General features: G+C 45.4%; 11 protein-coding genes and 1 long non-coding RNA gene across 19 annotated transcripts in view; 5 read left to right on the top strand and 7 right to left on the bottom strand.

Annotated features, from left to right (window-relative positions):
- Positions 1-28885, bottom strand: part of cacnb2a (calcium channel, voltage-dependent, beta 2a) — a 45949-nt gene extending 17064 nt beyond the window's left edge. For 2 of the 6 annotated variants that reach the window (XM_084702539.1, XM_084702540.1), the window contains exons 1-2: positions 28702-28885; positions 27459-27551 (exon numbers count right to left, since the gene is read on the bottom strand). In XM_084702539.1, coding sequence (XP_084558665.1) covers positions 27459-27551; positions 28702-28773 — 165 coding nt within the window. In that variant the 5' untranslated portion in view covers positions 28774-28885. Of the gene's footprint in view, positions 1-526; positions 780-7422; positions 7773-20161; positions 20333-27458; positions 27552-28701 lie in introns of those variants that run through there. The other 4 variants (XM_084702541.1, XM_084702542.1, XM_084702543.1 and 1 more) reach the window with 4 other exon arrangements.
- Positions 28886-31670: 2785 nt separating this feature from the next.
- Positions 31671-38121, bottom strand: LOC146274951 (zinc transporter ZIP12-like). The gene is made up of 12 exons (XM_084703335.1): positions 37858-38121; positions 36402-36725; positions 35970-36177; positions 35582-35745; positions 35144-35315; positions 34813-34985; positions 34116-34268; positions 33549-33644; positions 32634-32703; positions 32302-32460; positions 31941-32128; positions 31671-31799 (listed from the first exon to the last, which is right to left on the bottom strand). The coding sequence occupies exons 1-12, from the start codon at positions 38119-38121 to the stop codon at positions 31671-31673; spliced, it is 2100 nt and encodes a 699-aa protein (XP_084559461.1).
- LOC146274952 (uncharacterized) lies at positions 33607-37173 on the top strand. The gene is made up of 3 exons (XR_014766335.1): positions 33607-33661; positions 34206-34295; positions 35983-37173. It is a non-coding gene; the product is annotated as an uncharacterized LOC146274952 (long non-coding RNA).
- Positions 38122-40101: 1980 nt separating the features above from the next.
- mrc1a (mannose receptor, C type 1a) lies at positions 40102-51659 on the bottom strand. The gene is made up of 30 exons (XM_084703475.1): positions 51515-51659; positions 50829-51230; positions 50497-50670; positions 49663-49818; positions 49356-49469; positions 49058-49201; positions 48730-48906; positions 48217-48374; positions 47429-47545; positions 47126-47241; positions 46858-47006; positions 46457-46656; positions 46199-46314; positions 46018-46093; positions 45741-45891; positions 45612-45650; positions 45255-45418; positions 45075-45139; positions 44823-44923; positions 44554-44693; positions 44198-44306; positions 43863-44032; positions 43178-43283; positions 42821-43053; positions 42423-42588; positions 42135-42287; positions 41842-41958; positions 41504-41659; positions 41363-41395; positions 40102-41008 (listed from the first exon to the last, which is right to left on the bottom strand). Exons 1-30 carry the CDS (start codon positions 51585-51587, stop codon positions 40770-40772), a joined length of 4314 nt encoding a protein of 1437 aa, XP_084559601.1. The 5' UTR covers positions 51588-51659; the 3' UTR covers positions 40102-40769.
- A 3890-nt stretch (positions 51660-55549) lies between these two features.
- LOC146274949 (transmembrane protein 236) lies at positions 55550-59558 on the bottom strand. The gene is made up of 4 exons (XM_084703375.1): positions 59087-59558; positions 58486-58558; positions 57352-57475; positions 55550-56773 (listed from the first exon to the last, which is right to left on the bottom strand). The coding sequence occupies exons 1-4, from the start codon at positions 59356-59358 to the stop codon at positions 56085-56087; spliced, it is 1158 nt and encodes a 385-aa protein (XP_084559501.1). The 5' UTR covers positions 59359-59558; the 3' UTR covers positions 55550-56084.
- Positions 59559-62921: 3363 nt separating this feature from the next.
- hacd1 (3-hydroxyacyl-CoA dehydratase 1) lies at positions 62922-68789 on the top strand. Its single transcript, XM_084702789.1, has 7 exons — positions 62922-63092; positions 64787-64904; positions 65004-65022; positions 65121-65209; positions 65386-65507; positions 66893-67071; positions 67210-68789. The coding sequence occupies exons 1-7, from the start codon at positions 62974-62976 to the stop codon at positions 67290-67292; spliced, it is 729 nt and encodes a 242-aa protein (XP_084558915.1). The 5' UTR covers positions 62922-62973; the 3' UTR covers positions 67293-68789.
- On the bottom strand, positions 68780-95521 carry LOC146274947 (collectin-12-like). Its single transcript, XM_084702788.1, has 10 exons — positions 95051-95521; positions 93986-94036; positions 78234-78356; positions 74234-74320; positions 73001-74044; positions 72326-72811; positions 72023-72159; positions 70466-70575; positions 70139-70284; positions 68780-69953 (listed from the first exon to the last, which is right to left on the bottom strand). Exons 1-10 carry the CDS (start codon positions 95055-95057, stop codon positions 69904-69906), a joined length of 2241 nt encoding a protein of 746 aa, XP_084558914.1. The 5' UTR covers positions 95058-95521; the 3' UTR covers positions 68780-69903.
- A 2435-nt stretch (positions 95522-97956) lies between these two features.
- Positions 97957-101241, top strand: LOC146274946 (clusterin-like protein 1). The gene is made up of 8 exons (XM_084703467.1): positions 97957-98077; positions 98211-98359; positions 99131-99301; positions 99481-99922; positions 100209-100337; positions 100469-100683; positions 100844-101024; positions 101154-101241. Exons 1-8 carry the CDS (start codon positions 97975-97977, stop codon positions 101162-101164), a joined length of 1401 nt encoding a protein of 466 aa, XP_084559593.1. The 5' UTR covers positions 97957-97974; the 3' UTR covers positions 101165-101241.
- Positions 101242-101486: 245 nt separating this feature from the next.
- On the top strand, positions 101487-103514 carry tyms (thymidylate synthetase). The gene is made up of 7 exons (XM_084703576.1): positions 101487-101800; positions 102024-102097; positions 102254-102428; positions 102565-102666; positions 102738-102913; positions 103053-103124; positions 103213-103514. The coding sequence occupies exons 1-7, from the start codon at positions 101578-101580 to the stop codon at positions 103348-103350; spliced, it is 960 nt and encodes a 319-aa protein (XP_084559702.1). The 5' UTR covers positions 101487-101577; the 3' UTR covers positions 103351-103514.
- On the bottom strand, positions 103504-107557 carry enosf1 (enolase superfamily member 1). Of its 3 annotated transcripts, XM_084703573.1 has the most exons (15): positions 107364-107552; positions 107097-107199; positions 106428-106543; positions 106214-106300; positions 106062-106088; positions 105843-105915; positions 105709-105747; positions 105469-105551; positions 105233-105355; positions 104783-104917; positions 104644-104685; positions 104420-104549; positions 104202-104301; positions 104045-104126; positions 103504-103864 (listed from the first exon to the last, which is right to left on the bottom strand). In XM_084703573.1, the coding sequence occupies exons 1-15, from the start codon at positions 107442-107444 to the stop codon at positions 103772-103774; spliced, it is 1314 nt and encodes a 437-aa protein (XP_084559699.1). In that variant the 5' UTR covers positions 107445-107552; the 3' UTR covers positions 103504-103771. The 3 variants fall into 3 exon arrangements, with proteins under 3 accessions (XP_084559699.1, XP_084559700.1, XP_084559701.1); XM_084703574.1 differs by lacking the exon at positions 104420-104549 and having other exon boundaries at positions 104202-104337; positions 107364-107557; XM_084703575.1 differs by lacking the exon at positions 104420-104549 and having other exon boundaries at positions 107364-107557.
- Positions 107558-107752: 195 nt separating this feature from the next.
- LOC146274943 (tyrosine-protein kinase yes-like) lies at positions 107753-124380 on the bottom strand. Its single transcript, XM_084702668.1, has 12 exons — positions 123902-124380; positions 117399-117683; positions 115993-116092; positions 115433-115531; positions 114935-115038; positions 114646-114795; positions 113839-113994; positions 113097-113276; positions 112317-112393; positions 111695-111848; positions 110646-110777; positions 107753-109554 (listed from the first exon to the last, which is right to left on the bottom strand). The coding sequence occupies exons 2-12, from the start codon at positions 117673-117675 to the stop codon at positions 109346-109348; spliced, it is 1638 nt and encodes a 545-aa protein (XP_084558794.1). The 5' UTR covers positions 117676-117683; positions 123902-124380; the 3' UTR covers positions 107753-109345.
- A 2705-nt stretch (positions 124381-127085) lies between these two features.
- adcyap1a (adenylate cyclase activating polypeptide 1a) lies at positions 127086-129965 on the top strand. The gene is made up of 5 exons (XM_084702756.1): positions 127086-127183; positions 127947-128081; positions 128490-128594; positions 129192-129326; positions 129809-129965. The coding sequence occupies exons 1-5, from the start codon at positions 127086-127088 to the stop codon at positions 129963-129965; spliced, it is 630 nt and encodes a 209-aa protein (XP_084558882.1).
- The last annotated feature ends 9880 nt before the right edge of the window (positions 129966-139845 follow it).

Here is a 139845-nt window from a genome sequence, read left to right as displayed (position 1 = left end):
TCTTCTATATCCTAGCACGCTCTCTCTTTGAAGACTATGCGTGCGCATTCACTTCTATATTCGCCATAGACATTAGAGGAGTATGCATTAAACATTCAGATGCTATCTGCTATTTATATTCAAATCCATGGTGTCAGGACTGCCAATGAGACTCCCAGAGTGGTTCTGGAGGAGGTGATATGGAGCCCTACCCGGATCTGACAGTGTGTGCGTGTGTTCATGTGTGTGTGTGTGTGCCTGTGCGAGCGCCCCGCACTAAACAGCAGTGACAGACGCGCCCCTCCCTCTCATCATCACCATTGCAGCATGACAACACCACCTTGAACCCAGGAGATAGATGGATAGATGGAAGGATCGATGGATTCATGAGCAGCACACCCAAGGAAACACACAAACACTGAAGCTCACACGCATTCCTGTGCACAAACGCACACAAACGCACAAACACGCACACACACGCACGCACGCACACACACACACACACAGAGAGGTGAGCCTATATTAGTAACAAGAGCGGTGGGCTTACGCAGGCGTCTGGGCTCTTGACGCGACCTCCCTTGGCTCTTTTCAGCAGTCGGATCCAGCTGGCCTTCATCAGCCAACCTGCTCACTCAGTGTCCAGGGCCACTGCTCTGCCTGCTGCTACAAGTGCTCCCTCCACCCGCGTCTCCACGGCTACAGCCTGCAGGCACGCGCCTTCAGAACGACGGCTTCCCCGGGACGCTACGCATGCAACTGTGACGGCCCGTGGCGACGACGACCACGAGGAAGGATGCCCTCGCAAACTTTCACAAAGCGCTACCTCGGTTGCTCATGCTACACTTAGGGGATGGATGGAGCTAGCGGTGGCTCGGAGTCCACCTTCACTGAGAGAGCTGCAGGACGCTTGCTGCTACCGCTGCAGGAGCCTGGGCTGTGTGCTGAAGGTGGGTCCACAGACAGCTGTGTGACTGCAGCAAGCAGAGAGAGCTCCAGCTACCGGTCCTGTTGCCGCTTGAGAGTGCCTCGTCCACATGAGACCTCCGCCGCTCGCCGCATAATCTCCCCCACGTCCCCACCGCTCCCGTCTTCCACGCTCAGGGAACCTCTGGCCAGCGCTCAGCCTGGGTCCTGGTGCGTGCTGGGCGGCCACGACGCAGCTCCGGAGCGCCCTGCTCATGCCCCGCTCCCGGCTCCAGAGGCAGCCACTCCCCCAGCCCCGGTCCTGCTGTAGCGCTTGTGCTCTGCTGTCGCCTGCCCGGGCTGCTCTGCCATGCTCCTCCGGACCCCTCCTCACTTCTCGTCTCTTGTCTCCTCTCTTCTCTCTCTCCCTGGGTCCTGGAGACTCACAGCAGCTGCTGCTGCTGCTAAGGATGCTAACGCGCGGCTGACGCCACAGTCAGGTGCTGCTGCGATTCCCACCTCCCAGCCCTCAGCACGTATATGTCTGTGTCTCCCTCACCGCCTCGAAGGCTTTTCTGCGCTCCGCGTCTGTAGCTCTGCCTCTTTCTCCCTCCCTCGCTCTCCCTCCTTTCTCTCTCTCTCTCTCTCTGCCTCCCGTCCGTATCCTTCTGGCCAGCCTCTCTACCCCTCCTCCTCCTCCTCCTCCTCCTCTATGGTTTTCTTGGTTCCCCCTCACAGTGTCTCCATCTGCTCTGGAGCCTGGGCTGTGATCGATGCGCAGGCAGACCGCTGCACTCCCTCGTCCCCTGTGCGTGTTCCGTTCTGTCAACTGTGTGCGTTTCTCAGTCCTCGGAGCTCCCAGTTGCGTGCACTCACACGTACACACTCCCACAAACACAAAAGAAGCTTCATAAACATTGGGTCTTTATGGGCTGACATGTACCCCCCCCCCCCACCACACACACACAATGTACACTAGTTATGATCAGAGTCCAAAGTTTATTTGCCTGCCTGCCTGTCTGTCTCTGGGGAGGGGAGGAGCATGCTCAGTCGCACTCACATGCATCTAAAATCACACCAGCACACACTGGCATGTCAGACTGAGACCACAAAGAGGAGGACGAGGGGAGATGGATGGAGGGGGGGGTAAGAGGAATGAGAGAGAGAGAGAGAGAGAGAGAGAGAGAGAGAGAGAGAGAGAGAGAGAGAGAGAGAGAGAGAGAGAGAGAGAGAGAGGAGAGAGAGGGACAGAGAGAGAGAGAGAGAGAGAGAGAGAAAGAGAGAGAGAGATAGAGAGAGAGAGAGGGACAGAGAGAGAGAGAGAGAGAGAGAGAGAGAGAGAGAGAGAGAGAGAGAGAGAGAGAGAGAGAGGGAGAGAGAGAGAGAGAGGGACAGAGAGATGAAGAGAGATAACAAAAGGGAGATCGTGAAAGAGAGAAATTGCAAAAGGAAGTCTGAACATTGTAGGGCGGAAGAGAGAGAGGGAGAGAGAAGGAAGGAGAGAGAGATAAAGAGAGAGTGACATATAAATAGCCCCTGTCTTCAGAGCATCTCCTCGCCACTCTGATCTTAGCTTGAGTGATTCACCAGACTCCAGCATTCCAAACCCCAGCACATCAGATCACTGGTGATTCATTACATGTGAACACTGCAAAGTCACACTGGACTGATTAGAGTAATTGTAACTTTAATTAAAAACTCCCACCCCTGCAATCATTGTGGTGAGAGGTAAGAAGGAGAAGACAGAACAATGGTATGGGAAGCTGATTCAGAAATGCACGTTTTTAGTCCCCACTGCCCGTCCCGTGGTAGAGGTCATCAAAGGTCGGCGAGTGGGAGGAAGAAAGGTCCTCTGACATGCAGAGGTTATTTCTTTGTGTTTCGGTGGCAAGTTCCTCTGGTAGCTCTGACTGGACATCAGAGGATGTCACGCTCATTACATTAGATCTGCTTATCATAACCAATCAATGCCACGGCTACATGCCCCCTGCCCCTCCCCCTCCCCAGAGCCCTCCCCCTCCCCAGGGCCCTCCCAGCCCGCAGTTCTGACACGCTGATATAAATGCCTCCGACATGAAAAGCAAGACTGGAGGAGAGCAATATGATTTCAGTTCATTAATACCCATGAAACCAATTTGGTTCATGAGCAAATGCAGGATGCGACCATTACATAAACCAAATACAGATTTGGAGAAGAATAGATGAGTTTGACTACACAGGAGCGTGTAAACAATGCCTACGCAGGGGCAGGTGACCGAGGGAGCAGCTAAAAGGCCCTCCACTCCAGTCAGAACAGGAGCGACGGCAGCAGTGTTCAGAAGCCATCCTCCCAGCAGCTTATGTCAGGTGTGTATAGAAAGAGCATGGGCTGTTATTGGAGCACTGGGATTGACACCTACAGTGGCAGACATTGTGAGAGAGGGGAATGGGGTCACATGACACCAGAGGGCCACAGATGTTCTCCAAGTGGAGTGATGTGCCCAGAGAGAGGTGACAGAGAAAGGGAGGGAGAGAGAGAGAGAGAGAGAGAGAGAGAGAGAGAGAGAGAGAGAGAGAGAGAGAGAGAGGGAGGGAGGCTGACATGGACTCACACTGACAGACTGAGTCTGGCTGCAGGACAGGACTGACCTCTGGACCCAGACCTGCATTGATATCAATAGAATACAACCCAAAATATAGCCTACACACAGACTGGAACCAGCTAGCTCTGACCTGAGGAGACAGAAAGAGACAGTTTGGGTGTGAACGTGTGTGTGTGTGTGTGTATGTGAGTGAGAAAGTGAGAGAGAGGCGGGGTAAGGGAGTAGAGAGTGTACTATAATATAATCTATTATGAACACAATGTGTCACGTAAGCACTGCATGTCTATGTGTGTGTGTGGAAGGGGGGGTGCTAGTGCTTCTGTGGTCTCTGTAACGGTCTTATCGATCCCTCTGGACAGGGTTCTGGCTGCGAGGTCACATGTGGTCACCACCCGCGGAGGTCACACCAAAAACAATACATTACAACACTACAAACCACTACAGCTAAATGGCAAAGAATGCCTGGCTGGGCAGTGGTGTGTGTGTGCCTGTGTCCTGCGTGCAGGTGGGCTCTTTCAGTAGAGGCCACATCAGGGAATCTGCCGTTGTATTACATCCAAACGGCGTTGTTACGCATCTACAACACTCGTTCTGTACTTCCACTATGGGTTCAACAGTCAATATGAAAAGCCGTGTGGGTACAAAACGAGAGCAGCCTGCTTTAAGATGCAGGAGTACTCTCCAGTACGTTATGTAGACCATGGTGCATTAGTGTCTGTTCTTTCTTTTCCTTCACCTCTCCCTCTTTCCCTCTCCCCATCTCCTTCCGCGCTACCTTGCACTGGCCCACACACAACTCTCCAGTGCTCCCTCTCTCTGGCTCTCTCCCCCTGTCTTCCCGTCATATCCCATTTTCTCCCACAAACCTAATCTTTCCCACCCCCCCCACCCCCACCCCTTCTCTATTTCATTTTCTACACTTACACTTACACTTCACGAATAGGCTACTAGAATAAGGAAATCAAACATTATAGGGATTCTTTCAGGGCGGTTATCGCTGCACACGTTCATCTTCTCCACAGAGCCGGGGAGAAGTGAACACCGAGGCAGAATGAGCAGCTGTGAAGTGCGTATCACAGCAACTTACAAGCGTCTGAACTGAACCCTCATTTCAGGTCCACACGTCGGGCCTCGCAGACTGACCTCTCTCTAATCCCGGACCCTATCTTCCTGATATTTCACGCCAGACGGTATTTAGACGGCCCGGTTCGGGATGTTCTAATTTTTCTTTTTTTTTTATTTAACCTTTATTTAACCAGGCAAAATCATTTAAGAACAACATTCTTATTTCCAAAGATGGCCTGGCAAAACCTAATCTCCTGTGGCAGGCGGTGGAGTCGTCACTGGGGGGGAACATAGTGACACAGCTGTTCGGGTGACTCATTCAGGACTGAAAACCAAACCCACGTTGGCTGTCTGTCCATCAGCCCCACAGAACGTCAAGGACACGTTCAGAGACGCGTCGCGAGCAGCACAGTGTCTTGCAGGGCGCATCGGCACAAGACAAGCTGACAACCAAAGCTGTACGTAACGAAACACAATGACTCTGTTGTCTGCGGGCAGTGGAGAGAGAGAGACGACGGAAGAACAAAAAGAACAAGTAGGAGTGACAGCTTGTGTGTGTGTGTGTGTTTGTGACAGAGAGAAAGAGAGAGGGAGAGACACATAGAGAGAGGAGAGAGAGGGAGAGAGAGAGACACAGAGAGAGGAAGGACACAGGGAGAGAGCTACAGGGGGAGGGCGAGAGAGAGACCAACTGAGTGATTTAGTGAGCAGAGATGGATGGAGAGAGATGATGGGGAAGGTGGGGAGTGCGGTGGGTGGAGTAATGGTTTCTCTGGCGCGCGGCGAGAGAGGCATTGGCTGCACGGACGTCAAGGTGACACCCGGCAGGCGTGGGAAAAGTGTTTGGCCAGCATTCTGTGTGCCAAACGTCCTCTCCTGTGCATTAGATAAGTGCATCATCCCATCCAGGTGATGTACCCGCTCATCTGTCAATCACATGACAGGATCCCCGGGAACGGATTGGCTAAGTGAGACGGTCACTTGGGAAACCAAAAAACAAGACCAAGCAGTTCCTACATTACTCAGTTAGCCAGAGAGAGTTGAAAAGAGGAGGGGGGTAAGAGAGGCGGGAGATTGGGTAATTAAAGGAGTGTGGATACATCCATGGGTGACCCTGTGCGATGTGTGTGAGGGAGGGAGAGAGAGAAAAAGAGAGAGGTGTAGAAAGAGCCAGGCAAGACTGTGGATGATTCATGAGCTGCTTTACTGCTACTGAGACAAGAACTGGGACTAGAAGAAGGGTTGGTACTGGGACTAGGGCATACACACACGCACACACTCTCTCTTCCACTCCATGTAGGAATGAGTAGCATAGAGTTCCGTGCCGGCTCAAAGGGCATCTAACAACGTTGAAACACGGGTCGATAAGTATGTGTACGCAAACCCACAGCAGGATTGTTCTCCAGTGTACATACGCCTCAAGGATTAGAGGAGGCCCGGGCCACTCACAACCCTCACATACACTATAACTGAGAGTGGCGGTGTGAAAGACAGTGTGTGTGTGTGTGTGTGTGTGTGTGTGTGAGTGTGTGTGTGTGTGACTGGGGGGAGGACTGCTGGTCAGGTACTCCCCTGTCTCCAGCTCACACGGCCAAATGAGTCAACAAGACGGACAACAGCATCTGTCACACACACATACAGTACACACTGTCGCTCACACGCACACACACATACGCACGTACACACAAGCACTGTCACACGCACGCACTGTCCCTAACCCTAACCCACACACACACACTAATGGTCTGAGGGATGATTGTGTAAGTGATTTGACCAGAGCAGACATATTAAGTTGTGGAAGTGTGTCGAGCCAGTCATCCTGTTATCAGCGAGCAGAGGATACCAACAACCCTCTCTCTGTCTGTCTGTCTCTCTCTCTCTCTCAATGTCTCTCTCTCTCTCTCTCTCTCAATGTCTCTCTATCTATCTATCTATCTCTCTCTCTCTCTCTCTCTCTCTCTCTCTCTCTCTCTCTCTCTCTCTCTCTCTCTCTCTCTCTCTCTCTCTCTCTCTCTCTCTCTCACACACACACACACACACATGCCAGAAAACCCCACTGTAAACACCCAAGATAATGAAACAGAGAAAAAAAAAGCAGAGAAATGGAAGGCTGATGGAAAGTAATCCTTTGTTGGTGGAATGCTGCCAGCATCTACAGTCCAATGGTACATGCTGAAAGTTCTATCGTCAGGGACGTTACAGACTCACATAATGCATCACCATGTAGCACGCGGCTAAATTGTCCTACTTACTATTCACACCAAACGATCCAAAACAGCAGAGTGGAGCTACGCGGAAACAGAGGAGCCATGGTGGAAGTGGGCAGGGCAATCCTTCCCCCAACCCCATCGCCCTCAACCCGGTTCTTTCCAGGTGTTTATTTTCCTTCCTTCAAACAAGTCGTTAACTCCTGTCGCTGCTCACCACTTAAGGGTAGTAAAGCCCACGCACGGACAGTCCCAAATTCAGACAAGATGCTGAGTGTCTGCTCACAACAGCCCCCCTCTCAAACACACCACACTCCCCCCCTCCTCGTCCAAAGCTACAAACAAGTTCTATTGTAGTGAATTTACAAAACCAGCTAAGTAAACTTCCAGGAACGGAGGACAAGGAAGGAAAGTAGGAAGTCTAGGATTACGCCCTTCAGATCCTAGATTTTACCAAAAAAAACACACACGCACATGCACACATAAGAAAAACAACTTTCTACCGCATTCCAGCACTCGTCCTCTTTGTTTCAGAAAAGCGAGGGTGAGAAGGCAGAGAAGAAGACTCAAGCTGTCTCTGTACACCACCACCATAGTTCAAAAGTGTTTACATACTGTTTGTTTAAGTGTTTGAGTGTGTTAGTGTGACTCGTGTTTCTACTGAGGTCGTATATCAGGACACTCACCACATCAGACTCCTCGCTGCCGGACAGATGCATGTCTTCCCCTGCCCAGCTCCACTGTCTGATGGGGAGAACTCCTCACCATCTGTCCATCTCTTCCCTAGCAGAGCAAACACCTATGCCTCCTCTCTCCTCCTCCTACTTCTCTCCTCTCGTTTCGATCTCTTTTTTTCGCCCGCTCCCTGAAAGCGAGGTCTCCTCCTCCCAGAGGCAGCCCGCGCGGAGGGAGCTGGAGTCCGGGGGTTGAAGGTGGAGCTGCGGCCCTTGTATGGGCCACGTCTGTCCCACACGAGAGGCAGAGGCAGACGAGCCTCTTGCTTTCCCACGCTGGGAGAAAACTCTTTCAGAACGTAGCGCCCGTCCTCCAGTCCCGAAAACAAGCTACCCTCTGCCCCCTCCCCCCCCTGCTCTCCTCCCACACACATACACACAAACACAGGCACACACACACACACACACGCACACAGCCAGTTAGGAAGTAAGGACGCCGGCCAACGGGGCAGGCCTAAAAATTCCAGAATGCACCAAAAGCAGCTGTAGCAGCGTTTAATGTGTGTGAGTGTGAGTGTGTGATCCCAGTTTACATGTGTTCCTCGGTGCCTTGAAGAGGTTAGACTCGGAGGAACGGAAGAGTGAGAACTGAACTCACCCAACGTAGATGGTCTCAACACATGTTCCAGAGTCCCGCACTGCAGGAAGCAATTATGTTCACTATGTCGAAAATATGCGATACCCACCCGCTCAATCAACAAAGGATTAAAACTGATTGTACATAAAAGAACACTGTCGAAGTACTGATTTCTAATCACTCTTCAGGAAAAAACTGTGGCAGAGCAGATGAAGTATTCCAGGTCTTTATTGTAAATACTGAGATCTAAGAAGGGACATTTCAATCTCTCTCGAAAACCCACAGAGACACGCACACCAAAATGGACATGGGTCATAGGGAAAGAGAGGCGAGAAGCCCTGACCATGCTCGGGGCGTTGTGGACGGCTAGCAGTACCCCACAGAGGTGCTGAGTGGAACACAGCTGCTGTTGCAGCAGCGCTCGTCGCAGGCTGCGCTGAGTGACTGGAGCAGTCACTGTAATGGGGGCCCATCCACTTCAAAGGAAGAGGCAGATGATCCGTCTTTATATAATTAGACATCAGAAGCAAGGGGGGGGTGGAAACTAGGGCTAATAGTGCGCCAGCGCCAGTGTGGCAGAAACAGTTACAAATGTTGAGTTCTCCTGCTGACAAGCAAGAACCAGAGGTGTCCCTGAATGTGTCACCCAGGAACGGTGGAGCAGGGACAGCAGGGCGAGGGGGGGGTCATGGATGAGACCATCAGTATTACATCAGAGGTCCATCATCAGTACATCAGGCTATTTCGATTCCTGGGGGGGGGGAGAAACTGGTTGTAATACTCTACAAAGGAACAACTGAGAGTGTCCACTCACCACTCCTGCCCTGATGCCTGAGATAACCTCAGATGAATCGGCAGCATGCAAATTCAGAAAACAAATTCAGTTTTCTCTGTAAATCCTAGATTATATGCTGTTTGGTGTGCTCTAACCCCTTCCAAGGATTATAATCCTGAGCGTGTGCTCGGCACGTGACACTGCACCACAGACTGCTGCCTGTCCCCTCATCCAGGCTCTGACGGTAGGCCCAGCATGACCACACACAGACCACACACGGACCACACACGGACCACACACGGACCACACACGGACCACACACGGACCACACACATCCACTTGATCATCTACTCACCCTTCTTCATTCATGTATAGCTTCCAGAGAACATGTCTTCTACACATTTACTTTATGACACCCCATAATGCAGTGGTTGAGCCCCACGACCAAGCTCAAGGTAACCAGGGTGACCTGTATTTGGGGAAGCGGAGGTTTGGTGGCAAATGAAGCTGGCTGGACCCTTCAATGGCTGACTGATGAGGGCTGAGCCCAGCTATGTTCATTGATCAATCAGTCCATGTGCTCTGCCAGTGTTGGGGGACGATCGCCCTGATTGACTTTGTCTTATCGATTGGTACGCATGCCAGCACTGACGTAAGCAAGCACTACCCCAGACAGTTTCCACCAAACCACACCAACAAATTAAACAAACTAATGTGCAAAAACAATGAATAGAATGGGATGCCATATCATCCATCATAAATCCTCCGCTGTGACGAGAATGTGGACAAGCAACATTGACCTCATTTCATCCCCTCGCCTTGAAGTAGCTGTTCATAGAGCCAGGAGGATAAAAGGAAACCTATTAAAGGCAGCCCCTGATTCATCCTTCCACTTAAGCTATATAATCATGCAGCTTGTACAGCATGTAAAGAGGCCTGTGACTGAGACCCAGGTCTAATGAAGCCCCCCTAGGCCCAGACCCACCCGACTAAGGTTAACTGAGTTACAGCTCAAAGGCACAGAAGCCCCACAACTGAGGGGTAATAAGTACCATCTTCAGACAGAGAGAGAGAGAGAGAGAGAGAGAGAGAGAGAGAGAGAGAGAGAGAAAAAGACAATCTCGTCGCATCAACACCCATCCTTCGTTTTTCTTCGTTCGCGAACAAACAAAGTACGCCAAAAAAGGGGAGGACAGGTATCCAAGAGGTGGAGGAGAGGGAGAAGCCAACAGGGCTTCAAGCTTCAGAGAACCAGAAGAAACACGGCGAGTCGCGCCCCTCCCTGCAGGCCCTGCGGCCTCCAGAGGGAGCACGCAGAACGTCCGGGCCCCGGAGAGAGAGCAGACGCGGAGCCGCGTTCTGCGACGGCGGAGCGAGCAGCTTACCGGACCGCTCAGGGCCGCGTGCCGGTGGCGTCTGGTCCTCGGTGACAGAGGAGGCTTCTCCAGCGTCCCCACCGGAAGGAGGATCATCGCCACGGAGACGAAGGGGTGCTCCCGCAGGCACGACCGATCTGGAGAGCGGCCGGATGGTGACGGGTGAGACGCCACAAAGGGACATTTGAGCTGGCTAGCCTGGTGTGTGTGTGTGTGTGTGTGTCATGGGCGTGGGGGCAGGGGCGGGAGGTGGGCTGTTCAGTGATAACTGAATAGTGAGTCACGTCATGCTGAGTGAACACATCAACACATTGACTGGCCCACATGGGCTCATAGGGGAAAAAAGCTTGAGTCAGACAATTGGGCCTGCCGTCTCTCGCTATGTTCACGAGTCGCGCACGCAACCAAGGACGGAAACCGCAAACAAATGATGCACGCCCACCGACCGAACGCGCGCACACACTTACGTGCACTCACACAAATAAACATATACTGTCCACACATGCAGTACGTACACAAAAACACATTTGTACATTTGCACAAACAACAATGCACGTACACGCTCACACACGTGTAAGCGCAAATGTACAAACATACATACACACACTAAATCCAAAATCACACAAATACATCCCCCTAGTGGTTTTGGGGCATGTTGCCATAGAACTGCCATCTTTAATTCACGGACTGGGATGGAGGTGCTGTTTGTGTCAGCCTGGGAAGTGTCCTCTACTGTCGAAGAAGACATACGCTAAAATGGAGAGGTGCAAAGCAAACACACTGAAACCTTTAATATTAAACCTTTACCACCTCAGAGAATCAGAACAATGGCTAGATGTGTGAGTGACCCTGAAAGCCGTGCTGGAGGACTCTCTCTCTGTTAGGGACGGTAGAGTGACGCCCACCAGGGAGACGGCCCCACGCCGGGCTGATCCTCGTCTCCCTTTGGAATGATTGCTTCTCAGTAAGGAGATTTAAAGCGGCTTGACTCCCACCAAGCCAGGATTTAACAGAGAAAGAAACGATTGTCGCGCCTCTCGGTTCACGAACACAGCCACCAGTTGCAGTTTTCATACATTCAGTTTGAAACTTCACCCCCCCCCCCCCTCACATGATCCCCACGGTAACAAGCCAGCCAGAGAGCAGTGTTGCTTAGGCAGACGTAAGCGCTGAAGATTTTGGTTCGGCTGCAACACTATACCTATCACTTACAATCACTTACAATCACTTAGAATCCTGGTCTAAATTCCAGTCCGCTCAAGGAGAACATTTCAGCAAACAAGAGGCCAGACAGGCCGTGGTTCGGCCTGCAGGGGAGACAAGACCAGCCTCCAGATCCTGTTTCTCAAACAACCTGGCCTAGTGACTGCTTCTCACCTTTCAGTGGGACAGCCGAGGAGAGAGCGTGTTTGAACAGGACAGCACAGCAGCCTCTATCATTGAACGCACGCACGCACACATGTACAACCTATTAAATGAAATATATCTGGACAGGTGGTAGGATCTAGTGCCAAACACACCTGCGCACGCCCACACACACACACCGTGGAACACACGCATCTGCACGCGCTCACGTGTACGACAGCCCACGCTAAACACACAACACACGCAAAAAACAACTTGACAAACCCCCCCCCCCCCCCCCCCCCAAAAAAAAAACAGGTGACACAGATGGATCGATCAACTCCATAACTCATACATCGCATAGGCACGAACACGGGTTACTTTACCTTGGGCTTCTTCTGCATGCTGGTTCTCTCACAGTGCCAGGGTTACCTGTGTCGCCTTTCCGTTCCGGCGCGACCGTAATGAATTATGCAAATCCCTTGGTTTTGTTAGGAGCACGGTGACCCTGGGGTATGAACAGCTGACGCCTGTCAGGGAACAAACCCGACCTATCTGCCTCGGAAAACATTTAACGCTCTGTTGACAAGTTGCTGCTCACAGATGCACCCTCCCGTCCATGCTTGGGTCCCACACGCTCACATGTATTCCATGTCGACGCCACGGGAGACGGGATGTGGTCATACGGGGGGGAGCGCCCGCAACTGTAAATGACACGCCTCGGGCCGACCGAGCTCTAACATGCTGAACACACACACACACAGTTTGTGAGTGGGTTTGTGAGCGCACTCATCAACCCGACAGTCACTAATGCCAACCCCACCCCCACCAAACGGCACACACACACACACACACACACACACACAAGGGGCTCAGCAGATAGGATGGAGAGAGTTTAGGATCAGCAGTGTCATGGTTGGATCCACAGTGTTTTTCTTCAGTTGGCTGAGCGTTAGGCTTTCATTTGAAAGTGTGACATCTGTCGCCTGGGCAGCTCCCCTCTATGACCTTAGGCCAACCGGCCTGTCCTTAGCTCCCTCCAAATACACACAAACACCCATACACAAGTGCACACAAACAACATGTACACTAATTCAACACACATGTATTGCACCCACATGCATACACTCGTCACACAGACACATTCTGCACTCCAAAAACACGATTCGACTGATTTGAATCTGTCTCATTTGTGTAATGACATGTGCATTTACTGATGTGCGCATTAGCTGATAGCACTGTACACCTGGTCACACTGTCCATGGTTTGATGGCGGCTGTGGGGGATTTCAGTTAGTGTCTTATTTCAGTTGTGCTCGTGTCTGCCTTGAGTGTCAGATGGATGGGCTTGGATCATTTTTGGACCAGACCATTAGTTCTAGTTGTACCAGACATGATCAATCAAGCACCTATACTTTTGTACTTATCAGAACTCCAGACTGACTCCACTTCCCAGTGTGTTTGGGCATGCGGCAGAGACACCGGAGCAGAAGGAGGCAGTGAGCGTCATCCAGCCATCTCCTGTGTACACCATATGGGTGGCTTCACGAAAAAGTGGAGCAGAGTTTTCCCTCTGGAGGTAAACACACAAACACCGCCCATGTTTCTGCTCCAAACACACACACTCAACATGCTCGCAGCAGTCATGTACAGAGTGGACAGGCACAGCGGATGGATAGTCACATTTTCGACGGAACGTCGATGTTTATCAACAGTCATCAGCAGATTTTGTGCGGTTCCATGTAACACTCATGTTCATCCGTTACCACATACTGACAGGGCTTCACTCAGAAGAGCTAATTAGTGTGATAATTAAGGGGCTTGTTGGGGTTAGCGAGTGGATTGGAGCAGCTGTATAGCTCCAACACAACCCCCTGCAGGGAGAGATGGCCTGAAGCCACGACACACACAGGGGTCTGGGGAACTGTCCACCAGGGCAGACGCCCCCCTCCCCCGGCACTAATTCTGCCCCGTCGCAACCCCCCCCCCCCCCCATCCTCAACTAGCTGATTTCATCTGGGCAAAACCACTCTCTCTCTCTCTCTCTCTCTCTCTCTCTCTCTCTCTCTCTGTGCCTCTCTCTCTCACTCTCTCTCTCTCTCTCTCTCTCTCTCTCTTGCTCTAATCTCCCCTGATCCATCTGCCCTGGCCCAGAGTCAGAAATGATACACACTCCCGTAAACACACGCCCACATTCACACACACACACACACACACACACTCATCCCACACACACACACACTATAATACACAGGCACATATTCACTCAGATACCAACTGCATGCACTGGACGTCCTCCCACAGCCCCGTCCCCCAGAGTATCAGAGGTGTAAACCCGTACGCTCCACATGTGGGATGACATGAAACAGAGGAGGCAAACACAGCTGGCGGGGACGGCGATCTTGGCTGGACATTTCCAGATTTCATAAAGTGGACATGTAGTAGTTATATAAATCCTTAAATCGATAAGCCTCCTCTTGAGAGAAACATTGGGCACAGAAACAGCAGGAATCAAGCTCTGGCCACTACCGGGTGAGAGGAAATCCAAGGCTAACAGCCCCTTACCTCCCTCCCCTCTCCGAACTCCCCTCATCCCAGAGCTCGCCTCTACGTACCCCACTTACCCAGGAGACATTTTTACTCTTGGGTGGTTTAAGCATGGCAACAGGAGCAGAGATGGCAGCATGGACGGAGGAGGCCCCTCCTCAGTGACTCTCAGCCCTGCAGACGATGCCTGTTCGGTGGCCAGGAGTGAACGGGATGCGGGGTTGAGGCCGAGAGAGTGCCGGGCTCAGCCATGGGTCTTCTCCAGCCCTCCAAAGTCTCCCATTGACATGTTCTGCTTTAGACGGCTCCAACATCTGTCAGGGCAGCCTTGCACATCCAGCTGAGAGCGACGGCAGCTCCACACACACACACACACACACACCACCCACGGGAGCAGTGGATGGAGAAGTGCAGGCAGAAACAAAGCAAAGTAGTCAGGCGCTAACACGCTCCCGTTCTGAGTATCACACTGTTCGCTGTAATCCCAGAGTCAAAAGGAGAGAATCCCAGAGTCAAAAGTTTCATCCACTTCCTCCTCGCCCTTTTCCTCTTCCTCCGCGTAGCCCAGAGTATCCTCCTGGACTGATTATGTATTCACGGTGGATATGAATATGCAAAGCCACAGCAGGTTTGACCCCACCCCCACCCCTGCTGAGAGTCAGAGTAGGCAGCGGCCAATCGCGGAGCAGGTCCTTCCAGCTGGCTGCGGCGGGTGGGCTTATGGAAGCATTAGGACGAGGGCAGGGATGCGGTGGCAGGGAGAGGCGGAGTCTTCCTGTGATAGGCAGTTCAGGTTCCCTCCTCCCTGGGGTCTTAGGGCAGGTGAGAGAGCAGGAGAGCGGGTGTGTGTGGTTGGAGGGGGGGTGGGGGTGCACAGCTCACCTGGTGACTCACTCACCACGGGAATATATTCTATCCCTCAGACTACCGGGGCTTTTGTTTCCCTCTTCTCTTCCACTTTGTCTTTTCCTCAATGTCTCTCTCTCTCACGCTCTCACATAAATATATCTTGTTGCAGTTTGATTCCATCTCACTTCCCCTCCCACTCTACATCCCCCTTTTCCCTCTCTCTCTCTCTCTCTCTCTCTCTCTCTCTCTCTCTCTCTCTCTCTCTCTCTCTCTCTCTCTCTCTCTCTCTCTCTCTCTCTCTCTCTCTCTCTCTCTCTCTCTCTCTCTCTCTCTCTCTCTCTCTCTCTCTCTCTCTCTCTCTCTCTCTCTATCTGTGTCTCTCTCCTGGGATTGTTTTCTCGCTTGGTTGGCACTTGTTGTCATGGCGCCTTCTCACCAAGAGACAGGTAGCCCTCGCAGCCAATAGGAAAGAGGCACAGTAGAAAGCAGAGGGCAGAAAACTGGAAATTAGATTTTGTCTTTGTCTCCTCATTCCCCAAAGCTTCAATCTCTCTTTTCCTTGCCTCACTTAAGGCACTCCACATCTCCTGCTACTTGACCGCAATCTTTGCATAACTGTTTACTTTTGACCCCATTCCCCAACTCTTGCACTGAAGCAATCTCACTCGCCCATCTCAATTCCACCTTCTGTTTCAGAACACTACTTAGTAAATCGCCGTACTCCAATGCACTCAGTCTCCTTTTACCCCCCCCCCCACTCCCTGCTGTCTCCCGCCCTCCCTACGCTGCCTGTTTGTTTACACAAACACATCAATTGAGATTACCTCAAAAGATCTGGGCCAGGAGTTGGAGCCCTCACTGCTGATCTGATTGAGTTCATTTCAAATGGGGATTGCAAACATTTGGCAAGTTTCCCTTCTAAACCAAAAGGCCTTGTGGATCATAGGGGACCTAACACACACACAAACATAAAATAATACTATATGCACCTTAAACTATACCCAGACATCAGAGGATATAAAATTAAAAAACAATCTTCGGATGGGGAGAGTTTAGGTTTAATGGTAAGGGCTTTGATACATCTTCTGCCTCTGTCACACTAATTAATTGAGCTCAAGCATCCATATGTGTTAACGAGCCTCTCCTGTACACTGTGAGGAGAGGCTGTCTACATCTCCACTCTTAATTGGCTCCCGAGAAACATCTGTTCTTGGTTTACGTGCAGGCTGAGTAGCTATTGGTGCCCTAGCTGTCTGGGGGGCCTGGTTACATGGGCAGGGGGCCAACTTGGAGCCCCAAGTCGGCTCTCTGTAATGGTATATTGATGGGCCATTCCTCTCCGTGTTTTACACAGAGAAAAATGGCCCCAGGTTGCTGCTGACTGAGAGGGAGGGGCTTGCAGGGAGAGACGGGAACGGTGGGGGGAGGGAGTGTGCAGGGTGGGGGAGAGAGACAGAGTGATAGATATAGAAGCCGAGAGAGGGAGACAGAAAGAGACAAAGAGATATGGCATCAAATGGAATTAAAGTGCTGAGTGGATTTACTCAACTTCAGCCCTGAAATTGGAATCTGGAGCTGAGTACATTTGCCTGGTTGCTCTGTGTTGACCTGATCTGATACACAGCATTTAGTATGACTATCAAGGCCTCTGAGTAATCCCACATCCCCATTGTTACAAAGATCTTCTCAATCGGCGCAGTACCAAATCTTGGATTTACGAACGCTTTAATTCAAATAAAACGTGTTCTACTTGGCAACGGTGTCTCATCTCTCACTTGAGTGCCATATGTTGCTTATCAGCTGCCTTGCAGGATGAAGTAACGAGAGGGTAGTGTCAGAAACTGCAAAGCTCACACGCATGATGAAGCCCTGCATGTTTGAAAGTGGCTGCTTCGTGCCCACAGAGAGCCTTTCCCTAACCAGTGCTTCTTGTCAGCATCATGGAAGTTACACGAGTTACATGAGAATAGTGCTTCATATGCACCCGATGATATGGGTTGTACAACAGATGCCATATGGATACCATTCAGAAGCTCCACTGCAAATAAAGCACATTCTGTGGAACCTTCTGGAAAAAAAAGAAAAACAGACTGCTGTGTCAAACTATGTAGGAGATACTATATTATGACTGATTTGTGTTTCAATAAGAGAGAAGCAATAAGATGAAGGAAGAATGAAGGACGTTTCATTCTCATAGAAAAACAGTTTGATTACATAACCGAGGATCCTCTTCATTAGGCTACTTGTTATTATAGTTGAAGTCAAGCCAAATGCATTATAGGCTGCTTGGCCGCCATTGTTCCTTCACTGTTTCCAGGCCCGCAAGGTTTTTTAGTGTTCCCTGCAGGCCAGTTCAACTGATCCAAGACCAGTTCTCACAAGCTCCTCAGTCCCCAGGATAGCATCTCCTTGTGTCAGTGACATCAGTGTTTCCAACCTGGTGAGCTACGGCACACACATTAGGCCTCCACAGACGTATATCACAGTTTCCAGTTGCGAGGGTGAGGGGATATATGATGTAAAATACATATAAATAAATAAAATCTGAGACATTCCTGTGTGCCTCTGTGGCCAATTAGCTGCTTTGTTTCCGGACGTTTCCATCCTATCTGGAAAGTGAAGGAACGCACATCCATTGCCAAGGAAACCCGGCTGCAGGCACACGAGGCCACGCTGGCTTGGGGCTCCGGGCTTTTATCCCGACGGATGGAAAAGCGGGGATTCCAGGTCAGACGTTCGCCAGGGGAGATTAGCTCACCGCTGCGTTCATGAGCTCAACGGTTTTAGGGAAAAATAAAGTATTCTATGAAATGCTCTGATGCGTCGCCGTCCTCATGATTGCGTTGCGTGCATGGTTTCATAACATACGGTAAACAACAGAAGTGACTAGTTACAAGCAACTATGCTGCATTCACACCACAAAAGTGACCTTTTCATGTAATGAACAATAACATAAGCATGCATAACACACACACACACACCAACCGTTATTCTAACAGTCACACACACACACACACACACACACACACAAACAGTACACACAACCTTTATTCTAACATAGTCCCACACACACACACAAACAGCACCTTTATAAAAGGTCTCAAAGGGATTCGCAACAATACCTCTACTACGTCTTTAGATACTGACAAACTTTGACTGTCATAAAGGAGTTGTCTGTACAGTGTAGAAACCCTGACAGGGCTATGCTCTCAGTCCTCCCACTGTATCGTGGGTAACAGGAGAAGCTAGCAAAACAAAGCCCCAGTGGAGAGAGGGGGAGCAGAGTAGGTGCCTGCTGTCTCCAATTAGTTGAGTTTCCGTGCGGAGTGTCTGAGACCGGCTACTCGGCCCGTCAAACGGAGTCCCGTCCTGGCACCGTCTCCTCCCTCCGGAATTCCATCGCGAGTGGAATTGCGTTCCGGCCCATTTCAGGCGTAAAACGGCGGTTTGCTGCACCGTATTGAAACCATGTGAGAAGGGCGTCATAAAGAGAGCGGCGTGTCACGGCACGCCATCCAGCTCTCCAGGTCAAAACCACCGTCTCCTGTAAACCAATCAGGGCTGACACGGGGTTCGTAAAACAAACTGAGTGGGAATTGCTGTATGTTTGCCCATACGTACACACAACCAGGCCCATACACACTTTTTCAATCTCATACAATTCATCATTTTGTAACCTGTATTAGCCGTGATTGCCCAAATAATTTGTGCCTTTCATTTGGATGTCCAGTATTCTGTTATGTCGTGTAAATAGAGACACAACGCCAGAGCTCCACAGCCATTGACTCTGTCTATTTATGGTTCTGCTCAGGCCTAGCCACTAAAAGTCTCAGGGTGGAATGACATCACAACCTCACCAATAAATAGAGGCCAACAAAGAGTTGTGTCGGAATTCTATCATGATTCAGACATAGGTGAACCTTCACAACTGCGCCAAAAGTTGTTGCAGAGCATCTCTGTGTGTATGTGTGTGTGTTTGTACGTGCCAGTGTGTCTGATCTAAAGGTGTTACAGGGACATCTAGTGGTTAAAGTAGTCAGGTGTGAACTGTAAGGTGCAGATACTGTAGGCTGTAGGGAATACTGTCTGTAGCAAACAAACTGGTATATTGTTTTGAACTGAACACACAGGCAAGGAGACAGCGTCATCGTCAAAGTGCACAAAGAGGAACATGGATTTTCTGTGACCGTATGCAGTCAAATACAACAAGTCAAACAGAATGTCAAAATGGCTTGATTGAGGTATCCCAGACATCTGTCGGTGTCCTGTCCATAACCCCATCTCTCATTTTCTTTCTAATCTCTCCCCCCTCTCTCCCTGCCCCCTGCAGTACCTCTGTCTCTGCAGACATAAGTAATGGGGTAGGAAGCCTCCAGTGTTCCCCCCGCTGCACAGCATTAGGTTGCGGTGCCCCAGACTAGCATGTCCTCTTAACCTAATGCTATCTGTTAGGCAGTGTTAGGGTCTACACACCAGCCAGATGGAATGAAACTGTCCAGCATGCTAAAACGCAGCTGAGCAGCGACGCCTGTGTCTCCATCGTCCACCCGCCCATTTTCAGCCCCCAGAATGAATGTGGAATGAAAGATTGATCTAGTCTTAGTGTAGGGGGGGGGGGGGGGGGGGGGGGGGGGGGTAGGGAGGGGGGGGGGTAGGGGAGGGGGGGGGGGCAGACTCAGACAAGCTTTGCAGAGATCTGCTTTAGCAGCCGGAGAACTAGGGGCTCAGCCCTGCAGAGTCAGAGAGAATGCACAGGAACCAACCCCCCCCCCCCTCCTACCTACCCCTCAGTAATATCAACACAGAGAAACATTGCGCTAGATAAACACTATGTGCAATCTTGGACAGCCTCACACACTCAGGGACACACTGAGATACTCCTGAAACCACCACACACAAATGAACACTGGCAAAGACATGCACACACATACACACTGTTCCATTCAATATGCACCAAAATGAGTATAATCCCCTTGTCAAATAGCCACAGGTCTCCTTGGAGAAGAGTCACAACAGAATGCTTCACATGAAAGTGAGAACACACATAAGACATGCAGTGAGCCCTGTTTCCCTCCGGTGTGCTTAGAAAGCTGTGCCATGTTCTCCTCTCCCTCTCTCCCTCCCTCCGTCTCTCTCTCCCCCTCCCTCTCTCTCTCTCTCTCTGTCCCTCCATCTCTCTGTGTAGCGAACGGAGAGCAGGAGACAGCGAGGCAGGCGGACTCACGTATGGAAGCTGTGCTCTCCGGCGATGGCCCAGCCCACAGCACGGCATGAAGGGGACCAGGGGGAGGAGGAACGGACGGCCGCCTCACAGACAGACACCCTGTCCGGCAGCAGCCTCCGCTCGGCTGCGCTCCATGGCTGCACAGTCAGCTCCCCGGAGAGGGGGAGAGAAGGAGAGGGAGGAAGGGGGAGAGAGGGAGAGAGGGAGAGAGGAACGAAGGGCAGGAGAGACGGGAAAAGAAGTAGTCGAGAAAGAGAGGACCCCACCCCCCACCCCAGCCCCAGCCGCAGGGGATGAAAGCGGAGGACTTGGCGTATCCCACGGCGCGACCTCCACCCCCTCCTCCTCCCCCTCCTCCACGTGCGTCCTCCTCCTCCTCCTCTATCGGGCTCAAACACCAGGCAACTCTCAGCGGGACGCTCTCCATAGACAGACACACGCCGGTGTCTCCTCCGGCCCCCAGCCCTCCTCCATACCCTGTGGCAAAGCACGGACACCAGGAGCTTGGCAGCGAGGCGCGAGGCTGTCGTAGTCACCCCACCCTAGATCCTCATCTCCTCCCTGGAACGCAGCAAACGGCGGGTTAATTCCTCCTTTTCCCCAACTCTCCCAAATCCTCTGCAGTGCTGCTGTGTGAGCTGTGCCCGCCTGCCTGGTTGACTGGGTGACTTGGCGGCTAGCTGGTTAGTTGACTGACTGGTGGGTTAGCTGGCTGGTTTGTTGGCTGACGCCTGGCTGGTTTGTTGGCTGGTTTGCTGGCTGGATTTGCTGGCAGTCTGGTTCAGGTCCTGGTGGGTGTGGAGGCTAAGAAGGGGCACCCAGCTCTGACAGGTTCAGACTCCACCGGAGAGGCTCAAGTGTCCTTTATTGACCGCTGTCCCTTCACCGAGGGGGGCGTCACCTTCGTTAGACCCGCCTCCTCTCCCTTCCGTCTCCTCCTCAGGTCCACTCACATGAATAGACGTGAGCAGGATTCTTCTTTGTCCTCCTTGTCTCTCTCTCTCTCTCTGTTATCTCTCTCCTCTCTCTCTCGCTGGGACAGAAGTGCTGTGTTATTGACTCTGCTGGCACCGAGCTGTGGGGCGGTGGTCAGGGCAGAGGCTTAGGGAGTGGCTGGCTGCTGGATAAGAGTGTGTGTGCGTGTGTTTGAGTGTTGGTGTAAGTGCATGTCGATGTGTCTGTGCGTGCATCTTTGTGCGTACAGTTGAAGTGCGTGTCTGCATGAGAGTGCGCGTGCCTGTGTCTGGCGCAGAGCAGGACTTACCCGGTGGTGCAGAGAACAGTCACTCACACAGCCTCTTTGTCATGTCGTCTAATATTGGGCTTGAACCTTTCTTTCTTTCCTTCGTCCTCCCTTTCCCTTCTCCCTATCCCTCCCTTCTCTCCTCCTTATCGCTCCCTCTCACTATCTCACCTCTGCGCTCTCCCCACTTCCTATCTCTCACTCCTCCCTCAACTCCTCCCTAGCTTTCTCCTCTCCTCCTTTTCCCTACTTCCCCCGCCTCTCGCACTCAGAGGGCTCTAACAGGATTGAGCCCAGACTCAAATATATCTGCAACAATAAAGCCTTCAATCAACGACCTTTTTACTCTATTGCTCTTTCTTTCCCTCTCTGTCTCTTCCTCTCACTCTCTCTGTCTATCTCTGCCTACCATTCATCCCCAATTGTCTTTGCGTGCATGTTAAGTCACTTTCCATCTGAGTGTTTTGTCATTGAAAGGGACAGACTGGGGAGAGAGAGGACAATAACAAGAGGGAGAGAGGGAGACAGAGGGTTATGGTTGTGCATGCATCTTGGTTGTACAGTCTCCTCTGCATGTGGTAAGGCAGATGCTCTTGTCTGCTTACACAAGAGAACACATGGGCTGAATTTCAATGGGCAGCCACGTCTGCCGGCTACAGGATTAGCTCTCCCTCACTGTGTTCCTCTAAGTCACACGCTCTAACTTCATGTCTTTTTCCGATTCTTTTTTTTGGCTCCCCACTCTTCTGTAACAAAGAATCCTTGCTTATGTTGCAGTCTAGTGTGTATTCACAGCCATGTATTTCTGAGTCACTCTGTAGGGCAAAATGAACGTATTATACACAACTTAGGTTCAGCGCTGGCCGTTGACCTTTGTGTCACTCGTCCTTTGTGTCACCCCCTGACGTGGTACCCCGCTGTTAATACAGACAAATGTATTATTATTTATGCTGTGCAGAGGTGACATTGATGTGAAGGCAACTGCTGTGCTGTGACTGAACAGCAGGTGGGAAGCAGCAGGGAAGTTCACAGTAAGTACCGCTGCCCGGCCACAGGGCAAGGGCAACTCATCACTCCTCCTCCTCCTTTTCTCCACGTCCCTCTGCTTCTCAGGCATGCTGGGATCCATGCTCCTTTTTCTCTTTTCCTTACCTTTCTCTGCTTCACTGCATGTCACCTTCTCTCCTCCTCTCCCTTTCCCTCCCCTCCTCTCCCCTAAACTCCTCTCCCTTTCCCTCCTCTCCTCTCCCCTACATTCCCCTCCTCTCTCTATTCAGCAGGTGCAGCTCAAACAGCCATTTGTCCCCAGGATAAGCTGACACTGACCAAGTGCATACGTACAGTAAATACAACATAGGTAGCTTATGGTGAGCTTCTAACATGTACCGAGATCCATCATCTTATCTTATCTAGTCACCTCCTAAGGGTTAGTGAAGGCTGTACAAGGCCCTGGTCAGACATAAACACGACCGGCTCTTTCATCAGTTGATCCATCTGAGTTCCATGTCCATATTTCAGTTGGGACAGTGTGTCAGTGCTGTGATTGAGGGTCGTCATTACAGCCAGTGACCCAGGCAGAGGAGCCAGGCAGGAGGAGAGGGAGAGGAGAGATACCATCAGTAACTCTATGTCACATCTCTGAACATCCTGTCTCTTTCTCTCTCTTTCTCTCAGAGGTGGTCATCACTCACTTGCTTTTGACTGGCCGTGACATTGACTTATAGGGGAACAAGTGCACGTCCTGGAACCCAGTCTGAGCTATCTGAGTTAGAGCAGATCAAATCAGAGATTGTCCATCAAGGTACATGGTGGGGAGAATGTAATGGGTCTCTTACATTTACCAACTTTAGTTATGACCATATGCATTGTCGAGCACGTGTACTGCGTTTGATTAATAATCATTAACATTTCACTTACACACTTAGGGTTACTTTTTACTATCACTAAAATAAAGCAGTAATGAAATGATCCATCAACAGAGAGATATAAGTCACAGGCCCGGTGAGTCATGGCGATCTAAGGAGGCAGTGTACCCCTGAGCGAGTGGTCAGGGGAACTTGGCAGGTCTTTAAGCACAGCCTGTCCCGCAGACGTTCTCAATTGATCCCAGAGACCAAGGGAGCCTGGGTGGGACAAAGGCTGCACATTCTACTGAGGACGTGGACATGGAATGGCTGCCAACAAGAAGATTATGGAAACAGGAATCCATCCCACATTCAGGTAAACAAGACAAGGTCACCACTAAATAAGATCCCTTCTATGGTTCACCAGCGCTTGCCAATATGTGAGTGAGGCAGAGGCTTTATTTAAATGTGAATTGATTAAAATCCATATGATACAGTGACAACCGAATCCTCTTTAATCTGTGACATTCATCATTTCAACATGAGTAAACCTTGCCAATAGATGCCTGTTAGCATGAATACACTCATGAACCCCTGCCTTTGCTGTTGCATTGACGCCTGCAGATGGCGGTCTTGCTATGCTGCACGCATATCTCCATATCTGGAGAAAGAAACAGGGTTTTAGACACCCCCACACTGTGCATCCCTCTGGTAGTACAGGTACAGGTATGTCAGGCTGAATAAATACTAACACTACAGACTAGAGAGGTGTCTGAAAATCTCATTGATTCAGTCTCCTAGAGCTGATGGTGGAGACACCGGTGTAGCCAAATTCCATAGGAAACGATGTGCTCTGGACTCAGTCCTAACTATTCCCCTCCAAGGTCTGCAGTGTGTTGAATGGCAGCCACCCCACTCCTTCATACCTCCGAGTCCCTTGTGTGGGACCGGGAGACAGGGCGGTTGCCAGATCTGATAAGTGGCAGAGCCAATACGCATCTTATGTAATACTCAAACCCCCTCCAGCCCTTCCCTCACCCTGCACCCATTTCCCCTACCCCAACCTCCCCCCATTAAGATGAGAAAACATAATCTGGTGGATACAAAGAAAAAGATTCTGTAATTAAGGGAGTGAGAAGGAGTTTCCTGCTTCCCCCATCACACTCCCTCAAACATGGCCAGCCCCCCCCCCCCCCCCCCATGTCTACAAGATGTCCAAGCATGGAAGCTGTAGCAGAGTTATAATACACGCTACAACAGTACAGAGTGAAACGCTCCTGGACTGATATAAAGAGATTTACACAGCCTAAGCCACAATCACAAAAATACAGGGGGTGAGAAAAGAGAGAGGGTGGGGGAGAGTAGGAGAGAGAGAGAGAGAGAGAGAGAGAGAGAGAGAGAGAGAGAGAGAGAGAGAGAGAGAGAGATAGAGGGAGAGAGAGAGATTAGGAATAGGGAAAAAAAGAAAGGAAGAGGTGGGCGAGAGAGTGAGAGTGGGAAGTCGAGTTAGACCTTTCACATAAACACAGCAGAGAGTGGGAAGCGGCAGGAGGTAAAGTATGACATAATTCCATGAGTATTATGTAAACCAGAGTTTGACAAACAGAAAATGCGATTATACCAGACAACACATCAGACTGGCCTGCCATGGATTCCACTGAATAAACCTGAGATACATAAGCTTGTGTTGGTTTACAATCCAATGCTGTATTGCACATTACTATATGTGGCCCCAGTATCTAATTCTGTTTTTCAAATCTATTAATAAATGCCTACAGAGCCTCTGGAGACCTGCACTGAAGTCTCTTAAATCCCACAAAGTCTTGGCAGCGTTGAGGTTGGTTCCATTAAGGCCCCAGCTGAGGGCCCGAGAGCCCTAGACAAATTAGCCAGCAGTGCCCTTCATGCTTTCATCCTGGCAATTACACATACACAGAAACACAAGGTATCAGCTAACATCCCCTCAGCAACATCCATCTGGGTTTGGCGGGCCGTGACGTCCGGCCCGCAGAGAGGCGCACTGGCCTTTCCCTCCTCCGTGACGAACTGGCGGAGGCCGTGCGGGAGCAGAGAGGGACCCCTGGACTCCCACAGGCTGACTCGTCAAGTGGACGTGGACCACCACTGAATGTGCTCCACCTACCACAGACATCACTCGGAGCCCCGCTGGGAATGAGGGGTTAGAGGTCCAAACTTTCTTTTCGCTTTCGCTCTCTCTCTCTCTCTCTCTCTCTCTCTCTCTCGCTCTCTCTCTCTCTCTCTCTCTCTCTCTCTCTCTCTCTCTCTCCCCCCCCCCCTTCTCTTTCTTTATTCGCACTCAATCTCTCTCTCTCTGTCCACATATATATATATATATATATATATACACAGTACGTTTTGTTTCCTGTTTCAAACCCCTCCCCATCAATCCTTCACCTCACCCCTCTGTCTTTCTCCTTATTTCTACCTCAAGTCATGTTCGACTTTTCTCCAAGTAGCAGCTTAACAGTAGAGTGTATGTTTACGATGGTGCCTGTGGGCTGTGATGGATCGATGGAGCGGTAAACTCTGCCATCCTCTCGTGCACTCAGCACGCCCACGTCAACGCTGTCTCTCTGTCATGCCAACGTGCCACCAAAGAAGATCAACATTTTGTAGGGAAAAAAAACTGAACTGCAGTTTTAAACAACATCTCTTAGTTTGAAAAGATGTGCCATGTTCACTGAGATGGAAAGGAAGTGCGCCGATGACAGAGCAGAAGATCATTACGGTGGAGAAGGAAATCTTTTATAAGCGTTCCAGGGATGATGTAAGTTTAAAGGTTAAGGCACCCCAGTCTCATACTTGTGTGAAAAGTGAAAATAATCACAGCCCACATGATTGAGAGTGAAGAGAAGGGAAAATAAGCCATTCTAAACCACTATTATGATTAAACTAATTCAAAAACGGCGTATTTACATTCATTGTCCAAACACATGAGTTACTGGAATGGATGCTATCCCTTCCCTCCCGTGAACATCTGCAAGAGGATATATCTGTTGATTGCCATAATGGAGCCCTATCAACCCGAACACTTTGGCAACTTCTTCCTTACTCTATTTCTCTCGTCTTCTGTCTCTTTTTCCCCTCAATCTTTCTGTCTCCCTGTGTAGTTTTGTTTCTCAGTTGCTCTCCAAGTAATTGAGTTTGGCTGCGATGAATCAGTCGGTGGGGGATGACGACAGCTAGTCAGGGGGAGTTTGGGGGACGCTGCTTAATGAGACTGTTGGCATACCCTGGAGGACGGTGGGAATGGACATGCGGTCCTGGAGTGGGGGGTGAAGGGATGGGGGCGAGTCACTGAAGACCTCTATTACCAGCATCCCCCTCCTCCTACGCATCCAGCCACTTCTCATCTATCTGCCGAGAATATAAATACTCGATAATAATAGCCTGTTTGAACTTCCTCGCGTCTCACACAGTGCACATTTTCTGAATCCCTGAGACAAAACAGACGAACGGTTCACCGGGTACCATTATCGTTCCGATCCACTGTCGTTCACACCAGCTCTGCTGCCGCAAGCCCACCGTGCCAGAGAGGGGGGCCGTATCCGTGCTGCCTCCTCTTCCTCCAAAAAAGGCAAAAACATTTTTCGGGCAGCGGCGCCCATCCTTAACCCGTCCTATCCTATTCCCGGCAGGTTCATCTCAACAAAGACCAGACACCTTGGGTGCTTCACACATTGTGTACCTCAGAGGTTCTGCTTTATAACAGGCCACAGTGTCACCTCACTCAAGCACAGGCTGCATAGTTGCAGAGCAGTGCATCCTGCTAGCCTGGATGGTTAACATGCTGTACCCATGACGTGTTTACAGAGTGGAGGGCTTTCATCGCAACATCTCAACAGTACATCTCCTCTTTGATATATGATAATGACATAACATTTTTGCTCTCACAGGAGATTACCCTTACAGATGATTGGGCTGTGAGTGAAAAACGAAATTCTGCAGACAGTCAGAGAAAGAAGATATATCTCTGAAGCTTTGCAGAGTGTGGTTAATTTCCAACCAGATAAACATGTTATTTGTCCATCTCTCAATGTTGGACAGACAAGTGGACAGTCTCAAGAAGACTGACTCAACTTAATGGCTATCCAAGACTGACTCAACATAATGGCCATCCATGACTCCACAAGTGTCACAAGTTCAGTTGGTTTGGGAACCGTGTGCTCATGATTCAGTTCAAGCCTACCTGTCGCACTAGGCTGTTGGTCGTGGTGTCTGAGGAGGTGCTGCCATCGGAGCCTTTGAATCTGCCTTTCCTCCGGGCTCCTTTTCCATGAGACTAGCGAGGGAGAGAATAAAGACTAAATGAAAAGATGGAATTACAACTGGTAGTTATTAGAATGTTATCATTTGTGTATCATTTGGCATCATCACAACCCCTGGTACTGATTCATAAGAAACTCAGGGTCCAGTTCAGTTGTTAAACAAAGAGACCGGCAGGTACCGTTGGAATACATGAAAAGGGTAATGTATAGAAATATGAACATGAACAGGAAAATCCATCATAGTGGACTTTATGGGTACTAACGTTTTTTTGTTCCCCATGAGAAATAAGGCATGCATACCAATTTTCAGACCTTTTGGTTTTATGTGGTGGAGGGAAAACCATGTAGATTTAGGGTGTGGCCAATAGTGCCACCTATGGAAGGCTGTGGGCCATTTGGGGTGTGGAAGTTACACTCAGCCTGTAGTATCAATGTGCAAACTTTTACCAAGGAGATCTGGAGTTATTGAGCAGTTAAGGTACATAAGAATTATAATGATGGCACAATCAAATACAATAGGTTTCCTCCTGACAGATGAATCCTAATAACTGAGTTAATAGTAGGCTAGTTGGTAATGTGGCATGTTTAACCCAGGACACATGTGTTGCTACTGGCAACGAAAAACGAGGAAAAAAACGACAAATCTGGCTTTTTATTCCAATCCATCCTCTCGGGGCATGTAAATCATGCTCATAAAATGACAGCTTTGCTGTCAGTTACTTAGTAACCAGTTCTGTTATGGTAACATTTATATTATTTACCTACTAAATAGTCGACTTATTTTCAGGCAGTCGTTAAATAACAATAGCTTAGGAAAAGAAAAACCATAAACCAATCGGTCAAAAATATATATAATTCATACTGAAGTTGAGAAATGAAAAAGTATTATTCCCAAGATAAGTTAAGTTGTTAAATTAATCAACTGTCTGGTGCACCTGTTGACGTGATTTTCAATGGATTTGATATAGGCCATGCCACATTAGTCCCCTGGAGGCTATGCATCCAGTTTACTTTGTATCCTACTGGAACACTTGGCGCTGACCGAATATGTACTGTAATTGACAGCAACATGTGTGCTTGCATAAACTACGCTGTGGAAGATGATTGATCGCTTACAACCAGGTTTTCTGTTGTGAAAAAATGTTAAAAGCATAGGCTACTCACTTGTAGCACCGGGTTTTCGAGGGAGTCCATGTGCCGGTCCAAAGGTGTCTTTGAGGTGTTGTTTAGGACCATTTGACATCCGACTGTCTTGGAAATATATCACAACTACATTCAAGCGTACAGTATCTGCCTCTGTCATTTAACATGCTATTAACCATTCTGGTACATCCTTGTGACTAAATGAATTTAGTGGTGGAAACGAAACAGTTGGTCGAGTCTCCGCGCTCTCTGACGTATAAAGTCTTGAAGTTTGAGTCAGCCTGCAACCGGGAAGACTAAAGAAGGAGGAGCAGTTGCGGGGGGGGGAAATGGTCTCTTGAATCTCTTGTAACGTTCTAAACTAAAATTTCGCACCCCACCGCGCTGTAGACTGGAGCAGTTATCTTGTGTTTCTGTCCTCACTCCCACACTATGCTTCCGAGAGCCCTCTCTGTTCCACGTGTACTGTCAACTGCGTTGAAGCTGACCCAGGTAGGTAACCTCGCGCTCAGTCTGCAAAACACTCAGGTAAAAAGCGTTGGCAAGAAAATCGCACTTTTATGGCTAACAAGAGATGAGTTACACGAGGTTACTTTGGTAGTTATTGATGGGCTAACAATAATGACAGCCAGACAGAAAGGGTTAGGGTTAGTTAGGCTTGTTTTTGTTTTGTTATAAACATGTAGCATCTTGCAATCTCATAAAACCTATCACCACAATAGACCTATAACGCGCTCTGTTTTGTTGGTCTCGTATGTTTCCCAAACAAGCACCTTAGACTAACATACACAACACACACAAACACTCACCCCACACACACTGACTGACAGGACATGGATGGTAAATCTGAAGGTTTTTGTCATGGTTTTTAATTTATTCATTTTTTACATCACTCACAGTGGGTGACTGTTTTATTAGTCAATTGCAAGCATTTATTACCTAAGATGGCTTTTTCTGTATGCTGTTTATGTTTTTGTCTAGACAGTGGAAATGTTCCTTCAAACCCCCAGTGCTTTCTCAAACTGTCTCAACTATATGCACACACGTACATTTGATTTCTTAAGATTTATCAGTGTGCCAAGGAGTACATGTATTCATAAACTGCTTTATTGGTATCATCCTCATGAATGTATGCTTCTACAATGTCCGATTTACCAACATTTCATGATGCACCTCATTGTCGTGACTTTTAGCCTGGGTTATCATGGCCCACGTGAAGATGTCAGAGGACAGTGCCCCTTGGAAATGGTCCCTTGCAACATACAGTATGAATGTTTTGATACTGCAAGTGGGATGATTCCCACAGTTTTTGAACGATTTATTGCCCTCTAGTGGTTGTCTTTGCTTGTTAGACTGGACTTTCAACATGACCAGAGTTCATAATGGTTGATACTTAGAGAAGTTTTGTACATATATCCCTCATATATTATTTTCCTATTGTGTATTTTAATATTGGATATACTATTGTTGGGCCCAAAATGTCCATCTAACTATACAGGCAGGTGCGTGTGTGTGTGCGTGTGCGTGTGTGGCTCAATTGTAAAACAGTAGCAAATACTTTAAGGTCAAAATGTTCAATTGTACATTCATTAACTGTATTCTTTGGCACTGTGTTAAAAAAAAAATGAGGAATAGAGTGGATCTGTTTGACACCAGAATTGCATTTTGAAATCAAAAAGGAAAGGAAAGGAATGGACTGCGTAGCTAGCGTTTCCCATTGTGTGTCGGTTTTAGCCTTTCCCGTCTGATCCCCATTCTGCTCTGTACTCATGACTTTTAACCTTTTCCTCTTCTTTGGAAGTTCAGTGGGAGGGAATGATGATGGCTGCAGATACAGGGTGAGTTCACGGCACATAGCCAAGATTAAAAGCCTTTCCTTCCTGCCCAATAACACCTTTCAACACACAAGCCTGATGAAGAGGGTCTTTAAAACAAAATATCCGCAATTTTAGCATGCATGCACTGAAACACAAAAATCATAAAACCCAAACTTTTCCTGGGTATTCCAAAGGGGTTTACAATCCAACAATTAGCAAAAATAATGCCACAAGCGTCCTTCTATTGTTAGAAATTGACTTAGTGGGAAGTAATAAATGCTGTCAGCTGGTTTCTCCTTGCTTTGATACATGCTGATGGGGAAAGTGGTACTTTTGAAGAGACCAGGTAATGTTCCGGAAATAATTCAATAAATCGGCATCTGTTTTCTTATTATATACCTGGATTATTCACTAATTTATCATTCATTCAGGCATTGGTTCCTTTAAGTGAAACTGCAAAGCACATTTGTTTACGTGGCGTTGTTTGTGTGGTCTTTGAACTTGTGAAAAGACTTGTTTTTTCTTGGTGCTGCCCCCCCCCCCCCAAAAAAAGGGAAAGAGACAGAGTCAGAATAGAGAGCACTGTGTGGGCGCTCAGTAGGATCCAGCGTGTGGAGGGGGACGAGCAGGAGGATGAGTCAGCCAGCACATTGGATGAGGGGAACAGGGCACCCAGGTGGGTGGACCTGCCTCCATGTTGGCTCAGAAAGAAGAAATAAAACAGAGGCTTAGTGGCTGGTTTAAAAAAGGAAACGGATTGCAGTTCATTTGATTGTCGGTGGCAACATACATCTTCCATCAATAGGATATAATGCACTAAGAATGTACCTTTTTTAAACGTGTAAAATCGTACAACACTAGGTACAACAAAGGTGTGGAAAAAATACTTGTCAGGTGTCATATATGATATCTCTTGATACACATACAAAAATAAATCATCCTCACATGGAAAAAAACTAAAGATCTAAGCTTACACAACACATTCTGAATGACACAGAAGTAAGACTGTCATCACTTTCGATATGTTTTTGACTGAAGATGTTTACTTTAAGTATGACCTAATAACATAATGCAAATAAAGGATGTCAACATTGTAAAAAAGCTTGACCCTAAGTACCATCAATTTAAAATTGTGTGTGCATGTGAGAAAAGAAAGAGCAAAAGATTGAGTCCTTAGAACTTGAGTTGATGTTCAAACAGAGCCAGGAGCAGCAGACAAGCCCATCCCAGGAGGAGACCAAGGTTTTGCAGGAAGAACATGACACAAGGCCTGCTGGTCTTCACACGGTTCATCTCCGGAAGCTGGGAGAGACAACGACAGAGTGAGAGAGTGAGAAAGCAAGAGAGTGATAAAGATGTGGCATGAGACATGTAGAAATAGAGGGGGAGAGACATGAATTGGAGATAAGATGTCAATAGGTTTTCCCTGGCCATCAGTCTCACCATCTCAACGAGGGACAGATAGAGGAAGATCCCAGCAGTGACAGTGAAGATCCACTGCTGGACCTCGGTCTCCGTGGAGACGAACAACCCGATGTAGAGGCCAACAAAGGCTGTCAGTGCGCTGAAGAGGTTCATCAACACGGCTTTCCGCACAGAGAGACCTGAGCTAAGTAGCACCGCAAAGTCACCTTGGATCAGAAATGGGTCCATTTGGTTAGTTCAGGATAAGTGTATGTACTGTTTTGATCTAACAAGTTTAAAGACATGTTGTAGAAGTCGTTTTTTCACATGTATTTTGTAACTCAGAGAATAAGATAACAGAAAAGGCCCCAGTGGGATGTGTTGGTCTGTAATTTTGTACCCATTTCATGTGGTATTTCATGGCACAGTATGGCCACGGTGGTCGCCATGCCCGTCTCGGCAGACGAAGAGAAGGCTGCACCCACCACCAGACCGTCAGCAAAGTTATGGAGGCTGTCTCCAACGATTACCATCAGAGCCAGCAGAGGAACCCCCTGTCCTGCAAACACAAAGACCGACTGTCTGGCGCCTCTTGTCTTGTCTCAGAAGTCCCTCCCATTGACTGTGATAATCACTCCCCGAGCTACTAATTACACTCCACAGTACTGAGCAGGAAAGAAGTCAGTGAATGGCTGGGAGAGTGGGTGCTGCGTGTGTGTGAACGAGTTTTACTTTGTATAGGTGTGCTTGTGCCTGGCTCATCAGAAGTTATCTCTGTACACTCCAAGTCTTCCACAGTTTCCTGCAGAAGTGATAGACACAGAAATCACCTGTGTTTCATCTCTATATTCACTTTCATATTGTGAAAATGTATCCAGGGTCTCCTTTCCATTTGTACATAGTGTGTTCTATAAAGTGTGCACTTCATCACTGTACAGAAATGCACTAAAATGGGTCGATTTTAAAGTATCCTCCCAGTGTTCATTCTATTATCCTCAGAAGGCCTGAATGACTCAGCACTGGCATCAAGCTTTCCTACCCACACCATGCCATGATCCTCTTTCACTGCCACCTACAGTGTTGTTCTCTCTCCTGGTTGTGAAACAAATGGAACATGTCTACAGAGTTTAGAGAATTGAAGTAACTTAAAACTGACTAAGGATGATGCTTTTTTACGCTCATCCCCTATGTATTCCCACCCAGCTGATATTGTTTCTGCACTGCTCTATCACACCACTCAAGTTTGCTCTGATGCACACTTCCCAAAATGGAGGATGGAAATCAAGATCAAGTACTGGATCTGTTGGCCCGGGTAAAGGTGGCAAGCTGACAGATGAGCAATCTAGTCTAATTTCAAACCCTGTGATCAGGAACACAGCTCTTCTAAAGCAGCTGCCTGTTTTCCTCAAAGCCATCAGCATAGCTGTTTCCCCTTTAAAGACAGCTCCTGTCTAAACAAGATCATCTCCTGGATGTTTCCGTTTGCTCTGAGGCCCCTTTCTGTGCCCACTATAGAATTAATATACTGTGGCTTCTGTCCTCAGTCAATGTTTGTTTATTGAAGCAGTGCCTGCATACTTGTTGGATTGGAGCAGGGCTGCTTGTACCGGTGCTGGGAAGAGACAAACTGGACCAACAGAGACTCACCAGCTGCATGGTGGAGATGGACTTGCCCCTCTGTGACTGTCCGTTGCAGTTGAGCTCCAGGGGGAGGTCGTGGGAATGGCCCATACCCTGGTGGCCCTTCAGGGACAGAAGAGGTACGTTAAACCCAGTTCACACAGGACAGCAGCCACAAGGCACTAGATTTGGAACATCCATGTCGCCATGAGTCTTTCATGTAGAATCTTACAAATGTCAACTTTTAATGTTGACATTTGCAGTCACTAAACAATAGAACTAAACTCTGAAGTGCCTTCACAGCTGTGGTCTGTTAATCTGGCTTTAGTTTCCAGGCTTGATGGATGGTTGCATGCACAGTCAGCTGGTTCCACCCCAGGTTCACAAGGAAGCTAGGGCTAATTACACTTGTGACAAATCGTGACTCACTTTCTGTTGACAAATAGTGACTAGTTTTCTGATGAGTCACATTAGCATGGGAAGTGGTTCCTAATCAGGCAACAATAAAGTACAGCCTGTCTGTTGTTTTTAAGCATACTCTGTCTTATTTATTTGTTCTTTGATTTGTTAGAATACACACGAGGACAATCTTACATGGCTGTGAGAAGGTAACACTAGGGAGAAGACTCTTTCAATGAGGAAAAATCCATAAATGCCAGCAATGATCCCCAGAATTTTCCACAGGTATTCCTTGCCCTCTGTAAAGTGATGATCGTCATGGTGACTGTCGTCATGGAGGCCAAGGATCTCCAAAGGAGACAGGAAGAGAAAAATGTGAGACATTTACTGATCAGCTTGAAACATATTGTACAGAACATCCATACTTTAAGGGAAAAAAGGTGAAATGTAATGGAAGGTCAAAGAATCCCCCGAAACAACCTTTCAGTTACTGAAAGCTAGCTATCAAAGGCAAGAACCTTTGTTTTATTCAATTGTTCCACATTGAACCATGAAGAGTTCTGAAAAGCTATTTCAGTGTGTTCTCCCACAGGGGTGGCCAGAGAATCCTCAACAGTTCTCAGGAACCAGATTTGAGAGAGTTTGTAACGATGTACCTACATTTACATTCAGTCATTTAGCAGACGCTCTTACCCAGAGCGACTTACAGTAAGTACAGAGACATTCTCCCTGAGGCAAGTAGGGTGAAGTGTCTTGCCCAAAAATACAACGTCAATTTGCACAGCTGGGAATCGAACCAACAACCTTCTGATTATCAGCCTGACTCCCTAACCGCTCAGCTATCTGACCCCACGGATGGTACATATATCCTTGATGGCAGCATGCCCTCTACCTGTGGTATGAGGTGCAGCAGCGCATCTCCTGAGAGAGTGCCCACTGCCAGGCCCACGAAAAGCTGCAGGATGAGGGCGTAGGTCTCCTGGCAGGAGTTGAAGAAGATCAGGCAGATGCCCAGCATGGAGCCCACCGTGATGAGCAAGACCGCAGCAGTGCTGTAGCCATACTCTACACAAAGACAGAAAGAGAAAGAGAGAGGGGGGGAGAGGAAAGAGATGGAGACAATGTCTGTCCCAGACCTCTGTCAGGACTAGTAACTAAAGTGACTAAGTTGTTCTAATAGTGGCCTATGTTGAGTCCTCTCCACGTGGAGGGTAGAGCCTTACTCTCAATGGCGCTGGGTGGTGATCCTCGTGCCTTCAGCTCTGTGGGATCACAAGCATTGCCTAGCAATTGCTGGATTATGGCAGGACACAGTTGTCTGAAGTGATCTCTGGATATGGGTAAACGAGGATTCAGAGCAAAGATATCCACCAGTTCATTGGCTGAGAAGCACACCTGGTGATTATGAGAACACCAAAAAACATATAAATCAATCCAGACACATTTTTAAGCCAGCAATTTGTTCATCATATGTTTTTTTCAGTTTCTTATATACAGTATATCTAAACTTTCAGTCCCTGTGGTCTCATACATGTTCATCCTCCAAATACTTATAATAATAATTTTGATCTTCAACATGGACTGAACAGGCAAAACAGGATAGGTGAAAGCTGAGTTAAATCCAATGTTATTAGACAATGTAAATAAGGCTTCAGTCTCACATGGGCCCAGTCTGTGCTGATGCCCAGAGGTTCATGGACACAACCATCCAATTGATGCCTTGAAACTCTCTGGCCGGGGCCTGTGAAGCTCCGCCTGGCCCTGCTGTGAGAGTGAGAGGCTCCTCCTCCTCCAACACCCAACTGATGCAGCAGCTCTTCCAGATCTGAGGAGAGTGACATCATCACTGTGGGACGCTGACAACATCAAGCAGTGACTGTCTTAGATTCCTGTGGAGGCGATGTACTGTATTATTGACCAACACAGATGGACTTAGATTACATCTTAGTCCTATACAATTACAAAATGTTCAATTCAAGTTTTAAAATATCCTACAAATTTCTGACTGCCTACCAAAAATTACTATGAAAAGACGTTTCATGAACAAACCTATGATCTGCAGGTTGCTGGTGCGGTTGAGGGACTGGAAGATGTACTCGGTGAAGAAGGCAGGGGAAGGGAGGTTCCTCTTGCTGAAGCAGTGCCCCTGCAGGGTGTGACTGATGATGGCTGCAGCAAGGCGGGGAACAGCTGACAGGTCGGCACCCCGGCTGTCCGTCACCCCGACCTCATCCATCAGATTGGTGGCATCTACACACTGTGGGTTCACAAGGTTCACAGCCAACAACCACCTTCAGCTTTCCCCAGCTATACACTCCTTGATGACATATAGTCATTGTTACATATTTTTACATGCTGTTGATGAAACACTTCCAATATTGCCTGTGGTTTCAACTTGAATATTTGTGTCTCAAATATGTCATCTTACTAAATAGGAGAAACTAGAGATGTTGCTACATGTTTACGAGGGCCGGTTTGTACCTGTGAGTGGGAGGATGTGGTTGTCTCCAGGGCATGACCTTGATAGTGCTGGTTAATGAGCTGAAGAACCCTCTCTGTCTCATTGGTGGAGAGAAAGTGTCTGTCTTCAGTTGGGTGTAGGTTGCTGAGGGCCCGGAGGTAGTCCTCGTAAGAGAGTGATGAAGAAGAGGACGAAGAGGAGGAAGCGGTGTTGGGACTACAGAGGTCCTGCAAGTTGACGATGTAGTAGAGCAATGCTGTGGAAACTCTAAGGTAGTCCTCCTCAGCAAGGTACACCTTCTCATCATCCACCAGGACAGAAAGGACCGTATCAGGCGAGAGGCACTGTAACCATAGCGATAGTAGACAACTGAGTGGGAAGAACTGGGAAATGTGTCCTAAAATGCTTAGCAAATTAATACTTTACTGGAAACAAAATGAGTAAGTAACTCAGATACACCCCCCCCCACTGTCCAAATACATCTGAAATCATTAGCATCTAGATGGTTACATAATAATATATGTCCATTGATGAGTAAATAGTGATTCTGAAGTGTACAGTAAGTTTAGTCAGCCATATGTTACAGTAAACAGTATGTGACTGTTAACTGGTTTCCTTTCGTTCCATTTTTGTCTCATAATGGGTTTCTTGTTCCTGAATGTATGGCATTCAAGACCCCTTGTCAAATGAAGGCTTTTGTGTTGAGCTGATCACAGCCATGGCTGAACCCACACATAAACACACAAGAACTCAGAAGAGTGGGCGAAGCACTAACCTTTCCAAATATTTTCAATGGACTGTTGAAAGTTGAACAATGAAGTAAAAAAAAAGAAATTAGAGGGATTTTCTATTGAATTAAATTGTTTTCCTGTTTTCTAAATCCACTTTGCTCAAGGGGAACTAGAACACACAGAAACACACACATGCACTACCTCACCTGTACAAACACATGAAACCAAGTGCCTCCTAGATTTCTCTCTATATAATGAGTTAAGTCAAACTGAGGGACGTCAAAAATCACTCAGCATGAATGCCTCCAAAGGTCAGGTCTTCGAGCTTCCACACACACACTCACATTCCATCCATAACAAGCAGGAGGCCAGAATGACCAGGCAGAATTATTGCACATGACAAAAATACTATAGAAACTTTAGTGGCTGTTGGCATGGAAACCACGTGTTTGCGCCATGTTAATTTATTGCAAAAATCTTGGCAACGTTACAGAGATGTCAGACAATGCTCTACAGCTGTCAATGCCTCCCTCACATCTTCCCTCTATCATTAGTAGATTCATGGAGAGACCTTTAGCAACTATTAGTGAGAACCAGTTCATGGAGAGACCTTTAGCAACCGTTAGTGAGTACCAGTTCATGGAGAGACCTTTAGCAACCGTTAGTGAGAACCAGTTCATGGAGAGACCTTTAGCAACCGTTAGTGAGTCCTAGTTCATGTGCGAGAGTGTGGGCTGAGTCTTACCTTCTCACAAAGCTCCTGTGACCCACTGATCCGTTCTGGACAGCGTACCGTCTGGAGGAGGGTGGAGAGCAGGACACCTGTCTGGTTCCTGCGGAGCTGAAGCTGGCTCCCTGGCCCAGGGGGTAGAGACAAGACCCTGAGACTGTCCTGCAGGTAGCCTCGTTCCTGGCCCATGCCCTGGGTCTGCACCCCCATAAGTCTCCCTGTCCCCAGCACAGTCAGGTGCAGCAGCAGTGTGGAGAAAGCATGGCCTCCGAGCCACATGATGTCAGCCGGACCCTTAAAGTCCCTCACACTCACTGGATTGTCTGAGGGTTAAAGAAACCGGCAAGGAGGGGAAGAGAAGGAAAAGATAGCTGATAAGGAAATAATGAGAGAAAGTGAGAGGGAAAGTAAAATAAAACAGTTTGAGGTAATGGAGGACTGACGAGGGAAAGTAGGAGAGAGAAGGGATAGTTGTTAGGCAGGGAGGCAGGAAAGAAAGAGAGAGAGAATGTTCCCTGGCTGAGGGAGGCGTTAATAATGGGTTCGCCTAATCTCGTGGAGGACTGCAGGAGGGCTCTGCAGGCACCCTTTACCCGAATTAGACCCCATAGCACTAGGATGGCCAGCCTGGGGAAAGAGAGAGAAAGAGAGAGAGATGGTCAGCACAGAGCAAGGGCCCCTCAGACCACAACAAAAGGATTAGTGCAGGCAAGTGAGAGAGCACTGAGGCAGGAAGAGGGTGGGGGGACAGGGGCAGGGAAGTGCTTTGATTTAAAAATGAGTAATTATCTTACAGGGTTCAAGCTTACAGTTTGTTGACAGTGAGACAAGTACAAAATGCCCCTCCACAGAAACTTGAAGAATTAAGCAACAGAAAAAAAATGTTTTCTTGCTTGGGAAAAGCTGCTATGTGTGAACTGTAAGCTTTAGCTCAGACTGAATCAGTATTTCTAAACTCTTTGCCTCACAACTGAGATTTTTTTTCTCTCCCTCAGGCAAACACAGAGAGCAATCTGCAGATGAGAGACATTGACGAAGCCATTTCTAAAGGAACAAACAGTACAGAATAGTTTATAACAAAATCACAGTGAACACTTTGCATCAACACAAGATATGTAGAAAAAGAAAAGTATGCTAATAATGTCAGTTGCCTCCTTGAATCAGACATCCATGTTGCTGTAAATCAGATTATCACACTGAAAGTCTACAGCTAAAATTGTTAGAAAACGACAGTACACATTTTTTTTTAAAGCTGTTTTCTAACCATCTCGCACAGTATAAACATGAGAGAGATGCAGAAGTCAGCAGTGTGCTGAGTAAGAGCCCGTGAGCTGTTCAGGCATTGCACTGTGGAAGGCCCCTGATCCCAGAGATAGACTGTGTGCTCCCTGAATCATCACGGATCAAACGCACGAGTGTACGAGCAGAGAAACGCCAACCTTGCATCTCTCAGCTCTGCTGCCCAGATCCGTATATCCTCCCACATTATATGCAAACCAGAAGAACATACACTTCAGCTGCAAAAAAAAAGAACGAAATAAAGAAAAGAGTCATTCTGAAAATAGAACTAAAAGAGAACATGCTGGGTAAGGAGACCTACCGTTTGTTCCTCTCCACCTCTTAGTAGCTCAGCGGGCTGTTTATCTCCTCAGGTGGTTGCAGGGAGAGAGGACTTGTTCAGGGAGAATTCCAGAGCATTGGTAAAACCCTCTTATGAGAAGTAGGAATTGTGTAAGCTCCCAAGGATTAGCCACAGCCTTATAGGGCTCTTGTTACCATGGAGAAAACCTGCCTCATTGCTACAATGAGGATACTGGGAGCACAGACAGAGGAGTGGCTAGGACACTAGCTGGAGAGTGGCAGTGGTGGAGGTGACCTTAAAGAATGACGAATGCCATACAGATTTTTAATTGGTTGGACAATCTGAAAGGTACACAGGGCATACCATAAGGTCAGATGGCTGAGCGGTTAGGGAATCTGGCTATTAATCAGAACGTTGCCGGTTTGTGCAAAATTACGTTGTGTCCTTGGGCATGGCACTTCACCCTACTTGCCTCAGGGGGAATGTCCCTGTACTTATTGTAAGTCAGTCTGGATAAGAGCGTCTGCTAAATGACTAAATGTAACAAGTAGATACATTTAAATGTAAATACCAGATGTTTCTGGGCTCTAAGGCACGTTGTGCTGGTCATGGGAACGTAAAACATTTCTCAGCATGTCTCTGAATTGTGTGTCATAAAGAAATTAGATATACAATAATTTAGTTTACGAATTTATTAATTGTATTCTTTTTTGCATCATTGGAGGATGGAGGAGTCTTAAATTGATCTAAAATACAGTACCTGCAGCATTCAAACCAGGCACAATAATTGCATTACATTATTGCATAGTAGATTAGTTTCACATTCCTGTATGTTAACAACTAATGTGAAACTTTTCATAGATTATTAATATTTGATCTCAGAATGTCCTAAAATCTACACGGGCAAACAAGCATTCTCAGGACAGTCTTGACTGAATATTTACACAACAGAAACATAGAAGGGAGTGGGGAAAGATTTGCAAGGTGATACAAGTGGATTGTTGAGGTCAGATCTATTTAATCTCAGAACCAAGGTCAGTTTGTTTGATAGTGTTATAAGCACAAAATGCAAAAAATACATTTAAATATTTATAATTGTACTTAGTAGTACATTTATAAGTTAGTTATAAGTAACATTTATTCATGTATGTCACACACAAATCAGTAATCACTATGTTGCAGGTCTGTACTACAGGAATCCATTTTATGTACATGTTAGTTTAAGCTGTGTGTGCTGCCTGTTCTTGGCTTTTACCTCAAGTCTCATTATCTTCATTTTACCTCAGTTCTTAAAAGGTTATTTGGTTGAAGAACCCTGCTGGAATGTTTTTCTAGATCTGCATCTCTAGGCCTGTTCATTTTGTTCTATGTTGGCCACCAGGCCCTTGGTGTCAACGGTGGTGATGGTGCGTGATGGGTCACTGTTGAAGTACAGCCTGTTATCGAACGTGCTCTCTCCCAGCACAGGGGTGGGGATGCGCTGGCGGAACAGGAAGAAGACCAGTCCCACCACAGCAACTATCACCAAGACGACGGCTATGGCGATGCCAGCGTAACCGTGGGGGGCATCCTCGATATTCGGGGCTGAGGAAATCAAACCAGAACAGCATCACTCACACACAGCTTTGATGTCCTTACTGCTAGTTTAGTCTTGCTTCATTCATTATCTTTTGTTTAGGTTTCAGTTTTCTTATAGTAAATGCAGTATGCATGTCTTGTTTAATGAAAGGCTCAAGAGAATGAAACAGTGTTCTTATTACTAATGTTTGATGACTGTAAATTGCTTTATTTAATATGTCTTCTTAAATATTTGTCAAAGCCTGACAATGTATATTAGTTGTCTAAGTGTAAAATTAAGAGCTTTGAACATGAATACCTTTATAATGATAAATGTGCTTTGCACATTCAATTTGATTTGTTAAAGCTTTATCAACTTACAAGTGATTGGCGGCATCTCCGTTGGTACGATCACTGCAGATGTAACATGAAAGACCATATATGAATAACCTATTGATTTACCTCAACCTGAAATATACCATTTCATCAAATCAATTTGATCCTTGACACACATATACCCACTTTTAGGAGTTTTGCAGATATAGGATTTGTATCTCATACAGCTGTTACTGTTCCACTGCCCAGTTTCAGTATGTATCTCAACACAGTCCCCTGATTGGGATCCTGGTTTCCAGTTGGTATAGTCCAACGCGTCGTTATTAATCCACATCCACTGACCTGTGGTAAACAAAGGTTATACTGTAACTTAGTACAGGACATTCATCTTTGGCTTTTTTTCTTCATTTAATTACGCCAAACATCAGGACTTTGTGTTGGAAGTATATTAGTAAATTTGGTTAATTTCAATGTTTAACACAACGCCCAAAACTGGGCTTTGCAAGTGGGGGAGAGGTCCTAACCTTCGTAGCTCTTATGCATCCCAATCCAGAAAGTCTTGACGCCATCCTGCATAAGTTCTATATTTTCCTGGATAAAGTGGTTCTCCAATGGATCCTCAATGCTCACCAGAGATCCCCCTGGGGTGAGCATAATCATCATGGTCATCCTCATTATCTTTGCGGTCCTTCAACACCATTAACGTTGTTAATGTATATTATGCTGCTTTTAGTCAAGAAAGACCACAAAGCCTTGTTGGCAGTAATGTGGTTATTGGTGGTAATCAAAAGTAGGTTGGTGTGGTGTGGTGTCTTACCCATTCTCAAACATTCCACTGAGGCTCGGGCCCAGTTTTCCACCAATGAGTTGAAGAAAGCATAACAATGGTCTCTGAAGGGCACCCAGGCCTTTCCCCTCTTGGGTTCTGGACATATGCCTGGGAGCTGGGGAGGTTGAGTGGGAGGTACGTCTGGAACATGGTAGGACTACACTGATTGGCTTGGTAAAAGGCACGTTTTATCAAGACAAAGAATTCAGTTCATAAATGAATAGTTAACAAAAACATGTTATAATGCAGTGTGGATGAAGATTGAGAAAGTCTGACCTTTAGACGCCTTGCACAGAGAGTAGTGGGTGTCACTACATGAGCCTGTCTTCCACGATCCATCCTCATCTATGTAAACACAGCCTTGGTTCATCTTTGGCTCTCTTTGACCCCATTTGGTGTAACTCAAACGCCAGTTATCAACCCACCGGAACAAGCCATCTGTCTAAAAGATAGACAACCCTACAGATTCAATCCAAGTCCAATACTATAGGGTTTAAGTCCTATTGTGACTGAAATCAATTCAAAACACATTTGTAAATTCTAACGTATATATAACTAAATGAACAGACACACATTGCGTGTTTTTAACTAAATGTGTGAGTTGAGTGTACAATGAAGAATAACGGTGGACATGATCTGTTTTACTGTGTTTTAGATGTGTTAAGGCTAATTACCAAATTGCTGTTGAGGCCAATCCAAACAGACCCTCCATACTTGTGGATAAGCAATGAGCTGTAAGCCTGCGTGACAGGGTTCAGGATGCTTGCTAGATCGGCATCTTCTGCTTTGCACTGTCTCCTGGCTTCATCCCATTTCATCTTCTGGGGCACCAGTTTCAGGGAGTTATTGCCATATTTGATGAAATTATTTGTTGATGCTGTTGTGGCTGGTGGGACAATCTGAGAATCTTAAACCAAAAGTGACACAGTGGTTAGAGGGACACTGAAATGGAGTTAAAAAAAAATAAGAAAGAAAGAAACTGAAACTGAGTGAAAATTCCTTCTGTTTCATATTTGATGATAGTTTCTCACCAACAGTTCTTTTACATAGGAAGCCTTTAGGGATTGAGCAATCCTCCACTTTCCATAATCCAGTTAGTTTGAAATTGCTTCCCACCAAAACTACACAGTCAAATGTCTGAAAGGGAGATGGTGTGGGCATAATTAGTCTTCAATGAAAATGACACATGGTAAATGAATAAACTTTTGTGTTGGTATCCACTAGAGGGTGGTATCCACTAGGACTTTTCAGACACAACGTTTTGTGTGTCTTCACTCAAAAATATGATTATGTTACTACTAAGCGTTGTGACAACTAATTTGGTGCGGCTGATATATGCCCATACTAGTATGGTAAATACTTTAACATACATACTGTAGTATAGCAGTATGGGTATTGGGACGCAGGACATGTTTTTCAAGAAATGGCCTGGAGTGCCATGCTTCCCCTTGAAATCTGACTGGCCACTCTAATGCTTTATGCTCTTCCAGAGGTTGAGCTTGTACCTTTTAGACAATACCACAGTTATCCTATATCCTGCTTTTCCTAGAGGCTTACTGAAATTTGCAATCTCTTCAATCAATGTTCCAGACTTGGTAAGATATTAGGTTCATATCTTGGGTGAGATGGAGTGATGCCTGTTTTTGTGGGCTGTATTCTATGACCATGAAAACATAAATATGCATTTACAGTACACCACCAATCTTACATCCTCACCGAATCAAATGAATAGCGTCCTTCAGGCATGGATACTGGATGTCCTTTAGCCCAGTTTGTATAGGAAAGCTTTTTGCCTTCTGTCCATAGAAATCTCATTTCCCAGTTGACATCATTAAGGCCTATCCACATATCGTAGGGATACCTGTTCATCTGAGTGGTAATGAAAGCTGGAAAGGAGGAAGCAAGTCAAAAGAATGTGATAAAGGAGTTGTGTCTCTAAGCGTGAGGTGATTCTTCATCCCTTACATATAACTACATGACATGATCTTGAGATAATCTTGTTCACAAGCATCATCTGACTGTTAGGTGTCTAAAAAGGCCTGACCACTCACCTTGTTCTTTTTCACTGAGGATAGAAGCCAAGTTTCCTCCATGGTTAATGCAGTAATCGCGAGCATCGTGCCATGTTTTCTTGTTGCTTTCCATATTGAATTGGTAGCACTGTTTCAACATGACCATCATGTGTCAGCAAAGATTTTGTAATCACATACATAATACAAATAGCTTAGGAGACATGTCACAGTTAATAGTATATTCCACAATCAGATTCAATGGGCGGCCAACAGGTCTACAATCTGGTCACATGGGACAAGGAAAAGTGTTAACTTGACCGTAAGGATGTATAGCATAATAAGTGGTTTATGAAATATGCTACACAGTAGGAATGTCCGTGTAATACTGTAGTCACCTTTCCATTAAACTGGATCCACTCAGGGGCACAGCCCCCTTTAGGTACAGTAGTTGGGGCAAGAGTTGTGTTGATAAAGTTGCTGCTTCGCTTGCAAATGGAGGGAAGCTCTACACCACAGTTAACGTCATTCCAGAAGCCTATAGTACCAAGGCACAGAATAAAGAGGAAGTCAAATTGATATTAAAGTGGTCACTGTAATCCACTCTATATGTCACTGAAATGCGTCCTCCCCACATGCATGACCTAACCCGATTGAACTCACGTACCCATGTTCATGTATATCGTCACACAGTTTTCATCATTGTTAGCAAAGTTGGGTTCATTGTGATCCCATGACGTGTATGAGACTGGAGACCCATCCAACCAGCTGAAATTGAACTTGCATTAACCAGACAGCTAGAAACATATGAAACAAACATATTCCCATATGTGCATGCCCAACCTGAGACAATCACAGACAAAATTATGGATGACTTAATATTTGAAGAACAAAGAACTAAAGAAAAGTATTTATTAACCTGAAAGACTTATCCAAGTTTACAATCATGCCTATGTAATATTGAGTGTTTGACTCCTTTGATATCTGTGAGATAAAAAAAAAAAAAAGGAAACACATAATAGAGAATAATTAATTCAGAATTCATGCAAGAATTGTATATCTGTGAATTCCTCACCAGAAATTATCCTCACATCCTTACCTTTTTCCATAAAAATTTCCTCTCACTATTGCCAGTGATGGATGCCAGGTCCCCAAATTTGTTTTTGCAGAACGCTCTGGCATCGGCCATAACCATTTCCTCCATATTGAAGTAGTACTGTGTGTCATTGTATATGATCCAGCCATCTGATGTAGTGTTGTACACTGGAGAGGAGGGGAACACAACCTTACATGACACTCTGACAACCATGAGTATCTGTGACAGGGGGATTGTCAGGGATGTCAGGAAATATAAGAAAGTTACAGGAAGTATGAGAAAGTTACAATAAAATAGTTACAATTCAGGTGTTGAAAAATGAAAAGTGTAATGTGAGAAAAGTTTCTGCTAGTTTATTACCTTCCTCAACCACAACTGGTTCAGGTTTGGGTGTATCACCTGCAGCAAAAGTACATTTCAATACCAGGAAATGAAAGACCACGTGGAAGGTCAATGTGATGCATGGAAAAGATGGTCGCAACGGTCTACCTTTGCGTATTTGACAGATCCAGTCATTGTAGGCCTCACAGTGTAGGTCATTCCATCGAAATGATCTCCCAAAGTAAGACTTGGTCTCAACACATAATTCTTCATCATTGTGGTTGTTAGGCTCTCCTAAATTCCACTCCTCATATGAAAACTGGGGAATAACAACAAGGCGTTATATAAAAGGCAACATTGGTTGTTTAAAAAACTGTGATTCTGAACTAAAAGAATCCCAAAAATGAATGGTGGCCGTCCTAGAAAAGAACAACGATATACTCACTGGGCTCCCATCAGACCAGACAAAACCTGCATTTGGATCCTGGATGCTGAGGCCGATCCAGGCTGAACTAACATAACTAGGGAACAAACAGACTTTCACTAAGACGGTTGCACATTGACATAAATAAACCACGAAATAGATGCAGCATTATAAATGTGGAAGCTCTGAGGAGAGAACTCACGGGAGATTGTCGGTGTCAGAGTCAGAGTGAACACTCAACAAGTCTCCTCCAATGGCCTTGCAGAAGTCTCTTGCCTCCTGCCAGTTCTTCTTGTTTGTGACAGACTGTTTGAAAAACTTGTACAGAGGAAAGATTGAGATTTCATCGACTATACTTAAGAGGTTAGAGTTCAGTCATTTGTCTTGTAATAATAATAATCATGAGCATAATCATCATTAGCATTATTTAATGGTTGTCTGTGGAAGTGCATCTTTTTACCTTGTAGCAGATGTTTCTTTGAGGAGACCCAGACCACCCGGCCGCACATCTTGGGGCTGCAGTGGTGGGAGGGACAGCTGTTGTTGTGACACCGTCCGCCTTCTTTTTACAGATGTACTTTTCTTTCCTGTCGCAACTTAAAACATCCCATAGTCCAGCAAACATGCCAGTTGCTATGGCAACACAGCCTTGTTTTCTGTCTTTTACAAACAAAACAGAAACACACAAAAAAAGAAACAAAAAAATGGAGATGGTAAATGAATACAAGATTTCTAAGTTTAGGAAGTTTTGAGATTTGACAGGTGTGAGATATAACAATCTGACGATTGCAAAACTGAAAATATGGTAGATGCATATGTGTATGTATGGTTAGGAGCCACTGATAGAAGGATACAGTGTACCTGGCATTCCCACGTTGAAATGAGTAAACTTCACTTTTGTTCCACTGCTCCACAAGAATGTTTCTATATCTGCCAAGTTGGACAGGCCTGTCCAGAAGTACTTCTCTGGTCTCAAACCCACCAAACTAATCAGGAAAGCACTCTCATATCTATATGTAGGACACACATAGACACATTATATGTGAAGAGCAAACATTAATGCTTTTTTTTTATAGATGTAACAAAATATTTGTGTAGTCAAACATGGAATGTGAAAAGGTTGTTTTACCTGTTATCCACATGCACCAGATTGGAGTCACTTTTTTGGCAAATAGTTTTCGCCTCTTCAAATGTTTTGGTCTCTGATCCAATGTTATAGCAGTGTATTCCAAACCTGATCCAGCCCTATAGTAAGAAAGACAAACATTTAAACCACAACTTTAGGAAAGCCCAGAGAGGAATAATACAATTGTACAGTAGTTGATATTCAAATAGTCCTCTTTTTCCATGCAACACACACATTGTGAATGATGCCTCTCACTTCGGACAACCTTTTGTCAAAACACGGTACACAAGAGAAAACATTGCTTACAGCTTTGCATCCTGAGATGACGTCTTCTGTGGCTTCTGCTGGTGGCTTGATAGAGGCCTTCTTCTTACAGATATATCCATGAGTTTTCTCACACATGTGATCAGCCCACTTGCCATCCTTATTGGAGGAAGAGGTGGACCACAGCCATTCCAATGTTATTGTAAAAGGACCCCGTTTATATGCATTTACATTTACATTTATGCATTTAGCAGACGCTTTTATCCAAAGCGACATCCAAGAGAGAGCTTTACAAAAGAGCATAGGTCACTGATCATAACAACGAGGTAGTCCCAAACATTGCAAGCAGCCAAAAACATGAAGCATACATTGTGAACAAACTAAACAAGTGCCAAAGGGAAGACCCATAGGAGCATTTATACAAGTTACAAAATTAAACAAGAACCCCAAAATGTGCAAGACTGTACCTGTAGAAGAACAATCAACAGTAAAATTCTTCACAGCGAGTACAAGAGTTAACTTCATTATAACTAACCTACAAGAGCAACAAGTCTCTCAATAAGAGTCATTGTGATCCTGGAGGAAACCAATATCAGGTCCAGCCAAGCACATTATATTCTCTACAAATGCATCTATTTCTTCCCCCTCATTAGTTAACTAAATATCTGACACGATTTTACAATTTGTCATGCCTGTAGTGATTAACATATACTTTGACCTATCTAATCACACTAAATGTATGCATTTTTAAAACAGGTATAATGTAACATAAACACAAAAAAATGAGCTTCAATAATAAATTGTAATGTTAAGAATACTGTGGATGTTACCTTTCCCCTGATGAGGACACAGTCTTCCTGGAAGTTAGTATCATGGGATGGCTCACCCGGCTGCCATTGGGCGAACGTCACATGGGAGCGGTCTGACCACTCAAACAAATTCTGGCTCTTCTGGTCGTTGAGCCCAATCCACAGCTCATCTGAGGCCACTGGGGTCATGACAGGAAGTGAGGAGTTTTAAAGGTCACAGGCCTACAGATATGAAACTTGACATGGATGTGCTTACACCACAGGAAGGATTCCAACAGGAAGCTAGATTATTCAGTAAATGTAACAAGAGTCGCTCAGTGTTGCTTCCTCCCTTTCGGGGTTTTGATCTTGGATCCAGCAAGTGAGGCCAAGCCACAGTGGGTGGGTGGTATTTATAGTTTAACCAGTTCAACTCGGTTACACTTCATCATCAATCAGGACATGTGAGAATATCTACTTTCAAAGCATTTCAGATCTAAAATGTTTCACTAAGTAGAACCTTTTTCACACAAAATAACCATTTGAGGTACTCACAGTAACCAGACTGTGATATGATAAAACTTTGCTCCTCAATGTTGTGGATGCTGGCCAAGTCCCCTCCTTCTTTGTGACAGGCAGCCAGAGCCTCCCGCCACATCTTCTTGGTACGTTCCAGGAAGTAACAGTGACCAGCATAAGGTACCCAGTAATTGGGACAGAAGCTGGGCTGGTCTTTTGGTAAAGATAAAGAGAAGTTAAAGGGATCAGTAGTGTTAGGTGGTGGGGATGAAACAAACACTTTGAACTTCAGTCTCAACATAACGTTGGTATGACATTGTATAAAGTCGGTGTAAATATTTTAATCATGTATGGATATTCTTACCTATGGGAGGAGGGGGGAGATCGGTGGAGTTGCCTTTGCGACAAATGTAACCAAGTTTCTTAGAGCAGGACGAGCTCTCCCACTTGGAGGCTTTGCCCGCATGCAGAGCACCACAGTTGAGACCAGGTTCAGTTGATGGGTGCCCTGTCAAAAGCATTGACAAAATAGACATCATGTTGAATTAGGCTTCTCACCTTTCACGTACATCAAAGGGTACACCCTCCTCCAAGACAACAACATTTGTGCAGCAGCATTATAAGGATACTGTGTTGATCATGTAATCTATGTCCAACTTTACCTGGTGCCCAATTAAGGTATCTAAATGGGTTTCCATTGCTCCACTGCCATCCACTTTCAAAGTCCAGGCTGTTGAGCCCAATCCAAAGAGCTGTGCTCAAGATATGGGTCAACCCTGCATGAAAGACACCCTTTAGACATGTATAGGTAGTTTGAGCAAGTGTATGTGTTTGATGACATTCAGCTGTAAAGTCTATGTGACTATCAGGTGTGATTGTGACATACAATATGTTGATGGACAAAATGCCACCCTCATTTATGAGATGAAGGGGGACAACCAGGGGGCTCCTTGACAGGTAAACTCTCACCAGAGATGTATGTCTGCTCGTGAAGTTCCACGATGCTGAGCAAGTCTGCCCCCTGCTGCTGGCAGCTCAACCGGGCCTGGTGCCAGGTCAGAACTGACTGGGTGTTCCTCTGGTACAACACTCCTGTTACGGGGTCACTGTCCCAGCCTACACCCGCTGGGAAAGGGGAGGAGGAGGGGGGAGAAAGGCAGTGAACAACCTTTCAACAAATCGGAATGCTGCTTGCATGTTTTTGTATTTTGTGATTAATATAAACAGCTGGGCATTGAGACCAACATTGTTTTTGAACTGTACAATATCCTCAAGAGAAAATCCCAGTGACCATTTATTTTACTCAACTTCCCTCAGATCTAGACCTGCTATGCCATTCCACCAGTGAGCAGCAGCTTCCTGGCTCTTCCTGTCCCAGTAATGAAACAGTATCAGGGGATAGACAGGATTGTGTGCAAGTCAGGTCGGGAGGATAAGAATGACAGGGTTGCATCTACAGCTCTGAAGACAAGAGGAAGTGTTTTTCTGTACAAGGGGTCAGAGACCAGACCTGGTAAGTACTGACCTCAGCAAAGATGGCCCATGACAAGGTCACAGCAAAACAGGAAAATAAAACCATTCTGAGTACTCAAGAGAGCTGAAATTCAGAATATTCACAGGCAGAGGTGGAAGATAAACTGCAGTGTTGGATCTAGAGACTCACTGAACACCCTCATTTTCTATATTATCATGCATTTCTGACTCGTACTGTAGGCCCAAACACATCATAAACTCTTGACCAACATCAGAAAACAGGACAATCTAATATGGAATCTAAGGTATAACACAGGCTTACAGACTTACATTTGCTTGGACAGAATCCCCATTTTTTGTCGGTATTGTAGTCTGTCTCTGTGGCGCACCATAACTGTCCATCTGCGCGGCCCTCAATCGTGCACTCTGCATACCACTTCTGATTAAACTTGAAGGGGAACTGGCATGGACTGCCGAAGGCATTCCCCCCTAAGGTGAAAATCTCTGAGATGAGGAAACAAGCAGATAACAGAAAGATGGAGGAAGAAAATATGTGGATGTGGTTCAAGTTTGTATTTCAACCACACCAGACTTAAAACACCTGGGCTAATAGTGTTCAGTGTTAGTTTGAGACTACCCCAAGTAAGCGTGGTGCCTCTTACCTTGGTATCCCTTGGAGCAGAGGTCATTCTGTGGGCTGTACATGGTCCAGCGGCTCCATGTTCCTGAACCCTGGTAGATCATCACGTTCTTCTCGTTGCGGTTACCATAATTAAAGTGCAGGTTCTGGCCCTTGAGAGCAAAAAGTGTCTCATTCTTACACTCCCATTGCTGTAGAGGACTAGTTTCATCGCAGGGATAGAGCAACACCTTGACCCAGTCCTTTATTTCCTGGGCCCCCAGACACAGCTTCTCGGACAGGCTGAGGAGGCGGAACTCTGAGGCCCAACGAAAGTTCTGGTTCTTGGCTGTGGGGTTACAAGCTGCTGCATGGACCACCGTGGGGCTCACAGCAACCACACACTTGTTATGCTCTTTATTGTAGATCAGGAAGGAGCCGGTGTCTGTGACATGAGGGATTAAAGAACAACTGTGTGACTAGTCTCAAGTGGAAGACAATTCCTAAACCACTCAAGGCTACAACTACTGATTCCGAAATCTATTGTTGCCTTCATTTTCAAACGTTCTACATCCCCCAAAGAAGTTAACAGAAATAGTTTGCACATAAGACAGTAAAATCACATCATCTGTGCAGTATAGTTGGCAGCCCCCAATAACACTGAATGGGATGTACCATTTCCAGTAGGATTTCTTAAAAGTAGAGTAAGACAGGATCGGCCTGACATACCTATTACTGCTGTGCAGAGGAGGGCATGTGTGAGGCAGAGAAGCACCACCAAGGAGGGACTGGGTGCCATCATAGCTGGTGCATAGTTTGGTGTCTCAGACAAAAGGTCAGATAGTCCTCCAGTCCTCTGAGATGGGGTCCGTCTGTGTGCTCAGGTGTCTGCAAGAAGAGCAGTGAGAGGGAAGCGTAGCGCGCCCCCCCCCTTAATCTCACCGATGAGCATCCTGTCACATGGCATGATGGGGCTGTGGCCAAACAAGGTCCTTTTCAACAAGCTTTCCCTCCATTGGGATGAGACGAAAGAAAAAGAGAAGGAAAAGGTGGAAATGTGTAGCATTCACTTATCTGCAGTGTGCAGGAGACAGGATGCCACCAAGCATGCACAGGTTCCTGGTGTCATTGTGTCCTGTCACCACATCTCAGTGAGCCAATACCTCTTTTCAGAAACGCTGAAGAGGTGGGATAAAACATGTAACAGTTCCCGTATTTCACTTACATTCAATGTGAGGGGGAAATGAGGATAACCAAATATCAACAGGATGCCACAATAATCATGGACTTTTTATTACACAGCAAAGCTAAAAGTATATTTTCATCATACAATGTCATGTCACCTCATCCCTTTACATTTCCTGGTAGTGTCGCCAAATCACGCCAGGAAAGCGTCCGACAGTGTCACAGGGAGGTCACCAGAAATCAAAAGAATGAAGAAGAATATTATGACAAGGTACGAAGTAGTGAAAAAGAAGGAAAATGATCAACAAAGAGGGATATAAGGAGGACGGGCAGTCTCTTCATAGGGCTGACGCAGGGGATTTCTCAGACAACGATGGTGCTCCAGAAGAAAGAAGACAGGAGGATATCCTGCTTCCTGCCCAAAGTATCGAAGGAAGTCTAGTATGAAGCCATGTCACCCCACTCCTGCTGCACCATCTATCCACCAGAAGGCTAGATCATGTGTCAGGGAAAATGCATACACTATGAAGTCCTGATGCCATCATAACCTCAAATAGAGTAAGTAAACACATACCAACAGAAAGGTACAGTGCAAAATTACAGATGTTTAGCCCAATCATATTGTGGAAAAGTGTCTCTGTTTTCCATTAATTAGTTTCTTTATGAAACTAATTAAATCAAAAAGGTAATAAGGTATTATCAAGAAAGTGGTCCTGTTCTGTTCTTTCTGTCATCATATTTATCAATGTAAAATAACACAACCTTTTCTTCCTTTAATCTTGGTGTGTATGGTGATTGATGTTGATCTGTGGGGATAATTCAGTTTTAATTCACATCAAACCCGTTAGACATGATGACATTGGTGGGACAACAATTCTCGGCTGTCTGTTTAGTCACATGCACACAGCAATTCCAAGAAGTCACAAACCATCCTGTGAGACAGCATTGTTAAAAATGTGCCAATTCAGCGCTGTATTCAGAGCAGCACTTGGTTGGGCTTCCAACCTGTTTCCTGCCCATTTCCTCAACTTGAGAACAAATCCCATGCTACACCAAGGTGTTTGACATCACCGCTAAGCAGCAGTCTTTGATGCACACACAGTGTGACTTTGCATGTCAGAAGAGAGAGAGAAGCCTAGCGACGCAGGGAGGCTCCGTAAACGTGTCAAGTTCGATGCTGTTTCCGAACCGTCATTCCATTGTAGTTTAAGTGGTCTCTTCTATCCCTCACCTTGTCGAGTATGTCTGGTATGTGCTTAGCTCAGGACTTCACCGGCACAGCTAGTGCACTGAACAAAATGATCCTGCGTTCATCCGGGCTGAATTTATAGTTGTTATGTAAAAGACAGCCGATACAGAGGGAACAGCAGCTAATCCACTAATGAACTGTCTATTTGAGAGTATTTGATTTTTTATTTGATTTTGAATATTGCAATAAATGATAAACTGCCTGACTTTGATGAAACAAATGATTTACACATTGACAACTTTCAAAAGACTATATATCTCTTGTTTGCCGTAGCAGCTTCTTGCATCAGTCAGTGTTACTTACAACTACGTAAACCAAAACTTTAAAAAAAAGTTGAAAAATTATTTGACATTGGCAGTGATATTGCAATTAATTGCAATGAAAGGGAAATAGGATAGTAGGGAGGCAAACTTCTGTGCTGTGTTGATCTTGTAAACCATGTCTATGATATACGTCTGCTCGTGAAGTTCTACGATGCTGAACAGGTCTACCCCCTGCTGCTGGCAGCTCACCCGGGCCTGGTGCCAGGTCAGAACTGACTGGGTGTTCCTCTGGTACAACACTCCTGTCACTGGGTCACTGTCCCCGCCTTCAGAGGCTGGGGAAGGGAAGGAAGATGGGGAGCTTTCAGCAAATCATTACAAAAATCCCACTAACTCATGCTTTACTTTTCGGCTTCCTGGCTCTTCCCATACAAGTTGTGAAGCAGTTTCAACGCAAAGAAAAGATTGTGTCCCAGTCAAGTTGGGAGGAAAAAGCACAACAGTGTTGTGTCCACAGCACTGAAAATGAGAGGAAACATGTTTTTACAGTATGTGCAAGGGGTCAGAGACCAGACCCGGTCAGCACTGACCTCCACACCCTCTGACAATGTCACAGCAAATTAAACAGGAAATCAAACTGTTCTAATGGAAGGGACAATTCAGCTGAATTACAACTGGTGGAAGATTAACTGCCTTGTTGGGTTTAGAGAACCCCTTGATTTTCTGTTGACCCATGTATTTCTGACTCATTCTCTAGCCCCAAAGACATCATACATCCCAACAGGGGAAGAACTGCATGTGACTTGACAAAGGAGCAAATAATCCAATCAAAAGAAAATGGGGAGAGGAACAAGCACAGTCAAACAACAGAATGATATTCCTGAGTTTTAATGCGTTGGAAAAGAAATTGAATTAGGAGACTACACCAACTTATTCCATCTACCATGCTAATAACACCACTCAGTCATGACTTCAATGTGACTTCCTTAAAACAAGGTAATTTTAAACAAGGTTTTCCACCATGGAGATGAGACGAAAAGGAAAGGAGAAGCGAAGGAGGAAATATGCTGCTCTAATTTATTTGGACTAGGTGTGGGTGAATTGAGGGCAACTAGACAATATCAACAGGATGCTACTGTACAGTAGTCATGGATTCTGCATCAGGCAGCAAAGTTAAATTTTTCTGTTGAACTGATACAGCGTAACACTGTTTTTGTTTGATGTCACACAAAAGCCCCCCTCCCACCAGACATGTGATTGGATGTTTGGCAAGCAAGATAGAAACAAACGATGCGTGCATCATACAAAATGCAGGATGAGACACACATTACATTCTTACATGTCCTGACGGTGTCAGACAAGGAACGAAAACAGCAAAGTGTCACAAGGAGGTCATCTTAAATCAGAAGACTGAAAAGGAATACAACAACCATCGATGGACTCATCAGTGGATTTCAACAAAAGGGATGAGGATTCCCCCAGCGTGCGGGCGCGGGGCGGCCCCCAGCGCAGGCATGATGGCTCTTTAGGAGCTGGGCCAGAAGGAGGCCTGACCAGGCCAGGCTGTCAGATAGTCATGATGGAGCTGAAAGGAGCCATGTCAACCAAGTCATCCTGCACCATCCTGGGCTGAGGAAGACCCGGGGGAGTCAGATGGCTGAGCGGTTAGAGAATCGGGCTATTAATCAGAAGGTTGCCAGTTTGATTCCCAGCCATGCCAATTGACGCTGTGTCCATGATCAAGGCACTTCACCCTACTTCCCTCTGGGGAATGTCCCCGTACTTAGTGAAAGTCGCTCTGGATAAGAATGTCTGCTAAATGACTAAGTGTAAATATAAGACTGAACGTGCCTGGGAAAATGCACACATTGGGAAATGAGTGACGTGATAGATGCATCATCACTTCACAGAATAATAGGTATACACAACACACACACACAAAGTTACAGTGTACAATACAACTTTTGATCTGTTGCCAAATTATTTGGTATTAAAAAAGCTTACATTTTTCATTCTTTTCTTTATTAATTTGATCCAAAAAATATGTATCATTGGTACAAACTCACGCTTTGTTTTCATTTAGTGTATAATGATCATAACCTTGCAAAGAAAAAATCTGGGATGTCAACAACATTGATGTTCACATTATTCTTATGCTCATGCACATTCACTGCACTTTATGGTAATAGAAAAATCTGTAGTTCGGTGTTATAAAATCAGTAAGAAGTGACTTGACATGTTCTTTACATTCTCAAAGTGCCATGGTTCAGGTTGGGGATGGATGGGGGGTTGGGGGGTAAAAAACAACAAGAACAAGTAGGAAACAAGATAACAGTAAGACAACACTTAGCTCTCTGACAGCTCATGTTGTCCTTCCTTTCACAGGAACACATTGCAAAAGAGCTCCCTTTTGGCCTGCAAAAAGCACCACCAATGTAGTCCTGTTCTATTCCTCCTTTCAGCAGTCTCATCAGAGTCACATCAATTGACATCTTCTTCTCTTGATGTGCCTCTGCTACTCTGTATGGGGACTGATGAGAACCTACAGTTTCTCTCAGTGACTCCTCAGTCTATTTCCAGGTCCTATCATCTGGCTGTCGTATCATCCAAAAAACATCCTCTCAGTGTTGAAGATTCTCAGCTTGGTCATGAAGTTGAAGTAAATAAAGGCCAAGCAGACCAGCAAGTTCTTCATCAGGTACAGGAGTGGTGTGATGAAGCCAAAAAAGGCAATGAGGCCAATACGGATGAACAGAAAGGGCAGGTCCTGGAGGGCCACGCCTAGGGATGATAATAGGGGACTATGGGGCATGACCACCAGCCTCAGGCATGACAGGTAGCTGAAGATGTAGATGGGGAACACCCAGCCAGAGAAGAATAATGCCGGGTGTCCTGCTGACCTAACCATCTCCACTGTATCCATCCAGAACAGGAAGCTCTCAACGAACATCTCAGCTCTGGCGTCACTGGCACACAGGAAGCGCAGCGGGCCCGTGTATGCGTAGGGTGACATGTGGTACGGTGCCGTTATGCTGGCAGAGCGTGAGCTCATGCCCGAGATGCTAAACTGCCGTCCCTGATTGCCTGGAAACCCGGAAACAATCCCATTGGCCTCTGATCGTGACCCCGCACTGTTCTGGTCCTTCTCGCTCTGCTGGCCTGGTGTGGTGGGCGCAGTGGCAGGGGCTGTTGCCGCGGCCGCTGCTGGCGTTCCAGGCGTCCCTGCAGTGACCTGCTCCACATTTGTGAGGACCGTGGTGGGGATGTCAGCATCCCGCTCCAAGTCATTAGCTGGAGAGAAACACAACAGTACAGAAAGGGTTCACGTCAGAAGGCGTCGGCATGATAAAGTTGGTATAAGCTGAGCAGATCTACTGTACTATATACTGGAAAAGGGACAATATGATGATAAAAAGTGAAAACAAATATGATTGTTTGCCTAAAAATTAACATCAGAAGTGGGTCCTAGTCCCGTGTTTGCAGTGATTCCAAGCCATCACAGACCACCCTGAGATGGCAGTATTTTGGCAATTAAGCTCTACAAGCAGCACTTGGCTAACAACCTGTTTCCTGCCCAGTTCCTCACCTTGAGGACAGATCCCATGCAACCCAAGGCGTTTGGCCTGCCACAGATAGGCACTCTTTAATGCACAGGCCCAGCATAGTATGACTGAATATCAGGTTTGTCTTTTGTGGTTTATATTCTGCTTAGACATTGAGCAGGCACAGCAGTTCACCTTCATGTTTCATGATGTCTGTCTTCTTAACATATAATGCTTTAGGCCACCATGGCTATACACAATTTGACCTCATAATTCTTGCACTGTTAAACAAAGGTTGACAAAAAGTAAATGAAATAAACCACTTACCCTGTCCTGTGAGTCTACAGTGGCGAATCCTTTCGACAATGTCGATGCAGATGAGAGAGAATAAGACCAGCGACACAGGGAGCTCCGTAAAAGTGTCGTGTTTTAAGTTGTTTCTGATCTGCACCTTAGAGGAAACAACACTTAGACTCAGACCATGGTCTCTTCCTATCCTGCATCACTGACTCACTGAACAAAGCAACATTCCAGTCAATTGCTAGTTTAGATTCCAATCGAAATCTCAATATCCCAGATGACAACCAAAGAGGTTAAATGGCTACTGTGTGTAAGTGCAACAGACCTTCTCTGACACTGGGTTAGTGGACTAATCTCTAGGATCTTTGGTATGTGCTTAACTCAGGACTTCACTGGTACAGGGCAGAGAACAAAAGAATATAGCGGTCATCTGGGCTGAATTTATGGTTGTTATGTAAATGACATCAGATAAGGAAGGAGCTGAGGTCAGGCCCAGACCTTTACAAAGTTCCTCATAGACAGTAAATGAAAGCAGGCCATCTCTCAGACAGGAATTAACCCAGGATGGCTGATTTTGAGAGAGTGATTTGAACAGGAAGAGGACGTCAGCTGCTTATCAGTAGCTCCTTAGCCTTAGGGCTGTAGATTGCTCCCTCGAGGACCAAACTGCTGGTCTCAACTCATCACCTTTTACTCCTCTCTCAGAAGGTCCCCACTGTAATAGATCACACGTTTACCATGGCTTCTTCACTAGCCTGGCAGTAATGTTAGAAATGGAGGGTATCAAACTACAATTATAGGGATTGGTACAGCAGTGTCTTGTGGTAATGATTACTTCCATGACTTGTGATCATTCGTGTCTTGTAGAACTGTTTTAGTATTTTATGGATATAATTTGAATTTATACAACAGACAAGCAAGGTTACCTGTCACAGCAAAAATCACCCCTTGGGAACAAAATATACTGATGGACCTGAACGGATCTGAACTGAAAAATCAAGTACATTTCAGAGAGTATTCCTATCATGCCAGGGTTAAGACTACAGGTCAAATAACAAAGGTCACCTCCAGAGGTGGATCTAAGCTAAAGGTCAAATAAACAGTTGAACTGAGACAGAGGCTCAGATGACAATGACCAACGATTGGTGTCACATGGTTTACCTCTGAGCTGGCGATGAGAAAAGCAAAGCAGGGTAATGTTGAGAGGATAACATAGACCAGGGCCACCGGCCTCCTAAGAGAGTGAAAGAGAGAAAAAGTTGCCTAATTTTGTTTATTTCAGGCTACCAAGATATCGACATTCAAACTATTGCATTCGATGTAACATAATTACAACCAAAACAACTTCACAATGATTTACTTTGTTAGAAGCTAGAACCAATCCACACTCAGTTCAGAACCAACACAACTGTTGTTTAGCCTATATATTCTGTAATACAGACCAGACCAGTCAGCCAGACATTTGCAGTGTGAGTCAAGCTTCTTATCGAGACACATGTTACATCAGTCTCACACCAGGTCTTATCTAGAGACACAATCCTGAAGGCCTGGCTTTAATGCCTTAGACCCCTATCTCTAGCCCCCAGCCTTCATAACCAAACCCAAGCTTCAACCTCCACAACGTAGGCCCTACACCTGGGCCCTACCCTTGCATCCAGGCCCCACATTCCAGCACCAAGTCCACGCATCCAAACATCCAAACTCAGGCCCTAAACAGGCCTTGAACTCATCCATGCTCTCGCCACCAGTTTAGACTACTCACCACTTTCTCTTCCCAACCATGAATTTCTTTTTCACAAACAGCATGTACTTCAAGGGGACCCAGACCAGCAGGGCTGTGGAGGTCACGTAGGCGATGGAGGACGCCACGATCAGCCAGTAGGCCGTCCCTCCATCGGTGGGGGGCTGCCTGACACTTTTAACCTTAGCCACGATGATGGCAAACCTCTGCATGACGACGAAGAGCGGCACGCACATGCCCGCGAACTGCAGCACCTCGCACAGGGCGAACTTCAGCGTCCTCCCCGAGCCCATGCTGTGGCAGCCCCTGCGCTGGGGGGGAGCGGAAAAAAAGAAAAAAAAAAGAGGGAGGGAGAGAGAGAGAGAGAGGGGCTGTTGTCGCAGTGAGGCGACCCCTGTCTCTCTGAGGGCCGGTCAGGCCTAGGACCACGGCATTGTCTCTATCCACTAGCATTTTCCACACACCACAGGCCTGGCTGTCTACTCACCCGATTGCTTACACTGCACTAGGCATTGTGTACCTTTATGACTGTCGGTGTGACGGGGATGTGACTGGCCCTGTAAACTCTTTATATGGTGCTTGCAAACAAATCATCTCCCACCCTCCACATCACATATGGGGTATTTATCTGAAACATAGATGGTATGAGTATCTCAATCCTGGTCTTTAAGGAATGAGACAGGTCATTCAATACCAGACAGGAAGACCCTGTACCTCTGGGACACAACACTGTTGTCTGTCTAACTGCAGAGTAGGAGTCTGATTTACTTGTCCAGTCTATGATGGCTACAGATCCCCACCTAGTGGTGTTTTCCTGTACACTGTCAACATGTTGCACAGTATAAATGAATCCATTCACTTAATGTACTATAACATGGTGTAACGGGAGATGATACAATGTGATTGAGTATCTTCCTGTGAAAAGTGACAATGTAGCAGTAATGAGACACATAATTATACCTTGTGATTCCCTGCTTCTGTGGCCCCATGTTGGTCAAGAGATGGCCATCGTAAAACACAAACATTTCTTTTGGATCAACTGGCAAGCAGGGCAACAGTCCCAATTGCATTTTCCCGCATCAGGTTACTCCAGTGCCCCTTAACAGACTGTGAGATATGTGCTCCCTTTTTGACAGTGCAGACCTCAGGATAATGAGCATGTCTCTGCATCTCTCCCTGTCAGTACACAGACATGATTCACATACATCACATATTTACATTTGAAGGGAAGGTATCCAAGCTGGCCTTGTGGTGTTGAGTCTTCTGTGTTCGTCCCCCTCTGAGCTGAGCTCCTGTGGCAGCCTGGGGTTGCAAGCTAACAAGGGCTCTCTCCCAGAAGATTCACTTCATTGACTCCTATGTTCAGCATCAAATGATCCCCGGTGTTCTCTATTTACGAGTTTTGATTGGGTACAGTTTTTTATGTTTCTGTATCTCAAACATGCCCCACTGCTATTATGCACACCCCCACATGATAGAGTAAAGAGGTCATTAGAAATGTGTGAGGTGTGCTGTTGATCTAGGCTTAAACCCCGGAACCTCACATTAGGTGTCTCATTGTGACAGGTCTGGGCTGCCATGACAAACAAAAATGGTCCTGGATAATGTAACTGGATCAGGATTAGGAGGCCTGCATTATATTTGGTGGTGTCTTTAGTTTACACACATTTCTACAGAGCACTACGACAGGATCTAATTTTAGATCCTGCAATGATGCACTTTCTCAGGCTGTGCTTCCACCACTCAACACCAGGCATAACGCTACAGTACAGCCCTCTACCCCAGTACACTACAATACAGCCCTCCACCCCAGCACACTACAATACAGCCCTCCACCCCAGTACACTACAATACAGCCCTCCACCCCAGCACACTACATTACAGCCCTCCACCCCAGTACACTACAATACAGCCCTCCACCCCAGCACACTACAATACAGCCCTCCACCCCAGCACACTACAATACAGCCCTCCACCCCAGTACACTACAATACAGCCCTCCACCCCAGCACACTACAATACAGCCCTCCACCCCAGTACACTACAATACAGCCCTCCACCCCAGCACACTACAATACAGCCCTCCACCCCAGTACACTACAATACAGCCCTCCACCCCAGCACACTACAATACAGCCCTCCACCCCAGCACACTACAGTACAGCCCTCCACCCCAGCACACTACAATACAGCCCTCCACCCCAGCACACTACAATACAGCCCTCCACCCCAGCACATTACAGCACATAAAACCCTACAGGCCAGGCTAATCCATCCTCTGGGCCCCAATATTACTCAGCCTCAACACATTATTCCTACAAATATAAACTAACATCAGAACAACACAGCTAAACATGCCGTTTTTGAATGCAGCCCAAATCCTCTTGTCCAAGCCCTGACAATAGAGGGCAGTATGCTCCCTACAATTTAGGAGGACAAGTATTAATACTCAAACATGTACTTGGAAAAAATCCACTATGATTTGGGTATCAGCACCAATTTCTATGTTCTCACCAAAGAACAGTGGCTATTTAAATGAATGGGTAAAAATAGCTGATTTATTAGACCGAGGTGAAGTTTACATTTAGTCATTTAGCAGACGCTCTTATCCAGAGCAATTTACAGCTTACAAAGTACAGGGACATTTACCCCGAGGCAAGTAGGGTGAAGTGCCTTGCCCAAGGACACAAAGCCATTTTTCAAGGCCAGAATCGAACCGGCAACCTTCAGATTAATAGCCCGATTCTCCAACCGCTCAGCCATATGACCCCCAGTTAGTTTCAAATTCGACTTTCGTCTCACAGACGCTACTTTGCAATGTCAGGGTAAAAACTACCCATACAATTTTGAAAAATTATAACTTTTATAATATTTTTATGAATATAAAACTTCAAACGGACAGCAGAGTATTCTAACGATGTCTGGTATACTTCTACAGCCTTTACTTTACAAATAAGTTAAAAAAAATGCTACGAACATTTCTCATCTCAGAATATCATAAAATCCTGGATAATCTTAATTATTTAAAGCCAGACATGATTAGAATAATATGGTGTCAATTTGAGTTTTTCTATCACAAATTTGAAAAAATTATTAAGATTAGCGTGGATTTTATGCCATTTTCAGAGATTAGCGATTTATTTGAATTTTGTTTGAAAAGCAATTGAAAATGTAAAGGTTGAGAAACTAGGCCAGACTTTATTAGAATAATATGGTGTTTATTTGAGGATTTTATGCTATTTCCAGAGATTAGCAATTTCGTATCATTTTGTTTGAAACGTAATTGAAAATTTAAAGTGTGAAAGTAGGCCAGAGATATTTGAGATTTTTTGAAGGGTGTGAAAAGATTATTAAGATTTGAGAGAATTAAACTATTTTCATTGATTAGCGATTTTCTATCATTTAGTTTGAAATGTTTAAAAAAAAGTAAAGGCTGTGGAAGTATACCAGACATTGTTAGAATACTCTGGTGTCCGTTTGAGGTTTTATATTCATATAAATATTATAAAGGTCATAATTATTTTAATAGTATGGGTAGGCTAAAACCCGGTCCCTAACGCGACGCTGCAAACTAGCGTTTCCCGAATATGAGACGATCGTCTAAAGTCGAAGATTAAACTAACTGCACTTTGCTATTAGTTAATTATTAACATTAGGACAACCACGAGAACACCAAAACACCCAATGAATGTTTTTAATGTATTTGACGTTCTTAACGTAATTGCATTGTTTAATTGAATGACGGACAGAATAACCGAAGACTCTTTTATCAGGGTTTGCCAAGCACTTGTTGCAGCAATAGTCCCGCGAGAGAGGTGCCTTGGGTACATGGATGCATGACCCTGCTGCCCCAGCTGTCAGCTGCGCTCGCGCACCGTTTCTGACTTTCCCACTCTGTCCCCGGTACCATGGCGTCCAGCGAGGAGGACGGCACGGTTGAGGAGAAGGAAAACAACAATAAGAAGAGATCGAAAAGTGCTATCGCTACCGCATGGCTCACAATTTACAACATCGCCATGACTGCCGGGTATGTGGATTAATCTGCTCTATAGCTGATTAATAACTAGCCACTCCCTGAAACTTCGCTATGCAGCAGAGAGCTCTGTCGGCAAGCGTGTTGCTGTTTATAGGACCGTGTCTCTGACAGTGCAAGTGCCCATTCTCTATGAATAATTTAGTGACGGATTGCGGCCCTGAAGTTAAACCAGCCAGAAAAACATAAACAAAGGGCTTGTTTGAAAGCCTGTCCAGTTTGTCAAAACTACTGTGTGGAGATTAAGGGTATTTTTGTGAAAGACGCCCGTGACTGAGCGGCCCCCAGCGCTTGTACAGCCTTTCCAAATACGGTCGATTATACGGTGTCAGCGTCATGCCCACTACTCCAACAGTTGCAGTGATAAGTATAGCCAGAGCTGACACTGGAGCTGCGGACTGGGAGAGTGAAATGCTCAATTGGCAAATTTTAATAACTTGTTTAAATATGTGCACGATCACGCGATCTGTTTATTGATATTATTCAGAATTGAACTTGCGTTTTAGAAGTAAGTCAATTAAAGTAATTTTTATTACGTTTGGTATCTACATGTAAAAAAATGTCTGCGGACATGTAGGCTAAGACTTAAAATGTAGCCAAAGCATATTTGCGAATGAGATATTTGGAAACATGCGTAATTGAGCGCCAACCACAATTCCCCTGCACAGGTGCATGTGTTTCTGGTTCATATCATGCTATCTCTTTAAGGTGGGGACGTTATCTCGGAACAGAGAGTTAGAAAGTTTAAATTAATGTAGATGTACCGATGTGGTAATTATTTTAATACGAAAAAATGGGGCTACATCTTGACTAGGTACTTTTACACTATCGTCTACAGATCGCTTAGTCTTATTGAGATACTATTATTTGTTTTTTACAATCAGCCTACAGTCTACATATTCAAATGTTCCTCAAGCCCCTGTTGTTGCTTAATTTGTCGTTAATCAAGAAGAGAAATCAGAGAGGGATTCGTCTTCTTCAGCATTACAGCAACACCATCTAAATCCTCTCAGATGTCATATGGCCATGATAATAGGTTACTTGTAAATCTCCCTCATTTAAATGGCGTTTTCAGAGTGAACTTTGAAGTTATCTAAAACGTAGTGATGGATTTCTCAATGGTCACAGTAGGCTGTGACAAAGGAACCTGCTACTGTTGATCCAGCTTGACCCCTTCATCAGTTGCAGTGTAACTGTGATGAACCACTTAAAGGGCTGGTTTGTTTCAATGTTATTGTATTCTCAGTGTCGCACAGGCTGACGGTTCACTGCACAAAAGTTGACATACTCTATATTGTACATGGAGAGAAAATGTGTTAACTGTAGGGGGGCAATGTTTTAGTTAACTAAAATAAATACCAGAATCCATTAACCGTACAGCTTCGCAAATGCTTTGTTTGTTTACATTATTCCCAGTATGAGCTTGCTGTAATGATGGATATCCCAGCCTAAGTACTCACAAGGGGGTTATTGCTTCCATGTTACAACTATGTTCACAGTACGGTTTCAAAAAGGAATTCACAAAGGAATTTCTTGATTTACACTTAGCTTTCTTTCCCAATCCAACTATTACTGAAGTTTGGTATCCTTAATATACACAGTACAATGACAGCAGTGGTTGTTTTCAATACCTTTGCTTCTTGCTATTTAAGTGTTATGTAAAGTAGCAATTCTCTGTTCTGTTACAGGTGGCTGGTTTTGGCTATATCAATGATGCGCTTCTACATGCAGAAAGGCACACACAAGGGTCTGTACAAAAGTATAGCAAGGACACTCAAGTTTTTCCAGACCTTTGCTTTACTTGAGGTAAGTTCCTGGAGGCTCACTTGAGCGAGCAGTTGAACTCTGCAAGGTTGAGAAGAGATTGCAGCTGAATATTTGATTACAGTATCACTTGTTTTTCAGGTGGGACACTGTGCAATCGGTATGTAGCATTCTTTTTCAGTTCCCATCACTAAACGAGCTGTACACCCATGTTGATTTCTGATTTAATCAGAGTTGATGTTTTCCTTGTCGCCGTAGGGATTGTGAGGACCTCGGTAATTGTAACTGGGGTTCAAGTGTGCTCAAGAATTTTCATGGTTTGGTTCATCACCAACAGCATCAGACAGGTGACTATCTTCAAGGGTTAGGGCTTTGTTACCGTACAGTATGTAACTAATTGGTCTTGTAGAATACCCTAGTATAGAGATGGCCCTTTTGAAACTGTTTTCCTTCTCCTCTCCCACCACACTCCTCCCTTTCCTTCTATCCCTCCCATCGCTTCTTTTATATTTTGACCTAAAAGATCCAGAACGAAGAAAGCGTTGTCCTTTTCCTGGTCGTATGGACGGTGACAGAGATCATAAGATATTCCTTCTATACATTCAACCTGCTCAACCACCTGCCTTACTTCATCAAATGGGCCAGGTGGAGAACAACATGTCAATGGCTGTGTTTGGGAGTTGTCCTTTTTTCTGCATGCTGGTTTGGCTCTGGTCACGTCTCTGTTCACCCTGAAATGCCTGCCTCCCTTTCTCCCAAGACTGACTGATTGTCAGTGTTGTGTTTCTGTAGGAAGTGGTGCAGCCATGTGTTAGCTGTCACCCTGCTCTCTGTAGGTCAGACAGTGTGTTTATTGATTAGCACCTTGTGAGCTATACTCTGTGAACTAACAGCTAACACTGGGTTCTCGGGCCATGTTTAAGCATTTGGCATGGACACGTGCATGTTTCATTTAACTATTCACAAATGGCATCAGAACAAAGCAAGTTTCAAACCTCCCATCGCCCCCAAGACGTTTAAGATTTGTTTCAGATCCTGCTCAAGGCAGCATATAGATGTAGTTTACAATTCTGTTATGCTCATAATGCACTGTTTATGGCTGAAGACAGGGCCAGGCCAGGAGTGACATCATGCTGGCCTGTGAGGAGCTGCCTGTGACGTGTGTTTTGGATGTTCCTGAGCGCTCCCATGGGAAACGGGAGCAGCCGCATGGAATGCCAGCTACACACGGAGCAGCTATCCGATTCATAGCCCTGGACTCGTATTGCTGCGAAGATGGCTTCCTCTCGGTTTTAAAATGTTACTAAGACCCAGAGCTTTTGTAAACACCCTTTAACGGGTGTGAGATTCCCTTAGTGGCAGCCTCAAAGAAAGAGAATTAAAGCTTGACTCATGAGGCCTACCTTTGTCTGGTTCCCCAATCTTGACGTTCAGTGAAGTTCTTGTTTCCCTCCCCCTGCCCCCTATCATCCAGTCCCTCACCCTCACATCCCCCCCTAGCCCCCCTGTCCCATTTGGAAGGAGGGGTGCGAGGGTGGGGAGGGGTGTTTAAGCAAGAAAAAGACGACAGGCCCTCCGAGAGGGGCTCATGTTCAGCTGCTCCTGTTTTTTAAGACCATCTGTTTTGGGCATGGAATGCTCGGCCCAACATTTCTCTCCCATCCACCGAGACGCTTCCCAGAGCTGCCGCCGTGTTCTTGAGTAAATACAGGGATTCTTCTGGCCCGTGTCACAATGTAGAACATATTCCATACCCTTTATCCGTCACTCCTAGCCCTGTTCTGCTTTTGCTATCTGTAAGGTTTTAGTGGAATTCCAAAGTCTGTGTAGCGGTGAAATGGTAGTGCAAACAGCACAGCAACTTTGTCTGCTCATGTTTTCTTGGTTACGTGGCATGTGAGCGTGTGGATCATTAATTGATGACTGGTGGGTGTGCGTGGGCATGTGTACATGAGTGTTTTGGGATAATGTGTGTATCATGATCCCTTCAAATGTATGTTTCTGACTCTGGCCTATCACCTCTCTGTCAGATACAACCTGTTCCTCATCCTGTACCCACTGGGTGTGGCTGGAGAGCTGCTGACTATCTACGCCGCCTTGCCTTACGTCCGTAGATCAGCTATGTACTCCATGAGGCTCCCAAACAAGTACAACGTCTCCTTTGACTACTACATCTTCCTCATCATTGTCATGCTGTCCTACATCCCACGTAAGGAGCGCCTCCCTCAATTGTCCCTCCTCCTTTATTGATGATGCACAGGCAGAGCAAGCATATGTCTCTCTCTCTTTCGGTCTCTCATTGCTGTCCTCTTTCTTATGCCCTCTCTTCCCGCATGTTTCTCTCCAGTGTTTCCTCAACTCTACTTCCACATGCTCCGTCAGAGGAGAAAGATGCTTCTCGGGGAGGTCATAGTGGAAAAGGATGACTAGCTGATGCCTTACCTGGTCTTTACGTTTGGGACAGCCAGCCTGCACAGCCTACCCAAGCCCATCCGACCCCACCAGTTCTGCAACCCTGCCAACCTCTCCTCTATGTCCCTCTATGCCCCGGGAGAACCAGACTACAAAGCATCGACTTGGATTAAACACAATCTGGATATGATTACTACTACACATGGAGACACCACAAGTCTTAACAGGAGTTAAAAAAAATATATTACTGCCCCCCTGAAAGTTAGTCTCAACAATATGAATCACCACGGACAAACAACAGGGATCCATTCATTTGTGACAGCCAGGACGTTACATATCAGGAGTAATCACCATTTGAATGATCCCCATGGAAACAGGAATAAACAAACATTGTATTACTGGAATAATAAAGGATCACCAAGGAGTCTCCGGCACTGTGTGGAACACTTCCTGACAGTCTACTGTTCCTCCTCAGCCGCTGTAAAGATATATACTTCTGGTGAGTCTACTAACCAGCCTGTCTAATCACATTGGAGTCTCTCCACAGCCTGATAACAACCTACCAGCCAGTCATCCTGATACACAACCCCCACCCCACCACCCAAAGCCCAGCAGCAGCTAGCTAACCTGTCAGAAAGAGGGATGTAGACAAAAGGGTGAATGAAGAGGAGGGAAGAGAGAGGTCAGGTTCCCGGCAGTTTACTTATTTTACCGATTGGCAACTCATTTTGTAAGTGTTTTCCACCAGTTATTTTTTACGTAAATAGCATGTGGCAACCATGACAAGGTTATTAGTAAACTAATGATACCTCGACAATAAACAGACATTTGGGTAAGATGCTGCTTCCTTTGTGTATGTGTGTCTTATCTTATTTGTAAACTATGCAATGTGGAAGGATCATTTGTGTTTCATGTGCAGGTCTCATATCTTTAGGAGGACTTAAGTTATTTATTCACATGTTACGGTTGGCAATTTTGAGTTTTGAAAGTAACCATGAAACCAAGACCATTGAAATGTGTTTCTTCAGCTTTGCTTCATGCTTACGTTCTCTGATGTTGCTTTAATATTTACCAAGAATTTCAGTCAAATTAATGTAGAGTGCATTTTCAATTAATTGAGAGATAAGTACTTGTCTGTGTGTTAAAGTCAACATATGGAATCAGTAGACAATATCACATAACTAGTTACTTCCGAACACTCAGTCTTCATCACTGTTTCATTTAGTTACATCTTTTTTTTTGTGGAGGGTCTGTAGTTTTTGTTTGTAGAACTGTAGTTTGTTTTTGACCCCCCCACCCCCACCCCTACCTAAGGTGCTACTGTGAGATGATTTCTTTTTTGAAGAAGAGACTGTGTCTGGGGTCGACCGAGAGATGGAAAACCAGAATGTGAAATGATTTGGAGGAAAATGTGACTTGAGTAACGTTAACCCATGGACTAGCCCATGCCTTGAATCACCATTGTACTTGGAATCAGGGCTAGACAAGAAACAAACAATAAAAAATTGACAAAAATCACGTCTTTTATAATTTATGCATAAAACAACAAAGATGTTATCCAACCTAATGGCATCACAGGTAACATTTGATTGAGCTTGCTGTCACATATTTGTATTCTTTTTATCCAAAGTAGCTATGCATTAGGATTGTCCTTAATGTCTATAAGAATATGGTTTAAGACAATGACAAAAAGACACAACTTTACTCACACATACAATATGACAGATGTACACGAACTTACCACACAATTCCTTCATAAAATGCATATTTTTTTCTTGTTTTTTGGTTTGTGGAAGTTTGGAAGCTAGCCTTAAATCAAGAAATGTGCATTATGAGAGCAAGTTGGTAGCTTAATATAATCTATTAAGATCCACAGTCTCTAATTGCTACAGTATGATGTTGAAAGTTTATCTCAAGTTTATATCAATCATCACTCACATACATACAATAATACTAAATTGTAAACTTGCAGTCGTGACTTACAATCAAGAATATTTTCTAACAATTCATATAGGTAAATACTTAACTCACTCATTTTTAGGTATGTGATATTGTAGCTGAACTGAAGTCAAATATAATTTGAGGTTTGGGCCATGTTCCTTAAGGATAGCATATCAGCGATATATTTTTATGTTTACGCATCATTTTGCATATCACACAATTTATTCAGGAACTACTTTCAGATATTAAAGACACTAGGGTGAGTCCCAATGGCGTTGATGAAGTAATTTCTGCATAGAAAACATATGCAGTACAATGTACATTCAGATAATCATTTGTAAGTGTGGAATACAGTCATATAAAAACAATACTATAAAAATACAATGAAAAATATCTATATAAGTCCGATAATTTGGTAAAAAATTAAACACAATCAGTCATCTTAACTCTTCGATTGTCCAGTGGCAGGATCGCAAATGCTGGAATGTGTGATCTGAATTCACTTTGAAGTGAAGATCAATCTGACCACCAGTGGGAGGAACCCAGTGAATACAACCATAGCCTACGTTCAGACTTGTGCCCTGTATGTCCCTCTTCTCTTTCCATAGGGGATGTCCATGCACAGTGTCAGTGGGTTGTGACACTTTGTGGGTGGAGTCTACCTGCTCATCGCCACACCCTCTCTGACTCAGCTATGCCCCTCCCTCTCCAGAGAGGGCTTTGGTCCTGGAGCTTTGTCTACAAAAACAAACATATTTATTAGTGTTTCAGTAAATAAATGCTGTGTAATATTGCATATGAGTGAACAGGTAATATACAGTAGAGAAAACTATTATACATTATAGTATAATATAATACCATAATAGATATGTATGTATACACATACATATTTATACAATATTGACAGAAAGACAGTTACTCACAACTTTCGATCTCCCTTTCACAGATGAAGCTGATGAGATCTTCACAGAAGAAAACATTCCACAGTCCCTCGTGGATGAGTCCAGCACAGTCCTCTCCTCGTTCATGTCCGTGGCTCCAGTTGTCTGGCTGACCAGGCTTCCACTTCCTACATAGAAACAGCAGAGGGCAGTCACACTCCAAACTCCACACTGGACACTGGACACAGACTGGAGGCCACTGGCCCTGTTTAGATTATCTATAACTGCACTCTTCCATCCTATGAAGAAATCACTGACCTTAAACTGCAGGATCGGAGACACAAGGAAAGACAGAGTGACTGAACTCACGTGAAGGCAGGTTCTGTTCCGTCCAGCCATTTCCACACATTCTCCTCCTCCTTGTCAGTCAGACCTATCCAGAAGTAACCCTTCCCAGAAGTCTGCTTCTTAAGCCATTTCTGAGGAGGGCAAACAAGGACACTGTTTGTAGATACTTCTTTAAAACAATACAATACTTACAGTTTTTTACAATTGCTATAAGACTAAACCCCATTCTCTGAATCTAATTTGCAGTGAACTAAACCAATTTGTCAAATCAAACACTGTTTTGGCAAAACTCTAAACACATTCTCATTCACGAAACACAGTTTGCACTGCGATGCACTTGTACTGCAAAATGGTAAACACAGGCGGCATACAGGAAACAAAACTACAACACAGTTGTCATCTGTAAAACACAATGACTCAAAAATTGTGCACTTATTTCTAATGGTGGTTTGGGACGATGTCAGCTTTCACTGTGGTGTCCGTATACAAAAGTAGTTCAACATCAACTAGCATTTTTTTTACTGTAAATATTTGCCTTCCACCATACAGCCCTTTTCTCAACCTAATTGAAGAGTTTTTGTTTGTGTGGCGGTGAAAGGTCTATGACCGAAACCCATATACCAAGGTAAATCCCCTACAAGCAATGGAATTGGCATTTGGTGACATAGGTGTGGAGTTTTTTCAAAGCTAGATCCAGCACACCAGAAGATTTATCCAGTTTTTCTTAGTTTTTTTGTTGACAGTACTACGTACATCAACTCTGGATAAGAGCGTCTGCTAAATGACTAAATGTGATGGTTAATGTAACTCCAATCAAATGTACAGTATTTGTAAAGCCCTTTTTACAAGCAATGTCACAGAGGGCTTCACATACGCCGAGAGAATTGCCCGTCAGCCAACTTTAACCCTTAAGGAAGACAGGGAAAAACGCCCAGAAAAACCCACTTGAGGAGAAAAAATTGAAGAAACCTTGGGAGGAGCAATTCAGTGAGGGATCCCCTCCTCCAGAGACGGTTGGCAAAAGAGAGGTGCAGAACACAGGCTAAACATAGTCATACATCAGCAAAGTGTCAATGGGTTTTGAAACACCAAAATCTAGTGTTCCAAAATCCATTTTCTTTATTGCTACGTAAATGCATTTACTGCGTATACATACAACACATTTTTCTTTACATGTAACTACAAGGCCTGGATGCTGCTTCTCATTTTTTTGTGTTGTGTCTAATGATTTCTCCATAATGTTTATACATTGATTTGCTGTGTTTATGATCTGAAAGCATTGTTTGATTTTGAAGTTACATGGTTTAGGGGCGAGTGTTTGATTTTGCCAGAAGAGACAGAAGTTTTGGAAATTGAGTTTGAATATTTGGTTTTGTGTTTACAGTTTTGAGAGAATGATTGACTGTTTCAAGAAATATGTTTTAGCAATCGTGAAAAAACTGTAAATAAACCGTGCAGCAATGAAGGGAATATAATGCTGTCAATTCATGATGTGGTGTTGGCGGGGCCTGTTTCTAATTTTTCGAGTGGTTTTGGAAATATTTTGTTGTTGTATGTCAATGTGAGTTAGTGTTTTACCTGTTCCTCCATATTGTTGATGATCAACATTGATGCAGACTGAGATTCACAGCTCCTCTTAGATTCGTCAAAGCTGTGGAGCTCTTTGGAGAAGTAGTAGCACTTGTCTCTGAAGCCAACCCACTCTGCGGGACAACCTATGTTGATAAATTATAAAATGGCCAAATAGTTACTATACTTTGACTGATAAGACTCCATAACAGTTAAGACTTCATCATGCAATACCTCCCAAGCATCTCAGTTGTGGGGCAAGGATTCATACGTTTCACCAGTTACAAACAGAAGGAAATGACAGAGTCTGACCTGGGGCCCACAAAGTAGGAGCAGGAGGTTCACTCTGCAGAGACATGGGGCCCAGGGGCACTGCCGGTGGGTAAGGGAGTCCTGGCAGTCCTGGGGGTCCTGGAGCGCCAATGGGCCCCACCGGCCCTCTAGGCCCCTGCTCCCCAGCTGGCCCCACTGCACCTCGGATCCCTGGTGGTCCTTGGGCCCCCTGAGGGCCAGGCTGCCCATCTCTCCCTGGGAGTCCGGCCGTGCCTGGTTCCCCTTTGGCCCCTGGGGGTCCTGCCCTGCCTCCAGACCCTCGGGAGCCTTTGGACCCTGGGCTGCCACGGGAGCCAGGCTGACCTTTGAACCCTGGTAATCCTGGTTGTCCAGCAGATCCTTTCTCTCCTCTGGGTCCCTGGAGCCCTGGACTACCCTTGTCTCCTTTTTCGCCCTTTTGACCAGGCTGACCAGCTGATCCTTGGGGCCCTTTGTCTCCTTTGGGGCCTCTGGGACCAGGGGGCCCTGGAACAGACAAACAAACATGCCATCAGAGAAGGGAAAACTTATATCATCATGACTGAGAAACCAGACCTACCACAATGGCAATGAGTAAGCCATCTCTGATCAATGGTCTTGGTTAACATTGTACCCTTGTAGATATTTTTGTTTCATGGGCTCAAAGATACACAGTAGTGGAATGAAAGAACTTACCTTGTAGAATGGTGAAGTTAGTGATGAGCTGCGAGTGTTTGCTGTCCACCAGCTTCATCTCCTCCATGACAATGGAGAGGCTGGTCACCTCCTTGTCCAACCTGGCAGTCAAGTCCTCCTGCTGGGACCTCAGCGTGGCCGCATCACCCCTCACCTCCGCCACTGTGCTGTTCAAGCTGAGCAGGAAGTCGGAGTGGCGGCCCACAGTCTCGCCGCAGGTCCGCAGCTGGTTGAGGTTGATGTTGATGGCCCCTAGAAGCTGGGTGGTGAAGCTGATGTTGCCTGTGACCCGGTCAATGCTCTGCTCTGACTCATCCAGGCGTAGCTCCAACTGGTCAAACTTGGTGGAGGTGTAATTGTCATGGTCCCTCTGCTGGTCCATCATCTCCCTCAGGGTCTGGTCGTGGCCTTCAGCCAGGCTGCTAGTGTTCTGGAGCTGGCCCCCCAGGGTACCCAGCTGTGAGCTGATATCCTCCAGACTGTCATTGTTGGCCTTGGCCAGGGCCGAGGCGTTGGAGGCCAGACCCTGCAGGTTCTCCACCTTCTCCCTGAGCCAGTCGGAGTCGGAGCGGGTCTGTCGGGCGGTCTGCTCCAGGTTCTGGAAGTCGTTGTGTATCTTCTGGATGGCCTGGCTGGTGTCATCCACTGAGCGCTGCAAGGAGGAGATCAGCCCCCTCTGTTGGGCCTGGGTGAGGTTGAGGTTGCCGATGCTGAGCAGTACGGTTCTCTGGAGGTTCACCTGCTGTTGCAGCTCCGTCTGCAGCCTGACCGTGTCCTCCTGGAGACCCTCCATGGAGCTTCCATAGGCGAGCAGCGTGCCATTCACCGAGCGCAGCGTGGCACTGTTGGTTTCCAGCAGCCTCTGGAGGGAGACCCGTGTGCTTTGGAAGTCCAGGCCGGCGTCCTGCAGATGGCCCAGTGCAGCCCGGTTGCTGCTGCTCCACTCTGACACCTCTGCCAGCTGCCTCTGTAGAGCGCGGATGTTGTTCTTGAAGGCCTGGAACTCTGTGGTGGTGTTCTCAGTCTTCTGTTTTGTCTGATCGTCTGAGGGGACAAGTAGGATGATGAAAGGATACACCTGAAGTTCATTTGGCGATGCCTTTGCAGCATTTAAGACCAGGCAACGAGGTATCTTTGATCCGCCGCACAATGGTCAATGTCTTAAAGTAAGCAAAGTTTTACGAAGAATATTGTGTGCTCAGCTAGTGAGTACTGATCTGTCGTGAAACTCACCCAGCTTTTTCAAGTCTGTCTCCACCTTTATGATTTTCCCACCGTAGTTCTCCATCCCCTTTGACACGTCGTCAACCTTCTGCACCACTGCAACGAAAAAATAGACAGTTAAGACTGGGCGGGTAGGCTCAATACATTATTAATAAGTGTCTGAGGTAAAAAAAAGACTGTATAGCCGGAGACCCCAGACTTCCTATTTAAAAGGGATCAGAGAGAAATCCAGCAACTCTCACTGGCAGACACTGTATAAGATGTCTACATATCTGTTGGGTATGTAATAACAACTGAATCAGGTATAGCTAGCTCCAGGATTAGGAAAGGTTAAATGTATGTGAAGTATTATATAGCTGCAGATATGACTAGGCTGAACATAGACACACAGGAGAAAATACTTTACAATTTCATAAAAAGGTGTTGTCTGTGACAAACATCTGTTGTCACAAATGGTTCTTCAGTTCTTCCGCTCATGACCGTAAGAGAACCCCATCATAAGTTTTGACGATACGTTCAATGGGTGGTCGGAGAGGGGGGACCCTCGGCAACAGGAAGTGACCTCAAGGGGGTCTTCAGTAAACAGGAGGATCAAAGGAAGCCCTGGGGAGACAGACGTTGTGTCAGGGAGGGTCTTCACGCCCCCACAGGCCACCGGACCCTTCATTTCCTCTGGAATGTGTCTGGGATTCCAGGGAACCATCTCACTTCCAGGGAGGCATCCCAGTCCTGAGCAGAGACCACAGGTCCTCTGATGCTGCGGCTCTGCAACCCTAACTGTTGTTCATCCGCCAGTTAAGAAAACAGGTAAAGGCCCTCCAGGCCTGATTTCTGATGGGCGTCATCTGTTTGGGTTTTGCCCCCAGGGATCAGTTCATCATTAATAGAAGACCGCCAGACCCCAAACTGTACATCCCTTTACACAGCCTTAGTCTGCGACTGTTGAAAACAGTCACCAGACCCACTTTCATTTGTGTTTGTGGGGCATACAGGACTCATTGTACCATGTTGTACTGATGTCTTATTGTGCTATTTGCTTGGTACACAAGATGCTAATCACAGGCAATGAGTCTGGGGAGTTTACACTTCTACACTAGAGCTGAAACAATGCATAAAAACAAGAACTAATTGGGTTCAATGCTTAAGGATCCCCACTTCAATTTTGGGGAATCCTTGATCATTAAAGAGCCCTAACTGGATCGGACAAAATGAAAGGTAACGGCTTTGAAAATGAAAGAGCCTCGAGTAACAACTGTGAGTCATTCTCCAACCACGGAGGATGAGAATACTTTTCTCATTGTCAACAAACAATGGAAAGAAGAAAAAAGAAAAAAGCATCTGAAAATAGAAACCCAGAAGTTCACGCAAAACCTTCTTTAATGACTTGCATGTGTGTTCAGCCTCATACAGAGCGAAAGCTAGTCTGGCTAAGTCATCTTGTTAGGAGGGGACTCCAAATCTAGAAGACAGTACACCCATCTTCAAACTAACTAGAGTAGACAGTTCGGATACTAGAGTAGACAGTTTGGATGGGTTGATATAATATGAAAAAGAAGATACTCATAGCAGACAGAACTACACAACATGGCTTAAGAAATACAAAAAAGTTAAACATTGTGAAAGCTTCCCCCTTTTGACAGAATGTCACAATAAGTATGTAACATATCCAGATTTCCTAATCTCCTTTTAGCAGAGGAAAACGCAACACCAGAACAACACTGAGCATCATTCCTAGAATGCCTCTCTATTTCTCCGAAAACTGGAGGAAAAAATACAAGAAAAGAATAAACAAGTAGATGAGCTGTTTTTGGAAACTGAAGTCACCAGAACTGGAAAACCAGTGTCACTAGCTTTTATCGTGAACCTGTATGGTTTCCATTCATATCTTCCTAATCATCAATCCAGCCAATCCTCTCAGAATACAAGACTAAAAGATGACAGATTAGAGTTTACCAAATGAACTACCCTGTCTTTAAAACATTGTTTAGGGAGGTTGTGCCAGTGAAGGCATGGTCATACTGGGCTGAAATGTTCCACTGCAAATGAAATGAGACACATTTCCAGTCACCAGACACCGCAAAGCAAAAACGACTATTTTACCTCAGTCTGCAGACCAAACCATAGAGTACACATTACTGTACATTGTTTCACTTGTTTTCCAACAAACACATACAAATTCATACCATATATCTATGTATTGATGTTGTCATCGTTTTAGTATACCTGCAGCTGTACTGCAGCTGTGTGGTATTTTTGTAATCCCAATTTATTAAAATTCACACATACACACTCAAAGAAAAACTGAGATCTGAAATAAAAGTAGCAGGAGTGCAGAGTGAGGGAAGTTTCCAACCCTATCCATCTCTCACTGTCTGCTCTCTCTTTCTCTCTTCTCTACTCTTTCTCTCTCTTTCCATTCAGACTCCTCCCCTTAATTCCCATCTTGTTCTCAGAGTGAGCCCCTTTATCTAGCCTCGCTGACCAGGCCAAAGGACAAGATTCAGTAGATAAAATAGCTGAGGAAAAAAGGTTTTGCTGATGTCTCAGGGGAGTCAACATCCTGTGGAGGGAGATGGGACACCAGACAGCCCTGCTTCGGGTCAGTGGTGCAGGAGAGAGGGATCCCAAGTTGAGATCAGCAATCCAATCTGACAGGAACCTGCAGGACAGATGTTTTCGAGCACGGAGTGGAGGGTTCTACCACTACATAGCACCATCTGGACCTGAGAGCGTGTTAAGGCTGAGGTGTGGTTCCCTGAAGAACCGAGCCCCCAGAACCAAGCCCCAGCGCCAGTAAAAACCCAATTTCGGTGGGTTCTGCTAGAGTTGCACCGAGTTCACTGCTCATCTGGGATCTATTAGGGCAGCATGAGACCACAGAGCCTGGGACAGGAGAGGCTATGAGGACAAACACAACCCCAGTGTGAGTATAAGGGACATCATTCTTCCAAATCCCTGATAACCGCTCGACATGTTAAGTTCATGTCACTGCAAGACGGTGTCAATAGGAAGACACTTATAGACCGCATATGGGAATGTTTAGACCAATTATGGCTGGAACGTTCCGAGTTCGGCCTTCGAAGTATGGCAGGATGGTTTCCCGAGCTGGAAAGTATGTCAGAGCCGAACAGAACAGGAAACTGAGCTGTGGCTTTGTGGAGGCCGGAGGTGTGAGGTAAAATAGGGGGTGTTGGTAAAATAAACGTAGAGAAGGTTCTGGAGTTTAGGTCAGGGTAAAATAAGGTGTATACACACACACACTCAAATACACACACATATCGGAGTGGCAGACAGAGGCCAGAGGGTGCAGAGTGAAGTGGGGGGGTGCTGCTAATGTGATTTTTGTGAAAAATCTGAGTTCAGGCAGAAACACTCATATTTTCCATGAGTCTTTCACTGCCCTTAATTAATAACAATGAAACATTGCCCAACATCATCCATGTCATGGTTGGACAGACTGTAAAGGGTCACATGGGACCTTGGCTCAAACACACATACCACACACATGCACCCACGCCTTCAATGCAAACAGACCCAATACGCTCATGTTGATCAAGCAGTAGTGATCTTATTTCCTGGCAGGATGTGGAGAGCGACCACACGCGATGTTTGGACACCTTGGCCCTCAACGAACCTTATGACTTTGGTTCAATATGTATACAAGGTGTTACATGTGAGGGTGTGGATGAGGTTATGCAGAGAAATGTTAATCATTCTGGCCCTATGTTACCATACAGAAATCAAATGAATGTTTTTTCCTCAGCTCAACTGACAGCGTTTAACACTCATGTAACTGAAGACAAGTCCTGTGTGCCCCCATCCAAATACTTTTTTGAAATATTTTGAAACATTACATCTTGTTTGATCGATCTTGCCTGGCACATTGGAGACAAGAATCTGGTCTCCTCTAACCTGATATTTCAGGATGACTCAATCCAATACTGAAATGATTTGAAATGACATGAAATAATATTTCAGCCAGCCTTAGTAGGAGAGGCTCTTGCCTTACCTTTGTATCCGAGGACAGCCACAGCGATGGTGAGGAGGGTGCACAACACGTACAGCAGGACGATGGAAGTCTTCAGAGCCCATTCATTCTTACACTTGGTACACTGGGTGCCCTCCTGGATCCCTATGGAGGGGAGACAGACACTGTTTCACACTGACGACCACACATCTATTTAAACCCACTGTATTATTCAAAACCCGGTTACATCAAGCTTTCTAAGAAAAAGGAGATACCAAGAACGGTGAGGGTTCTTGGAGGAACCAACATAAAAGGTTGGTTAATGTTAACTTCAGATTTAGGATGACCTAATAGTGACAAGTATTTGGAAGTTTCTTGAACAAATACCCCCAGAACTCTCTGAATCCAATGAGCCCGTACAGTAATCTGGCCTGGGGGTCCGTAAGACCATATGAAGAACAGGCCCTGTGTGGGCTGGGGACTGTTCAGACTCTAGGCCTGGTCTCTGGAGCCCCAGACCCCTACATCTGGACAAACACCCTGTGGGCCACATGAAAGGGCCCTGTGGTCCCCAGAGCTCCTGGGTAGTGATGGGAGTGGGGGGTGAGGGGGAGGAAAACAAGCACCCCTACAGTCCTGTTTACGCTCTGTGAAATGCTTATTTTTTCGGGGGTAGTCTTCACTCTGCAAATTCACTCAAATTCAGACTCACACATATGCCCACACACTCTCTCACACACACGGACAAAAATGTGTATTGCAATGCAGTACAAATACATCTCTCTGTGTCAAACATTCAAGTAGGAGTACAGTATTGCACAACACACTGTGTGTGGGTGGAAAACAGCTATAAGGACCACCACTGGGCCATTGTTACGGGTCTGTACGTTTGTGTTTCTAGTCTGTCCTGCAAGGTGTGGGATGCAATATCCATCCAATTATTCAAACCATGGGTTCAAATCTTCCTAAACAACAGGGATGCATACAGGCACATACATAACCCTGGTATTCTACATTTTCCCAGAATATTTCTTTCCTCCGATATCTTTCCTGACAGACTAGTGCCTGTATCCGCAGTGCTGACGGGAACACAGCTGTATTTCATTTTAATTCAGGAAGCAGGGGAAAAAAGGTCTTGGTGTTCATGTAGTTTACCTGAAATAAAACCCCCTATGCTGTGTGCTGGACAAGAAAGTGAAAGAGAATTCTTGGAACATGGAACTTTCCATGGGAACACTAAGACACCATTCATCCTATTCTGTATGTTCTCTGTGTACAAAGAACACAAAGGTACACCTATTCAACACCCAGTGGCAAACGCTTGGACAACATTCAAATGAATGGACGCTGATCCAGAGGAATATGATTATGAGTCATTACGGAAAGGAAACGGACAATCCATTGTGGATAAGTGTAACCCAGGAAACCTTTCGGCGCCAGAACCCCTCGCCACCCACGCAGCTCGACCGCTTCGAGCTACTCAAGGTACATCTTAGCCAATTATTTCGCTAGTCTGATCGTTTAGTCAGTTTTTATGCAACCACGGTCCAGGATGCGGTTCAGGACACTGATATTAACAGCTCTACCCTCCCAATAGTTACCAAGGGAACAGTAATGATCACTGTGTGTCAGGCCTCGGTTTAACACTCCAGCTGGAGGACGGATCATGCTCCCTCCGCCAACTCGAGTGAAACCGAGATTTACCGGACAGGAGTGTTGAGGCACGGACATAGCCTATTATGCACACACGGTTAAGCTGTCAAATGTCTCTGCGTATAGCCAACCTCTGTGACTCAACTCCGGCATTTAGTCCAACCAGCGGTGTCCTCAACTGACTGGAGCTAGCGCTCCGTGGCTAGCATACTGCTTTACACTGCAGGATGTGTATTTTGAGTACACCACACAGGATTCATGGCAAACTTTCATGGCGAATAAACACCAATTCTGATTCTGATAGTTGAATTCCCCATTCAGTGAAATGGTTTGATAATAATTATACCAATACAATAACAAAATACAATGGTAGGCCAAAAAGTGCTAACGAGAGAGAGAGAGAGAGAGAGAGAGAGAGAGAGAGAGAGAGAGAGAGAGAGAGAGAGAGAGAGAGAGAGAGAGAGAGAGAGAGAGTGAGGGTGAGAGAGAGAGAGAGAGAGAGAGAGAGAGAGACAAAAGAAAGATCGATCATGAGCGTGAAAGAGAGCGAAAACGTGCAGTGGGAGGAGAAGCAGTAATTGAGAGTCAAGGGGTCAGGAGAGGTGAAAGGCAGCACCTGTCCAGTGCTGTCTACCATCCGTGTGTTTCCTGCTAGCTGGCTCCCTCCCTCCTCCTCCACCTCAGAGTGACTCACCTGGGCCCTGGGCACATGGCCGTCAATAACAGGCTTCTTGAAGGGCCTCCGTGGCCTCTTTAAAACTCCCTTAACAAGGCCTCGTGCCTGCCAAGAATACCTCTTAAAATCCCTTCCCCAATTCTGAGTGGAGAGAAACACCTCAAGCACACGGCTCCAAGAAGAGACGACCATGCCTCAGTGGCGGACAGACTCCCCATGCCTCGCCTCGTTCAGCAGCTCACTTGAAGCCTAGTACAGATCATTCCCAAACAAAGTGATAAGTCAACACTTCTGAACACTTGTGATAATTATTGTCTGTTTATATATTCGAGGATCACTAATGTTAAGCAGGCATATCAGCCTGAAGTAATCAAACAGTTGATTGGGCAAGATGATGGTGCTCAATCCAAACACATTGACACACAGTGTGTATAACTATACATGCTAAAAGAGATAGAAAATGCTCTATAGGGAAGGTTGTGGGCTGTGCAGTCAACAGACATCAGGCTATAACTCTTGGGTCACATGTTAAACATGCTGTGCGGAAAAACTGGGATGAGTTTTGGCTTTCGTCAAATATGGAGGACACCTGGCAAAATACAAACATGGCTGACAACAACAGCACTCAGCTGCATTCTCTGAGAGCAAGACAGAGAGAAAGAGAGAAATTGAGATCGGATTAGGACAGATGCATCATGGGAGACAGCTGTGTTTTGTTGAACACTTCTGTTTCGTTACGTTCCACTTGGATGTCCAAGGGCCAGTTTGGAGTCGTGACCCAAGGTTCTGTTAGAATGCTGGGGTCCTGACCTGGATGTTTGCCTTTCAGTAGGTCACATCCTGGATCGGCCCTGGCTCTGACAGCATCACAACAAGGGACAGATGCTGCCCTTCTCTGACTGTGTTACATCAAAGTCAAGTCAGCCCTGTGAGAAAGGCTCAGGCAGCAAAGACACCTGGGATACGAAGTGTTCTCATTGTTTTACTGGCTGTGATCCAAGTCATACATATGCTTCCTTAATTTCATATGTACATTTTGTCTGTAATAGTGTTCAGATTCTTTCAGATTATTCAAAACACTGAGTGTCTGTGGCAGGCACTAAATGCCTTTCCACTTCTGATGGGTTTTGTTTGTGATTCTTTCTAATGTGTCTGGCCTGTCAGCTATAAGAGTTCAATTCTACTGTGAAACCAAACCCAAACTCTCCAAGAAAATGCTTCTCTTGTCTTGTCATTGTAATTTGGGGGGAAAAGTGTGTTTGACCAAAAACAGACAGAACTAGAGACATGAGGGAATGCCAAACTCCTTGTTCACAGATTAACTACAGCCTGGTATCTGTATCTGTAGAGATTCGTCATTGTCCTCCTCATTCAACTGGACAGTAATTCAGTTTCGCTCTGTCGATTGTGACCACAAAACTACATTCAGGATGCAAAGACCACATGCTGGCAAAAAAAGAAAAAACATTACTGCCTATGGCAAAAGACATCGAAGCACTACAAAAACCCATAGAACCTTCTCCACAACAAGAATACCACTTAAATCCCTTTCTACATCAATGTGGTTTCCCCGGGTCTTTAGGAGGGACAACATGCTATTGTTTTGTAGAAGCCATTAAGATGATCTGACATTCTGACAAGGTTCATCTCTGTGCTCAGTAGACGTCTAGGCTGGGCCTTTAAGATCTATCACTGAGATTTCCTGAACCCTAATCCTGTCCAAACATCATTTGTTCAATCCCCATCCCCCCAAAAAACAAAACAACTAAGCCTTACTAAACAGTCAAAATGACCTCCCAGTGACTAGGTTAGCTCAGAACAGATAAGCGAGCCCAGCTCATTAAAATACGTTTATTTACAGTAAATAGCAGCAGGGACGCTATAGTAACGGATGACAACACAGAGCTCCGAGATCTGAGGTCAGGCACACTGTGTTTTGGAGCGCTGCCTTGCTTAACACACTCAGCCCTTTCCAGGAATCCGACCCTCAACTCACATCTGCTCCAAGAGGGCAATCAGAGCATTGTTATGTGCAATGAGAACTCTGGCATGCTTGACAGAGACAAGGAGAGAGGAGTTTCAGAGACTGAGGACACTCTAAGACAACAGCCAGTCGGTCACTTCCTTCGGGTTAGAGTGGGACCAGACAATAACAGGTCCGGACAATTCCTTTAAATTGTTACATTTGTTTTGTAAGTCATGCTAAACACTCTCCTTGTTTATTAGAGGTTTAAAATAGCTGCAACCCCTCAGTCCATCTGTCTCTCGTTACCTCAAACAGAGAAGAGAGGAAGTTTAATAAGATCTTTTGATATGCTATAATCCAAGCCAAGATCTTTTACTATTTGGAGGGAGAGGAGGGTTTAATGAATGACTCATACGCTGCTCTGCTTTCTCAATGGCTTTGAGGAGTAGTAAAGAGACTGAATCAAATGATGTGTGAGCATGAGTGTGTCTGTGTGCATGTGTGTGAGGTGCATCAGTCTGTGGGCAGGGGGACAGGGAGCCAGTCTGACCAGGGTGGGCTTCAACTCTATATCCAGGCTCCAAACTGGGCCTCCATGCTGTACATCTCCAACAGGCCTCCTCTCCACCTCCAGCATCCACAGTGGAGGTCTAGATCTTGGCTCTGTGAAAGTCCTGCCTAATGATGGACTGTTTAACAGTTTGAATTGGCTCTGATCTAAAACATATCCACTGTTCTAACTTAAAGCCTGTACCTGCCAATGACCTCATCCTGGGGAGCAGCATGGCTCATGGGGGGAGGAGGGGAGGGTGCGAGGGGATAGGGATCCTGGGGCCCAGAGAAGCTGACACCATCCCTCCTCCGTGTGTGGCCAAACGCCCCATCTCTTTTACAGCATGTGATGGAAACCATACGCCGTCGCCACGCGAGACAGCCAGGCGTGAGACACGCGGTTATGAGTGAAAGAGGAGAGGGAAGAGAGAGATGAGAGGGACACAGCAAAAGGGATATCTGAATGATGGAGGAAGAGAGAAAGAGGAAAACAGGAAGAGAGCAATAAAGAGAAGGAGGTGGAGGCCAGAAGTATGGAGACACCAAGTGACAGAAAGATGAAGAGGGGAGCATAGTGAAAAAGCAGACCGGACGTAGCCGTGACAGTAGATCTGCATACCATCACGCTATAGAGAGGTTAGCCAGACTGCAACCAGGGTCTGCAGTGTGACAGTGTGTGACAGAGAGAGAGGGCTTAGAGGGCTACTTACGCTTGAGAAAGACAGAAAACACAGACACTCTTCTGCAAACCTGGTGCAAACACAGAGGTCTGTTCCAAGTTTTAGAAAGTAATCAAGGTGCATTTGATTTGCTTCACATTTGACACTTTACTGATGACTCGGTTTAGTTGCAGCACGAAACTCACCTAACATGACCAAGAGTCTGCTCAGGGTCTCTTTGTCCTCTTCTTGAGGGGACACAGTTGTCCCAAACATAGCATAACTTATGGACTGCCAAGGATACTGTATGAAGAATTGTTGCCTTTAATTAGAACCATCATGTTACAGTCATGGACTCTATTTGCCTCATTGAATATTCTATTCAACTGTATCTTTGACCATGTTCTCTGCCACACAATCTAGTACGATCTATAGACAGAAGGTGGGCTGGCAGAGAGAGATATGGAGAGAGAGAGAGAGAGAGAGAGAGAGAGAGAGAGAGAGAGAGAGAGAGAGAGAGAGAGAGAGAGAGAGAGAGGGGGGGGGGGGGGGGACATATTTTACAAGTTGGACAGCAGGTGGATGGAAGGTAATACAAAGCCAGCCAAAACCCAGCAACCCCATCATGGATGCTGTAATGTCTTCACACCATCTGATAGTAAACATGGACAAAGAAACACTTCACAAATGGGACAAGTAGCCTGCAGACAGGCAGGCAGCGAGCAGAAGACAGAACCTGCTTGGTACATCCCATCCACCCTGACCTGAGGCCCTGCCTGGGTCTGCACAGACTCAGTGTTAGACGAGCAGGTCGTCTTTCTAGAAACCTCCATCAACAATAGAAGCAGGGAGAGGGAGCGGGTTGGCCGCAGCACAGCTTGGGGATTTGAGGCCCAGGCAATGACTCTGGGTTTTGGTTACAAAGCAAAACAAGGGTTTAAGCACCCCAAACATTGCTGTCTCCCAGTTTGTGTGTGTGTGTTTATGTGTGTGAATGTGTGCGTGTGTGTGGCCCAATGTTTAATGACCTCCATCAGCGTCCAGAAATTGATACAGAAGAAAATAAAACAGAAACTGTCAGCAAAAAGAGCTAAATGGGATCATAGGGAGTTTTGATAACTATCATAAAACATATTAAACTCAATGACAGACAAACTGTTACAATACAAGCACTGATCTTTCATTGATCTTCGAATGAGAAAGATCAAAAGGTCAAGCATTCTGTACAACTCCTCCACATGCAATCCTGCACCATCTCAAAAGCTTCAAAGAGTAAAGACTGGCGTATTCAAATTTCCTTCCAGTCAGCATTTTAAATGGAGATGTTTGGCAGTCTCTCTTTTTCCCTCTCGCACACCCTCTCTTTTTCCCTTCTTTCAACCTTCCAGAACCTTCTTTGGTTTTTCTTTGCGCTCAACTTCTTGTTTTAGTAATGGTTGGAACCTGGTCCTTGTGTCTGATGGCTCTGTGTCTGACTGTCATGAGTTGCTATCCCATAATTGGCTCCTCTGGGTGCCCTTCAAAACTAAATCTACTAAGACCCCCAGTGACGAAGAAGCTATGGCAGGGAGTCAAGCGCAAATAAACCGCTGGACGTAACTGGTCGAAGAAAAGGGAAATAAAACAAACAAAGGGGACATATACTCTCTGATACACAGCTGAGAAAATAAACCATAAACTGGTATTTGAGGCATGACGTTTCATGACTGGCTCTTCTGTTGCTGCTGATGGAGGTCTGTGGTGGCCACGTTGGGGACTTGACGTTAACATCATACAGTCCCCCCTCCCCTTTGCTCTCTCCCTTTCTCTCTGTCTTCTGCCTCCCCCGTTTCACTCGCCCACCCACCCAACCCTCCCCTCTCATTCTGACTTGGAACTTAATCTGCTTGCACACGGTAACCATGGCCATCTGCAGGGGTCTCGTCAGAGTGTTTTAGTCTGTCTCCAGAAAGTTCACATTTACTTCCTTCCATACACCATAAACAACATGGCATTAGTAGTAAATACGGTTTTATAGAACAGTGTGAATGTACTCCCCTCTGTGCAACATGACAACACACAGTCTGAGCTCATTCCTCATAAAGAGGGCACACTACTCTCCCTCAAATCCAGTCCCAGGCTCCAGCCCTGACCCTGGACACAGCCCTAACTCCAAACCCTAGGCCCTCAGGCCAGACTCCAAACCCAAGGCCAACCTCTACACCCCCAGCCAGAAGCCCCCAACACACCTGTGTCTCGGATGCACTGTTTGTGTCAGTATACTTGACTTGCCACGCCTTTTGGTGTTTGACAGTAAGGCGACTGAGTTCATTTGGGTCTGCGGTGGGTATGTGCGTGACTACTTGACTGCATATTCTGAGTGCTCTACAGTAACATACCTGTGTGCCTGTGAGTGAGGAAAACACAAGGGGAAAGATGGATGGAGATCTAAAGCAGCTCCACTCTGCCAGCAGCTATTTAACTTCACAGGAGCCATGAGGTTTTACTTATATTAACCTAGTCACACACAAACTATATGCACACACACACACGCACACACACAAACTAACACACACGTACCCACAGTATCCTTGGTTACATAGTGTGATATTGTGAGCTCACGTTTGCCATCGATATTACATCTAAGAGATTATAGCACTGTTGTCAGAACAACCTCAACAAAGTCAAGTTACTGTCTACATCCCATAGCTTTTGGTTTATATATATATGCTATAACTCCAAGTCAACCTGGTCTACGTCAAGGCTGCAGATGTGGATCCAGATAGAACCATTAGGTCATAAAGAAGCAAGGCAGATTCTTGGGCTGGTTTAACAGGAAGCATGTTGGGGGAGTCACAATGGGCCGGAGGTTTTACTGCCCAGGCAAAGTCCCATCAGCAAAACTCATCACTCACTTGGCCACCGGCCTCAATGTAGTCAGACCCAAAACCATGTGGAGTGTTGAGCTAACACAAACTGAGCTTAAACCTGCTGGGATAGTGCTAAGATGAACCAATGCTAGCTGAGGTACAGAGCAAGAGAAGCAGACTTTATTCAAATCACATCCTCTTCAGAGAAGGTTTGGATTTCCCATACGACGCAACACTCTGTGTTGTACCGCTGTGGTGTTGGGTTGGGTTGCAAAGATTTACTGTATGGTTGTAAAAACTTGTCAGGGCTTATGGTCAACCTTGAATCAACCACTCTGTAATTTAAGGGTTTTAAGGTTACATTTTAATTAGAAGGTAAGTCATACCCGCTCCAGTTTGGCTTGTAAAATGAACTAACTATGGTTTGAATAAAGAAAAAAATACATATTTATCTGTCAGAGATTCATAAAAGTGGCAATACAAGTTAAGTACTCAAAATGTGGTGCCGGGGGTTCGATTTTTACTGACCGTTACATGTAGCAGGAAAATCAAAATTTGGATTTGAGTTGGTTTATAATCCATATGGACACAATTGAATAAGAGGAAACCACTTGACGAATGTAACATTTCAATAAAATCCTTTCCCCCCACACACCTGAGTAATGTCCAATATCAACATATCTACATGAAAAGAAAAGCAGACATAAAAGCTATGGCTTGCATTCTGAAGGATGTAACAATAAAGACTGTCTGTCTGTTGCATCGTGGGTAACGGAGCTCCGCATGGGTGGCCTACCACAACTGTGGTGGTATGCGGGGGCGTGGCTTGTCAATCTCCATGACACCAAGCTGTATTTGGACAAGAAGATGGTCTGCATGTTTGTCTGCCAATGTCTTCAGAGAAGCATGCTCTTTAATGTCAGGCCTGCCCTGAGCCAATTAAAACACTGTCAGAGCTGCCTTTAGCCAATCAGAGGAGCACCCGCCTGCCTGTCAGACATCTGGGCATATGAATCATGCAGAGTATACAGCAGTTACTGGAAACACTAATCAACAACAGAGAACAAAACGTTTAAAACTGTGCCCCCAACAAAGCTGTTTACTTTGTTTGCAGTTTGTTTTGAGGGGCTATACAGCTAACTCCTCTCCCCTGGAAGGTTGTTTGATGTATATCTCAAATGGTTCTCCTCTGGCACCACTCTGAACAGCCAGGGTTGGGTTTAACAGGAACCTTTTGATGCTCCTTCACCCATCACCGTCAGCACTATAGTTACCATTACCTACATCTTGGTACAATATATATCGCTGTACATACCCCAGTGGATCAAACACTGAAGGCGAAGACCCACTGGGTTCAGGAAAGTGTGTAAAAAGAAAATACACCCGTGATTTTTTCTTCCTTCTGCGTTTTAGCCACATCTGAAAATGTGATAGTCATTATGGTTCTGTCAGGGATCTGGACTAGACTGCATCTCCTTTCTACCTCTGCTCTGGTTTTCACAACTACCAGGAAGCGGCGGGTTGATCTTGGCAGCTTGCTGAGTCGATTTATTTTCTTTCGTTAATGTTTCAACCTCTGAAAAACAGCTCCTCTGTTTTTCAGTATGCTAAACGAGTATGAATTAGAACCACCGGATTCATCATTTACATGTGTGTGCACTTTTTCACTAAGGCTTACAACACACACACACACGCAAACATTATACAGAATCCATTATACCCAGGGGGTTTATATGTAGGTGCAGTATAACTTGAACATGGTCTCTTTAAAACTAAGGCCTACTGGCTTGCCAAGTGTAATACACTATTTTTCAAAGGGAGGCCTCAAAGGTATGCAGGTGTCCAGGCATAGCTCACTCTCTCTCTGCTGTTCCACACTCCATTTGTGGATGTGAGATTTAGACACTCTGCATGAAAGCCATGTAAAATACACCGGCCTCCCTGACCCTGACTCCAACGCTGGGGGTCAGCCTGCTGCTGCATGACTGCACGGGTCACCTCCAGGACACACCGGGCCTGGTGACGTGGAGCTGAGCCTGGGAAATGGAGCTAGTAGTGGTGGGGGTAGGGGGATGGAGGTTGTGGGTAGTATGTAAAGTTGGGGGTTGAGCTAAGGTGTGTGTGTGGGGGGTTGAGATAGAGGTGGGGGTTGATGGAGGATGTGGGGCGGGGATGGGTTTACAGAGAAGGGGGGTTTGAGAGGAGATGGGGGTGGAGGTAGAGTTGAGGGGCCAGAGGAGAAGGTGGGGGTGGAGGTTTGAAGTTGAGGTAGGGTGGAGGGCAGCTGGTCTTCCTCAGGTGAAAGCAAAGAGTCGTTCACACCAGACGCTGGATTAAAAAAACAAGATCTAACTGCTAGCATGTGTGTTGTGCAGGCCAAATCCACATGTTGGCTGGATTAACACCACTCTTTCTGCTGGGGGATCAGGAGAGAAATAAGGGTTTTGTCTGTAGTTGTGATGACCTATAATGCAGGATGATGTTGATGAAGGAGTCGATGTGCAGACTAGATTCCTTTGTCTTCCTTGATCGCCTGCCATTTTCCCTTTGGCTCCTTCTCATATTTTTGAAAGATTCTGTATTGATGGGAATGAGTTATGATCGTGTGAGATCAACTTTTCCCTTTCTGGATTCACTGTCTGCAGGGTTTGGATGTGAGAGTGTGCAGTCAAGATATACTTTTGTCAAACTCTTGATAGAATACTATAAAGTAAAACCAAATACTTTCTTTTGGATACATAACCTCCTCAAAATGTACAACAGCACAACTTAATAAGGCCAAACCTGAAATGTATTTTCTCCAATATATTGGACTGTATAAAACAAGTATACTGAATATGCCCCCTTTTTTGTTCATAGATCCAATTGTTGAAATGATATATCTGTTGTTCCCTTTTCCACCGTTTGCTTTATAGGATGTTTTCTATATATGTGCATCATCAGTTATGTAAAACAATGAGTGTGTGAGGAGAGCAGGTGAACGACAAGATCGTCACCAGATTTTTCTCCACAAACAATGTCCAACTGGCTTTCATTGTTAGAATCCCAGTCTCCCCCATCTGTCTTAGACACACACACACACACACACACACAAACACACACACACACACACTGTAACTAGATCTTTAACATTCTTATCTATCCTTTCCCTCCTCCAAATCCATCTGTCCTCTTCCTGGTCTTGTCTTTCAACAGCCTGGTTCCCCTCCACCTTTTCTTCCTTCGTCTTTTTCACTCCCTTCCTCCCCCTGGGGAAGAACCCCCCCAAGCCCGACCCAGCCACCCGCCTCTCTCTCCTTCCCTCTCAGCACCTCTTGTTCTCCTTGCACATTCACCTCATCAATGTTATCTCGCTCGATCTCTCTGTCTCTAGGAGTGGGTGTGGGTATTCTAGGGAGATGAGAAGGGGCAGTGTGCAGAGTGTGTAGATCATGTCTGCTCTGGTCTTTATGTCAAGCTTTACGTATGGGTTCAGATAAAGCATCGATGGGGTGTCCAGCAGTTTTAGGTTTTACTGTGGGATTGATTTATTTTTGGTCCAGTAACTGCCAAATTGGAACAGAGTTGGGGTTTTTTTACAGTAAGATAAGATGTGAAAGGATGTCTTGTCTGTTGGATAGTAGCCGTGCTCTACCCAGATTTAACCAGCTCTAATAGCCATATAGTTTCTACTATCTTTGTGTGACCTGAGACTTGTCTATCTTCCAGCAGACAGAGATATGTAAGCCATACTAGAATGTTACTGCAATAAAAACTGGAAACTAAGACCTCTCCTATATCTTGTTACAACTCAGTTTCAATGTTATACCTGTGTTACTGGAAAATGATTCATGGTTGTCACCCACCCTTTCCTTAACACAGCATCAATGATGACCCCCTCCCTTTCTCTCTTGCTCACTCTTCTCTGTTCATTCACTCCATCATTCTTTTTAATAGTGTCTTTCTCTCTTTTCTCTTGCACGTTCTCAGGTCTGGAAGAATGTTTCACTAGCTCGCAACTCAGGTTCGTTGGCCCAGTCCCTGGGTGACTTCTACAAGTACTTTCCCATCCCTCCCTGGTCTCTGCACTGCGTAGTGGGAGGTGCACAGGTGGTTGACCTGACACGCTTGCACGGTCAGGTAAGGTTAAGTGTGTAAATTTCCCTCTCAAGACAATCTTATGGCCTTAAGAAAAGAATATGATGGGGGCACATTATTGTCTGAGCTCTGTTATGCAACACTAATCTGGAGATCACACCTACCCAGAGTGATGTGATTAGGAAAAAGTTAAGTTGATGTTGTTTGATTTTAACCAAAACCACTGCCCATGGAGAGAGAGTTGGGAAAAACAAGAAACGAGGAGAATGAAAGAGACAGCGAAAGCAAACAGACACATGCTAAAAGGGTAACCAATCTGACTTGTGAGGGACTCCCTAGTTCAAACGCAACTTTGACAACAGTGGTGACTGGTAAACACATTTAAGGCTTCTTCAACAATGAAAAATAGCTAATAAAATCCCGTTGTTGTAATGTCGAGAGAGGAAAATGATGGAGAGTGTTTGAGAAACACCACAACTTGAGCAAGGGAGCCACATAAAAGCGCATTCCACGCTGCTTGACACTGCAGAGTGGCACATAGCGCAAAGCCACAGGAAACATTGGAAGATTGAGTTGGAGATACACTCCACGTCTTGTTGAAAGTCAGTCTAAAGTGGCTTTTCTGTGTGTTTTTCCTATTTCATCTGGAGCATAGTGCCAAGAGTAATTTGGGGAGGTTGGGTAGGGGGTGGGAAGTCATGTTTGACTCTGTTCCCCGCCAGAGGGGCCCATTGGACAGAACTGGGAGGCCGGCTGTGCTGACACAGCTGGGCCTGGGCAGCGACCCCAGCTCTTCACTCCAGCGGGCCATGCTGAAGAAACCATAACAAGTGCAGGAAACAGATCAGCACACTCTAGGTTCTAAACCGGCCACAGAATCCCTGGCACCACGACTCCAGACCCAGATGTGTGGGAGGGGAGGCTTGTGAAGCCTAGATATCTCTGGTTTAACTATGTCCACAACAGCTCCTTAGATCAATCACCGAGGTCAAGTACGAGCGGCTACCTGGAGAGGGACATGAAAGTCCTCTAATTACAAAACACTCCTAGGCTCTCTTCATATCCATGCCACTGCCTGCCAGTAGGATATGTAGGGGTAATGCCTGTGCTGGTGCTGAAGGCCAGAAGGACAGCTTCTTAAGCCCATGACAGATTCCCTTCATCCAGCCTTTAACAAGAGCTGAGGGGGTTCAGCTAAAGAACAGACTGGATTTTTGGTCTCATTCTAATGACCTTCCTATGTCAACCCCCCACAGGAAAATAAATATGTCCAAACCTTGAGGACTGGAGAGGTAATTTTGAGCTGGCTTCAATTTGGCAGAAAGAAGGAGATGGGATTACCATATGAATTCACTCAGCGCCCGTGTGTATGTGTGTGTGTGTGTGTGTGTGTGTGTCCATCCACATGTAATAGAGTGAGAGAGAGAAGACAGGGTTTCATACGTATCTGGGTTTATGAACCCAGGGCCATGTCAGCTCAGCTCATTCCGTACGATGAGAAAGCGAAATGGTTACCCGGGTGATTCTGCAGCACATGTGTCAGCAATTGCACATGACTCCACCAAAAGCACATAAACACATTTCAACATGTGGTCCCACACAGTACTCAAGTGTGCTGATTTTACACCTTTGCATTTTACATGCAGCCAACCTTAGGCCTCTGCATTGGGGGGTGAGAGAGCAAGGTAAGGCAGAGTTCCTTCTGCTCTGGGAAACACAACCACCTTGTCCTGAAGGACTTCTGAATCACTGAGGAAGAATGTTCTGGAAGAAAGCTTCTCTGGGAGTTATCTATCTGTCATACAGCTTAGCCTACATTTCATTGGAAGACTGGGATCAGTGCTAGACAGTACAAGCAAGCGCTCCCAGAATTTCAGGAATTCTCCAAATGGGGTCAAGAAAACCAACATACAAGTTGTGTCTAACAAACAACTTTTCTCCCAAATGGAGACTGATAAGTCAACGCAAATAATCTATCAATCCCCAAAACAGCAATACGGCTACTTAGCCAGCATTTGTTCAGAACATGGTCTGGAGTCAGCTGAATTAACTGTACAGTCATGGCCAGATACTTTACTCTGAGGCCTCTGCAGATGCAAACCCATGGTTCTCCACCAGCAGAGATAATACAGATGAAGGCTGAATAGTGAGAAGGTACCGTACATGTAGCATGTGTGATGGTGTGGACAATGAAGGCTTGCAGCAGCTTTAAATTGCACAATATGGCCCTTAGAGACAGCATTTGGGACAAGCCTTCAGTCCAGTCCAGCTGCTGCTGCTGCTGCTGCTGTGGTCTTCCCACCCTAACCCCTCAACGACCTCCCCCACCCATCCACCTCCCCTCCCTGGGCCTGCAACCCTTCTAGCAGCCTCTTGAGCTAGCTGCTTTCTCAGCCAGAACTGTTCCACACATCCAGAGTTCATTTGAATAAAGTTGAAAGCAAGTTGGCCTGGGGCCTGGTCCCCACACTACTCTAATGTAGTCCAGTCCCTCGCTCGCGCACTCAGAGAGAAAGACAAACAGGATGCTTCCTCTCGGGTGACACTTTGATGAGGGAGATGGTGTTTTTTTGACACAGTTTGAGTTTGACCCGGCGCTGGGGTTAAAAAAGAAGAGAGAGAGCCTGCTCCCCATCCTCACACTGAGGCCTAGGACCTGGGCCCCGGGCCCAGGCATGACTGCATGAGTCATACTGGAGCAGAGCTGAGAGACATAGAGGCTGCCACATCCCCTCCTAGATCAACAGTACACTACAATGATGGAGTACTCTCTCTAGCTCTCCAGAGAACAGAGGAGCGTGTCTCCCTCCCTCTGTGTGTGGATGTATGTGAGAGACACAGAGAGAGAAAAAGAGAGAGAGAGAGAGAGAGAGAGAGAGAGAGAGAGAGAAAGAGAGAGAGGAGAGAGAGAGAGAGAGAGAGAGAGAGAGAGAGAGAGAGAGAGAGAGAGAGAGAAATTAAGAGAGAAAGAAGGAAAGTAGCTAGTGTATGTGTACATCTCTCTGTAAATAAATGGGGGGGTGTTTTTATGAGGCTTTGTCCTCTTGACCTCACAAGCTGTGTTGGCCGTTCTAGGGCTCTGGGTGGGATGGCCCACACAGGCTGTCAGTTGCAGTTAGCTGCTGCTCTGTCGAAGCCCATACTTAGGCTGTCCACAGTAGGAACATTTCAGTGACCTCCTGACCCCTTGGCTGCGAGGAGACATGGCCCACACTGACCTATGTCTGTTGTGACACACACTGCCTCTTTGTCTCGCTTTCTCTCGGAGGAGGAGGAGGAGGAGGAAGAGGAAGGCAGCCATCAGTCTAAGGCCCAGCTGAGACAGATCATACAGTAGTAGGAGGGGATGTTCTTCTACTCACCGAACCTCTTGTATCCAAAAGACTGTACTTCCTCCTCGTCTGCAAAATCGTCTGTAAATGTAAGACACATGCATGTACAGTTCTTAGTTGAGCATGGCTTCACAGACATACAGTACTTGCAAAAACAAATTGCCTCTCTGTAAAACACCTCGTCCCAGATCAACCAATGAAGCAAAGCGCTAGTAAGATGCTTTTGCATATATATGCCCGATTCAGCCGACAGATAAGGGCATGTGACATATGCTATAACTCTAGCGTGATGGTGAATGAAGTAAAAGCAGACATCGGGTTGTAGGATCAGCCAAAGCCTGTGGTTTCTCTGACTTGACTGTGAAACCAGCTAATTACACTATTTTACCACTCTGCTATAGGACACAGGCTAGGAGGAGGCTTGGGGGGAGAGCATCACTGGTAATGGCCAACAGATGTATGAGAGATACAGTGTTGACTAGTCGGCATTGGGCAGGGGGGCAAGATAGTCAAGGGCAGAGGACAGTAGATCAGTGGGGCCAGGGGCAGAAGAGGCAAGGGTAGAATTGGGCAATGAAGCAGGGGGACAGGAGAGGCAGGGGCAGTAGAGGCAGGGGGTAGGATGACTTATGTCCCAAATCACTCATAGAACATTTAAAAAAAGACATGGCAGAATGAGTAGATGACAAGCCTTTAAGACTTTTACCTCAGACTGCTCAACACTGTGGCCATATTTGCAGCTGAGCTCTGACTCTTGTATGTAACTTTGGTGGCCGAAGTAGAAGAAGAAATACATAAACATCTTCTGCAACCATGTAGTCTTGATCATGTTGATGGATGATGAATAGAATAAGGTATATATGTATGTATACCATATAACTTCTAATAGAATAGACATTAGCATTAGACAACGTATTTCAAAACGCAATTCCGTTTCAGCACTGCGCAAGACGATAATCTTAACCAGATGTGACATACCGCGCAAGCACGCACATCCAGGCAGACACATCGAAATAATACCATGCAACACTTTCGTAAAAAAATATGATTAAATGGATAGACATCACACTGCAATATTTCAGTCCCTTTGCCTACCTTTCATGGCGTTCTACAAATCTATAAGAATGGTGTATGAGTAAGAAGTTGACGGTCCCACGTTCACTTTTTGCGCATCCCCACATCCAGTGCAATCAAACACTTCTGATCAGCGTTTCTTACTGTTTATAATACTATTAAAAAACAAAATAAAGTTTCAGTCTTCCAACTTCAAATCCAAACTTCACTTCTTCATGATGAGCGTCCCGTTAGTCCCATATCGTTTGAGTCTGTGCGTTTGCAAAAAGATTATTTCAGCATTAAAAGATGGATTATTCCTGAAGCCTGGACTTTTGAGTTGTTGTCCTGTAGACTGCAAGTTTAGAGTGTTGGGATATTGATATCTGTTTGCCAGTGCGCTGGTTAACCACCTCTCAAACCCACAAAAATGTCAACGCGCAATGTCCCGCGTCTGCAGAGTGTTCTCCGTATAACCACGTGTTTTCTACATCTGTCCGCTCCTCCACTGAAGGTTTGCTTTGGAGAGGAGGATAGGTGAGGTTATGTTTCAGTGCAAACCCTGGGACGTCGTGCGGAGTTTGGATAGCCGGAGATGAGATTAAATTACTGGCCTGATGGCAAACGTGTCCCCCGGGTGAAAAATGTGGAACCTATTAGAAATCTTTTCAAAGGGAGTGGGGAGAGAAGTTTAACGTCACTGAAACAGCAACATTGTGGGGATGGCTCATTGTGTTACTAATCCTCTCCTGCATTCCTTTTTTGGGACATAAACAAAATATTGTGCATCAGAGCACGTTATGCTATTAGTCAATTATTAAATTAGCTAACAATGCTGGTGAAACACATTTTGCCCATTTTCATACTGCAGAGTGCAAGTTTCTATTTGAGTTTGATGATAGATCTCTCAAATGCTTTGAAGGACAATACTTTTTGTAATTGTTTTTCTGTAGAGAGAGATTGCCAGACATTCATCCTAGAGAGTATCAAGACCCCAAACACAGAGTTGTATCCATCTATCTCCACCCCTGCCTCTGTGCCCAGCAGATACAGTTCACCGATCAAAGACGGAGCCCAACCCAACTATCACAGTCAGTCAGGATCTCTTCTCAGACTAACAAGAACATCAATGCAATTAGCGGGAGAGACACTTTTATCTTATCTCTGAAACACTGTTTCAGTGTTGGAGTGTGAATGGGTTACAGATGAGATCACACACATTACACCGCAATCTCACTGTGTCTGGCTATTGTCTCAGAACGGTGAACGGTCTCAACCATACACTTTTTGGCAGTGTGTGTATGTGTGTGACGTCTGTTTGCCCTCAAGCTGGTCTTTTGGCACGTGTTCAGTCGCAATCTGATTTTACCAACAGATCGATTTCAGGCCAAAGAAAAGACAAAGTACACTGCTTCTGAACAGAATTCTAATCCTAGGCTTTCTGGAGTAGTCAAAAGATCACATCCCAAAGCTTCTCTTTGGATACTAGAGCCTATAACTCCAACCCCTTTGCTTGGGTTAGGACACAGTCCGGCGTGGATTAAGTTCCAAGCCCGTCTGAAATGATAATAGAGGTCATTTTGTGTTTTTCTAAGGGCAGCAAAACTGTGTGTTTTACCGTTAGCCATAATTGGAGCAGCAGGTTGGTATTAGGGCTCAGGTAGGGATCACTGTGAGATGATCAAACGCAGCTGTGGGTCAGGTAGCCTCACAGCCAGAGGCTTGCTTGAGTCTCGTTTAAAGGTTGGGACCTCATTTGCTGGGTCATAGCTCTCAGCAGAGGGTTGAAATTAACAAGAAGGACTGATACTGCAGGGAAATTCCACATTTTCCAGTCCGGTGCTGCAATGTTTAGATACCCACACAAATGGCGATGTCAGTAGACATGATGCCGCCTGTGCCAGGTAGACAGATATATACAGATTAGAAGGAATAAACCATGTGTGTCTGCCAAGGATTCCAGTACAGACGTGAGTTTCAGGACAATATAAGTTAAGGAGGTGACAGAACAGTGTCCAGGATGGACCCTCGAATTATATGTCAGATGGATTATGGCTTCAGAACTAGTCAAAATACTGAAAGTGCCTGTAGGTTAGGTGATGACATTCATTTGGTTAGGATGGTGGCAGGCTTAATGGTCAGCTATACAAATACACTAATAGGATCGGAGCTGCTAAGTGGAGCCTTATAAATAGAACAATCCTCTGCAGTGTTATCACTGTGTACCTCTTTCTCTCTCACTCAATTTCTCTCGCTTTTGGTCTAGTAGTCTGTCAACCACCACGTTTCCAATTTCGACAAATTTGCTGATGCTTTCTCAGTTCTTAAGGTAATAAATGCTAGTTTCTCTACCAACGTCTGATACTGCAGGATTGCAATCTTTATCTCTGGTTAGCTGTTTAGATGAGGCTCATTGGTGACTTGTTGTGATATTATTGACAGACCTCTTTACACAGACAGGGTAGTGCCATCGGGTGAAAAAGATTGTGTAAAGACCTGGTAAACTACTTTTAGCTTTATTCAGAACAGTTATTTTGACATGCTGAGACTTACACTAAATGCAGGAACTGCAGAATACAGTTGTGTCCATTGTTAAAAAAAAATGGGACAACTCTCATTTACACGGGACCTTTTACATGGGACTGGATACTTTAAGCCATCCTGTTTTGAAAGAAAGTTTTCTGCCTATGCTAAATTTGTACTGTGTTTGCAGTTGCTGGAGCTGTTGATAAACAGCACTACCTGGTGGTTGATCTTTTTTGAATTGGAAAAAAGTATCCCCTTCTCATAGATTAGTCCTAAAAATCTAATGAGATCAATCCTCCTTAGCACAGCAGTGACTTCTAGGAAGTGTTTATAAGGTTATCACTGTTGTGTAAGACGTCACCTTAACCCTCCCTTGGTAAGAAAGATGAATTTGACTTAACTTTGTGATGTTTCAGCTCTGTATCTGCGAGCGTCCCGCTATGATGAGGACCCTGGTTGTTCTGACGTTCCTCGTATCATCTCTGGAGTTCCTGTTCTGCACCCCTGTCTACCCAGTGGGGCCAAATGAGGAGATTCTCAAACGTGAGTGTTCTTAAGGAGTTTGAGGGTTAAAGTTAGGGTGAAAATCCATGCGGCCCTCACCCCCCGACTACAAGGCATACATGTGTGAGAGGCATGTCGTTGATGTTCGTGTTCTCTCTGGCTGCGTGTGCAGAGCTGTCCAGGGAAGGCGAGAGGCATGTTGACGAGGAGATGAAGAGAGCCCTTTTTGGGGTCAAACAGATGAAGGAGACGATGGAGAGGAATGAAGAGAAACACAAGCAGTTCATGAACAGCCTGCAACACAGCAGTGACAAGAGAAAAGTAAGAATGCAGAGGAAATAAACAGACAGATTGTTCACACCTTAGAAACGTCTGCATCTTTTTTCACTAGATTGACTTAGTAACTGTTCAGTAATTTCTACTTTACCAACGCTTTTGTATGATTGTGGCTAAAACAGCCTCAAACCATCCTAAACGTTTTGCTCACCACACGTTCACACCCACAGAAGACCCGACGTCTGTTCTCTGTCTTCCCCAAGCAACGACATCTATAACGGCCACATATTTTCTGCTTCACATGCAAATGTTGATAGAGAAACCCACAAAGCAGACAGTGAGTAGTGTGGTTATGGGAAAGGGGAGTAGGGAGTAGAGAGTATAGTTACAGCACATTCAGGATTAATGAACTGTCTGTAGATGTGTCCGTGTTCGTTACAAACGAGCTGCCGAGAGCCAGGGTTCTAAACCACAGCATCTTCTTTCAATAGACAATACACTCACCACAGTCCTCCTACACTGAGAACAGGCCAACAAAGATCATAAGAAAAAGGACCCAGAAAAAACCCCAGCCAAACAATGATCAGCAGACTGATGTTTATTTTGAAATTACGATGTTTCCCTCACTCCTGCTTGCTCATCTGATCTCGCCTGGATTGGTGACGGCTGTGTGGTGAGGCAGCTGTTTGCACCTATTCCATCTCGTTAGATCAGACGTGACCTTGAGTAGGGGAGAAAGAAGGGAGCTTGCACTACAAGAGAATTCAGAGACAGTCTTTCCATTCATCATTCCCCTTTACTGTGCTCTTCGCTAAGGGGGCGGTGCAGTTGGCCACGGAGACGGAACACAAGCTTCAGGAGGCTGAGCAGCAGTGCCGTGATTCGCTGAGGATGTCGTTTGAGGAGTGTCGTCCCTGCTTAGAGGACACCTGTAGGAACTTCTACACCTCCACCTGCCGGAGGGGCTTTTCATCCTTCTCCTTCAAGGTGAATCCCACAAGTCGTATTTATTGCACCAATCCATTGCGTTCACAGCATCATGAGATAAATCAATTGCAGTATTTGTGAATTTTGGTTCCAGGCCTGTGCCACTGTAAACCATGTGTCAACCAGGCTGTGTGTTGTACTGTGTGCTGTAGTTCAGGAGTTCTTTTCCTCTTCCTTAGGTGGAAGAGTTCTTCAAGAAGATGTCGTCCCAGTTGGAATTTCAAGACGAGGTCTACAACCAGAACCAGGACCCAGACCAGAGCCAAAAGCCAGAATCTCAGACCCAGACCCCCGACAGAATGGAACAAGAGCTGGTTCAAGTGGAGGCCTCCTTCAGACAGCTGAAGAGCAGAGTGGGCCTCCTCTACAACACAAGCGTGGAGCTGGTCAACAGGATGCACCAGGAGTTTGGCCATACCTTCCATGTAGCCTTTACCACCGATTTGAAGCCCAGGTTGCTCACCCCCACCGAGGAGACCCCTAGCCTGGGCTTCCTTAGGGGAATGGGTCTGGAGCACATCCTGGATTCAGTGTATGACTTTGGCAAGACTATGCTGGAAGAGTTCAGTTATGCGATGACTGACACATTGGACGAGGTGAAAGAGACTCAGCAGCAGAGAGGTATGCAGACTACATTCTAAGATACAATTTCATAGGTCTGCATTGTGCACACTTTACGGACATATTGTTGATCACTGATTCCAATCAAAAGTTTTTGAGATCGATCATACACACATTGACGATAAAAAGCAATCGATATTTCCGTTACAAATAGAATCTCCTGCCACAGTACCTGATCTCATTGACTTAAAATGTGTGTTGCCACGATGAAGCTAACACGTTTCCTGTACATGCAATAATTCAAGGTGTTGATTTGATTGGCCGTGTGCCATGCACCTCTCTCCAGCTCCAGGGTCGTCCTTAGATGGGGGTGCGGGCCACAGCAGGTACCTGTGCAGACGGCTGCGCAGGCAGGCCTCAGACTGCTGGCTGCTGCAGGACCAGTGTGACAACTGTCAAGAGGCTCTAAGAAGAGGTGAAGGTTAAAGATCAGAGTGTGAGAGTACAAATACAGTGTCTGCCTACAGTATCTGTGGCATAGTCGATCGATGCACAGCCACATGCAATGTCTGCAAATACACGTGTGTCTTCTCTGCTCCTCTCCAGAGTGCCCCAGCATGAGGGAGCTTCACTCTGAGCTGGAGGAGATCCACCTCCTGCTGAACGCTTCTCTGCAGCAGTACGAGGACACGCTGCTGGTGGTCCAGAGACACACGGACGACACGCTCACATGGCTGGACGTCACAGCAGAGAAGTACGGCTGGGTGACCCTGCTGGCTAATGACACTCTGGGCCCGCAGCACATCTTTACCATCACTTCAGTAAGTGACACTGATGGCAGTGACACTGATGGCAGTGACACTGATGGCAGTGACACTAATGGCAGCTCTTTACTCATTTGAATGAAAAAGCAGAGGTAGCCTATTAGCTTTGTGATTCAAACTGTTGTGGTTATGTGTTTTGATTATTGGTGGTTTCTAGGTGGTTCCACACATGCAGATGAGGGACAGTGGGTCTAAGGTGGACACCACAGTGGCTGTTAAGGTCCTGGACTCTCCATTGTTGACCCTCTCAGTTCCAGCTGAATTGGCGATGCAGGACCCTGCCTTCATCCAGTATGTGGCCAAAGAGGCCTTGGTGCTATACAAACAGAAGTTGAACAGTAAGCATCAGACCCGTGTAGGCTACAACTCGGCACATTTTGCATCATACTGTTAAATGTTACAAGTTTACTCCAGAGAGTTTACTGTTGACCCAGATAAAACCCACTTCTTTTCTTTTTTTTTTACAGAATTGCAGTGATATGGATATCTACAAGAAACCCACATCTGTGATTCAATATTCAAGGCCTGGTATTTTGGTAAAGTGTATTGCACTGTATTTTTCATCTTTCTCCAAGTAGAAGATTTGGAATGGTTCTTGATTTGGTGATAACTGAACTGTAAAATAAAACATTTCAAAATGTTGCTTCCATTTATGCGTGAATGAAGACTTGGCTTTAACCAGAGCCATGGCTCTGGCTTTAACGTGTGGAGTGGGTTGTTCAGTAGGCGGGGCTTAAAGTGTGCGCGTTTTTCTATACATTCTATTGGTTTTCGGATCACGCGTCAAGCGGTAGATGACGACGGCGTCAAAATAACCCGCGAATATTTGTCTGATGATTGCAGTTGTCGGTACGACTTTCGTGCGTGCAGTTATTCCATTTTAAATTCGAAATGCCCGCAACATCTGAAATACATACAACGGAGTGTTGCAATGGTGAACAACAGAAGAGAGCCGAGGGGCAAACGGATAATGTTCAATTTTCCTTGTTTTGTGATGAACGGGGCTACTTGAATCAAATAGAATACATTCTGCAGCACGGCCACAAAAAGGGAGATCGCACTGGAACGGGAGTTGTCTCTGTATTCGGGTCACAAACAAGATACAGTCTCCGGGGTAAGCAACCAGTAGCCAGTCAGTAGGCTACAGTACACCGTTTTTTCTACATGTTGATAATTATATTGGTGAAAGGTTTAGCATAGTGGGATTTTATTAATTCGAACAATCAACATATTATTTAGCTAGGTAGTTATTTCCCGCGCATGAGAAGGTCAGCAAAAGATAATTTGACTGTCAAAAATGGCTGCAGATTGAATATTATCCCGTAATTTCACTTCAGATCAGTTCCCCCTACTAACGACAAAAAGAGTGTTCTGGAAAGGAATTCTTGAAGAATTGCTGTGGTTTATCAAGGTAAGATAACCAAAGAAAATGCTTGTTGTTGAAACCAAGGTGCTTGCACACGTTGACAGAATGCGCACACACTTCCTAGAAACCAAATGTCCGGTAGATGGCGCTCTACTTCCAAAAATAAATTCAGCTGACTGTAGTTTTTGGTCTTTGCTGCAGGGATCAACAAATGCCAAAGAGCTGTCGGAGAAAGGGGTGAAGATTTGGGACGCCAACGGCTCACGGGATTTCCTGGATAAGAGCGGGTTCAGTGACAGGGAAGAAGGGGACCTGGGACCAGTGTATGGGTTTCAGTGGAGACACTATGGGGCAGAATACAAGAATATGCATGCAGGTAGCTATAATGAGTCATAATCCACTTAAGACAATGTAAACATTAAAAGACAATACACAAAGACTATTTTACTTCACACGCACACACACACATGTGATAGGTGCATTGAATTAAATTGTTTTTGTCCTCCTGCCAGACTACACAGGACAAGGTGTGGACCAGCTACAGAAGGTTATTGACACAATCAAGACCAATCCAGAGGACCGGAGAATCATCATGTGTGCGTGGAATCCGAAAGGTTGGTTGTTTGACACATGCTCACAAAATCAATCAAGCAAGCCTGCTTCTGACTTCCTCTGTTCCTCTCAGACCTTCCCTGCATGGCCCTGCCCCCGTGCCATGCCCTGTGCCAGTTCTACGTTTCTGACGGGGAGCTGTCCTGCCAGCTGTACCAGCGCTCTGGGGACATGGGACTGGGCGTGCCCTTCAACATTGCCAGCTACGCCCTGCTCACATACATGATCGCCCACATAACTGGACTGAAGGTGGGGGTGTCTTATCACTCGCCTCCCACGTTCACAAAACTGGCATTTTGAATGGAGGCCGTGAGCTGTTATGAGATTTAAGATCCCACACAAGAAGGAATGTTTACCCCCCCCCCCTCTGTCCTTTCTGCCTCCACAGCCTGGTGACTTTGTGCACACTCTGGGAGACGCTCACGTGTACGTCAACCACATCGAACCCCTCAAAGTTCAGGTAGGCTTGTGCTCTGTGTGCGTCTGTGTGTGCGTCTGTGTGCGTTTGTGAGGTCTTGGTGTTCATCTTGTGGACTCCTCCCCTGCAGCTTCAGAGGGAGGTCCGCCCCTTCCCCAAGCTCAGGATCCTGAGAACGGTGGAGTGCATCGACGACTTCAGAGCAGAAGACTTTGAGATTACAGATTACAATCCCCATCCTGCCATCAAAATGCAGATGGCTGTTTAAATCAGTATTCCATGGAATGAAACCATATGTTGTATTGTGTGGCCTGCAAGAGTTGATTTCTGCTGTATCAACCTGCTTTTATGTTTCCTTTTTTAGGTTCATTGTTTGTCTTTTAAATTCTTGTGAAATGTTTTAATTTTTGAAAATAAAGAATTTATATATTCCATTGTTTAATTTAGTTATTGTACAACAATGAAAGCTCGTCTTAAAAAAATGCTGTGACATTGGTTTGAAATAAACAAAACATAAGAAATTATCAGACTTTGTGCACAGTTTGATAGTCACTAAATTATTCATCAAGTACTTTAGTGTACTTGATTTATCACTCCCTGCAGTGAAGTGAATGAGTCGGTGCCAACTGAAAATCAAAAACTAAATCAAATCATTCTCTGTGATGTCTGCTTCTTCACTCTTATTTTCCTCATGGATTCAGGAGCTTCCTCCAGACCTCTCCCTGAGGGTACTGGTGTCTCTGCACAGACGACTCCACCATCTCACAGGAGTATCCTGGATCCTGATTGGACAGGGACCAAACAGCACTGGCTCAGTAGCCTGTCTGAAGATGACGGTGGTAAATGTCTAGCAGTGCATCTACTGCTGCTGCAGAGAATGGAAAAACTCCACCCACAGCATCACCGGTGATAACTTTCAGTCTGGTGTGGGGTTGACGCAGTGGTGTTGAAATGTATTATACCTTGGGGGGCACGTAGTGGGTGTTCCTCAGCACCACAGGACTGATAAAGTGCTCATGGAGGTGGTCCACGTACTCACACATCCTGAGAGCGGAGACAGGGTCATGCGACAGCAGTCACAGAACAGCAATTACTCATGTTATGGTGGTTGGCACTGACCGGTTGTGGAGGCTGGCGGACACGGAGATGTAGTCGAAGAGAATGAGGTGTTGGACCAGCTCACACAGTCCAACTCCCCCAGCATGAGGACACACAGGAACTGGGAAGGCGGAGGGGAAGGCTTAACACGGCAACGCTATCATGCCAGCCATGAGCCCCCAACACACCAAGATAAACACATGGAGATACTGTACACACACAGTCAATTCATGTAATACCCTGGAACTTGTGGGCCATGAGCAAAACAGCCAGGTTCTCATTGACACTCCCCAGTCGGCAGCTGTCAATCTGGACAAACTGAAGCGCCGATGCTTGTAGGAACTGCTTAAACATCACCCTGTTGTGGCACTGTGATAATGGGCAATATCATCATGTTACGCCATTTCAGATCCACATTGACACACAGGACATGTGGGTAAAACACCAGCATGGTGGGACCTACCATTTCTCCTGTGGCTACCCCAATCCCCAGAGGAGCCAGGGCCTGGAACAATAAAACATAGATCTCAATCTCACCAGCATTCAGACAGACACAAATGTCAAACCTCTAAAACTCCATCCATCCTACTACTGTTTGTCACCTTGGAGATGGTTGCGTGGCCGAGGATATCGTCAGGACTGGTGGGCTCCTCAATCCACAGGGGCTTGTACTGGGCCAGCTCAGACACCCAGGTGATGGCCTCTCCAACATCCCACCTCTGGTTGGCATCGATCATCTGACACAGAGCAGGTACTATCACTTTGCCATCAGGAAACATACTGGATAAAAAGACTGGGTAAATGCTAGGTAATGATTAAGACTCAGGGACTATTTTAATGTCTACTAAAATAGAAAATCATGAAATTAATTTATTTTTTGCAAACTAAGACTCGATGGCCTGGAAATATTTTCTGTGAAGAACATGCATCCATCATATGTGGTGTTGGATGATGTTATTAGAAGTGGGTGTGTCAGTAGGTGAAAAAATGCAAACCTGTGTGCCTCATCCACAGTGAGGATTACTGAGACCAATAGCGTGGCAGATAATTACCAAAGTGTTGTTGGGACCAATCAGCTTCCGTATGAGACTGCAGCGGCGGATGTCGTCATCTAGGTCGGCTCCAACCTTCACCTTAAACTTGGTCCATCCACTGTTGAGGGCATCTGAGCACAGCTTGAGAAACACCATAGAAACGAGTCTGTCATCCATCCAACAAACAACCAATCAATCAATCAAGCTAACCTATGAATCAGTCAAGAATTCAGTGATCCGTGCATATCCGTTACCTGCGTGAGTACCTCATCAGAGTATCCTAGCCAGGCACAGGAAGTGGTGTAGGCGGGGTAACCCTCCATCAGCATGTGTTCCTCTGCACAGGAACAGATGGAAATTGAGATGATACACTGATACCCATGGAGTGTGTTATTAAATGGTACAATTCCCAGGCCCCATATCTCTATCTGGCACTCTTAATTAAAGCAGGAGCTCTTAGCCTCAGCTAATTCATGTTTCATCGGTGTGCTTACCTCGTCGGTCCTTGCCCGCTTGAGCTTTCATGAGCATATCTGAGAGACAGTTACAGAGAGATAGTGAAGTGTGTCTGTTCATAGTGGCAGTTGGTGTGTGTGTGTGTGCGTGCGTGCGTGCGTGTGAACATTACCCAACGCCTCCTGCTCTGTCAGAGCATCAGTTATATATCTGAAGTCAATACATGAGACAAGCTTTCTGGGATCCTAGAACAGCAACACAACACAGTTCCCGGCATGCTACATGGTAACTAACACTGGGGGTTTACACACATTTATTGAGATCAACTTGGACCAACAACAGCAAACAATAGTTGGATTTGAGAGGCAGACTCAATATTTCACCAACCTACCATGTCAACAAGTAGCTTCCACAGTGGCTGGTGTTAAAACGGGTAAGCAAAAAGAACACAGAATATTGTTAGTTTGTATTTGTCATGGTTAGCCATTGGCCAGGTGTACAGGTGTGTTTTCAAAGCCTTAAGTGACGTGAGTGGCATCCTACCTTGCCCTCGGTTCTGGCCCAGAGGTCCCACACTGCGTTGAGGACGGCTGCAGTGGCCAGCTGGATAACGCCTTTCTCTGGTCCTATCTGTTGTAGACAGAATCAGACTGAAATTCATTTTTCTCGACTGACAGAGGATTCAGAGGCATACAGGGTGAAAAAAAATGCTTCCCCCACATTCCTCTATGTTGAAACCAAACGTCCTTGTTCTCACCCATCGCATCTGTCCATCACTGGTCAGGAGGCGGTAGAATCCACGGAAGTCACTCACTATCTCCTCCAGAGATTTCCCCACCACAAACCCAGTCAATGCCTCCACAGCACACACCACTGCACACACAAGTTGTCTGCATTTACATATATTCATTTAGCAGATGCTTTTATCCAAAGCGACTTCCAAGAGAGAGCTTTACAAAAGTGTATAGGTCAATGATCATGAACAAAAAAAATTGTGGGCAGCCAAAACATGAAACACACATTGTGAATAGCAAATAAGTGCCAATGGGAAGAAACATAAGAGCATATTGTCAAACAAGTCTAACATCTATGTCATCTTATCAGACAACCACGAGACTAGAGATGCCCTGTCTCATTTGCTGTTCACTAATGGGACGATACATAACTCAGATTAACAACTCTTTTTTATACGTAGTTGTAGTTAAGAGGACAGTTCATGAAGGAAAAAGTTGGTCATTGCGTTAATACCTACAACCACATAATGGCGCTGTTAGCACACTTTGCACTTAAAATGAGATTAAATAAAAATGATTTCTTCTATATCAGACTGACACCTGTAATCCAATATATTTGGTATGTTGTTTCCAATAATATCTAAATCATGCTAGAACAAATAGTAGTGCGCAGTAGTAGAACGCAATCATACCAATTTCTGTTCCTCTTCCTACAGTGAATGTCAGGCCATACCCCTTTAGACAGGATTCAGTTTCGATCACAACATAGGCGGCTGAGTAGTCTGGATCGGTGTGCTGAAAATCGCGTCGATCGTAAAATGCGGTTATTTCATTTGGTAGAGACTATGTTAGGCTACATGATAAGGTACATCACTGGTTCAGTAGGCCTGTACTACGATATTAGACAATATTTTTAATAGCAATAAAGTTGGTAATAAAAGCAGAAGCGCTATGCCTACCATTGCATCTGAACCATGGTGCTCCAGAGACGTTGGAAATCTTACATCGCTGACAGTTAACTTCGTAATTTTATGTGCCATTTATATACCCAGACTGCTGTCACTTCAACAACTATCTCATGCAAAGTTGCAAACATACACATAATATGTCTATGGTTGCAAACTGTTTTAACACACCCAGACTTCGGATTGGTTGGGAAAAAACATTGCGTAGGTATACAATGTGATTGTCACATGACTTTTAAAGAGTGCCAGTAGTTGTATGATTTAAATTAATAAAGTACAGTATACAGTAGGACTCCTGTATCATGACTAATAATTAATTCAAGATCATAATGTTAAAATCCATTAATCTTAAATGTCCTTCAACTCAAGATAAACAAAAGAAATTGTTTAAAATCAGAAATGTTTTATTTTTCAACTGTACAAATTCCTCAGATTCGTATTCAAACCGTAGTTATTTCTTCACTAGACCACCATAGAACATGGCATCACCATTTTCTTAATATTCTAAACAAAAGAGGATTTCACAACTTTGTACAAAGCCCTTAAATTAAATAATTGGACCATCTGCAGATAATTCTCAATCACACAGGCTACCGTACTGACTCCAGTCTCGAGGGTTAAAGTTAAAAGTGACATGTAACAATGTAACAATTTTGACACCTAAGTGACACTCAGTATAAAAAAAATTATAATTGCACAATTTGTTTGTACTGGTTTACATGTTTTCTTAATGACCCATAAAACAAGAAATACAATATTTCTCTTTGCCACTGGTTTGATTTCACAATTGTTTCCATTCAATAAGTAAAACAGAAGAACAGTTTTCAGGTACTTTGGCAATGTCTCCTTTGTGGACATAACTTGAAGTTGGTCAATATAAGGCCATTGGCTTGGCCACCACTGTTTAAGACAGAAGATGCAAAGCCTGGAGACTGCAGACCACAATGCCTTGGGGTATTCACAACAAGTAGAAACAACCACAGCTATATTTGGTGGGTCTGTTAACAGCTCTGGACTTTAAAGGTATTTCTCTTGCCTTATTTTCAAATTAATTCTCAAGCACCACAAGTCATGTGGTCGTGTCATGATATGAGTAGAAATAACCGTTGAGTGGCTTTCACTGCCGCGGTTACTGTTGGTTTAGGTTGAGTCAGCTTACAGCTGAATATTCAGCAGTCTCACAGTGATAGAGACAACTTCACTCTCACAAGGCTCATTCACTGGAGTGAATTCAAGAAGTTATGGAACTTGACCTAGCAAGAATCTGTGACAGGCCAGGGAAAAAAAACTGCTGTTAATGTTATGAACAAGTTTGGAAGCTAGCAGAACAACAGATGACGAGACTTCACAGAAAGATATAATTCTTTTTTGATATGAACAGTCTTATCTTATTAAAAGTAACATTTTTAAAAATGAGCTGACGTTCAAACCAAACCCTCAGTCTATACGCATCACTAATGTAACCCATTCAGATAAACAGAAAATGAAAGAAAGATTCCAGTCGAACTGATAAAATGCAGTGAGCACAGAATGGAACACAAAATAGAAATTGTTCATTTTCGAACCCTCAAAAAGCTCTTCATCCAAAGAGCCTAGATGAGACACCGAAGTCATATGCCTCTTCCATGATTTAACAACATCAGAAACACAACAAAAAACTGATTGGTCACTTCAGGGAAGTATCAACAAAATCAAACAAGGGAAACTTTTATGGTCATAACAGACAAATAGTACCTTAACAAACAGTGGAACTTGTTTGAAAATAAATGGAAAATAAAGTACATTTGTTGTACTAAAAAAAACTAACAAACATGAAATGTAGTGGCATGTGCAACTCATAAGGACAGCTTCCAGTTAGCTTTCTAGAGCTCTCAGTACATCATTCAAAGTGTTCGCTCCTCTTCTCAAGAACTGGTCCGCAAATCCAGGACAAAGGCATACACAGAGTGTTTAGGCCGTGCTGCAGTCCGATCTGACTATAGGTTGTCCCCAGGCTGGTACTGTGGTTCTGTGGCTGTAAAATAGTCCTCTAGGAAGGACTGCAGGTACTCGAAGGTGGGCCTCTCGTCCGGATCCTTCTTCCAGCAGACCTTCATCATCTCGTGGAGGGACTCAGGGCAGCCCTGGGGGCAGGGCATACGGTAACCCCTCTCCACCTGCTCCAGCACCTCCCGGTTTACCATGCCTGGGAAGGGAGGGAGGGGATCAGAGGAGGGGATAGAGAGAATGAGGACCAGGCGAGAGGAGAGGAGGAGAGATGGGGAGAAGGAAAAGGAGGGTGAACGGTTTAGAGATCATTGCATTAGCTGTGCAGTCAAGCATGAAACCTGGGTCACAACAACATAATGAAGATGATCCCACACAAAGACTGATGGGCTTTGGATCATGTACAATAGAAATGTGTGACACAAAGTACAGTAGATCATCTAAATCATACAACCCCCCCCCCCCCCATTCACCCATCCCCCACCCACAAAGAAGCTTTGAAAAGGGGAGGGGGGGGGTACGGAGTGAGCCTGAAGGTTGGTGTCTGTATCAGCATCACAGAGCACCAGTCAGCCTGCCCCCCCCCAAGAGGACTGTCTGTCTGGCACAGATGGCTATAAAAAAGAATGGTGTTCAGCCTCCAGATCAGCCCCAACCAGATGGCCTCATCTAATCTCAGGGTGTGTGTGTGTGTTCAAGTGAGTGAGTGTCTGTGTGTATATCTGTGTGTGAGAAAGACAGAGAGCGTGTATGCATATGTGTGTGTGTATGTGTGTGAGAGAGAGTCAAGTGTTTGACAACACCCTTTTTGTGTGTATGATAAAGAAAGTAAGAGAGTGTTTGTGCATATGTGCGCGTGTGAGAGAGTGTGAATGTATGTGTGTTTGTAGACAGGAGGGTGTTCATCCAGCAGAAACAAAAGCAGACAGTGTCACTTAGCTCTCGAAGGAACTGTGCTTCCTAGGACAGCAATACCTCACATCTGCGTGTGTCTCAGTGTGGGACCAGGCGACCGAGGGGAGAGTTCTCTCTGACTAGGCCTGCGCTCCACATGTCTGTGTCTCTTTTCAGAAGAACCGTCTGTTTACAGAAGACTAAGCTAAACCTGGGCCATCCGAAAGCAAGTGCTGGTAGCCCCACTGGTCAGCCATGGTGTCATGTTACCAAAGCATTTATTACATCTTACATGATCTTACAGCTTTAAATCTGTGTAAGAAAACGGCGAAATCCACCTTACAATATACTAAAGCTGTGTGTGTGTGTGTGTTTTCCTCCTCTAACACCTCTCACCTGGGTAGGGCACTCTGCCTTTAGTGACCAGTTCTGTCAGCAGGATACCGAAGGACCAGACGTCAGACTTGATGGTGAAGCGTCCGTACAGGGCAGCCTCGGGGGCGGTCCACTTAATGGGGAACTTGGCTCCTGCAAACCAGGGGCAGAGTGGGAGGGAGGGAGGGAGGGAGGGAGGGGGGAGGGGGGAGGGAGGGAGGGAGGGAGGGAGGGAGGGAGGGAGGGAGGGAGGGAGGGAGGGAGGGAGGGAGGGAGGGAGGGAGGGAGGGAGGGAGGGAGGGAGGGAGGGAGGGAGGGAGGGAGGGAGGGAGGGAGGGAGGGAGGGAGGGAGGGAGGGAGGGAGGGAGGGAGGGAGGGAAGAAGAAAAAGGAGGGCAGGAGTAAGGGAGGGAGTGGAGAGTTGGCATGAAGGAAGACAAGAGACAGCAAAGGAGAGGGAGGGAGGTGGAGGGGAAATGGGGAAAAGTGAGGAGAGGATGTTAGATTCCACTAGGGGTCACCAGAGAGCCAGATCACTGCAGGGAGTACCCAGGCCCCGCTGTGACAGCTCAACTCTTGACCTCGGTGCACGCACCGTCTTGGATCTGCATATTTCCGGATAATCTAAACCTTGATAGAACGCTTTGGTATTTTGTCAGAACGGAGTCAAAAGAGAGAGAGAAAAAAAAAGTATTTTCCAGAAGTTGTCTATTGCACACTGAAAGAAATGAAAAATGGAAGTGACATCGTTCATCTTCAATATTTTGAGAGGTTTAGAGGGAAAAAATGACCTTCCAAAATATCAAGTTCACTGCAGAGAGACTTTCAATGTGTTGAAACAAAGTAGCAGAAACCTGGTTAGGCTGGAATGTGCTCACCACAACTAATGTGAGTTAATGGAAGCATCTGCTTTCCACTATTAGACACATTTACTACAAGGAAACAGCAGGCTTCATCCATGGTAGTGATGTCACTCTTTCATTCACGCGTATCCCTCTGTTCCCCCCTCCTTTCCCACACCTCTTTGATTCATTAACTCATTATTGTCCTTTGGGTCAGTGATCCACTGACCTTGCCTGGCTGTGTACTCGTTGTCTTCTATGAGTCTGGCCAGACCAAAGTCAGCAATCTTGCACACCAGATTGTCTCCGACCAGAATGTTGGCGGCGCGCAGGTCCCTGTGGATGTAGTTCATCCTCTCGATGAACGCCATGCCGTCAGCGATCTGGAAACAAACAAACATGTCTGTTCAACCGCGCCTTGTCTCGGGGACTCCGATTTGAATAATTCATATCAACTGGAGTCAGACCTTCTGTCAGTAGGAAAGAGAGGGGAGAGCAGGGATGTAGAGATAGATAGAGATAGATAGAGAGAGAGAGACAGAGAGAGAGAGAGGGAGGGAGGGAGAGAGGGAAAGAAATTAAAAGAGAGAGAAAGAGAGAGAGAGAGAGAGAGAGAGAGAGAAAGAAAGAAAGAAAGAAAGAAAGAAAGAAAGAAAGAAAGAAAGAAAGAAAGACAGAGAGAGCACCAAGAACACAGCACCATCATAAATTACTTCCGGAAGGTGACATTTATCTTATATTAGGCGTCTTTAAAGTTTATATCAATATGTGCACAAGCCAGAACATTCAGTAAAACAAGGCTTGACATCACCTGTTACTGAGGAGAAGAGGGACAATGTCGCCTGACTCACCTGTGCTGCCATATCCACCAGCAGAGGAAGTTTCAGGAATTTACCATCACCTTCTTTCAGGAAGTCCAGCAAACTTCCTATAAACACAGTACCAGAAACATTTGTGAGGGTTGGCAGAAGTGGATGTGTATCACCATGCTATGACATTACTTCAGAGGCTGGGAAATGTTGAATGTTACATTTGCACACACAACACACACAGGAGCACAAACACATGCAAACCTTGCTTCAACACACAGGTCACTGAGTTGACTCCAAGGGATAAGTCATTAATGTTCAATCGCTTACAAAGAATGACGGAAAAATCTGGAAATCGCATTGCAGCTGAGAAGATGAAAGCTAGCCGCAAAACTGCTGCAGTTTTCAATTAAACATGTCCGCTTCAGGCCTCCACAAACCACATGGGGATTTTCAAGGACTTTGAAATGGTACAGAACATTAATTAGAACGTCCAGAAAATTTACATTTTCCTTCAAGGAAAATCTGCCAGAAAACATCCGACAGAAAAACGTGTCTAAGAATATGTTTAAAAAACTTTATTAACCCTGTGCCTGAGGAATTTCACAAGCTGTTTGATGGAGCGCTCTTATGGCCTCAGTTGGTTGTTGTTGGCTCTCATTACAGCTGCCATTACTCTGCTAATCAGACGTGATGTCACAGCCTAATCATGCCAACTGTCCCCCCGACACGCCACATCTGGAGGAGGATGGTGTGTGTGTGTGTGTATGAGTGTGTGTGTATGTCCGCATGTGTGGCTATTTTCTGCTTGCACACACATACCTTTGGCCATGTACTCTGTGACGATGTAGATGGGCTCCTCAGACACCACGGCGTAGAGCGGCACCAGCTTGTCGTGCCGCAGCTTCTTCATGATCTGGGCCTCCTGCAGGAAGGCCTCGGGGGACATGGTGCCCGGCTTCAGGGTCTTGATGGCCACCTTGGTGGTGCCGTTCCATGTGCCTGTAGCAGCCCAGAACAGACACAGTACTTTAGCTTATTAGAGCATGAAACAGGAGTCAACACAAACACACAGCCTGGGTACACAAATATCAACACTGACCACATTCTTGGTCATTACGTTCTGATTACTTCAATGCGTACTGTCCAGAGCAGTTACACACGAAGGTAGTGATTTGAGGACGACAGCGAGGTCTACTCGAGATCAGAGTTAAACAAGGAAAAGAACACATCGATAGGAGTTGTCCCAAACTCTCACAAAGATGTTACTTCCCGTGAAGATAGACAAAAGACAACCAATGCAGGAAGCATCTGCTGGAAGTGGATGTTTCCTACATCCCAGACAGAAAGAGCAGCTAAAAATACGCATGTCTATATCTGTCCTCGTGTCTGCCAGAGTTTACTGTAAGCAATGTGCCTTTTGTCTCATTCAAACAGACTATTATTAGACTGTTCATCCTTGTACAGCAGCATGTCTGTGAGTGGTGATAACAGTGGATGTGTGTTCATAGGTAGACATCTAACGCCAATACAGGTGTGTGTTTGTGTGCCTGCGGTCCCTTACCCATCCAGACCTCTCCGAAGCAGCCCTGGCCCAGTTTGAGCTCCAGACGGAGGGACTCGCGGGGGATCTCCCAGGCATCCTTGGCCAGGCCCTGGGTCTGGGGCTTCACCGTGGGACACACTGTGGTCAGCCGGTGGCACAGGCCGTCAGCGTGTTCTGGAGAGAGAGGGGGGGGGAGTCACGACCCATTCTGTCTCCTCTTAGTAGAGAAAAGCAGTTATGTAGGGTGTCCTATAGCTATTATTATTTTATTTTTTCAAACATAAATCTTCTGCTTTTTTGCCTCCTCAAGGACCCTAAAGGAAAACTGATATTTAAGCTTAGTTTACGCTTCTCACGTGACGGTGTGTGAAGTGGCCAGGGATACACAAACAAGCCTTTGGTTATGAATCAGAGCAGCTCGCTTACACAGGTGAACCTCAAAACACACAACAACAAAAAGAATGCTGAAATATGAATGAGGGGTGAGTTTCACTGTTAGACCTCCAGAGCTGAAGTGTGTGAGAGAGGAGAGGGATCCGGGAGATTTAACCTCCTCTCCCCCAGCAGCACAGAGAAAACCACTCAGGAATGGCTTTCATTAAATATTCAATTTGAAGAAGGGCGGCCAAATAGTCTCCCAGACTCAATTACAGCTACCTAAAAACCTCACAAGAGAGGATTTGATATGAAAAATGAGTCGAAGAGGCAAACGAATGAAGTTATCTGTAAGACAATGAGGTCATTTTAGAGAGTTTAGAGAAGACACAACTGTTTAAGGAGGGGGTCAAGAGGGAAACAGAGGGCGCGAGAAAAAGAGAGACCTACCAGTGTAGTGTTTAACAAGTTTCTGTAGCGTATCAAACTGCGCCCGAGTGGTGATGTAGTAACCCCCGTTGTCAAGTTTGCGGATTTTGTAGTGTTTCACGTTGTCCCCTTTGGTTTCATCCCAGTCTCTTATAGACAGAGAGTAAGCCCCTGTCGGAGACAAAGACAGATTCTTCGTCCATCCACACCAAGAGTGTCAACGTCCACCACCAAGGAAACCGAGTACATGTGCAAGGTCAATGTGGGAATTTGTCATATGCGTTTGTGTCAGTGTGAAAACCATCCTAACCTTTAGTAGTTTCGCTTTCTCGCACCAGGAAGGTGCCTCGATGGTTTCCTGGATTCAATAGCAGCCTCTCAGCGTCTTTACGGCCCATTTTACCAAAGTACCACCTGAATGAGCACACACATCACATGATCTGGGAGAGCCACGCATCCGAAACTTTTATTACAGGCTTCTGACTAAACACAAGACGATTATAGTACTTAGTACTAGCACATGAACTATACGAGGTAAAGCCACTGCAGGAGTAATCTGATACATCAATTGGCTTAACTGCTACACAACTTAATGCTTCTCAGCGTCATTTATATACCCCTACCCCCCAACCACTCCACCCCACCCACAGGTCAGAGCGCTGCGTAACCAGGATGTGTGGAGTACTTGAGAGCCATGTGATGAACGGTCACCCATGCAGTTAGGCCCACCCCTCCACTACTGCTGAGGTGGGGGGTGGGAGGAGTCATGAGGTTATGGAGGGGGGGGGGATGGACATGGCTTACTCACTCTTCAGCCTGGATGGAGTCGGCAGGAGCCACATAGTTGCTGGGGATGTAGCCACTCTTCCCTGTGTTAATGGAGCGAGCCTCCCACCAGTCCCCTTCTCTGTGGGGGGTGGAGCGGGGGGGGGGGAGAGAGAGAGAGACAGAGAGAGAGGGAGTGACAGTGAATGAGAGAGAGAAAGAAGGGGGAGGTGAGAGTCAATTTCACAGTCAGACAGTGACTCTCTGTTTGGGCCCTGCAGCAGTCTTGTTTGTCAGTGAGTTTCTGTCCAGGGGGAGTTTATCAGCAGATTTCTGTCTGAGATCTACTCTAACAATCTCTACTTCAACATGTAAAACAGAGCTTATACACTTTGCCATTTTCATCTCACTTTATCATGTTTTTTAGCTCTGTGTTTCTGTCAAGAGAATAAACAGGAAACAAACGCCGTCTTCAGTAAACCAGATAGGGAAGATCCTGTAATGTTACGTCTTAACACAGCAAAGCCACGCTATTCAAGTTTAGACCAGAGCCTGGACCCTCAGGCCCCAAACAAAACAATACAAAAATATATATTGTCATACGTGTTGTTTATGATCTGGAAGCGGTCTCCTTTCTTGAAGGACAGATCGTCGGAAGTCCTGGCTTCATAATCGTACAAGGCCACGAAAAAGGTTACCCCACCTGGAAACCGGGAAGAGAAGGAGGACGGAGTCAGAGGTTAAGATAAGGATGTTGGAGATGAGGATGCAGGTGTTTGTGACAAGACGAGTGTGTAGCCTACACGTACTGTGAAAGATCTACCAGGTCAGTTGAGGGGCCAATCATGCAGGTCCATGAGGACCATGGCAGACGTGGCAGCAGATGGGAGTCGTGACAAGTGCCACACTGGTGCCTGTGTGTCTGTGCGTGTGTACATGTCAGTGTGTATATTTATGTGTGTGAGTGTGTGCCTATGTGCGTGTGTGTGTGTGTGCGTTGCCTGACTGGTAAAGACAGATCTGTGCATTGCAGCTTGATGAGTTCCAATCGATTAACCGTGGCCTGTGGCCTGACTGTACTGAATGGATATTCCCAGTGTAAAAAGAAGCACAACAGGTCCAACACAACATAAGACTAACACTATTAATCCACACTGAAGGGCTTAGACACAGATAGATTGTGAGTCCTAGAAGAAATGAGCTTCGGCTGTGGAATACTGACCCAGGTGTGAAAATAAAGGACACATGGGCTAAATGAGGTGGACGATATTTAGCAGGGCAGTGCTGTTGGATGACCCTGTTTGGTATTTGCAACCAGGTACTGCTGAAGTCGGCTGTATGCTAAGGTAAACAAGACAAGTCTGTAAACACTGTGTTTAGTGGGTACAGATGGAAGCTCAGCAGATGACACACACCTCCCATGGAGATCATACACACCCACCCACCACTGAGCACAAAGCCACCAACACTAATCCCATTATCTGCTGCAGAAGCTCAATACCATGCAGCAGTGTCCTACCCCCCAACTCATTCCTCTCCGAAAACCAGATAATCTAGCATAGAGGGGGGATTACAAGACTAATCCCCCTCTAAACAGGAGCGCTCAATCTCATCTCTCTGGCTCTTACCAGCCTTTCAGACACCTCGGAGCAAATCCTTCTACCTGAGAGGACCTGAAGACCTGGACCTGCGGGAGAGGAGGGTCACAGAGGACAGACAGGACTCAGGAAGCACCTCTGATTGGGCGTTTGATCAGAGACGGTTCTGGGAGGCTGTAGGTAAATATGACACCACTACTGCTACTACCGTGTTGCTTTCGTACTGTTACTGACAGTGCCAGTAGACGGTGTGATGTTTCACCTCGATTTAACCAAGCAAGACTTTGAGGTTCAAGTGTTCATTCCAGTGGCTTGACCAGACAATGCACAGGAGGAAGGACGGTGTCTGGAAGGGGACAGGGAATACACACACGCGCGTGTTCAGGGACACACAAACACGCTCAGGCTTACCTGACACAGTCGGGATGGGACCCGAGAAGGAGGACGACGCCCCTCCGAACGGCGTCATGATGGATGAGGCGCCTCCAAACGGCGTGATGACGTGGCTGTTGAAGCCAGCGGCCGGGCCCGAAGACGAGGGAGGAGACTGGTTCTGCTGGAGCTGGGTGGGGTCCGGCCCGTAGTGGCCCACGTGCGGGGTGGCGGTGCTGGGATCGGAGGCGGGGGTGGTGTCCGGTCGGTACTTCATAGTGGGACCTTTGTCTTCTTTACTCTCGATGCAGCCCATACTGGCGTCTAGACAGACACACGGCAACATATTAGCTTTAGTGAGCTTTTCTTGACTATGACTTGTAGAGAACCAATATCTGTGGTCTATTACTTGCTGTAGATTCATTGGCCAAACTAAAAACTATTGTATGGACGACAGCCTAGCCACTTTACCCACTGCATATTGACATCTGAGGAAATTTGAATAAAAAAACGTAAGGGCTTTAGTTTTGTTTTGACCTAACTTATTAAGAAGCGTGATTATGTCATTAAGTGAAGAAAAGCAAAATGTTCCAAATGCCAAAGTCATTATGTGTCTGGGGAGAAAATCACCAAATCAGCATTATGTAGGAAGAAATTCATAATAAATGCAATAATACTTTTGCTACCCACATGTTAAATGTAGATATGCATTGCTTACGCTTTACCTCAGAACCTTTTTATATTATTCACCTTTTGTGAAACCATGCAGATGAAAAGTCCTTATGGAAACTTCCAGACCAGTGTTCACATTCTGCATTGCTTTCATTCCTCTCCACAACAAAAGTAGCCAGCCTGAACATCCAGGCATTTCCTAAGCAAAGACAAGCACCCAGGGAACATGGACCCAATCAGACACGTTCCTATAAAAGTCCGTGCTCTGGGAGACAGTTCTCCACTAGATCCTGTAAACTGCACAGCCAGGAGGAGTTGAGAAGGCACTTTTTTATCTCCATCAGAGGAGGAGTGGTACTGGTGTTTCATCGAGTTCACCAGCAGAGCTGCAGGGAAACCATCAAAACGTGCCCACCCCAGAAAGAGAAGTCAAAGCGCTTCATTTGACATAAGTTCCACACTAGTTAAATAGAATTTTATGGTTCGAAGATTTGCTGGCCCTCTAACATGATCATAAGTGGTCAGCATTTGCGGATATGTACTGTATATTTGCCTAGGCTATAAAAATCCGATTTCTGATAAGTCTTATCCAGATTTTGTTGAAGATGTCCTGCCACATGGATTTGGAACAAATCTCCCCTTTAAGAGAGGGAGTCGGATGGCTGAGCGATTCGGGGATAGGGCTATTAATCAGAAGGTTGCAGGTTTGATTCCTGGCTGTGCAAAATGACATTGTGTCCTTGGGCAAGGCACTTCACCCTACTTGCCTCGGGGGAATGTTCCTGTGCTTACTGTAAGTCACTCTGGATGAGAGCTTCTGCTAAATGATTAAATGTAAATGTAAGAGCCAAACATGATCTTCCTTTGAACCCCAGTATGCTGGTGTAATTCACTCGAATCTACAAGGTTGTTGGTTCAGTGGACTGTGGCCAGTTTGAAGTTGACGATTAGAATAAAGCAGTCTCGAGATTCACGGGTCAGCAAAGGACAAAGGCCATGATTTAAGGACCTGACCAGCATCCAAGGCATACTTATTTGCCTTGGAGCATCTGCAAACAATACAGGGAACAGATGGTAGCTTTTCTTTCAGGGACACACTTTGAAGAAGTCAGCATCATGCTCTCTTGACTAAATCGTTGGTAATGTGTCCCACTGCATTTTGTTCCCTCTCAGACCAAAGCTCTTAACTTTGGAGGTAGGTGAGGGTAAGGCTGGGATTGGAGGCACATGGCAATAAGAAGTGTGCTTTGTAATCAAGCCTTTCCCAACCGTAGTTGGTGGGTACAAGGAGAGGAAGGAGAGTGGCAGGAAGCCGGAATCCCATAAAGACCTACTGCAGTAACAGCAGGGGTGTGTACACACACCTGTTCCTCCAGCAAATTTGACTAAACAGAACGCAACACAAAGGGGGAAATATGATATTATGACCCTAAAGCAATAAAAGCAACATCCACAGCTGAACACTTCTCTGTGACAGCACATTATAAACTATCCTCTTTTCTGCAATTTGCCCTACATTTGAATCAAGTTCATATCTTTGTGTGTCCCAAGTACAGTTTACTGTTTAGGATTTATATTGACATACTGTTGGCTGTCCACACCTCATATCAATATAAGGCATAACCCTAACCCATAATGGAGTCTCTCTCACAGTGGATATGAACAACAACATTAGTGGTGTTTTACAGTGTGTATGTGTGTCAGATAAGACAGAGTTACAGAATAGGATAGTGTGCCAAGAGGCTTCCACATACGATGGGGTCAGAGCCATTTGAGATGGAAGCCATGCAGAATCATCCTGACCAACCACAGAGAGGATTAGGACGAGGGAGGATTTGCCCTGGCTGTGAGGATAATGACAGAAAATTGACTAGGACCACCAGTCAGACAGACAAACCTGGTTTTGTGTTGGCTGTGTCTGACTGTGTGTGTAGGAGAAAGAGAGAGAAGGGGAAAGGGAACAGAGGAGGAGTAGAATGAAACGGCTCAAGATTTAAAATAGGGCTCATCAATTAGAAAAATCCCCAGCCTGTCGTTAGCACAATATGAACTGAAAAACTCACTTAAAAAGTCAGACTAGAAAACAATACAACAGGTCTGCCTCGATCATAAGTGAGATCTCATCTTGAAGGATCTCAACGAGGCTCTTAGCTGTGAAGACGTGCTCTCGGGTGGTTTTGGCAGGCAGCTTTCGGCAGCTCTCAACGAACCCCCCGACGGCCTCAATAGCATGTCTTCAGTTAATGACACATGATTGGTTTAGCTGCCCCTTTGTATTTTAACACAGATGAGAGATGATAGTTCAGAAAGCTTATTATTGTGGAAAATGATTTAGACTTGTGGGAGCATCACAGATTAATGTAATGAACTCTGACATAACTTAACAAAATGCTATGAAGGTTTGTTATGCAGATGAGCTAACCATTACGAGTAATCTCAAAGTTTTGGCCACTAGGGTGTTTTTAAATAATCCATGTGAACCCTGTTTCTAATGTGGAATTTCATAATCCCATCATATATTTCCATCACAGGGACAGAATATTTGTCATAGATCTAGGGATCTAGAATCTAAATCTGCTTCAAAAGGCAAGGATACAACAGTGCATGGGCCAAGTGATATTTTTAGTAACATGGTGCTCTAATTGCTAACAGCACTGCGTTGCCCTGAGCGCTACATATGACCTACAACTGTGTGCTCACATAAAAGGGATCCCAGTTGTGGCATCCAGTGAAGAATAATGTCTAACTGGGAGATGCACAAAACACAGGAACTCAAAGGCGGGTGAACAGTTGAGATGGGGGGGAAGGTTCAAATATTGCATCCCTCCATTGCTCACTGTGCTCTGAAATGGAGACGATGGGACACACAGATGGGAGATGTCCAATCAGCTGTTCTATGTTGCTCAGTCAGGGCTTGGTATGTAGCCTACCATTCAAATCTAGGTTAAAGTTGTCCTTGTGTCCCTCTCATTAGTCTCAATCAAAGCTGTTTGATCAGGGATAGTGAGAGATTCAGGACTTACATATCATGGTTTATGTTGCCATGCAGCAAACTGAAGCGAAAATAGGCTCAGAGTTTTTTTCCCCCGAGTCAGAGTTTTTTTTTTTTTCTTTTTTCAAACACTATTTTGACAAGAGCATTTGAGGTCCTTTACATGCTGTTCCCAAGCTCAGCACATCTATTCTGTTACAGGACATGACAGTGGAAGCTGAAATTAGATCAATTGGTAAAACTGTGTACCAGAACTCATGTTTGCTGTCGAATCTGAACTGAATCTCGTCTCCATAACCGATAAAAACTCCCTAGAGACACAAATCATCACGCCTACCTGAGGCTCCTTGTCATCTCTGACCACCAGACCCCCCAGACAGTTTACCTCAGCCAAGGCTCTGATCTAGATTAGGGCAGTGAGGAGGTTTATGGGAAGAGGTCCAGTTTCTATCCCCAAGGTCAACCTTGGGTGGTGGCCAAATTAAATGGAGGATGACCTTAAAAAGGTATACAGAGATATAATACCAACTGTTCAGAGGTCTGTGTTTTTATGTCAAGTTTAAAGTTTGGCTGTATACCCTTGTTGATCCCAGCCGTTCCATGTGTAAATATCTTAATCGTAGAGGATTGAAAACTGTCACACTAAATCCACATGAAAACAAATGGGGGAGAAAAAAAAATCTATTTTCACTGCCAGTTCTGGTTGAGGGGGATTTATTATGTTCAATGCCAGATGTCACATTCCAGAAACAAAGCAGCTTCAAAAACATTTTATTTACTATTACATAATGACCAGATTTTGCTATACCGTCCATTCTGCAGATTTCGAATCCTATGCAGCCAGGCAGGATTACTGACGAAGGGCAAGTCTGTAGTTCCCTCTCCTCCCTCCTTCCGAGAGGGAATTCCACACAAGCTTTGCAAGAGTTGTTGGCTCTTACTTTCTCTCAGTACACAGAACCTCTTTCAAACACACACAACTCACACAAACTCTTAAAAACAGACACAAGTACACACTCTCTCCATCTTTATAATACAGAAACACACAACAATAACTGATTACCAGGACTTTGTACTGACTACTCAGAGTTGAGTTAGGGACCAAATGATATAGTTGGAGCTTCGGTCCACTGAGCTTTTGTGCTTTAGGACACCTGCTGCCTCCACATCCCCTCTATAGCCCCCCCCCCCCCCCCCCCAGACACACACACACACACACACACACACACACAGGAAACACCAATGATGAATACCCACATTCAGGAAAGCCAATGAAGTGTCTAAATGACACCTTTATGTGCTCCCACAACCACAAGAGAAGGACTGAGAGAGGGCGATAGAATGAGTGTAGGATGATAGAAAGAGGAAATGAGGAAATGAAAAAGCTCAGATGGGCTCAAATTAGGCAGCAAACCAATGTCCTCCCTGCTCTGCGAAAAACACACTCAGTGTACAACATCTTCAGACATGTTCCCTTTCATTGTGTATCCCACATGTCCTACCAGCTGAGATCTGGATGATTGACAGGGGAGGAGTCCCACCCACAGTGGCCAGGGGTCTGTGTGAAGTGTCCCACCTCAGAGCTGGAGGCAGCAGGCAGACAGCATGGCTGCTGTCAGGGAGGGTCGTGGGAGCTCTACCATGCTGTACCCGGCTTTACATCTCCAACAGACGATGGCCCACGCCTTCGTTCACATTACACCGATGCCAAGGGTAGAGTCTGGCCCTGGGAAACTGCAACCTCATACAGTACCGAAAATGAAGCGATGCCTCTGAGTCAATGGCAGAATCATACTGGGTTATGACTCATGTTAATCCCCATATGGAAATGGATATAGCTCAGTGGTTTGGATGAAAGCATCTGCTACATGTATATGTTTTATTATTGTAAGTAAACAAGACCCATAGCGATGTCCAACATCACTCCGTCGTCATAACTTGCCCTCTCTTGAGGCTGAGTACTTGGTCACATCAGTGTACTGCATAGTGCTAGAGTTTGACTCGCCATGCAGTGAATCTAGTGTTTTAGTGAATGCCCTCAGTCCAAGGAAGTACTCATTCATGTTACAACTGGTATTTTAATGGTCTACAACTCTTAACACTTAGCTGGGACTTCTAGGTGACCACTTGAACGTGAATACATGTGTCTCTCATCAAGGCACGGTTATGTTCTGTCTCAATCCCAGCAAAAGACATAATAATAATAATACAATAATACTTAAAGGGCTTGGATGTTTCAGACATAATATTTTGGACCTATGACATGGTCTGTTGCTCTTCATCTAGTGTAAAGGTGATCCAACAATTTTCTCGAAGACTATAGCCAGGGTTAACTACTGTTACATTTACTTTGTATGGTGTAGACCTTTCCCCAAAGATGATACACCACAATACGGTGTAAAGTTAATGTCGTCTTGATTGAATAACTTGACAGCAAACGCTACGCTGTGCCCGCTGAGTCTAATACACAGCAAATATGAACGCTCTGTCACACGTTCCGTCTCCAAACATGACAGACAAACTTGATGCAGCTAACTACAACAAATTGGAATCACATTTAACGTATCATCGCCATGCGGTTACATTGAGTCAGGACAATACAACATTGTTGCTACATGGGTTGGTTGGTCCGTCTTTCTATTGAACTGTTTCATGAAGATGTCGGATACAGTAGCCTATTACAAAACAAATGGACTAACATGAAGCGTAAACTATTGATGGCCAAAAACATGACATGCTTGATTCTGTAGGATACCGCAATTTTCTTGAGGTCACTCTGATCTGACAAAAACAATCAATGCAAAAGCGACTGTCGGCCCAAGATCTTTGCCTTTAGACCATAGGCTACTATGGATATCACACAAAGACCGAAACCTACCTTTTAAAAATCCACGTCCTTCTGTTACATACGTCTCAGTTTGTATTTCCAACCGTTTCTCTCTTTCGGCGCAAAATATGTGCTATTTAACCCTCGAAATCACAGTCAACCTCATCCTGACTCCATCCATGCAGCTATCGGTTAGTGCTTGGGAGATGAGTAGAAAGATGAAGTTCTATCGAAGCTACACAAATGCTGTAGGAAATAAATCAACAAACGAGTTGACAAAAGATGCACCCTAAAGTACCACGAATCAACCAGTATGCGTTTAACGACATGATGGCAGCAGAATAGTCCACAAAGTCGCTTGGTTGTGAGTGTGACCTAGACTTCCAACCGCTTCCACTCTCCACTCTCCACTAAACTTGCATCAATCCGTACAACAACATGGCGGACCTTGGGCTACTCCGGGGAACGCTTCCAAAGCTGTTGGTACAGAAAACCACTGAGGATAGTTTAGTAATTACTAATTGGCAAACATTGATTAGTAAATGCAAAAACAATAGGCCGAGGGAATCTAAAACATTCTGCTTAATACATTATTGAAATTCGTCTCTGTTGAGCTTGCGCTGTGGCTTTGCAGGTCAAAAAAGGACCTGTCACACCCCCTACTGGCCATCTATTGTTCACTACGGTAAAGTCCCTAATTTCTTTGGTATCGGCCACCATCCTCCCTTACATTATTCATTTCCAGACTGGCTTTACGGTTTTTAAAATATGTGCGTAACCTGTCGTTTTCAATCATAATTGTGAATGTAAGAAGTTATGCATCCATAAATAGACTATTTACAAGCTTGTGAGCGTAATGAGTATGAGTCACGTCTGGGAACATGCGTATGTTTACAGTGTTTTGTATCTTCCTGTACTTTGAGTAGACGAGACAAAGTAATGGAAAATTATTTTCTAATTAAAAAATTCTCATTACACATACGCATGCACACACCTACAGTAGACTATATACACATCTCAATTTCCTTATGCCCTAAACCAAGGCTGTGTTCATAGTGTTAAACCTATAGCCTAACCCATTTAAAGCAAGTCATAAAACACAGTCAACAAAATAGTGGCTTTTATAAAAAAAAGTATATGATATCGTTAGTCAGTCACATGTTCCTTTTTAGTTGCCCTGCCATGTTTACCCACTAAACCCGCGGTTAATTTAGCCTAATCCTGCATGTGGGTCATAAAGGAATAAACATTTACTGGATTTCGGACAGGCACTGTTTGCAGAACCAATCAGCTGAACTGAATTGTTATGATTATAATATATAGACAATCTCATCCATCTGCTATCACATAAGTCACTTTTCTACTTCCTTCTCATCAATATTCTCTGGGGATCGGCTGACCCACTCTTATCGAAACATCTGCCTGAACAAAAACGGCGTACGCTATTGTTTAAGTCGTTCAGAGGCCTACTCTTAATTGAATGCTACCAGATGTCGGGTAAAGTTAAATTGTTCAGGCATTTAGAAGACTTGTAGCCTACCTTGCGTTTCTGTCTATTTATGTATTTAAAGATAAACTAAAAAATATGGCACAGATAGTTTTTGTGTGTGTGTGTGTGTGTGTCATTGCAGAGTTTATGTTAAGAAAACCCGTTTTTTTCTTCTTTTTTGGGGCCCAGGCCTTTCTAGTGCACTTACCTCTTATAACCGCTTGAGTGCAGTGCTCACTCAATGCTTGCAGCGCATGCAGTTTATAAACGAACTTAAGATACTTTTTTGTGGACTATGTACAATGCCTAGAAAGAAAATACAAAAGTGCAAAATGTTCTGCTTTCAAGTCCATAAATGTTCGTCACATCTCATGACGTCAACACGGGTGAAGATGACATGGTCTGAATCATCAAGATTCCACACATGATCCAGGATTTGCGCATGGAGTGTAAACTTATTGCAGTACCTGTCCATTCATGACACATACTTAGCTTTGATATATAAATATCCATCCCTTAATTTTAAACGAGTATCAAGCAGCTGAAACTAAACTAGAAACCTGTATCACAAGTAAATGTAGCCTAAATAAACAAATAGAATTATAGGGCCACTTGGTTAAGTTTGAGAATGAAACGTGTGTGTGGTTATTGAATAGTTTAAACTATTCAATATTGAATAGTGAATTCAATAGAATAGTTTAAACTATTCAATACCTATTGTCTGTAGACGTAGTCTAAAACAGTCATACAACGATGATTTACGGAGTTGCAGCGCGTCAGCACCGGGATGTGGACAGCTCCGCTTCATCACAAGTCTTCCATCCAAAAGGTACCCTACGTTTGCGGCACAATGTTCTTAACCTTCAACCTTTTGCTAAATATATCTCTTGGTAGAGTGTGCTTTAATCTGTTTCGCGGGGCGCAGTTTCTCGGGCATTGACACAATTGTGATAGATTACCAAAGTACCAAGTTCCTAAAATGACCTCACTTAGTTGTCCCGGTTATTGCCAGTCGTCAAATATTAGTATTCATAAGTCGTGCTATAATTACGTGTTTGGATTGAACATCCGTTGACTGACCGTTTCATTGAGGGAGGAGGAAAAGTACTACAGTACAATATTCTGAGAGGACGGGGGCGATGACGTAGGCTCTATCCCTATGTGACAGGTGAAAAAGGCATGCCTTTGGATTCAGGAATAGGCTACATAACCAGAGGAGACTGGTTCGCAGAGCAAAAAAGTTTCCTCCGTGTAGACAGATGTTTGCACTCTCTATCCTTGGGTTGTGTGCACACAGAAATCTGAGAATCGCGTTTCACGTGTGAGCGCACGGAGGGTTGGACACACTGAAGGAGCTTCTGGAGACAAAGAGACGCTTTACCGTGGAAGCATAAAGTGAGAGAGGGATACAGAAAAGAAAGGGAGAGAGAGATCTTATCTCACTCTCCCATTCACAGTTTACCAAGGATCGCATCCAGCGGCTATCTCCACACTGCAATAGGTTTGTAGCGTTTCCAAACTTTTTACGCAGTTGCATCAAGTAAGAAATGCGCAATAAACAGACTTTAAATGTTAAGTTTTTGATAAATGATTTGTAGTATAGGCTAAGTTGATAAACTCTTATGCATGCAACGAGTAAAGGTGAAGGTCCGTGTGTAAATCTGTACCCCATGTATGTTCGTTCCTTTCGACCTAACCATACCAGTGTTTATATCTAACATGTGTTGTTTCTTTCACAGCAGGACAATGTCTAGTAAAGCGACTTTAGCCTTACTCATCTATGGAATCATAATGCATTACAGCGTCAACTGCTCGCCTATGGGGCTTAGCTATCCTAACGTTAGGTACGTACAATTTACCTATCTTTATGTTTGCATGGATAACCTCCATGTTTAGGTACATTAGAAAAGCATTAGTATTTTGTCCCCCCGCTTAGCCACACAATGATTCCAGTTCCTAATTAATAACAACATTTTGTTTAATCCGTTTTTTAAGTAGGCCAAAAAAGGGGTTATTTGAAGATGTTTGTATTTTATTTAAAAGAAGCAAGTTGTAAACAATTTATGATAATATGCTGTACTGTTTTGGGCTTGGACATTGATGCATTAGAATAGGGCTCATATAGCAATAGGAGTCGATGATATAAAGCCATTGCAACTGGGAAGATACCCTGGAGCGAAAGGGAAACGTATTTTGTAAACCAGTGATTTAAATGATGGAAAATACTATTTATCGATTCTCTTTTCTGTAGACTGGTCCCATTAGAATTGCTATATTGTTATTTTTTCTGATTGTATTCCGGGAAGGAATTTTGTATTGTTTTAAAAATATGTATATATTTTGTCGCATAGCCTATTAATCATGTGGGTAGTTATTTGGGTAGTATTCTATTGGCAACATTGATTAACGTTATTTAAGATATTTTCATTTAAATTAATATTTCATATACATCTTTGGCAAAACTTGATTGACTTGTGGAACCCTTCACCTATTGACAAATAACCGATAGCCTAAGTAAAGGACATAGTTTTACATTTTATTGTCATTTAATAATTATAACATTTCCCAACTATCTCAAACATTTTCCAAATGTATCTCCGATTTCAGACTTAACAATGAGGTTTATGACGAGGATGGAAATTCTTTACCGGACCTGACTTTTGACAGTGATCAAATTGCTTTGCGAAGCCCGCCGTCTGTTGCTGACGACGTGTATAAGTTATACTACCCACCGGAAAAAAGGTGACTATCATTTCACCCAGTCTATTTCTAAATGTGGATGACATTCATGCCAAACATTTCATTATTGGGCTCTTATTTTTATGTTCATCTATGTTAAATGTTTTGTGTTAATCAATGTATGTCGAGAATCATATTTTTTTTAGAAACTAAATGGAATTAGGCCTCAACATTTAGGCAATTAGCCTATTTGTCACAAGCTTGACAAGTTTGATTGAATCAAGACATGTAGGAGACATGAGAGTTTAATAACTCTCAATTATACAAATGAAAGAAGGCTGGCATCGGGCACGAATGTAGGTTGAGTAAAAACAGCATACATTTAATATTAGATAATAAGGCGCGTTAAAGTTGGTGAATTTGTTCAGCTGGGTGTGTGATGATTTCCTGTTTGGCGTTTTATTATCCCAGAACGGAAAGGCATGCAGACGGAATGTTTAATAAAGCCTACAGGAAAGCGCTGGGTCAGTTATCAGCAAGGAAATATCTTCAGTATCTGATGACAAAACGTGTAGGGTAAGGACATCTTCTTGGTTGATCATCTCTTATTTTAGGATCTAACTAATTTTCTGGGGGGAGGGGTGTGTGAGTGTGTGTGTTTACTGTTTATGTCTTTGTGCGTTTTTATTTTAACGGATCCTCAAATTGCTCACAATTCATATTATGTTCCGTTTAATTTTACTTTGTGTCTATGGTCTTTCGCCAGTAAAATCCCATTAATCTGACTCATGTACTCATATTTGAACGGTAAATCTACCAAGTGCACTACGTGTGGAAGCTATTGTGTGATTATCAGTTGATCTAGCACAGATATTTCCCCTTTAAGGAGCACATCTCAGAATCCACGTGGCTGAATATATTTAATTTCAATATGAATAATGTATGAAGGCTTAGTCCCAAGGGATCAAGATGGGGTTAGGATGCAATTACCAAGCACATCCGTGGCTACCGCAGTAATCGAAAAACACTTTTTTTTATTTTCCAAATATCAAAAACTGTTTAAAACATGGACAAAAGTGTGAATGTTAAGACCTATATGCAGTGCATCAAAGGGCACTCGGTGTCAGGATAATTTCATGAGAGACAAAACTGTGCTGCCTATGTTTTTCTTAGCGGAGGCAACACCATGGAAGACGACTCTGAGCCCCTGTCCAAAAGGCACTCGGATGGAGTGTTTACGGACAGCTACAGCCGTTACCGAAAGCAAATGGCAGTCAAGAAATACCTGGCGGCCGTCCTGGGGAAAAGGTATAGACAGAGATATAGAAACAAAGGACGCCGACTAGCGTATTTGTAGCGTTGCTAAACCAAATACCATGTGTGTACAGCCCAGTCATTTTGAGATAACTGAACAATCAGTGGATCGCTCTTGTGTTCTTTAAACATGTATTTATGTATGAAGTAAAGCCATTAAAATGAATATTTTGATAATAATATTGTTTTTCTTTTGTACTTAAGCACTTGAGAACGCACAGATCTACTTTGTGGACCAATCCTTTTTGTTCAACCTAAATATAGCCTATATTTATTTATTTTTAGAAGTATTTATTGAAAGATGATGAAATTGTGCACATGATCAGTATGCTACTGTAACCCTGTCTTTTAAACATTTAGATATAGCTTACAGATATGAATGTGAGGAAAATAAATAGTTTAAAAGACAATCAATGTATTGAATGTTACTTTTTCGAAAATGAAATTAAGAGTTTAGTTGTTTTTATTTACAACAGCCCTGAAGACATAGGTTTTCACCATATTCTACAAGACATAGACTTTGATGTCCTCCTGGATGGGGATGAGTTTGAGGCAATTTTGGGAGACTGGCTGAAACAGTTCTCTCCCGAATTTCCGGTGAGTCCCTGGCTCTTTCCCGAGGCCATGTCTTGAGGGATACCTTCTGTCCCTCCCTCTTTATTCTCACCTAAACCTTCCCCTGTGATTTTCCACTCCAAACACACAACCCGATCTCCTTCTCTCCTCATTTGTGCTCCTGTCTCTCCTGAGATGTTGTACATGCAACTGTATCTCTATTCACAACTATATACTGCATGGCAGACATGCATGTACAGTATGTATGAATGTGAATATTGATGCAATATAAACAGCCCTTGGTGTTATGCATAGATATGTTGTACATATCAATGTTAATGGCTATAAATATGTATCTAAATTCCTTGGAAACATCCCATAGGAGGATGTGAAAATGATGCTAAACATTATCTTAAAATAAATAAGCAATGGTTTGACCAAACATGGCTTTAGAAGCTTACAGATGTCAGTCATCCATTTTGACGGTCCTTTGAGGACAATGGTGGGGACACTAATGAGAAAGTCCCTCTTTACATGACATGAGGACCAGAGTGCTTTTGAGGTTTTTCTTTCTTTCCTTCCTCCTCTTTGTTGTAATTGAAAACAAGCCTACACCTTTGAACTTGTGCAAAGTACCTATCTTGTGTTCCTCTCTAGTGCTATCCATGTGTTTGAAATGCTCTTGAAAACCTGGAATGCTGTGAAAGGTTTTCTTTGTCACTTTGTCTATATAAGAAGTATTGTGATTGGAACGTGTCATGTGAAAAAAAGAAAAAAAAAAACTTCTTAAGTATAATTTATTTACTTAAACCAATGATACTTCTTATATGGGTTCACTTTTAATCATCAATTTGTTGTTTTTCATAAGGAACATATCAAAGGCAATCTAAAGACTTTGTGTTGCACTTTCTTGGTCTATAATTGTGCTTCCCCTGTGTGAACCTATGTAAGACCTGCTAGATCGCATGATTAAAGTAATTGCACTAGCCACCAAATCTGTGCAAACCACTGCAATGATATGATTCTGTTTGCTCACTGATTCACATATACATACAGTACCTGTATTTCTGGATGTTGTTTTGTTTTTGATCTCCCCCAACATTAGTACAAAAAGATGTGATGGATGTTTCACTACTGCCGTGTTCTGAGGAAAGATCTGATGAATGTACTACCAGAGAAAATCTCTTAGATCTTCTAGACCTCTTAGTCTCTACCCCACTGTCCTTTTTGTCTTCTCTCACATGAGCAAGATTTTATAACAGTCCAATGTACAGTTATATAATGCCAAAAACAGACTTGTATGATTGTTGTTGATGATTGAATGTTTTAGCATTAGAATGGTGGAAAAACCACCCAACAGACAGTCCAAGAGAGCTTTAACCCCGATGTAATGTGCTTTTGGAAATGGATTCCAACCAAATCTTAAGATGTGAGACCTGTTGATTGCTCAAGTAAAAAGGCGGGGGTGGACCATGCCTAATCAATTTTACACGAGGGACGTACTGACTGAAAGAGGGAGGGAGGTATTTATGTTCAACGCCCTAGCAGAAAGACAGTCTCTGTTTTGTGTGTTTACCCTTGTGTGAAACCAGGTTTAGATCATATAAACCAACCTTGCCTGATCAAAATATGGGTAAGATTGGAAACTCACTGAAACACGTTCTTATAAGCCTTGTGAAATGAGAAAACCAGACCACTCGGCTGTCCCCGAGCACAAACAAACAAGGCGCCCTCTTCCTTGACACTGTTGAGAACTCCCATACCAGGCACAAGTCCTGCCAGACACATATATCTGAGCTTTGTATCATGAGCACTGTGGGGCAAAGTTCTTCGATCTGTACCTGCCTGATGAGTCGTGTGTATGAAATCAATCTTTCTTTAATTCTGCATTCCCCCCCAGGCTTTGTGACGCAGGAAGCAGCTTGCGGCTATGGTGCCTTGCTTCGACTTTAAAATCGCCACGAATCACAGATGGCTATTTAGTGGCCCTACAATGCTGCACATCATCAGCTTACATTCCACTCTCTGGTTGTTGTTTTTGTGTTGGGCAGACCTTTGATTGGATCTTTAGTGCCATCCGGCTTAGAGCCAGAGCTCTCTTGCCCATACTAATTTATTTTTGCATTTGTTTTTAGAGAACTAGACATTCAAGTTTTGTGATAGATAGCAGCAAACATCATTATTTACCCTCTCTCCATGAAGCATAATGTGTATCATATTGAAAGCGCCAATAGCCTTACTAAACGTGAAGATAAACTTCAAAAATCTATCTATATATTTATTGTGTAGAAAAACTGAATATTAGAGTACCATTATAATGACAAATGGCGATCCACAAGGGTCGAGTCTATAAATGTAAAAAAAAAAAAAGGTGTTGTAAGATTTGTATGAATAAATTTTTGTAAACAACACAATTCCGTCTAATCTTTGAAACCCATAACACACATAAATTGTTACCCACCCATAGCTTCGCTACACCAACTCAAACTAAAGGTTTTTCCTACACTGGTGAAGGGAAGAAGGATTTAGGAGGACGCAAAGTTAAATTACAGGCATAAAGCTTAAAAAAGACAGAGGCAACCACATCTCTGCTTTACTATATAATTATTTGTATAAATTAAATATTCTGGACTTTCATTAATTGCAAATACCAGCAGAATAGGGCTCCTTTAAAAATGTGTCAAACTGGAAACCCTAAATAATAGTTTATTAAAAAGGTACAAGCCAGTCAAATAAGAACCTTAAATACCAATCAACAGAAAAAATGACAAGAAACAACATCAAAAGTAGTCTAAGCTAAGCTTGAGTAATTCCTTTGGTGTCCATAATAGCCTCCACAAAACAACGAGCTGGGTGGGAAGTGAGAAATACTGGACAGTCTAAATTAGCAGGTAATACAATTATATGGATGGTCACTATTTGCCAGGCAAAACCAGTGAACCTTTTAGATATTCCAGACAGACACTCCTGCAACAAAGCTACAGAGTATGACCACTGAAAACCAGACGACAGTTTCTGCTCTAGCTCCAGACAACGTGTTATTTTGTGGTGTGAAACAGAGACACTTCATTCTGTGGGTGTCAATCTCCAGCACACCTTTGGGACAGCCAGTGACAGGACGTAGGAGGAATCGCCCAAGCAACGCCGCCCCGGAGGGCCCGCAGGCCCACACTGCTGCAGGACACCACCAACCAAGAACACAGACTACTGATGCTGTCTGTCTGTGCCGCCAAGCCCAGCAGCCTGCCATCTTTACAATACAGTTGTCATTTAAAAAAGAAAGTGACACAGCTATTACATGTATAGTACCAAGGATATAGTCCACACTTTAGGACAGAGTCTACACTACATTGTCTACACTAGGACATAGTATACACTTTAGGACAGAGTCTACACTACATTGTCTACACTAGGACATAGTCTACACTATGTTGAGAAAAAAAATATATATATATACACAGCAAACAGTTTTCAAAGGTATGGTAATGTCTCAAAGTAACAGATTTGATTAGATTCATGTTTATTGAAGAATGATAGGAGTGTCAACTCATTAGTTAGTCAAGCCCGCAGGGTCTAGACCCACCAATCACATGCTGAGGACTGAGAAGTTCCCGTCTACTCATTGGTGAACTGCTGATCTAACCTAGCCCCTGTCTAATCAGCGACGAGGAACCAAGGAGATCAAAAACAATAGCCTCGGGCCAGATCTTAGCAAAGCACAGCATACAGAAATCAAAACATTCACAAAAACAAAGACGCCCACGTTCAAATGCAAATACTTCATCTTGAATGATGAATTTCATTAACTTTTTATGATGAACTACTAAAAACAGTTGAATATCTTACAGTAATGCATGCGTAGGGCATTATGCAATATACTATATTTCAAATATTCCGCTTCTTGACATGGATCACCGATTGTGTTGTGTAACGTCTCACTAGGTTGCTCTCTAGCTCGGCATTAAGATGCCCATGGAGTTTCTCACCACAGTTGCATACTGATCTACTGATCCCAGGTTGATCATGTTTCAGGTCGCCATGTCTGAGGCCCGTAGGGGGCATTCCACCCCCTCCCCACCCCACACTCCCACAGTGTCGTGACTCCTCCAGGTGCCTGGAATAACGCTACAATCCCTCCAGGACACCAGCAGAACCTTTTGACGCCTGTCGCGCCAGATTAGAGCTAATGGCCTCAAACTGAGCCCCCCTGCACCTGTTATGGCCTCAACAGGACTCTGTAGAACGCTGGAGATATGGCGGAACCTTTCCCCCGGGTGGAACCTTTCTCCCGACCTATCACAGCGCGGGGCCGACGCCCAGCTCCCCCCCCCCCGCCGTTTCCTCCCCTTTCATATGGCTCATTTAGAATCACATCATTTGTCAAGGGTAATACCGTGGAGGCGTGGCTTCAGACTGGACTCCTGCTGCAGACTTAGACAGTGTGTGTGTGTGCCTGTGGGGAGGAGGGTGGGTGTGAGACTGGGCAGACAGTCACTCAAAGCCCTTCATATTTTCAATCCCCTCCGCTTTGCCCTACCCCACCCCCCCTCCCCACCCCCCCCATATATGTGTAACCCCCCCTGGCCAGGGTTTGACGAGCGGCTGGGGTTTTGATTTTGCGGGGCCCCTCAGCTCAGCAAGGAGAGAATGATCAATGAGAATGATCTGATTCCTCCAGCCCTGTGCCAGACCCCTTCTTAACCCCGCTAACCCAATCAGCCCTGCGTTGCCTGGCAACATGGGGAGGGGGGCCCTGGGAGGAAGCGGACGGGGCTGTGGTGGTTGCAGGGGGGGGGGGGACGGCGCTGGTGGCCGTCCTGGACACCCGACGATCTCACCGGACATATTTCACTTGGATGGCTGTCGCCTGAGCGGCGCGGGGCACTTCTCAGTGCTCTACTGTGATTGGCTGCTTGAGCCAGCAAGTGCAAAGGGGGGGCAAGTGATGGATAGGCCTGGGAGATGCAAACACAGAGCTCTGAGACTCCGAGTGGCGTCTCTTAGCAGAGCTCTCACAGTAGCATGAGGCTGGAACGACCAAAGCTTAGACAGACATTCAAAACCACACCCTACTCACGCAGAAAGGACACAAAGAGACAGTCTCAGAGAGACATAATCACTCTGTCCATTTCAGAGACAGAAAGAAAGAAAGAGATAGAGGCTGAGACAGACTGAGAAACAGCCCCCATTCCACTGCTAATCTCTGTTTACAGTATTTTTATTAGGAGATCTCTACCCAATCCACCCCCACCCCCACCTCCATCTCAATCCTACCCACCATCCCTACCACAGCCCCAGCACTGAACCCAGAGCCCCTGCTTCTCTGGAGACTGTGTGAGTGACAGCTTTCTGGAGGGGAATCCACATGAAGCTCTTTCATCAGTGCCTCCCTCAGGACACTGTCTGACTGCTACAACAACGCAGGGCACAGGCCTGTTGAAGCACTAAGAGGTTGCATACAGGAGGGCTTGTGTTTGTGTTTGGGGTTGTCTTTGTGTGTGTGTATGGGGAGGGATTCAGGATGTGGGTGTCTGCAGGGGAGAGGGATATCTCTATGTGTGTGTGTGTGTGTGTGTGTGTGTGTGTGTGTGTGTGTGTGTGTGTGTGTGTGTGTGTGTGTGTGTGCTTATTTGTGCATGTGTGCAGGTTAGAGAGGCTACTGTTGTCTGTGGGTGTGTGTGGGTGTATGTGTGTCATGGGGTAGGGGCTTAGGAAACCCCTGCAACTTCTAACACACAGTGTAACAGGCAGTGGGCAGAGGTGTGTAGGATGTGTGCATCCAAACCTTGTCATTTGGTCTTGAAGGTTGGGTAGAAAAGGTGCAAGTCACTTCTCCTCTGCAGACCATATATCTGACCAATTAGCGTCTCCCTGGCAGAGGTGCATGATGTTAGGGTCAGGGTCAAGAGTCAGGGGTCAGGGTACATGTATCTAGTTTGAAACTGAACCTCTGTACTCATTACCCAGCTGTCAGCTGACCCCTGATGTCACCTTATCCTATAATTAAAGATATATGTCAGCTGAAACACAACATTGTTACTCACATCCCATAGACCAACATCCCCAGTTGACTCTGGAAAGTTTTCAGCTTGGTTACAAAGGTGACAGAAATACACTTACATTGTAAGTAACTGTTTACTGTCAATTGGACTTTATTAAACAAGTTTACCTTTCGCAGGCAACATCGTACTTTAAAACACAGGGCTGGAAGCTGTGGGCCTGCTCAGAGGAGGCACACTTTGATAACTAAAAAGAAGTATGACTATTTACAAACATGAACAAGTCAAGTCATTAATCATGGTTCGACTCACATCAATATGCATATGATAATAAATCAAGATAATTGTCAGGTTCAAACCTTTAAAAGAAGGTTGTGGGTGTACAGTGCCTGTCTTCACCTTATCTGTAACAAAGAGAAGTGCCGATGAGGCACAGATAAATCACACAGCGATTGATTTATCGCCGTGCAGAATACACCCATTTTAGGAACGAGTGTCAGCGAGTGATGTAACACCCCACCCATTCTACACCGACCCTCACCCCCCCTCACCCACCACAGAAGAAGATATTCACTCCTCATTCATTCCTATCCATATGCATTATTGTATCATGTATGTTATCTACTTAAATTAGTAACAAAGAACCAGTGTTTTTCAATAGAGCAGCAGGGGAGTCCATGGATTTGGAACCGCCCCTGTTCAATGCAGGACCCAGAGTCACAGTGAGTGCACAGTGAGTGCTTCACTTACCTACCCCTCCGCCCCTCTGCCCCTCACCGACCACCATCTCTTCAGGGAAGGCACTGTAAATTAAACCGAGCCCCTACCTCTCTTGGGAGCGGTAACCGTGACAATGGACCTGTTTCGGCGGCGATGGTGTCAACCGGCCACTGTGGGTTGGATTGAACCAGATAATTCCCTGTCTAACACTACCTACCTGCACGCACTGGCCTATCTGAGGCAGCGAGAATTAGAACAGCTCAGAGATCTGTCATCATATGGGGTGGGGTGGGGTGGGGGGATGTGGGAGGCAAGGGTGTTGTTCCCTCGATGGTCCTTGTTCTCCTATAGGTCAATCTATGTCCAGACGGGACACGTGACATCACTCACAGCAAGAGAGAAAAACACATGATGGGTAGCCGGGGCTGTCTCTGCAGAGAATACTGGCTTGCCAGTGAGAAATCCATGACTGCCTTGCCATTACTTACATTACCGGTACAAGCAAGTTTGATCAAATATTTACGTTGAAGGAAGCTACCAAGGTCGAGGCTGTAGCAAACATCGCCTGTTTCTCTTTCACCCGACCAGACCTAAGGGTAGAGGGTCATCTCTGAGACAGAGAGAAACCAACGAGAGATATTATTCTGAATGGAGAGAACCCAGTGTGAGAACCTCTGAAGGCTGGCTAATCAGCTCACTCTAATGTGAGCGTCTGCCGTCTCTCCCATGTTCTCAATGAAGTCTGAACTCTGGACACAAACTCCTCTCTGCGAGAAGGTTCGGCAAACGTGGAAAGTGAAATTTGAGACCTGAGCAAATGATTTCGCTTGATTTTATCATTTGAATGTTGCAAGGCACTTCACCCTACTTGCCTCGGGGGGGAATGTCCCTGTACTTACTGTAAGTCGCTCTGGATAAGAGCGTCTGATAAATGATTCATGTAAATGTAAATGTCCATGCTTGCCATTCCTTGGTAGAGAGCGGGCGGTTGGTAGTAGTTCCAGCGGAGAAGGGAGAATCCATCAGAGAACAAGAGTGGGTGGACAGGGACATGACTGGTCATACCAACAGGCTGGTCTCCTGTATTGTGTGTCTGCTGGGGATCAGGATATCCATGGTTTAGTTCATCAGCATTCAATAAATGGGCGTATGGGTGTCCTGGTTCTGGCTGATGGCATTCTTAGCCAGAGACACTGATTCATGAACATGGGTTGCGTCCGAGTTTAAACCTAAGAGAAGAATCCCATGCCGCTGTTTGGATGACACACAGATAAAACAGATTCCGTACCCAAGCTTCTTTACAGTGTCTGGCTGTTTAATCTAGGAGGGTCATCATCACTGTGCCTCACGAAGCGTGACGTTTCCTGTGGTGACCCATTGCCTCCCCCTCTCCCCCCCCCCCCCCCCCATCTCCCCAGGTAACAGGATGCAGGGCAGTGGGAGAGTGCGACGGTGGAGACGTGATTAAAGCGGATCAGAACGGCAGGGTGTGGTGTTCGGGCTCCTCCGTCAGAGACATCAAACAGCCAGGTGCCCTCGTCAGGTACATAGCCAGCCAGCAGGCAAGGGAGATGGGGAGGAAGAGAGAGAAGTGACTCAGTCTCTCCTCACACCCTCCCTCCCTCTCTTTGTCTCTCTACGGAGGTCCTGCCACAATGACCTCTGGGCTTGGGGGTAGGTTTCTGTTCTCCACTGTGTGGGTGTGTATTAGAGAGAAAGCGAGAGAGGGAGAGAGAGAGAGAGAGAGAGAGAGAGAGAGAGAGAGAGAGAGAGAGAGAGAGAGAGAGAAAGAGAGGGACATGGATGAATGAATGTGTAAAAGAATTAAACTTGACTTCTCTCACTACGGTGAAAAACTCATTTCCACCTATTTCACACCCCGCATACCTGCAATACCTTTTTTTATTAATTAACTCTTGTTGAGAAGAGAGATTAAATAAACACCATGTTCCATAGTGAAGAGTGAGTTTCAGACTTGCTTTTCCACCACATAATATCCTCTCATGGTGCACTATGAGAATCAACTGAGAAATGTTTGGGTAGACCAATGATTTTTTTTATTGTTTTATCTATTCTTGCCTACCACATTTCTTAATGGTTGACTTAATCTCCTGTGTGGTCCAGAGAGACCGATGCTCCATCAATTAGCAAATGGAACGTGCCCCAGTATACAGACAGAACCACATAAGAAGCAGATGCACAAAAGAGAAGGGTGATAGAGAGGGATGGATACAGAAATAGAGTGAGAAAAAAAACGATGTGACAAGAAAAGCGAGGTGATGAGTGAAAGAAAGGGACAGAGTTGTGTGTGTTTGTGTGCGTGTGTGTGTGTGTGTGTGTGAGAGAGAGAGAGAAACCAACAGAGAGAGGGAGAGAGGGAAAGGGATAGAGAGAGGGAGACAGTGAGAGAAGAGAGTGAAAAAAGAGAGAAAGAAAGAAAGAAATTGCAGAGAGGGGGAGAAAGAGAGAGAGGGAGGGAGAGAGAGACAAAGAAGAAAGGAGATAATAAGAACATTATGGAGAAAAAGAAGTAGAGAGGTAGGGAGAGAGAAAGGGAGAGAGGGAGGGAGAGAGGGGGGGGATCAGGAGGCAACTCATTATTCATTCACACATTTAAACCTGAGCAGATTGTGTTCAGCGAGAGGGGTCAAGGAAACTCATTTTCAGACGGTGAGGGAGCACTGCCGCTTTGTCCACCATCCAATAAGGTGTGTGTGTGCCTGTGTATCTGCATGGGTGCTCATGTGTGTGCATGTCATCGTATTCAAGTGTGACTGTGTGTGCGCATCTCGTGCAGGCGTGCATGTGTGAACTTGTGTTAGTATGAGCAACTCTCTGACCAACCAGAGAGTGCGCCGGCAGACCTGTTCGTCTGCTGTGAGCGTCTGTCGCTCTGTGAAACATCTGCTCACGCGGCTGAGTTTTGGAGGTGACAAGGGCCGCAGCGGTCATATGTGTCGACCTGGACCAGTGACACCCCACCGCCGATGCCACCGCCCACTGGCACGGTGAAACCCAAACTCAGATCTGTAGCAAGCTGCTGTTGGATCTGCATCACAGTGTCCTACCCATGGGTTCAGAGTGTGTGTTTGGCTGGGGGCCAGAAGAACTGATGTAGGGGGAGGTGGGTCCTGTCACACTGTGAAGGCACTGACACACAGATCGTGCAGCTTCCGTGTTACACAGCTCAGGCAGTCAGACAATGTTTACTCTTACGCCCATCTAGACAGAAAAAAACC

This window comes from Hypomesus nipponensis, chromosome 8 (assembly GCF_054491055.1).
Source record: "Hypomesus nipponensis isolate SF chromosome 8, ASM5449105v1, whole genome shotgun sequence".
NCBI classification, from domain to species: domain Eukaryota; kingdom Metazoa; phylum Chordata; class Actinopteri; order Osmeriformes; family Osmeridae; genus Hypomesus; species Hypomesus nipponensis.
The sequence above is the reverse complement of the archived record's forward strand: the minus strand, read 5'-3'. Positions and strand labels throughout refer to the sequence as shown.

Excerpts from the sequence above, each read along its gene's own strand:
- LOC146274951 (XM_084703335.1), bottom strand. The coding sequence starts at position 38,121 with ATGTGGCTCGGAGGCCATGCTTTCTCCACACTGCTGCTGCACCTGACT. Across the intron at positions 36,726-37,857 it reads CACAGGAGCTTTGTGAGAAG|TGCCTCTCGCCTGATACGGT; the intron begins GTAAGACTCAGC and ends CTATGGTTACAG. Across the intron at positions 33,645-34,115 it reads TGTTACCTTCTCACAGCCAT|GGCCACCAGGGTATGGGCCA; the intron begins GTAAGATTGTCC and ends CTGTCCCTGAAG.
- mrc1a (XM_084703475.1), bottom strand. The coding sequence starts at position 51,587 with ATGATGGCACCCAGTCCCTCCTTGGTGGTGCTTCTCTGCCTCACACAT. Across the intron at positions 44,924-45,074 it reads AACTTGGATAAGTCTTTCAG|CTGGTTGGATGGGTCTCCAG; the intron begins GTTAATAAATAC and ends GTTCAATTTCAG. Across the intron at positions 42,589-42,820 it reads TTGGCCTCAACAGCAATTTG|ACAGATGGCTTGTTCCGGTG; the intron begins GTAATTAGCCTT and ends TCTATCTTTTAG.
- LOC146274949 (XM_084703375.1), bottom strand. The coding sequence starts at position 59,358 with ATGGGCTCGGGGAGGACGCTGAAGTTCGCCCTGTGCGAGGTGCTGCAG. Across the intron at positions 58,559-59,086 it reads ATGGTTGGGAAGAGAAAGTG|GAGGCCGGTGGCCCTGGTCT; the intron begins GTGAGTAGTCTA and ends TCACTCTCTTAG. Across the intron at positions 56,774-57,351 it reads CTGTAGACTCACAGGACAGG|CTAATGACTTGGAGCGGGAT; the intron begins GTAAGTGGTTTA and ends GTTTCTCTCCAG.
- hacd1 (XM_084702789.1), top strand. The coding sequence starts at position 62,974 with ATGGCGTCCAGCGAGGAGGACGGCACGGTTGAGGAGAAGGAAAACAAC. Across the intron at positions 63,093-64,786 it reads AACATCGCCATGACTGCCGG|GTGGCTGGTTTTGGCTATAT; the intron begins GTATGTGGATTA and ends GTTCTGTTACAG. Across the intron at positions 65,508-66,892 it reads TACTTCATCAAATGGGCCAG|ATACAACCTGTTCCTCATCC; the intron begins GTGGAGAACAAC and ends CCTCTCTGTCAG.
- LOC146274947 (XM_084702788.1), bottom strand. Across the intron at positions 70,285-70,465 it reads GGAACAGAACCTGCCTTCAC|GAAGTGGAAGCCTGGTCAGC; the intron begins GTGAGTTCAGTC and ends GTTTCTATGTAG. Across the intron at positions 69,954-70,138 it reads TGAAAGGGAGATCGAAAGTT|ACAAAGCTCCAGGACCAAAG; the intron begins GTGAGTAACTGT and ends TTGTTTTTGTAG.
- LOC146274946 (XM_084703467.1), top strand. The coding sequence starts at position 97,975 with ATGATGAGGACCCTGGTTGTTCTGACGTTCCTCGTATCATCTCTGGAG. Across the intron at positions 98,360-99,130 it reads ACAGCAGTGACAAGAGAAAA|GGGGCGGTGCAGTTGGCCAC; the intron begins GTAAGAATGCAG and ends CTCTTCGCTAAG. Across the intron at positions 99,923-100,208 it reads AGAGACTCAGCAGCAGAGAG|CTCCAGGGTCGTCCTTAGAT; the intron begins GTATGCAGACTA and ends ACCTCTCTCCAG.
- tyms (XM_084703576.1), top strand. The coding sequence starts at position 101,578 with ATGCCCGCAACATCTGAAATACATACAACGGAGTGTTGCAATGGTGAA. Across the intron at positions 102,098-102,253 it reads AATTGCTGTGGTTTATCAAG|GGATCAACAAATGCCAAAGA; the intron begins GTAAGATAACCA and ends TCTTTGCTGCAG. Across the intron at positions 102,914-103,052 it reads CCCACATAACTGGACTGAAG|CCTGGTGACTTTGTGCACAC; the intron begins GTGGGGGTGTCT and ends CTGCCTCCACAG.
- enosf1 (XM_084703573.1), bottom strand. The coding sequence starts at position 107,444 with ATGGCACATAAAATTACGAAGTTAACTGTCAGCGATGTAAGATTTCCA. Across the intron at positions 106,301-106,427 it reads GTGATGGACAGATGCGATGG|ATAGGACCAGAGAAAGGCGT; the intron begins GTGAGAACAAGG and ends TGTCTACAACAG. Across the intron at positions 104,918-105,232 it reads TTGGTCCCAACAACACTTTG|ATGATCGATGCCAACCAGAG; the intron begins GTAATTATCTGC and ends GCTCTGTGTCAG.
- LOC146274943 (XM_084702668.1), bottom strand. The coding sequence starts at position 117,675 with ATGGGCTGCATCGAGAGTAAAGAAGACAAAGGTCCCACTATGAAGTAC. Across the intron at positions 116,093-117,398 it reads TCCCATCCCGACTGTGTCAG|GTGGGGTAACCTTTTTCGTG; the intron begins GTAAGCCTGAGC and ends CCCGGTTTCCAG. Across the intron at positions 115,532-115,992 it reads TTCCAGATCATAAACAACAC|AGAAGGGGACTGGTGGGAGG; the intron begins GTATGACAATAT and ends CACCCCCCACAG.
- adcyap1a (XM_084702756.1), top strand. The coding sequence starts at position 127,086 with ATGTCTAGTAAAGCGACTTTAGCCTTACTCATCTATGGAATCATAATG. Across the intron at positions 127,184-127,946 it reads CTTAGCTATCCTAACGTTAG|ACTTAACAATGAGGTTTATG; the intron begins GTACGTACAATT and ends CTCCGATTTCAG. Across the intron at positions 128,082-128,489 it reads TACTACCCACCGGAAAAAAG|AACGGAAAGGCATGCAGACG; the intron begins GTGACTATCATT and ends TTATTATCCCAG.